Here is a 144,179-nt window from a genome sequence, read left to right as displayed (position 1 = left end):
ATCATACATAGTGTTGAGCATTCTGATACTGCAATATCGGGTATCGTCCGATATTCGCAGTATCGGAGTTCCAATACTGAGTTCCGATACTTTTAGAATATCGAATACTGGAATCAGAAGTTCCCATAATGCAATGAGCCAGTTTGATTTTATTCAGCCAATGAGGAATCCTAAGAAGTGTGGGCACATCCTGTTATGCATGTTAGGCATGTTAACTAATGGCATGCTGTGATTGGCTGCTGAAATTATGTCATGATGCACTATAAAAGCCACCGCCGCCATTTTGGGTTCACTCTGCTGTGAATTTACTTAGGGACTAGACGCTGCTGTTCTGACTCTGAGGGACAGTTTGAGCTAGCAATTTGCTTTATTGTGCTTTACCCAGGATACTTTAGCAACCGCTGTGTGAGAAGCTTTCTTTTGCCTTGCAGCACTGTTCACGGCTGTCTGCGAGGTCTCTGTGTGTGAGTGCAGCTCACGCTGTAGGGTGTTGTGCAGCCACCTCCGGTTGTAGTCCGCTCAGCGTGCGTCACTGCCTCATATATTGTTCTTTTTTGCATTAGTGCAGCTCATTTTTCCTGATTTCTCCTATTAGTGTGGTTCCATCCATTTCCAGCTAGATTGCTTGAAAACACTATATAGGAGTAGATAGCCTTTCTGCTGGCTTGTGCCCTGCAGCCCCAGCCAGATTAGTATTAGCCTATTTTTTGGAGCCTCATCTATTGCCTTGTAGGTTACCTTCCTGCATTGTAGTAGCTGCAAAAAGTTAGTGATACTATCGGTTTTACATCTTTGGGCATATCCAGTGTCTTTTTGTGAAAAAAGAAAGTTAATAAAGTTCACAAAACACTCCACTTTACAGTTCTGTAGGCCACATTAGCTCATATTAAAGTCTAGTCCACACTTTATAAAATTAGTGTTTCTTATACCTGTTAGCAGCTGTTCAGCAATAAGCACACTAAGCCCTTAGTACTTTTCTGCCTATCTTTATCAGTCTACCAAGATGAAGAAGGCAGGGAGTAAGGCACGTGGTCATGGGCGTGGAGTTTCTGCAGGGAGAGGATGTGGGGATTCGGTGCCTGCTGCGGGCACCAGTGACTCAGCATCCCCCAATTTTACCAGGGAACAGTCCTTTATGCGCAGCTTTGTAGGAGCTCGCCGTACCCCACTGCTGCGGGACGAACAAATTGAAGCCATTGTCAGATGGATGGCAGCTAACGCATTGACTTCAATTAGTTCCAGATCCTCTCAGGTCCAGAGCACTGAAGAGCACCCATCTGTCTCTTCACCATCTGCCAAATTGCTCAGGCAGTCAGAGAGCCCTGGACAGGAGCCATCTCTACTTCTGTTCTCTGAATCTGTTGGCTTGGAAAGAGGGGGACAGCCAAGCAGCATGCGAGAATTTGAAGAAGAGGTAGTATGCAGTGATGCGCAACAGCTTTGTCTCTCTGAATCTGAAGAGGCGGGTGGGCCAGTGCCTATGGTCAGCACACCTCAGTACGCATCTGATGATGAGACTCAGGTGCCACTTTCTGGTGTGTACTGTGCTGTCGAGACTACCCAGGAGAAGCAGTCGTTTGAAGAGGGTAGTGTAGATGATGAGGTCCTTGACTCATCATGGCGTGAGGTACAGGAAGATGATGGGAGCAGCTGTGAGGAAGAGATTCCCCGAACAGCCAAAAAAGGAGGGAGAGGGAGGGGGCAGACTCGGTTGCATGTAGCCTCCACTTCGGCACCCATTAGGAGCATGCCTCTTCCAAAACTCAAAACGGGCGCTCCCAAGACTTGCAGTGCCTGGTCCTTTTTTGACACAGTTGCAGATGACATTTGCTTTGTCAAATGCAAGCTATGTAATCAGAAAGTGAAAAGAGGGAAAAGTGTCAGCAATCTCAATGCCACAAATATGTGGAAACATGTGCGGACCAAGCACGTGGTGGAGTTACAAAGACACACTGAAGACCAAGGCCAACCTACAGCGCCACCTACCACCTCTTCAGCTCTTGTTGTAGCCTCTTCCTCCAGCTCACACACAGCTGGTTCGGCTTCCTCACAGGATCACATGGAAGAACCTCTGACACTGTTATACAGAGACACAGTGTCATTCCACCCACAGCACCACGTTCCCTGTCATCCTCACACTCCCAGGCCAGTCTACAGCCATCGGTAGCACAGGCATGGGAGAAAAGGCGCCCATACTTAGAAACCACCCCCGAACACAAGCTCTGAATGCTGGCATTGCAAAACTACTGTCCCTTCAAATGCTCTCATTCAGGCTGGTGGAGACTGACACCTTCCCTAACTTCATGGCATTGGCAGTCCCACAATACAACGTGCCCAGCCACTTTTATTTCAGCAGGCAAGCCGTCCCTGCCCTGCAAAAGCATTTGGAGGGAAAAATTAAACATTCGCTACTAAACGCCGTCAGTAGCAAGGTCCACCTGACCACCGATGCGTGGACCAGTAACCATGGATAGGGACGATATCTTTCCCTCACTGCCCATTGGGTAAATGTTGTGGCGCCGGGTACAGATCTTGAGAGTGGCGCTGTACGTTTTCTGCCAACTCCAAGGATTGCAGGAATCCAGTCTGTACACATTGCCTCCTCCTCATATTCCAGTTCCTCTGAATCAGCGCTGCAGGAGCCGTCACAGTCTACCTCCACATGGACCCGTGAACGCTTACCTGTTATGACTGATACGAGCACAGCCGTGGCCAAACGTCAACAGGCCATACTGAAATTAATTTCTTTAGGGAATCGAAGCCACACAGCGCAGGAGCTCTGGAATGCCTTCAAGCAGGAGAGTGACGTGTGGTTTGTGCCAGCGAATCTCCAGCCAGGCATGGCAGTGTGTGACAATGGCCGAAATCTGGTGGCAGCTCTGGGCCTAGGCAACCTCACTCACATCCCATCTCTGGCACATGTGCTCAACTTGGTCGTGCAGAGTTTTTTGAGGGACTATCCGGATCTGGATGCACTGCTGCACAAGGTCCGCATAGAGTGCGCTCACTTGCGGCGTTCCAGCACGGCAAGATCGTGCCTTGCTGCTCTGCAGCGCCGATTACACCTTCCAGAACATCGCATCATATGTGACCTACCCACCAGGTGGAATTCAACATTACATATGTTGGAGAGGTTGTGTGAGCAGCAGGCAGCAGTAATGGAGTACCAGCTGCATCAGGCGCAAACAAGTCGCACTGCGCGCCGTTCACACTTCACCACCACTGAGTGGGCCTATGAAGGACAACTGCCACGTTTTGCGTGCCTTCGATGATTCCACGCGGATGGCGATTGCAGATGATGCACTAGTCAGCATGACTATCCCCCTTATCTGCCTGCTTTAAAAAACACTGCAAGCACTAAGGGAGGAGGTTGTGGAAGAGGTGGAGGATGAGGAGCCACAAATGCCATCTGCTTCTGGCCAGTCTGCGCAACGTGGCTCCTCACAAAGACCTAGGCAGGGGACACTTTGTGAGGAGTATGAGGAGGAGTCAAGGGAGGAGGAAGACATCTCTCCAGAGGAGGGAGGTACACAATGCTCTAGTAGTCAGTATGTAGAGTGAGGGTGGGGTGATGCAGAGCAGGCAGAGATGACGTCTCAAGCAGGGGACAGCGTTTCTTGGCCAGTTGGCAGTCTGCAGCACATGGTTGATTTCATACTGCAGTGCCTGAGAAACGACCACCGCATCACCCACATTCTCAACACGGCTGATTATTGGGTGTACACCCTCCTAGATCCTCGCTACCGGGACAACTTACAAAGCCTCATAACACCGTTGAACCGGGAGCGTAAAATGAGGGAGTACCAAGACACACTGGTGCATTCCATCATGTTCTCCATTCCACCAAAAAGCAGTGCTGCTAGTGCTTTACAAAGCGGCTCAGTGCATCGAGGCAGTGGAGGAAGCTCTGCACAAAGAGGGAGCAGAAGCAGCGCCTCAGCACAAGGCAAGACCAGTATAGCCCAAATGTGGCAAAGTTTTGTATCCCCGCCACAAATGTCTACACCATCACAGACAGCTCCAGTCAGCAGGAGGCAACGTTTCCGTCAGATGGTGACAGATTACATGTCTTGCCCTCTCAGTGTTCTCCCACACGGCACTTACCCCTTCACGTTTTGGGTCTCTAAGCTGGATACATGGCCAGAGCTTAGCCAGTATGCATTGGAGGTGCTGGCTTGCCCTGCTGCTATTATCGGAACGCGTCTTTAGTGCCGCAGGTGGTGTACTAACAGACCGTCGCATGCGACTATCCTCCGATAACGTTGACTGGCTTACTTTTCTGAAAATGAACCAAGGCCTGGATCTCGCAGGAATTTGCCAGTCCTCTTCCAGATTAAATAATTGGTTGGCAACAGTATCCAGGTCTCCTGTTGTGTTCATGTTTCTACCACCTGAACTGTAATCCCTGGGCTCCAACACCGCCAGTTGCTGCTCAGAAGTGCCGTCTGCACAGTCAACACTTGCTCCTGTGTTATTGGGGTTCAGTAACGTCATCTTATCCCCTGCTGTGTGTCCGGCAATTTCGCCTACTCTGTCCACATTCACGCTACTACAGATATTAAACTTGCTCCAAATAGGCCTCTGGGTACACTCTGTTTCTACTGTAATCCCTGGGCTCCAACACCGCCAGTTGCTGCTGAGAAGTGCCGTCTGCACAGTCAACACTTGCTCCTGTGTTATTGGGGTTCAGTAACGTCAGCTGATCTCCTGCTGTGTGTCTGGCAATTTCGCCTGCTCTGTCCACATTCACACTACTACAGATATTAAACTTGCTCCAAATAGGCCTCTGGCTACACTCTGTTTCTACTGTAATCCCTGGGCTCCAACACCGCCAGTTGCTGCTCAGAAGTGTCTTTGGCATGGGTACTCCCTCCTGCCCAGCCTGGTTCCAGCACGCCAGCTGTTTCCGGGTAGTGTCAATGTCACTTTGCCTCCAATACGTTGTCCTGTCATGTTGCGGTCGGGTTAGCTGACTCTATGGTGCCTGCAGTTTAGGTGCTTCCTATGTGGGCTGCGGGATCTGGCAATGAAGGCTGGTTCCGTAGTGCCAATAGGACAAACTCCCCCTGTAGGACTGTGGGTTTCGGTATCTCCGGTCGGCTCACGGCCTTGCAACTTTTTTTTTTCATGTGTACCTTTTGCTGCCTATCTGAGTTCCAGTACCATTAGCTGGTTCTTTGGAAGTCAATCTTGAATATGTCCCCCTGGGTTCCAGTAACGTCAGCTGGTTCCAGGCAGAGCCTTTGGCTTAGGTGCCTCCTTCTCGGTATCCGAGTTCCACCAATGTCTGCTGGTCCTTGGTAGTGCTTTCTGGCACAGGTACCTCCTGCTTAGTAAACAGGTTCCAGTACCATCAGCTGGTCCTCGGTAGTTCCATTGGCTCTTGTACCTTCGGCTACCCGTCCAGGTTCCAGTACCATCACTGGTTCTCAGCAGTTCCTCAGCCTTCTAGTACCTTCTGCTGCATTTCCAAGTTCAAGATTTTTGAACTGGTTTTTGGTAATCACTCTGGATATCCCTGATGACGACCCTAAAGACGACAACCCTGAAGACCACCCCGAAGAAGACGACGACCCCGAAAACGACGACCCTGGAGACGACAACCCTGAAGACCACCCCGAAGAAGACGACGACCCCGAAAACGACAACCCTTGAGACGACGACCCTGAAGACCACCTCGAAGAAGATGACGACCCTGGAGACGACGACCCTGAAGACCACCCCGAAGACCAAGAAGTTGACCCTGAAGAAGATGACCAAGAGGACAAAGAACAAGAAGATAACCACCAAGATACAGAAGAACAAGAGACAGAAGACCAAGAAGCAGAAGAACAAGAAGCTGCAGAATAAAAAGCAGAAGAACATTAAGCATAAGACTAAAAATCAGAGCAAAAGATATTATCTAAATTATAAGCAGAAGAAGACTAAGCAGTGTATGGGGGTGAGTCCGTTCCTCCTCGTGGTGCCCCTGGAAAATACCTGCTGCTGCAGGCAAAACTGAACGCGGACAAATCCTGTTGTAAATCTTTTGTGACGGGCAGAACGGAAGGAGTAATCTTCAAACTTTTTTAGATAACAACTACAGGAATGCCTGTCACAAATAATAATATGATGAAGAAGAAAAATATGAAGAAGATGAAGAAGTAGAATATGAAGAAGAATAATAGTTGAATATGAAGAATGTAAAAAAAAGAATAATAGGAAGAAGGTGAAGAAAAAGAAGATGAATAAGGTGAAGAAGATGTTGATGAAAAAGATGCTGCTGCTGAGGATGATGAAGGAGAAAGTGTGGGAGAAGTAAAAAAGAAGGTGAAGAGCATGGAAGTAGTGAAACATAAATATCTGACAAAATATAAAAAAGCTTAACATAGTCAATATCTTTGTAACTCCGAACGACTTAAAAAAAAAATTAATTCCTGCTATTGCATTTGATTGGGCTAAACCTCTATGCCTTTAATGTCTCCTCCACCTCCCCCAATACATTCTACATTATTCTTAGTTGTTTTCCTTCATGTAGAATTAACCTACAAGGAAAGTAAGGGTTTATTTTCATTCCGTTATTTGTGTCCCATTGACTTGCGTTGGTTTCCGGTATCGGAATCGGCGATATCTGATATTTGTGGGGTATCGGTCCGATCCAATCCAACCCGATATTTCCCGATATTGGAAGGTATCGCTCAACACTAATCATACAAAACCTACAAGAAGCAAAATAAACATAAGCCCTGCTGTAACTAAATAAGTAAAAAGCAAAAGTGCATTTAAATAACACAGAGTTCTTAATAATATTATTCTTGATCAAAAATAGCATACAAGCCATCCCACCACGACAAGGAGACCCTGATTGGGATGGTTCTACGCTGTCTAGTATTAAAAACCTTACCATGTGTCAGAGTTGACCTCAGTGTGTGAATAAGGTCAGAAAAAGGACTGGGTCCAGACCTGTGGACACCAGTCTAGGGAAGCTTTTAAATGTAATTTCCAGCTCAAGGGAGGGAGGCCACACCCCAGCTTGCACAGAATGCAAAAATACAAAGGAAAAACACAAAAAAATAAGCTTGGTTTAAGTTGGTATACAATACATACATTAAGTTCTTTGTATCTGTGCATTCTGTGCAAGCCATGGTGTGGCCTCCATCATCACACGCGAGCTCCACACACCTAGCTGGTCTGCGTAGAAGTAAACTCTATAACCAACAATCAGTTGATGGGTCATATGACTATTTAAATGTAGGAGGGAATGGTTACAACCAACATCAGCTGATGAGACTAAAAGACAACTTCCAACAAGAGACTGAAGTTAAATCTTGCTGGACCAAAAGAAAAAAAACATTTAAGTTTCAGAAGAGCCAGTGCTGCCACGAATCCCTTAATGATTTGTGACAGATAGACTATCATAGGTACAAGTGCTATCTGTGAAAAAATAGCACTCAAATGTAAATGAGCCCAATGTCTTATCTTTCCTTTCCTGAAGTCTGTGCAGCTGATTTATGACCACACCAAAGTTCAGCTCATGTTTGATGTGGTTAAAAATCAAAGTAGGGTTCATTGAAAGAAAAAATTCTTAATGTTGTTTAGTTAGATCTATATCAGTTATAATATTTTTACCTCCCAGATCATCACTATCCATCCATTATTAAAAAACACCAAGGCTCCCAATTTTGGCCAAAAGGATCCATTATTATTTCTCATTCCAGCATTACTTTTATGGAAATGTTGCTATAGTGTTTTTGTAGGATCCCTTTAAGTTCCGGGGATACATCTTCATAATCACAAACAAACAAAGCTGCCTTAACTTGTTTATTTTTTAAGCTGTATATCAGGGGGTTGAGTAAGGGAATAGCTGTGGTTTTAAAAAGAGAGTAAAGTTTACTGGACTCTTTGCTAGCTGTTGAATCTGTTTGGAGATACTGGCAAACCAAAGAAGTATATAGGAGGTTAATGACCATGGGTTGTGAGGAGCAAGTGTGGAAATTTTTATGTCTCCATCTAGAAGAACTAATTTTTAGAGTGGCATTAACAACAAATATGAAAGGGATGAACGCGAGGAAGAATGGAAATACGGCCAAGATTAGTCCATTGATGAAGTTGTAAAGTTCAAAACTGAAGGTGTTATTGCAAGGAAGTGTTATAAGGGGCATGATATCATATAAGAAGTAAATGATCTGAACGGTCTTAAAGCAAGTGATGTTTGAGAGCTTGACAACAAGGGACAACACCTGTAGGAACCTAACTACTCAACAGGTAGCAGTCAGTCTGCTGAAGAACTTAAGACACATCATAGTGTGGTAGCATAAGGAGCAGCAGATTGCCACACACCGGTCATAACTCATTAGTGTCAAAAGTAGAAGCTCATCGCTAGTTAACAATGCAAAATATTTGGGCCATGCAAGCAAAGAAAGAGATGGTGGTGTCTCTAGTAGTGAAGCTGGAAAACACCCTGTGACGGTGGAGGAGGACATGTCCAGAATGGACAAATTGCAGAGAAGAAATACATGGGCGTGCAGACGTAATGATCCAAACAGACAAGAAAAAAATAGTCATGTTACTAACATGGGTGATGAGATACATAAGAAGAACAAGGCAATACTGGAAGCTGCAGCTCTGGGATAATAGAAATCCCAGATAAAATGAAGTATATCACCAAAGTCTGGTTAGAGGAGGTCATCAGTCCTAAAAGAAAATGTGTAAAAATTCATATGAAATATAGAAAATAACAATTTCTACTGACATATTCGTTATTCGTACAAGATAAAATAGTAAATTGTGTACTATTTATTTTATGTTCCTACTGCCAAGTAGTCCAACAAAAGGTACATTACAGCAGTATCTAAAGTATATCTACCACCAATGTATAGTACTGTAAAAGTGGTGTAATTATTGTCTTTTCAGTCTATAGTGACAAAAAGGGGGCAGGAGTGAATGGTTGCTCAACTATGCAACAGAAGACCCAGACATGGTCAAGACTAGAGTTGAGCGAAACGGGTCGAAAAAATTGAAAAGTCGCCGACTTTCGCCAAAGTTGGGTTTCATGAAACGAAACTCGACCTTATTGTGAGGTCGGCCACGAGGTCGGCGACTTTAGCGCCAAAGTCGCGTTTCAAAAGATGCTTGAGCGCCTTTTTGCAGCCAATCAGGAAGAACGGACACTGTGGGCAACGTGATGACATAGGCAGCGGTCACCACCATCTTGGAGAAGGGCATGCAAGTGATTGGCTTGCTTTGTGGGGAGTCACAGGGGGTATAAAAGGGCGGGGACGCCAACCGCCATGTTACTCATGCTGATCTCAGAATAGGGAGAGCTGCTGCTGATTTTGTAGGGAGAGTGTTAGGCAGGGAAGAAGATACCAAAAACTGATTCTGCTGCTAGCGATTTTGCCTGTACAATACACCAGTCACTGTGCAGTGCAAGGGGAGGCTATATTTTGGTGCATCAGCTCTGTTGGTTATTAGGCTGCCTTTTAAGGCTACCTGGTAGCTGCATTGCTGTGTGCCCACTGCTGAGCAAACTGCTTTTTTCAAAGCAATGCAGATTTTATTGTTTTGTCCTTGTGAGTTACTGAGCGTTCATTTTTCACACACCGTACAGCGGTGTACGCTCCTCTCTCAGTACCGTGTAACGGCTGTTATCACGGCCACAGTGAAGCTATCTGTGTGTGACTCTGTAAGGATAAGTCGAGGAGTTGTTCCGTTCTTACAGACCTCCACCATATAGTTTTGTCTGGTTTTCAAACAGTTTAGTATATTTGCTGTTTGATTACTTTCAAAACTATAGAGAGACAGCATGTGTCAGTCCGTATACTAAAACACGGAGCTTGACAATTTTACATACACTGGATAGCGGTGTACGTGCACGCTCCTCTCAGTACCGTGTAACGGCTGTGATCACGGCCGCAGTGAAGCTATCTGTGTGTGACCCTGTAAGGATAAGTCGAAGAGTTGTTCCGTTCTTACAGACCTCCACCTTATAGTTTTGTCTGGTTTTCAAACAGTTTAGTATATTTGCTGTTTGATTACATTCAAAACTATAGAGAGACAGCATGTGTCAGTCCGTATACTAAAACACGGAGCTTGACAATTTTACATCCACTGGACAGCGGTGTACGTGCACGCTCCTCTCTCAGTACTGTGCAACAGCTGTTATCACGGCCACAGTGAAGCTATCTGTGTGTGACTCTGTAAGGATAAGTCGAGGAGTTGTTCCGTTCTTAGACCTACACTGTAGGGAGATTCCAGTTCTGCCCAATTCTATATACACCTTGTAGTTTGTCATACACTAGGCAATTTCTGCCGGTCACATTGCGGTGTTAAATAAACAGGGCCTGACTGAATCCCACAGTCTCCTGAAGTGTAGAGACATTACAATTCTCCACAGTCCTCTATACACCCTTCTAACAGCATAGAGAATCTGCCTGTCATATTGCGGTGTTAAACAAACAGGGCCTGACTGAATCCCACAGTGTCCTGAAGTGTAGAGACATTCCAATTCTACACAGTCCTCTATACACCCTTCTAACAGCATAGAGAATCTGCCTGTCATATTGCTGTGTTAAATAAACAGGGCCTGACTAAATCCCACAGTTTCCTGAAGTGTAGAGACATTCCAATACTACACAGTCCTCTATACACCTTTCTAACAGCATAGAGATTCTGCCTGTCATATTGCGTTGTTAAATAAACAGGGCCTGACTGAATCCTACAGTGTCCTGAAGTGTAGAGACATTCCAATTCTCCACAGTCCTCTATACACCCTTCTAACAGTATAGAGAATCTGCCTGTCATATTGCGGTGTTAAATAAACAGGGCCTGACTGAATCCCACAGTGTCCTGAAGTGTAGAGACATTCCAATTCTACACAGTACTATATACACCTTGTACCTTGTTTTACAGTACCAGAGAGTTGGTGTAAATTTGGGTAAATTTTTCCAAAAAATGTGTGGTGGAAGAGTCAGTGGAAGTGGGCGGGGGTTGGCAGCTGGTAATGATGGTGTTGGTGTGGGTGGTGGATATGCTGGTAGTGGCGAAAGCAAAATAGCACCTAATACTGGAAGTGATGAGGCTGTGTCATCGTCTGGCTCCACAAGGCCTCGAAGGAGTAGGTAAACTGCTTCTAAAGCCGGTGCTTCAAGAACAAGTTTTGGCTTACATTGCTGACTCAGCCTCCAGCTCTATCGCCTCCTCTTCTAAAGTTTTAAAAAATAAAAGCACTGAGTCATCATTGGAGGCTCATGGTCATGAACCACACCTTTCCTTGTGTCCTTCATCCCTACCAAAATTGAAGGATGCGGTAGGCAACACTACAGATTACTCCATGGAGCTGTTTTCACATACCATGCCTGGGTTATCAAGTCAAATCGTGAATTACCCAGGCCAAGATGAATCTGACATGGAGTGCACTGATGCACAGCCACTGCTATATTTATCCGCTGGTACATTCACTCAGAGCACTACATTGTCCTCGCAGTGTACTGAGCCAGAATCTGATCCTGATGAAACTCAGTTGCCCCTTCCCGCATACTATACCACCATACACGGTGACACAGAGGAAGGTGCACATGACATTGAAGAGGAGGTGATGGATGACCCAGTTGTTGACCCAGATTGGCATCCATTGGGGGTAGAGTGTGCCGCTGCCAATAGCTCAGAAGAGGAGGAGGAGCATCCGCAGCGGGCATCGACATCGCAACAGTTGTTATCTGGCAGGCCCGGAGCAGTCCAAAGACGGGTTAAAAAAAAACAAAAAATTGCAGGACAGCTTGGCCAGACGGTCAAAAAAGCACAGTGTGCACGGCCTCAAACTGTCTTCCCTAGTAGGAAGAGTTCAGTGTGGCACTTTTTTGAGCATAATCCTAATGATCAGGCAAAGGTAATCTGTAAGAAGTGCGCAAAGACCTTTAGTCGAGGGAAAAATCTGAGAAATTTGAATACCAGTTGCATGCTAAGACATTTAACCACCATGCACTTGCAAGCGTGGATGGACTACCAAAACTCACGTACCACATGTGCAACTGCTCCCAAAGAAGGTAGTCAGCAATGCAACATTGTTTCCCCCACTGTAAGTCCACCGGTTAGCACACCACCAGCAGCAAATGTTGAGTTGTCGTCGCAAGGGCAAATCATTCAGGGAATCACACTGTTATTGCAATGAAAGACTGAATCTAGGCCATCAGAAAGAACACCAACTCCATCACCATCATCAACCCTCTCTCAGTCCACCATGTCCACCGCTACTTCCACCATATCCAGCTCTCAAGTCCAGCTCACCCTACCAGAGACTATGAGTATGACAAAAAAGTACTCATCCTCTCATCCGCGTACACTGGCTTTGAACACCCACATTGCCAAACTAATCTCGTTAGAGATGATGCCCTATCGGTTGGTTGAAAGCGCAGCTTTCCGCGAACTAATGGCCTACGCAGTTCCACGCTATGAACTACCCAGTCGCCACTTCTTTTCTCGCAAAGTCATCCCAGCCCTCCACCTTCATGTGAAAGACCGCATTGTCCATGCACTCAAGCTGTCAGTGAGTGAAAAGGTGCACCTCACAACAGATGCATGGTCCAGTAGGCATGGCTAGGGCCGTTACGTGTCCATCACTGCGCACTGGGTTAATTTGGTGGACGCAGGGTCCACAGGGGACAGCGGTGGTGGCACAGTGCTGCCTAGCCCACGGTATAGGAAACAGTTGGCTGTAGGCGTTCGACCCTCCTTCTCCAGAAGCGAAAGCTGGTCCACAGAGCGCAGTCGCACGAGCACTGCATCCGCAGTTGACAGTGTTGCAAACGAGGTGTCCCCCTATCGATCAGCTAGTGGAAAACGTCAGCAGGCTGTGTTGTAGATGATGTGTTTGGGCAACAGACACACCGCAGAGGTACTGGCCGACTACTTTCAGCAACAATCTGAGTCACGGCTGGGCAGTCTACATCTTGAGGCAGGCAAGGTAGATAGTGATAACGGCTGGAATTTTGTGGCAGCCATAGCCCTTTCAAATCTCAGACACATACCTTGCTTGGCTCACACCTTGAACCTGGTGGTGCAGTGCTTCCTCACTAATTATCCGGATTTAACAGGCCTGCTCCTTAAGGTACGAAGACTGTGCTCGCACATCCGCCGGTCGCCGGTACACTCCAGTCGTATGCAGAAGCTGCAGCGATTGCTCCACCTTCCCAAGCACCGCCTAATTATTGACGTTGCAACAAGGTGGAACTCCACCCTGCACATGGTTGAGCGGCTGTGCGAACAAAGGCACGCCGTAATGCATTTGTGGGAGGATACACGGGCAGGCACTTTGAGGGCAGACATGGAGTTGACAGGTGTGCAGTGGTCGAAGCTGAAAGACCTCTGTAAAGTCCTTCAGTGTTTTGAGGAATGCACACAGCTGGTAAGCGTTGACGACGCCATCATAAGCATGAGCATCCCACTTATGCGTCTGCTCATGCAAACTTTGACGCACATTAAGGAGCAGGCGTCTGCAGCCGAGGTTGATGAGGAGGAAGAGGAGGAGGGAAGCCTTGATGACAGTCAGCCATTGTCTGGTCAGGGAACTGTCGTGGACGAGGTGGAGGAAGAAGAGGAAGAGGAGGAGGATGATGATGGGGATGATTATTTAGGGGAGGAGGATGCTTCTCGTGGGGCAAGAGAAAATGTTGGCTTTGCAAGGTCTGGTACAGGGTTTGTGCGTGACTAGAGGGATGTGGATTTGCCAGAAAGTGCTCCTCCACCCAGCACTCGCAGTGCATCATTGACACCGGGAACATTGGCCCACATGTCAGATTATGCCTTGCAGATCATAAAAAGGGACCCCCGCATTGCCAAAATGATGAACGATGATGACTACTGGTTGGCCAGCATCCTGGATCCACGCTATAAAGGCAAATTCCAAAACATCATGCCACAGGAGAACCTTGACCTAATATTGGCTAACAAACAAGCTACTCTGGTAAACCGGTTGGTTGAGGCATTCCCAGCACACAGCAGCGGTGATGGTTCTCACACGAGCCGTAGGGGCCAGGGGGCAACTTGGAATCGGTGTTGGTGGTGGACACATCAGAAGTGGCGTTGGAGACAGGGGTTTCATGACCATGTTGTGGACTGATTTTTCAAGTCCCGCTCACACGACTGGTAATACTGCATCGATTGAAAGTGACAGGAGACAGCACTTGTCAAGTATGGTTGCAAACTACTTTTCCTCCCATATCGATGTTCTCCCTCACAGGTCATTTCCATTTGACTATTGGGCAGCTAAACTGGACACCTGGCCTGAATTGGCACAATATGCCTTACAGGAGCTCGCATGCCCAGCTGCAAGTGTGCTATCGGAAAGAGTCTTCAGTGCTGCTGGATCAATACTGACAGAAAAAAGGACCCATCTGCGACCCAAAATGTGGATGATCTAACCTTCATTAAAATGAACCATGCATGGGTTTCCAAGGATTTTGTCCCACCTTACCCTGATGTCACATAGGTTGCCAGAAAAATTGTTTTCTTTGGTCCGCCTGTTCCTGGGACTTGACCAATTTCGCCTTTAGCAGCAGGTGAATGTCCCACATCAACATATGCCATTTTGTAAACCTCCCTAACTGGGCAGCCTCCTCCCCCCAATGGCCAGGGTCACCACCGAGCGCACGCAACCGTGCGAGTGCCATTGCCCTGGACAGGTGGGTGGGCCGACTCATGGGTGCGGGCACTGGCACAGGGTCCCTCATAGTGCAATCAAGTGTCTCTGACGGTGGTGGTGCACACCTGCCATCAGACACACCGCCGTACTATGAGGGGCCCAGTGCCAGTGCCGACGCCCACGAGTGGGCCCCACTTGCTTGGGCAGGGCCCCAGCATTTGCAATGTTTACCTCTCCCTGCTCCTCCGCTGTGTAGTCTGGGCTGTCAAATCCATCACTGGGACTGGCACTTCAAATTTGGTGAACTGATAGAAGATGATGGTTAAGACATAGCTATGCCCTGTCCCGCTGGCCGGGATCCAGCTTCAGATGATCAATGGCTTCCATTTCTTATGGACGTCGACTCACAATGAGATGCAGTGGTGGTTTCTCATCAGCTTTAACAGTTTTCCTACCCACAGGCGTGTGACATTCCAGCGCACATTTTTAAATGTGTCCTCCCTCTCATGCCAATCCAATTGAATCGCCTATGGCCTGTGGCTTCTGTGTATTGCACTCCAAAGTTACGTGACAGATCATGATAGGCAGTGAGCACCATGTTTACATCTCTCCCTGTGATCAAAATTGGATGGATATGAGTAACGGCGATGGGATCAACGGTTCTGCGATACAGCAACACTTTCTTCACAAAGAAAGGTTTTTGCTGTGTCCACACACTAATTAATTGAGGGTCAGCATCGCCTCTGAGAATTGTGACGGAAGTTGTTCCCGTGAATAGTAATTTGTAGATTTCTGCAATCACTAGACTTTAGGTAAATAATTGTATGCATCTAATTTCCTATTGCAGAGAGTCTGGGCTGTCTTACTGAGACAGAAATATAAATGAAGATTTAAAAATACCACCAAAAGTGTATCATGGTGTACTCTTGAAATACATTTCCTTTTTTCTAGTTTTTAGATTGTTGTGTAATCTATGCAGAGAACTAATCCATACTGGGCCTAAGACCGTCTGAGCCTGCCTCCTGATCGATACACATAGGTTTTTAATGTGTAAACTATGCAACATATATACATGTTATCCGGTGAAACTGTACCCTTTATCAACTTTCACGAATCTTGTAGAATCCATACTGGGCCTGAGAACGGCTGCAGAGCTGTTAAGCAAGCTACAGCACCTGTGGTTTGGACACGTAATGTTTTGCATTTTTTCTGGAATGGCGGTTAGGCCGAAATCAGGAATTGCTGTTGACCTGCACTTACTGGAAAATCATCGTTCACGGCGAATTATTGGAATCCCAGATCCCCATCACTAACGGTGTTCAGCGGGTTATCTGCACCTGTAAGCGACAAAAGATGGTCCTTTCAGTGTAGCGCGCATGTAGCCCCGGACATGGAAGGCCATGATAGCCCTGTTATTGCTCGAGCGCGTGCCAGAGCCTCGCGTATCCCTATAGTAAGCTTTACGCGTACCGCAGGGGCATGCCTGAGTCTCGTTCGTTAACGGAATAAAGCTGACAAATCGCTAGCACAACTACAAACGGACATATCACACCACACACACACAATCGACAAAGCTTTCAATGTGTGCATCTTTTTTTGAGGTGGCATGGTTGTGGTTTCCCGGGTGGAGTCCAATTAAGCCGCAGGCTCCACTCCTGGTGGTGCCCTTTTGGACATTCCTTAAAGGTTCAGCTGTGCAATCATACTGCCCCCGGAAAGCAAACACTTTGGCTTCATGGACGCTGTTTGGAGGTTCATGGGAATAACGCCGCCCGATCGCCAGTTGCCATAATTTATTGGTGGGAGGAACGACGGTATATGATCGTGTTCGTTTTCAGATTTTGGTTTTTTGGGCTTGGTTTTTACATTTTTAATCCAGACTTTCTTGACTTCATAAGGGCATGACGAGCCTTGATCTGTGTCTCCTCCACCTCCTCCTTTTACTCCTCCACCTCTTTTGTAAATGTAGTTGCCCTTTTCCATATGTTATTTTTGGCTTCTGAGCATTTTGTCGGCTTTGGGACACCTTTTAAGGTGTTTTGTAATTGTTTTGTATGTGTTAGTATGTGTTTGTGTTTGCCTGCCATTGTTTTCAGTGTGGTTCGACGAACATTCGACGAACTTGCCTCCTGTGCGACGAACCAAAACACTAGCGGGGTGGCTCAACACTACTCATGATATATAGATGTACATTGTTAATGTTTAAACTATGCTATATATACCTGCTATCTGATGATACTGTACACTTTGTCTACTTTTTATATTCTTGTCTAATCCATACTGAGCCTGGGAGTGTCTCTGTGTGACTAATGGAATATATATGGAGATTGACAATTATCCTTTGACTGAATAGAGCTGTACGCTTCTGATACAGTACCATATATGTGATGTTATTTTGTGTCTATTTTGTGCTAAATTTGGAAGTTTGGTGGAAGAGGCCACGGACGTGGGCGTGGGGGGGCCAGCTGGTGCTGATGGTGGTGGTGCATATGCTGGTAGTGGCAAAAGCACAATAGCAGCTAAGGCAGGAGGTGTTGAGCCTGCGTCATGGTCTGTCTACGGAACGCCTGGAAGGCTACTTTTTCTGGGAGTAGGTTAACCGTTTTTAAAGCCGGAGCATTAGGAACTGGTTTGGGCTTACATTGCCGAAACAGACTCCAGCAAATATGCCCTCCTCTTCTGAAGTTTCAAAAAATGCAAGCACTGAGTCGTCAAGTGCTGGCTCCTGGTCAGGAAGAACCCCTTTCCTTGTCTCCTGCACCCCCACCCAAAGTGAATGATGCAGCAGGCCACACTTCACATTAGTCCATGTAGCTCTTTCTATCATACCATGCATGGGTTATCAAGTCAAATCGTGAATTCCACAGTCCAAGATGAATCTGACATGGAGTGTGGGTGGCCAGGCAGGGCAGTGGGGTTAATCGGTACCGGGACGATGTCTCCCTGGGATGTGTCACAGTGGTGGTGACCCGTTCCGTGGCCCTGGGCGTCCATGCAAAGGGGTGAATTACGTTTATAGGTGAATGATACGTGACGCCTCCTGTGGTTTCTGAGTAGATTGACCAGCGCTGCAGTGGCGTTTCTCTGGGACAGAAGTTGTGGTGCAGCTAAGATGTAGAAGCCCTGCACAGGTATGGCCATTGTCGCAGGGCACATGAAAGAGTTGGTAGATGGTGTGCAGTGCAGGATGTAGCAGAGCCGTGTGCCAGGTGCAGGAGAAAGAGGACAGACACAGTCGTGCAGTTCCTTTACCTGTACTTGGTTAGTGCCGTCCAGGACCCAGAGTACAGATGGAGAAGGAGTTGGTCAGCCTGAAAGCCAATTTGGAATTCTCTCTCTGCAGATAGGTAGTGTGGCCTCCGTTCTAGCGCTTATCTGAGGTATTCGCAGTGCTGAGTTCAATGAAGTTCCCCCTCTTGACTCTCTCTTGGAACTTTCTCGTATGGCAGGCAGCAGTAGCCTTTTCCTTCTGGCTCCCACACATCGCTGCTGGGGCCTCCGAGCCTTAGTTGGGTACAGAGCATTTACAGCTGCTACTTCCTCCGGTTTCTGCTGCAGGAATGTCAGTGTCCCTACAAACTCGGAGACTGGAATCCGGATCATGCGCTCAAGCTAGGAGTGAGCCTTAACTCTGCTCATCCTCCAGCTCCCCTTCTCACGTCCACACACTTCCCCTTCCCTTCACAGACTACCCTAACTTACCACCTCCTGACCACAGACAGCAGCTCCTCAGCAGTCAGGTTCAGAGGTCTCCTTGCTGGCCTGGAGTGGGAAATGTGTTGTGTGTTGGTTTAACTGCTAGAAAGATCCTTCGCTGCTCCCAAGCATGACATCACACTCCCTAGGAGGAAGGTAATGCCACTGTGGCGACCGTACTCCTGGGGGCGCCACAAGTGCACTGAGGCCCAGCCACTGCTGGATGATTCTGCTGGTACATTGACCCAGACCACTACATTCCCCTCGCACTCTACACAGTCTGAATGTGACCCAGATGAAACTCAGGTTACCCTTCCCATATACTGTACCACCTTACATGGTGACAAAAATTAAGGTGCAGCTGAAAGTGCAGGTTCGGCCCACCCGCCATCAGACACACCGCCGTACTATGAGGGGCCCTGTGCCAGAGCCGTCACCAACGAGTGGGCCCCCCCTGCTTGCTCTGGATCACAGCACTTGCAAAGTTGAAATACTTACCTCTCCCTGCTCCACCACCATGACGTTTCCTGACAGTGATATTCTGATCAGAGAGCGCAATGACATCACGTCTGTACTCCCAGACTAGTACAGGGATTCCCTAGCGAGGAGACTTATTTGAGGAGACTTATTTAATTGTTTTCAATGTTGGGACAGCAATTTTTGGGGTGCACTATACTCTGGAGAATGATATATGGGGCCCACCATACACTAGAGCATTCCAAAGGTGGACATCAGACACTGGAGCAGCATTTACAGGGCCCATTATACACTAGAGCATTAGAAATGGAGCCCATTATATATAGAGCTTTATTTGGGCCCATAAGACAGTGCAGCTTCATCCATGTTGACCAACATATACTGTAGCATTATGTGGAGCATTATATACTGTTTCAAACATTATATGGGACCAATGATTCTGTATGGTGAAATATATGGGCCTCATTACTCTGTATAGCGCACTATGCGGTGGCCATAATACTGTATGGAGTAAGATACTGTCTGTTTTTGGAGCTATTGGAGAATTTAAAATGGATATCAGTCATGAGATGTTAAAAGTGAAGTATTTTTCATTGTACTATACTGCTATTTCTCTGCCGTATCAGAGCATCATGAGTTGTGGTATGTGTTAAAGGGGCGCTCTTTGGCCCAGGGCACATGAAAACCTGGAGCCAGCCCTACCCCCCACAAATTTAGCCAAATAACCCCCATTTTTCAGTGCGTAACTAGTATTATGAAGTAAATTAAGGTTGAAAAGCTTCAGTAATAAGATTTGATGTTTTGGCAATCAAAAGGGCACTGTAGGTGTGTTTCCTGCTCTCCACTCCCTGCCGACTTTGCTTCCCCATTGGCATGCATTGGGTTTCGTGTTTCAGTCGGCCTTTGACTTTTCACAAAAATCGGCCGATTTCGTTCAACCCGACTTTTGCGAAAGTCGGGTTTCATGAAACCCGACTCGACCCAAAAAAAGGCAAAGTCGCTCAACTCTACTGCTCAGTCCTCCATATACTATAATACATTCCTCAAAGTGCTCCATATAGTATAATACACTGCCAGTCATCCATGTAGTACAATTCACTTCCCATAGTGTAATGCACCCCATAGTTCTTCATATAGTATAATGTATTCCCCATAGTCCTCGATACAGTATAATGCAGCCACCCCATAGAGCATAATGCAGCCACCCCACAGAGTATAATGCAGCCCCGCCATACAATATAATGTAACCTCCATAGATTATAATGCAGCCCCCCTCTTATAGTATAATGCAGCCACCCCTTAGAGCATAATGTAGCCACCCCACAGAATATAATGTAACCCCCATAGAATATAATGCAGCCCCCCTCATATAGTATAATGCAGCCCCTCCATAGAATATATGGCAGCCCCTTATACAGTATAATGTAGCCCCTCAATAGAATACAATGTAGCCCTCCTCATAGTATAATGCAGCCCAAATAGAATATAATGTAGCCCCCTCAAAAAGTAAAATAAAGTTCCGATACAATATAATGCATCCCCCCATAGAATACAATGTAGCCTCCTCATATCATATAATGTAGCCCCTTCATAGAGTATGATGCGATCACCCCCCATAGAATATAATAAAGATAATACAGCCCCTCATAGAATATAATGTAACCCCGAATAGAATATAATACAGCCCACCGCCCCATAGAATATAACGTAGCCCCCCATATTATATAACACAGCCTCCCCCATAGAATATAATGTATAATGTACCCCCCATGGCATATAACACAGCCACATAGTATATACCACAGCCCACATAGTATATAATACAGCACCACATGGTATATAACACAGCACCACACGGTATATAGCACAGCACCACACGATATATAGCACAGCACCACATGGTATACAGCACAGCACCACATGGTATATAACACAGCCCCACATGGTATATAGCACAGCCTCACATGGTATACAGCACAGCACCATGGTATACAGCACAGCCCCACATGGTACACACTGTGTAACTAGATCCTTATACAGGGGTATAATGAGGCTTCACTGTACAGGAGAGACCGGAGCGTGGAGCCAGGGCCTGATCACAAGAGCTGACAATCTGAGGAAACGGCAATGCTGAATAACAGTCTACACTGCGTCACCAGATCCCTATACAGGTGTATAATGTGGCCTCACTGTACAGGAGAGACCGGAGCGAGGAGCAGGGGCCTGATCACAAGAGCTGACAATCTGAGGACACAACAATGCTGAATAACAGTCTACACTGCATCACTAGATCCTTATACAGGTGTATAATGAGGCCTCACTGTACAGGAGAGACCGGAGCGAGGAGCCGGGGCCTGGTCACAAGAGCTGACAATCTGAGGAAACAGCAATGCTGATAACAGTCTACACTGCATCACTAGATCCTTACACAGTGCCCAGGGGTATAATGAGGCCTCACTGCACAGGAGAGACCGGAGCGAGGAGCAGAGGCCTGATCACAAGAGCTGACAATCTGAGGAAGCAGCAATGCAGAATAACAGTCTACACTGCGTCACTAGATCCTTATACAGGGGTATAATTAGGCCTCACTGTACAGGAGAGACCTGAGCGAGGAGCCGGGGCCTGATCACAAGAGCTGACAATCTGATGAAGCAGCAATGCTGAATAACAGTCTACACTGCGTCACTACATCTTTATACAGGTGTATAATGAGGCCTCACTATTCAGGAGAGACCGGAGCGAGGAGTCGGGGCCTGATCACAAGAGCTGACAATCTGAGGAAACAGCAATGCTGAATAACAGTCTACACTGCGTCACTACATCCTTATACAGGTGTATAATGAGGCCTCACTATTCAGGAGAGACCGGAGCGAGGAGTCGGGGCCTGATCACAAGAGCTGACAATCTGAGGAAGCAGCAATGCTGATAACAGTCTACACTGCGTCACTACATCCTTATACAGGTGTATAATGAGGCCTCACTGTTCAGGAGAGACCGGAGCGAGGAGTCGGGGCCTGATCACAAGAGCTGACAATCTGAGGAAACAGCAATGCTGATAACAGTCTACACTGCGTCACTAGATCCTTATACAGGGCCCAGGGGTATAATCAGGCCTCTACTACACCGGACCCGGAGGGCTGTGTTTACACACACACTGAGGCGCAGAGAGAGCGGGAGCAGCAGGGTGAACACAGTGCACTGCAGAGCGCAGCGGCCTCCTCCTCTTGTCTGTGTGCTGGCGCTGCTATTAGCCAGGCAACAGCAGCCAGCTACAGAACGGGAACTCAGTCGTGCGGGGCGGTTGTCACCGCCCATCAAGAGCAGGCCGCTGATGGTCACGCAGCGGCGCTGGGGAGCCGATGAGTCATCACAGCCAGAAGCCGCCGGCGGCTGGAGCCAGCCAGGGTGTCGCCGCCCGACCGCGCCGCGCTAAGGTATGTGCACGCGCGTGGCGCGACACTGAAGCTCTTAAAGGGCCATCATCTTTAAAGGGGCAGCAATTTTAAAGGACCCCCGCGACCCTCGGGGCCCACCGGGCATTTACCCGGTACCCCGCCAGGCCAGACCGAGCCTCTGTATAGGCAAGATTAATGATAACCTCCCTCTTGTGACTGACATGTACATCAAAATGTCGCAACAGGATAATATGTATGACTGCATAGGTATTAAGGTTAAGTTGAGGTCAAGGCACAGAATAAAAGAAAGATCCATTCACAACAGCTTGTTGACTGTATCCACATATCCACTAGGTAACTGGCTACATAGAATACTATTGTGCTAAAAAGAAAATAAGTAATGCAAACACTGAGATTTACTGTGGTGTGGATGGATTTCCTATATTCTCTGGCACATATGGAAGAAGAATTTCGACATGATCTCAATAAACAGAAGGTCTGGACATGAAGTTCTGCAAATACTGCTGTGTGCACTTTGTGAGCTCAGAGCTGGTAACACCGGGTCTGTGATGATCCCGGTCTCAGAACAAGTCACGTACAGAACTACACCCTAGATTGAGGCATAGTATTGTGGACAAACTCATTATCGATAGAGACAAGCGAAGCTTTTGAAATTCAAGTTCACCGTCTTCACCAATATTTTTAAAAATCTTTTATTTATGGCAAATCTCAATTCAGCCACACTTTCATATTGTCCTGAAAACATTTGTGTAAGATTTTGAAGCCTTCTAGGACTGTATTCAACCCTTTTCAATCACTTTAACACAAACACAGTGTTAGTAACCTCAAAGTGACCTCAACACATACATTTATGGTAAACAGATGGTAATTGTTCTTAACTACAATGTTGTTGCACACTATTTGTCCAGTTTCATCAATGTTTTATGGCTTTCTCTCCCTATCTCTGTTACTGAGTTGTGACGTCCTTTCACTATCCAGATTCACAATAAAACGGCAGGCTGTTGCTTTCCCTGCCTCAGCTTTTATACTGGCTATGATGGTTCAACCTGATTAGCTGTGCTATATCATGAAATGTGATTGATGCATGGCATTATGGGCAGCCCACTTGGCTGCCCCTGAGGACATGTGAGCTGTCTCTGGGTCATGCAAATTTCCGCAATGTGTAAAATGTGTGAATAGCAAATTCTTTACATTCACCAAGTTGAGCAAAATCCCCAAAAAAATGGCACAACTTCAATTTGTATTGAATCTATAAACTTATCTGTAATTATTGATATTTAAGTGCATTTGTGTTCAGAAATAGCTGGTTACAGTATGAAATGTCTGCTCAGGTTACTTAAGGATAAACTAAACAACCAATTTGGGAATAATGTATTCCTCAAGGCAAGAAGACTGGGAGTTTCTTAGAGTAATCTTTCTTATGTTATTATTGATTTTTAGACTTTTTATCAGAATCCAATATTAGGTTTAATTGGTCCCAAAACTCTTAAGTTCTTACATGTTATTTCATTTTAGAAATATTCTGTTAGGTGCTTCTTTACACTTTGCAACCCTAACCATACTGGAAACTATTAGCGTTAGTGTGCCTTTTTGGAACTCTTTTTTTAACGTAACACAAAAATGTTAGTATCTTTCAGGAAAGATTCCATACATAATGGATGTTCAAAAATGTCTTTAAAAGAAAAAACTACTTAACTGTGGCCAATCATTCCCATACTAAACAAGCATGGGTGAGATGAGCCACCACTGGAAGAGTTGAGTCACATCACTGGATCTCTACCATAGTTGGCAGTAGACTATATACTCTAAAAGAGGCTTCATAGTAGTCATCTAAATGGGGCCACCATTAACAGAGATGAGTTTGGCCACCTAGAACTCAAGGAAATTGTGTTGGTCCCCTTCTTACAACATTTTCTTGACCCTTGGTCAAATTCCACATCCCTGTGCTTGCTAACAATGCCATTCTTTCCCCACAGACCTCATAGAAGACATAAGTTCTGGTGCCTCACTGGCTCCCATGGAGGTCTTCATGATAGGGACTACCTTAGTACCACTTTGCCTATCAGCAAATAAGATGGACTAAGGCGAAAGGAAAAAACTGAATTTGATGATTAAGACGTGTGTACCTGATAGTTTTCTCCATGTAGTGAAGGAAGTAAGGAGGAGAAAACAACCATTGGTTGTACCAAGTGGTGCTTTCCTTTAAATGGGGGGCGATGATGAGAACCAACACCAGGAAGGTGGACTTCTTGTTCTCTTGCCTATGAGACCACCTTTCCTCTACATGTATGGCATATCCAAATGTATGGTTTTTTCTTTGCAAAATCGGAAAAATAATCTATGAGTAAAAGGTTGAGAGCTGGGTAAGCCAAGGGTTAAATATTCTGTTTTCCTCATTGCATGATCTGAGTCAATATTTAGCTTGTTTCCTCACCTCTAATCATTGACCCCTAGTGCAGGATACTGGCGCTTTTTACTTTTTTTTGTTCTGCTGAGTAATTTCAGGGTTATTTCATAGTTTGCGCCTGGAATACAGAAAGCCAGGTCTCCTTTCACTCGTCTCGTCAACCATGAAGATCTCTACCATGCTCCGACTGATTCTTATTTCTCTCCTTCATGTAACCTGGGTGAGCTCCTCAGATTCTTGCCCAGAAATTAAGACACTACCCATCGATTTCACCCAGGTAAGTAGTCAGGACAGAAGACTTTTAAATTGTCTTTACCTTCTTCTGAATTTCTTCAGATGCCTTTTCTATGCTGTGTATCTATTTATTTTATTTTTATTTTTTTAATTCTCCATTACTTTAGGATCCTTATTATGTTGCTTTATCCAGTTTGGTCTTTTGTACTTTTTTATCTATTAATTTTCAAAACAACTCTGCATTCCTTTTACTAGAATTACTGGATAGTAATATGGTATTTTCCAAGGTTCTGCCGCCTTACGATATAAAAGGGTTCCCTCTACTCAACTTACCTGTTACTCTGCATACAAGATCCCAAAATGGAAGAGAAAAATACAGAATTTCCTCTATGGGGTTCCATAAATCCCTGTGTTATGCTCTCCACTAGGTTTAAAGGGGTTGTTTTCTTTACAGACAACTTTTAAAATGTGGTCACTGAGATGATCAGCTGATTGCCCCAGGTTTTTCCCCAGGCATCCACATAAACCAGTGATTTTGTTTGGGAAAATTATGCTTAAATGTTTTACCTGGGACTAAAGAGGACCTATCACTTGCCAAAGATATGTAATTTGCTTTAACTTGTGTGAAAGCTGCTGTTCTCCTGAATCTGGTGCTGTTTTTCTTTTGTTCCTACGCCTTTCAGTTCCTGAGATTTTACCCCCTCTTATATGTGTATAAATCTAGTCTTTGTAGCCAAATAGGTGTAGTTCTAAAGAATACGTCCACAAGGAAGAATTGAAAACCACACCCACTTAGCTAAAAAGACTAAAATTACATGCAAGAAAGAAGAGGCTAAATCTCAGGATTGGAGCAGCGAAGAACACAAGATAAACATTGCCGGATTCAGGAGAATAGCGGCATTTACATTTCATAAATAACATACACATTTAGGGCAATTTACACAGGTCCAATTTAAGTTGTTGCACAGGATTAGAAAAGTATCACTGCTGTCTTGCAAGAATAGCGCCACACTTGTCCAACGGTTGTGAGAGGTATTGCAGCTCAGTTTAATTAAATTCATTAACCGGATTCAGGACAACAGCAGCATTTACACCAGGTAGAAAAAAATACATATATAAAGTGAGTGACAGGTCGTCTTTAAAGGAGATATCCAGAGGCACAAGGATGCGGCAGAGTTTGGCGCATTGTGTAATGGCAGTAGTGATACTGCGGCTCTCTCTTATTCTGAATGAGAGCTGCAGAATCATTCAGTGCCACAACACAATGTATCTGCCCTGTTATCTACCAGCCAATGGTTTAACCAGAGTTCCATTGGCCTCGGTGAAAAATTTGGATCTGTGCCCCCCACGTCTATGTTGGTCAGATGTAAGGGCCTTTTCAGCATTCTAGACCATATAAAGGCATACATGTAAGTGTCTCTATCATGGCACCTTTCTGTAATAATGTCCCCCATCCTGTCCTCTTTCTGTAATAATATCCCCCATGCTGGGCCCCTTTATGTAATAATGTCCTTCATTTTTTTCCCCTTTCTGTAATTATGTCCCCCAGCTTAGCCACTTTTTGTAATAATGTCCCCAGTCCTTTCTCCCATCCTGTTATAATGTCTCTCAACCTATGCCCCTTCCTGTTATAATATCCCCTGTCCTGGGCCCTTTCCTGGTATAATGTCCCCTTTCCTTGTATAATGTCCCCCCTTATGGGCCCCTTCCTGGCATAATGTGCCCGAATCTGAGCTCCTTAAAGTAATAATGCCCCCCATCCTGGGCCCCTTTTTGTTATAATGTCCCCCATTCTGCTCCCCTCCTGGTATATTTTCCCCTGTCCTGAGCCCCTCATTGTAATAATGTCCTTTATGCTGGCCCCTTCCTGTAACAGTGTCCCTCATTTTGGTATAATGTCCAGAATTCTGGGCCCCTTCCTGGCATAATGACCCCCATTCTGAGCCCTGTTCAGGTATAATGACCACCATCCAGGACCCCATTCTAGTATAATGATCTGGTATAATAATTCCTTGTATAATGACCCACATCCTGGATCCCAGTCTGGTACAACTAGTCAACTACCCCATTCTGGGTCCTCCCTGGAATAATGTCTGTTTTTTTTTCTAAGACATAAAAAAGTTTCTTCTTACCTTCCTCTGCTCCCACGATGTGTGGTGTCCTCTTCTGTAGCAGCTGACCTTAATGGATTGACATGCGCAGTGCATGATATCACTGCCATGCATCGCTCGTGACTGGCATGCCTACATCAGTTGCTGGCCTGAGATTGGCCGGCTGCGTGTATTGTAGCGCTGGGAGCCGGAGGATCCCTGCACTGCAATACACTTCAGCTGAATGTTCGACCAACGACGCGCATCCAGTTGAGGTAGGCATAGGCGAGCCTCTCTCCTGCATGGGCCTGGCCGTGGTTACACTCTCTGTCACCGCGAACGTTACGCCCCTGCTCACGGCTCCTTCAATAGTGTGATCCAGCCTCCCACCAATCTAATATTAATAATCTACCCTACAGATAGTAAAGCCTAAAACCAACACTGCCAACCCTTCATTCTCAGGGTCAGGAGGACACAGAGGTCTTAACAATATGCAATCACTTTCTGGAATTGGAAAACCAAGAAAATAGTTCTGTGCATGATCTACCTTTATGTTTCCTACGTCCTCTCTCTACAGATAAATGGCCTGTGGAACATAAAATCCATAGTGTCTCGTGACACATTGAGTGCTCTGAAAGATTTACATTATGCTTATGTCAAACTATCTCTAGGAGAGAAGGAAGGAACAATAACACAAATCTTCAATCCGTAAGTTTCTACTTTTCAAGTACTGGAAATTGATGATCATCTAATTCATAACGCAACAGTATCCATTAATATATTTTGATTGGAACCAACACTACCTGTTGTTACATTATTATGGTGATACTGTAGAAACAGTGTTATGCCTTCTGGAGGAGAGCTAATTTGCATACTTGTTTCCCATGTAACATTTCCTGTATGACATTGTACACCGGCTGGATCTCCTCAATAAGAACCATCACATCTTCAGAACTTTCTGAATATTAAGGAAGAGACTATTTATTTCATAAATTAATATTACACATTGTCATCGAAAATATTACAAATCTCTATGACTCTGTAGTGCACTCTCCTCCCCCCTCCTCCTCATACAAATTTCCATTGAGGAGGCAATTAGCGGACACTCTGAGCCTCCTTGAATAGACTAGGAGTTACCTATACCTACAGTGTGAAGTGAACCAGCCTAGTTAAAAAGCAGGTCGCCCTTTGTGAAGTGAGAGGATTAAAGGGAACACCTCACACCGTGTTACAGTAAAGCCCCCGTCACACACAGCGATCTCACTAGCAAGATCGCTGCTGAGTCTCAAGTTTTGTGACGCAACGGCGATCTCATCAGCGAGATCGCTGTGTGTGACAGCGATCAGCGACCGTCCCCCCTGCTGGTATCGCTGATCATTGTGGAAACCTCTGGACCTTTTTTGGTCGCTGATCTCCCGCTGGCCAGCACGTATCCCTGCGTGTGACAGGCGGGAGACCAGTGATCAGCGAGCAGGAGCTGGTAACCAAGGTAAACATCGGGTTTCTAAGTGCCGCGCGGTACTTAGAAACCCGATGTGTAGCTTAGTTACTAGCGCGCTGGTGCAGGGAGCTGGTAACCAAGGTTCACATCGGGTTTCTAAGTGCCGCGCGGTACTTAGAAACCCGATGTGTAGCTTAGTTACTAGCGCGCTGGTGCAGGGAGCTGGTAACCAAGGTTCACATCGGGTTTCTAAGTGCTGCGCGGTACTTAGAAACCCGATGTGTACCTTAGTTACCAGCGCGCTGGTGCAGGGAGCTGGTAACCAAGATAAATATCGGGTTTCTAAGTGCTGCGCGGCACTTAGAAACTCGCTGTTTACCTTGGTTACCAGCTCCCTGCACTAGCGCGCTGGTAACTAAACTACACAGCGACACGCTCGTCGTCGTCGCTGGTGCTGATCGCTGCTGAGATCTGCCTGTTTGTCAGCTCACCAGAGATCATGTAGCGACTCACCAGCGATCCTGACAAGTTGATATCATTGTTGGGATCGCTGGTGAGTCGCTATGTGTGACGAGGCCTTAAGGAAGCAAGAGCTTACAATCCACCAACCTCTTTTGACAATAGGAGCACTCAGTTAACAAATGGTGTAGTGAGGAATCTTAGCTAAAAAAGCCCAAAGAAAGAACTGAAAGAAGAAACCTTTTGTAAGAAAGACTGAGATTTAGCATGGACAAAAGGTCTTTTCAGACAACAATAGCATACAAATGTTTATGCATAGACACAAAAGTGGAAGAACCCTTTTGTCTCCAAGAAATACATTGTCCCTTTGCTTCTTCTACATTTAGACCAAATGCTTTTTGCCTCTGTAAAGCCCTCATTGCACATAACGATGTCCCAGCGATCCCACCAACGATCCAACATGATGGGATCGCTGGGACATCGTTAGGCTGATCGCTGGTGAGCTGTCACAAGACAGCCCCTCCAGCGATCAGGACCAGCGACGTTAGACGCTGGTTTCTAATGTAAACATCGGGTATCTAAGAGCCGCGCGACTCCTGGATACCCGATGTTTACCTTAGAAACCAGCGTCCAGCGTCGCTGATCGCTGGTCTCTCGCTGTCACACGCAGCGATGCGTGCTGGCCAGCGGGAGACCAGCGATCGAAAAGTGGCCCAGGCCGATCGAACACGATCAGCGATAACTGGCAAGGGGGCCAGTCACTGATCCCCATCACACACAGCTATCTCGCTGGCGAGATCGCTGATGCGTCACAAAATCTGTGTGTGACGGGGCCTTAAGGGACAAATTTTTTGCAGACATACTGAAAGAAAATATGGATTATCAAAGTTTTTATGGATCTGAAATTAATAGGACATACTGTACATTTTTGGCCTCAGGGCTAATAGGGGAAGAATATACATGTTTTCTCATAGCTGTAGCCCCTGCCTATAAGTCCCAAATCCATAATGGTCAAATCACTGACAGTAGCCATGTCATGTTTGGTGTCTGGGTAACTGTAAATCTCAATCAATAATATGGCGGCATTCTCAAACTTCCACGGTCATCCAGAGAGAAGTTAATGCATAAGTTGGGTTATCATAAAATTCTGAAGGACTGATGATAGCCCGCAACCCGGCCCACGTGAGGTCATCAAGGGGAGGTGTGGGTGTAACTCAGGTGCTAATAAAAGATCAAGCTGAATTATGATCTGGGTTCCTGTAAATAGATGCACATTGTGTATGCATGAATCCCTTTACTGAACGCCCCCAAGCAAAGTGCTCTCCTTCAGCTAAACTGAATGATTTCTTCAATCGAAGTAGTAAGTTCTCTTGATAATTCCTTTTATTTTCTGCAACTGTATAAGCTGTATTGTTTTGTTCCCTTTTTAAAATCTTTTGTATATTTTTCTTATAAACACTGCCTCCCTTTGGATTAAATATAAAATTTAATAGTTGTGTTCCTTTTGTTCTCTAAACTGCACCCCTGAAAGTCATATGCTACCAGACCCAGGCCTCCAATCAAACTGTATAAAGCACGATTGGTGTGGCAGCGAGTAGTCTGGGGTTAACGTGAAGTTAGCAGTGATAGTACGGGGGTAAATACATATCCCATGCGTTGGAATCAGAGGTATATATACTATACGCTCACTGTTAGTTTCCCGCTAACCGTCCTATTAGTGGTGACAGCCTGTGGCCTTCTCTGTTAATCGTCGGCCAATCATGTTATTGTCAGGACTAGAGGGGAAAGCAGAGAACTGTTCGACACAAAAAACACAGCGGGTAGTTCTATATGACCTTCCTGGCCTGTGATGATCTTGACTCATATGAAACTAAAAAAAATTTGCAATACTTCTTATCAGAGAAATAGGCTTTTTTATCCTCCTGGACTAAACTTTCAGTTTAAGGATAAAATCTGTGTTTAGTGAAGACAAATTGTTCATTACTAAGATAGAAGATGATAGTTGGTGCTTTTAAAATTTATGGAGAGAGGAGGAGCTAGAGGCAAGCAGACATTCTAGAACACATGACAGTCACAGCTGTCCATAGTACTTTATGAGCACCAACTGTCATTTCCTATATGAGCAATGGGAAAATCTGTCCTTACTGAAGAGAGATTTTACCTGTGTATTGGGAATATTGAGAATGAATTATCAGCCCAGAAGGAGAAAGTAGCAGATTTCTCAGATAGGATATAATACAAAGTTACTTATTTTCAGGTGTACGACTGATTTATGAAAATCACCCTAAACAATGGTATTCAAGCACATGTAGCACTGACTAAATAACTTTGCCTTAATAATTACAGAATATCGGAGAGTATGGTTAGTGGACCATTTTTTTTAGAGCGGGTGAATGATGGGAAGGAGACTCTGGCTTACAGAGATATTGCTCAGAGAGGTAAGATATCTGCGTGCTGATATATTGTATAACTTGGGGGTGTGGAACCTTCCAAGTTCAAAAACAGCCAACTTAAAAATTTGATCTGAGATTGGAGCAAGAAGGGAGCATTCTTCTAAAAACAGCACCACACCTTGACACAAGTTGGATACGGTATTGTAGCTCAGGTTCAATTTCTACAATGGAGCTGAGCTACAATCGGAAACCCAACACATGGATGGGTGTCGCCCCATTTTTTTTTGGAAAAAGCAGACCCTCACATAACCCCAAATAACTGCTCTACCAGATTCCCCCTATCCAGATTGTGTGGTTTGTTGTTACTTCCCCTCTTCTTTAAGCATCTATTTATTTGTGGGGGACTTGTATAGGTTTAGCAGCAATTTTTCTAATCTTCAAGAAACTTTTAAAAAGTTTTTATGACAATTCAGTTCTCGGTAGCCCATAAGGGGCCAATATATTAGAAACTATATGCAAATCACCCTCTTTTAAATAGTATTCCGAAAATGTGTCAACCCTTCGGATGCTTATCACCAAATAATGCAAAGTTGAAAGAATAAATGAAAAAAAAATTTTTGCATTAAAATGTAGCATTAGCCCCAAATTTTTCATTTTTGGAAGGAGAGATACAAGAAACAAATGGCCGTATTCTACAGTTTGGGTGCACAGCATGGCTCTGGCGGGGAGCAGCGGCATTTTGCTTTTGGATCATATGTGACATTTATTGCTTTTTTGTTAAATTATTATTAAACTATTTAAGAATATAGGCAAACAAATTAGAAGTCAACATTTCTAGTGCTTTTATTTTTTTTATGGTGTTTACTGGGCGAGGAAAATGCATGCTCATTTTAGATATTAAGAGATTATGGACACGACGATAGCAAATATGTAAAGTTTATCATTTATTACTGTCTCACAATAAAATGCCATTAAAAAATGTTTGTGTGACATCATATTCTAAGAGCCATAACTCTGTTATGTTTTCAGCGACAGGGGTTGTTTTCTTTGGGACAAGCTGTAATTTTAACCTGTGTAATTCTGGGGCTCGTGACTTTTTGATGGCTTTCTATTCATTTTTTTCTATGTCAAGTGACTAAAAAATAGCAATTCTGGCTTCTTTTTTTATGGCATAAAAAGTAAGCCAAGTAAGAAGCCAGTCTTGTACTTTGGGTCGTTACAGACATGAAGATGTCAAATTTTTGTTTTTTTAGTGATGAGCGAGTATATTCGTTACTCGAGATTGCATGCTTGTGTGATCGAGTATTTGGATGTGATCGGAGATTTAGTTTCTGCCACCGTAGCTGCATGATTTGCGGCTGCTAGCCAGCCTGAATACATGTGGGGATTTTCTAACAAACAGGCATTCCTCACATGTATCCAGGCTGGGGTGGGGGGCAGCGGGTGATACTCGGACATTGCCAGATATAATGGGTGAGCATGATTAACACTGGGGTAGAAATGTGCTGGGTGATTTTCTATGTGATTTATCACAGGCTGTCTTTATACCTCTCATTATTTATATGTGTTTAAACCATCACAAGTTATGATCTGACTTACCCCTGGCCACTTTTATGTCTCTGTACTCTCCGTTGTTGCACCAGCATGTCTCTTCACTTTTCCCCTCCTGTGTGCCAGTATTTGTGTGGCGCCCCTCAGGCTCAGTCGCCACAGAGGTACTGCACCTCCTCCTGAGGTGTGGTATCCCACCATCCAGGTAAGGTGGAGACTCCTGACCACGCTCCAACACCTGCACCCCACACCACAAAGTAGTGTAGCAAAGCACCTTCGGCAGCTCCCTGCTTGGAGTATAGCAAAGCACCCATTTGTGGCTCCCTGCTTGGAACACGAAGCGTGCTGGGAGGTGGGTGGAGTTAGATTACATTACAAGGAACGGGAAGAGTTTAGGACAACAGTCAGTCAGTCAGTTGGTCAGCGTGTTGGAGAGAAGAAGGTCCCTGGAGAGAGGGATAGATGGATGGAAGTTCTGCAGCAGATCCCAGTGATCTGGGTCTGCTGGCACGGGAAAGGAAGAGAGAGAGCAACATAGACTGAAAGCCTGATTCTCCATAAGAAAGAAAGACTATTACGGAACGCGAGGAGTAAAAGGGAACAGAGGACGTGGGTTAGAAGAGAACCCTTCCTAGAGGTTCCAAGCGCAAGGCCGGGACCCGGTCCCCGAGGTTGTATGGATACTAATGGTCCTGCAGCAGACACCGAAGGAATAGAAATAGTGACCACTTTATTCCCACACAAGACTTGGGGGCACAACAGCAACTGGATAGTGAGCTGGGACTTAGTAGCAAGGAGTCCCCGAAGCAGGCTACAGCTGTCTGCCGTACAAGTAGAGTTCATAAGAACATCGGACAGTAGGAACTCCAGTGTTACTCAGTACTAGGAGTACTTCATTTAAAGGCGCTATAAGAGGAGGCGTTCAGAAAAGCACATGTTGGCGGAGTGTTGGAAAGGACTACTCCATCTGGCCTGGAGGTTGACTGAGTCCCTGACCCGGAGGACATGGCACGGAGGCAGACACCTGATTGTACAATAAACTGTGAGTAAAGCTTTGGAACTACATGCCCGGGTGTCCTCCACTTATTCCTGCGCCAACCTGCCCAGCACTGCTACATCTGGGTCGCTTGCGCCTGACCCTACACCATCTACGTGTCACTTCACCTACTCTCCCCTGGGACTGCAACCCTGCCTGTGGAGGGCTATAACGTCACTGCTGCACCACACCATCTGTCCCAGAGGATCTGTCTGCAGCGTCGGCTTACATCTTCATTGCCGAACACCACAGGTGGCGTCACGACTTACACATTGACACTGAACATTTACAATGGGCGCCCAGGGCCACGGGCTGGGTTCCAGCTACCGTGACATCTCCCATTGAGGACCATCGGACCCGGTACTGAGTACCCCACTGCCCTGGGTGTGAGGGCGTCCCATTTTTGGCATCACGAACAGGATGACGAGACCCGATGCCATCGGGTTCTGTGTGCTTAAGACTTAAAACTTTTGGAAATGTGCAGAAGACCCAATTTAATAGACTGTGAAATGAATGTTAAAAATGGCCGCTGATGCGGTGAAGAAGGCCGTGACAATATGGGTGGTCCTAAGAAAAGAGCGCGGACTGTCCTGGCCCTCCCCTGTCTGAACTTCTATGCGACAGCAACATGGCCCACCCCCAGAGGGGTTCGTATACTGGCTTGGTATGGAGGAGTAGGAAAGAGACGCTGCCCCCAGAAGGAGGAGCGGATGCCCGTGGCGGGAAAAGAGCCGAGGCGGGAAGGAGAACGCCATGATGGAAGGAGGGAACAGGCCAGAAGAATGTGGGGAAGAAAGGCAACTCACCCCCAAGCCGCCCCTGCAGAGCGTACGACCGCTGAGACACTCTCTGCAGCACCCGTCACCACCTCAAAGCAGATATTGCCACTGGATGAGGCCTGCCTGGAGGAGATATATGAGGGTCCCGGAGCAGAATGAAGAGCAGGGGCTGCATTCCCGTCCGGACCTGGCGCGGCCGCACAGGCCCCTACCGATGGCCTTAGTAGAAACCAACCTTGCCCCTGCTCGGATCCAGCTGCAACCCGCTCCGCAGGCGACTACGGGCGTAGCGGCCACCACTGTTTGCTGCCCTGTACCTACGCCGGGACCGGAGCCTCCTTGTTGGGAAGCGCAAGGTACGATTACCGCACCCGGCATGACCTTAGTGCTAGGAATGGCGCCAGTGACCATGAATGGTCTGATTGCCCCCTGCCGATGACCCCAAGCCGCGATGCCGCTCGCTGAGGTCCCGATGGAACTGGAGGAACAAGCAGCGGAGGTACCTTCGGCAAGCGCTGATACGCCACCGGCAGTCGACATCTCCGTTGCCCTGTCAATTACCCCAACTGGTCCTAATCTCACCCTTTGGGAAGCCGAGTATCTGCGATTGGCAAGCAGTCAACAGCAGCAAAAATGGGACGCCCTATACCCAGGGCAGTGGGGTACTCGGTACCTGGCCCGATGGTCCTCAATGGGAGATGTCACGGTAGCTGGAACCCGGCCCGTGGCCCTGGGCACCCATTGTAAATGTTCAGTGTCAATGTGTAAGTCGCGACGCCACCTGTGGTGTACGGCAATGAAGATGTAAGCCGACGCTGCAGACAGATCCTCTGGGACAGATGGTGTGGTGCAGCAGTGATGTTATAGCCCTCCACAGGCAGGGCTGCAGTCCCAGGGCAGAGTAGGTGAAGTGACACGTAGATGGTGCAGTGTCAGGCGCAAGGGATATAGCAGGGCTGGGCAGGTTGGCGCAGGAATAAGTGGAAGACACCAGGGCATGAAGTTCCAAAGCTTTACTCACAGTCTGTTGTCCAAACAGGTGCCAGCCTCTGTGCCGTGTCCTCCGGGTCAGGGACTCAATCAACCTCCAGGCCAGATGGAATACTCCTTTCCAAAACTCCGCCAACATGTGCCTTTCTGAACGTCTCCTCTTATAGCGCCTTTAAATGAAGTACTCCTAGTACTGAGTTACACTGGAGTTCCTCCTGTCCGATGTTCTTATGAACTCTACTTGTACGGCAGACAGCTGTAGCCTACTTCGGGGACTCCTTGCTACTAAGTCCCGGCTCACTATCCAGTTGCTGTTGAGCCCCAAGTCTTGTGTGGGAATAAAGTGGTCACTACTTCTATTCCTCCGGTGTCTGCTGCAGGACCATTAGTATCCATACAACCTCGGGGACCGGGTCCCGGCCTTGCGCTTGGAACCTCTAGGAAGGGTTCTCTTCTAACCCACATCCTCTGTTCCCTTTTACTCCTCACGTTCCGTACTAGTCTTTCTTTCTTATGGAGAATCAGGCTTTCAGTCTATGTTGCTCTCTCTCTTCCTTTCCCGTGCCAGCAGACCCAGATCACTGGGATCTGCTGCAGAACTTCCATCCATCTATCCCTCTCTCCAGGGACCTTCTTCTCTCCAACTCGCTAACCAACTGACTGACTGACTGTTGTCCTAAACTCTTCCCGCTCCTTGTAATGTAATCTAACTCCACCCAGCTCCCAGCATGTTTCGTGTTCCAAGCAGGGAGCCACCAATGGGTGCTTTGCTATACTCCAAGCAGGGAGCCGCCGAAGGTGCTTTGCTACACTACTTTGTGGTGTGGGGTGCAGGTGTTGGAGCGTGGTCAGGAGTCTCCACCTTACCTGGATGGTGGGATACCACACCTCAGGAGGAGGTGCAGTACCTCTGTGGCGACTGAGCCTCAGGGGTGCCACATTTGTGGCTTATATTTTATATGTGTAACTGTGCTTAATAAATTCTTTGGATTTTACCTTCTGTCCGATAGTCTTATGTACTCCATTCTCTGTGGTGTTTCATGATTTGTAGCTGCTAGACAGACTGAATACATGTGGGGATTTCCTAACAAACAGGCAATCCCCACATGTATTCAGGCTGTCTAGCAGCCACAAATCATGCAGCTACGGCGACAGAAACTAAATCTCCGAGCACATCGAAATACTCGGAGACCACCCGAGCATACTCGGGAAATCTCGAGTAACGAGTATACTCGCTCATCACTAGTTTTTATATATACAGTGGGGCAAAAAAGTATTTAGTCAGTCAGCAATAGTGCAAGTTCCACCACTTAAAAAGATGAGAGGCGTCTGTAATTTACATCATAGGTAGACCTCAACTATGGGAGACAAACTGAGAAAAAAAAATCCAGAAAATCACATTGTCTGGTTTTTTTTCATTTTATTTGCATATTATGGTGGAAAATAAGTATTTGGTCAGAAACAAGCAATCAAGATTTCTGGCTCTCACAGACCTGTAACTTCTTCTTTAAGAGTCTCCTCTTTCCTCCACTCATTACCTGTAGTAATGGCACCTGTTTAAACTTGTTATCAGTATAAAAAGACACCTGTGCACACCCTCAAACAGTCTGACTCCAAACTCCACTATGGTGAAGACCAAAGAGCTGTCAAAGGACACCAGAAACAAAATTGTAGCCCTGCACCAGGCTGGGAAGACTGAATCTGCAATAGCCAACCAGCTTGGAGTGAAGAAATCAACTGTGGGAGCAATAATTAGAAAATGGAAGACATACAAGACCACTGATAATCTCCCTCGATCTGGTGCTCCACGCAAAATCCCACGCCGTGGGGTCAGAATGATCACAAGAACGGTGAGCAAAAATCCCAGAACCACGCGGGGGGACCTAGTGAATGAACTGCAGAGAGCTGGGACCAATGTAACAAGGCCTACCATAAGTAACACACTACGCCACCATGGACTCAGATCCTGCAGTGCCAGACGTGTCCCACTGCTTAAGCCTGTACATGTCCGGGCCCGTCTGAAGTTTGCTAGAGAGCATTTGGATGATCCAGAGGAGTTTTGGGAGAATGTCCTATGGTCTGATGAAACCAAACTGGAACTGTTTGGTAGAAACACAACTTGTCGTGTTTGGAGGAAAAAGAATACTGAGTTGCATCCATCAAACACCATACCTACTGTAAAGCATGGTGGTGGAAACATCATGCTTTGGGGCTGTTTCTCTGCAAAGGGGCCAGGACGACTGATCCGGGTACATGAAAGAATGAATGGGGCCATGTATCGTGAGATTTTGAGTGCAAACCTCCTTCCATCAGCAAGGGCATTGAAGATGAAGCGTGGCTGGGTCTTTCAACATGACAATGATCCAAAGCACACCGCCAGGGCAACGAAGGAGTGGCTTCGTAAGAAGCATTTCAAGATCCTGGAGTGGCCTAGCCAGTCTCCAGATCTCAACCCTATAGAGAACCTTTGGAGGGAGTTGAAAGTCCGTGTTGCCAAGCGAAAAGCCAAAAACATCACTGCTCTAGAGGAGATCTGCATGGAGGAATGGGCCAACATACCAACAACAGTGTGTGGCAACCTTGTGAAGACTTACAGAAAACGTTTGACCTCTGTCATTGCCAACAAAGGATATATCACAAAGTATTGAGATGAAATTTTGTTTCTGACCAAATACTTATTTTCCACCATAATATGCAAATAAAATGAAAAAAAAAACAGACAATGTGATTTTCTGGATTTTTTTTTCTCAGTTTGTCTCCCATAGTTGAGGTCTACCTATGATGTAAATTACAGACGCCTCTCATCTTTTTAAGTGGTGGAACTTGCACTATTGCTGACTGACTAAATACTTTTTTTCCCCACTGTAGGTGTTTTTTTCTCCAGCAACAAAGAATTTATAGGAAAAAAAGGGCTATTTACATCTGTTTTAATGATTTTCTTTTCAAAACACTTTTTTTTACTTTGCTGGTATACAGTAATACATTGCTATACTTACACAGGGACAAGGGGAGATCACAAATCATCTCTCTCCTGTTCCTGCAACCAACCCTGTTCTTCCTTTATATTGGCTGCTGTAAGGTGGTAAGCCATTTTAACAGTCTGGGTGGCAGCTACAGCATTGATCTTGGGCTCATTTCGAGATTATCAGCTTCAATATGAGACCAGAATCGTCACTGCAGTCATGACCCGGCCCAAAAGAGCACAGATGAAAGAGACCGTTGGCAGGGACAGCTGCATATACATGCAGTTTTCCCTTTAAACCCTCTGATATCTGGGGGCGGGTCATGATTCTAGCCTCACTTTGAAGCTAAGAATCCTAAAATAAGACCTGGATTGCGGCTGTAGATGAGATATTGCCGCTAGTAGGCAGGACTTGCCTACCAAGTTGCCATCTTGTATGGATGACTCCTAAGATTCCTTGGCAGGGGAAGGGTTACGTTACTCCTCTGAATGCATTATAATAATATGACAACCTGATTGGAGATTTCCTAATTGTAATGTCTTTATTTTCTTTTGCAACCAGAACGTGGGTTGCTGGTGACATTTTTGCAAGTCCATTCGGATGTGTTAATCTTAAACCATCAATTCAATGAATTAATTAGAACATCAATCCTATTCGGTGAGTCCTGTGCATATAATAATAATAATAATAATAATAATAATAATAATAATAATAATAATCTACAATGAGGTGAGGGAGATACAAAGTACAGGTGTGTATTTACAATTGTATATTTACAATGAAGGTCCAGCCATCTTGAGGGAGTGAAGGATGGATGGAGATAGTGAATGGGCTACACACGCACTTACACATAGAATGACTTTGATTAGTGAACGTGTTAAGCTGCTCTGAACAAATGTGTTTTGAGGGAGCGCCTAAAACTATGCAAATTGTAGTTAGTCCTAATTTCTTGGGGTAGAGCATTCCAGAGGATAGGAGCAGCACGGGAGAAGTCTTGGAGTTGGGAGTGGGAGGTAGGGATTAGTGTAGAGGTTAGTCGAAATTCGTTTGCAGAGCGCAGCAATCGGCTAGGCCGATAGACAGAAATGAGGGAGGAGATGTAGGGGGGTGGGGCACCATGGAGAGCTTTGTGGGTGAGAACAAGTACTTTGAATTGGATCCTATAATGAATGGGCAGCCAGTGTAATGACTGACGAAGAGCGGACACGTCCGAGTACCGATTAGCCAGATGGACGACCCTGGCTGCTGCATTAAGTATGGACTGGAGAGGGGATAGTCGAGTGACGGGGAGGCCAATTAACAGAGCGTTGCAGTAATCCAGGCGGGAGTGGATCAATGCTACAGTGAGGGTTTTTGGTGTTTCCATGGTGAGAAAAGGCCGGATTCTAAAGATGTTCTTTAGGTGAAAGCGGCAAGAGCGGGCAAGAGATTGTATATGGGATGTGAATATATATATATATATATATATATATATATATATACTGCTCAAAAAAATAAAGGGAACACTAAATAATACAATGTAGATTGGGGCTTAAAGCCTAGTGTGTCATGATTTTTTTCTATGAATGGAGTAGTTATAAAACAATCCAATCCAATGTCTGTTACAATTTATGTTCAGCACTGAATGAGACTATCATTAACCATGAGCCGCATCTATTATTTAGCAGTGAATGGCCGTATTATTGTAGAACTGAATTGTAATTTTATTAGGATACTATTTGGGCAGTATTATGCGAGCAGTATTATTTTGGCACTGTATGATGGTATTGTGGGGGCTTTATGTGCAGTATTATATTCACACTGTATTTGTTTGATGTGTTTTTGTATGTTTCTTTATTTTACAGTGTTATCACTTGGTCTCCGAAAACCAGCTTTCTTTGGGCATAAAAGGGAATCTGTCACCCCTTTTTTGAGATATCATATAATGACATCATTCAATTGTGTGTCACATAAGGATTCTCTTAGTACTTTTGCTTCCCCCTGACCCCGCACCTTTCATGCATAAATACCTTTTTTATATCGGTTCAGATGTATGTAAACTGCCACGTTCTGGTCCGCTGGGCAGGGCTTATTCAACTGCTCCCCCCCCTGTCTTTCTCTACGCATTTCTTCTTGTGTAGAGCAAGACAGGGAGGGGGGAGAAGTTGAATAAGCCCCGCCCAGCGGACCGGACAGCGGCAGTTTACATACATCTGAACCGATATAAAAAAGAGATTTATGCATGAAAGGTGCGGGGTCAGGGGGAAGCAAAAGTACTAAGAGAATCCTTATGTGACACACAATTGAATGATATCATTATAGGATATCTCAAAAAAGGGGTGACGGATTCCCTTTAAGCATTAGTATTGTATGGCTGAATTATTTGTAGGCAATAATATTAAGAAACAACGTGTATGTCTTACTGTATATACACAACTTATTTAGCCAATCCACTGAAAGAGTTATTATAGAGTTACTATAGTATTTTATATCTAATCCATGTGGCAATTTCGTAATATCAATTTCTGTCTCTAGTGAGATCATCTACATATCCAGAATTACAGGTGGAGCATTTCAAAGAATGGTACAAATGCAAAGAACTGCACATACATAAGGAGTTCAACATCACTGATTATGGTAAGAAAATTATTTTCGTTGGACTCCTGGTGATAAGTCTTTAATTCGCAATGTTTTGCTCTTTTGAGAAGGCAATGGCAACAGATAGAGTGTAACTACTTTTTTTGACATCTTTCAACATGACAGACAATATCTATCATCTGTGGTAGTGTTACGTGCACGCAGCTAGGTTTAAATAGGGGCAAGACAGTTCTCATGAATTTTTTGGAACTCTGTGGGAACCGTTACTCAGGGCAAACATTTACTGCAGCTTCCTCAGGCACAAGATGGATCCACTTGCTCACACAGACATAATTGATAGAGTCCTCATGAACAGTGTAGTTTAATATCACAGCACATTCAGCACAATTCAAGTCTCTTAAGCACAGGCTTAATAAACAGTACAGCTGCTTCCTAGAGGCACTTTGACTAACAGTATCTTTTGATAGCACTGTTCAGCACAGATCAACATGCTTTACAAAGGTACAGTAGTACACAGCATTCCTTCTAGCTTAATGAGATGGGGGGGTTGCTGCGGGAGATGATACCTGTGACACAATTCCTTCCAGTCCTTATCTTCCTGCTCATGATAGACTTTCTCAACTAGCAGTACAGGGGATAGCCCAGCTTCACTCTTTAATAGAATCCTGTGTCCCTATGGTTCACTTGCCTGAACTTTTGTGAGAGACAGATCACACATCACTCATCTCTTTGGCTGCTGCCAGAATAGTAAACAAGTTCCCCACAATCCCCCTGGGGCTCCTCTAACCACTCTCTGTCTCCTGTGACTGTGTTAATCCCTCTAGTTGCTGGATGTTTTTGAAGCAACAACACTCAGCACTAGAGATGAGCGACTTTGACTTTTTTCGGGTCGAGTCGGGTTTCATGAAACCCGACTTTCTCAAAAGTCGGGTCGACCGAAATCGGCCGATTATCGTGAAAAGTCGAAGGCCGACTGAAACACGAAACCCAGTCAATGGGGAAGCAAAGTCGGCAGGGAGTGGAGGACATTAAACACACCTACAGTGCCCATTTGAATGGCAAAAACATCAATTTTTATTACTGAAGCTTGTCAACCTTAATTTACTTAATAATAATAGCTACACACTGAAAACTGGGGGTTATTTGGTTAAAGTTGTGGAGGGGTAGGGCTGGCTGCAGGTTTTCATGTGCCCTGGGCCAAAGAGCGCCCCTTTAACACATACCACAACTCATGATGCTCCAATACGGTAGAGAAATAGTGGTATAGTACAATGAAAAATACTTAACTTTTTACATCTCATGACTGATATCGATTTTCAATTCTCCAATAGCTCCAAAAACGGACAATATATTACTCCATACAGTATTATGGGCACCGCATAGTGCGCTATACAGAGTAATGAGGCCCATATATTTCTCCATACAGAATCATTGGTCCCATATAATGTTTGAAACAGTATATGATGAGCTCCACATAATGCTACAGTATATGTTGGTCCCCATGGATGAAGCTCCACTGTCTTATGGGCCCAAATAATGCTCCATATATAATGGGCCCGATTTCTAATGTTCCAGTGTATAATGGGCCCTGTAAATGCTGCTCCAGTGTCTGATGTCCACCTTTGGAATGCTCCAGTGTAAGGTGGGCCCCATATATCATTCTCCAGAGTATAGTGCTCCCCAAAAATTGCTGTCCCATCATTGAAAACAATTAATTAAGTCTCCTTGCTAGGGAATCCCTGTACTAGTCTGGACTCCTCATCGTCCCCACCTTCCATCTCACTGCACTTGGCTGTTTAGGCAGAGGGCGTACAGACGTGATGTCATTGCGCTCTCTGATCAGAATATCACTGTCAGGACACGCGGAAGACGTCATGGCGGTGGAGCAAGGAGAGGTAAGTATTTCAACGTTGCAACAGTTCAAAAATCACACAACACATTTCCCACTCCAGGCCAGCAGGGAGACCTCTGAACCTGACTGCTGAGGAGCTGCTCTCTGTGGTCGGGAGGAGGTAAGTTATGGCACTCTGTGCAGGGAAGGGGAAGTGTGTGGACGTGAGAAGGGGAGCTGGAGGATGAGCAGAGTTAAGGCTCACTCCTAGCTGGAGTGCATGGTCCGGATTCCGGTCTCCGAGTTTGTAGGGACACTGACGTTCCTGCAGCCGAAACCGGAGGAAGTAGCAGTTGTAAATGCTCTGTACCCAACTAAGGCTCGGAGGCCCCAGCATCGACGTGTGGGAGCCAGAAGGAAAAGGCTACGGCTGCCTGCCATACGAGAAAGTTCCAAAAGAGAGTCAACAGGGGGAACTTCATTGAACTCAGCACTGCGAATACCTCAGATAAGTGCTAGAACGGAGGCCACACTACCTATCTGCAGAGAGAGAATTCCAAATTGGCTTTCAGGCTGACCAACTCCTTCTCCATCTGTACTCTGAGTCCTGGACGGCACTTACCAAGTACAGGTAAAGGAACTGCATGACTGTGTCTGTCATCTTTCTCCTGCGCCTGGCGCACGGCTCTGCTACATCCTGCACTGCACACCATCTACCAACTCTTTCATCTGCCCTGCGACTACGGCCCTACCTGTGCAGGGCTTCTACATCTTAGCTGCACCACAACATCTGTCCCAGAGAAGCGACACTGCAGCGCTGGTCAATCTAATCAGAAACGACAGGTGGCGTCATGTATCATTCACCTATAAACGTAATTCACCCTTTTGCATGGACGCCAAGGGCCGCGGAACGGGTCACCACCACCGTGACACATCCCTGTGAGACACCGGCCCGGTACCAATTAACCCCACTGCCCTGGCTGGCCACCCACACTCCATGTCTGATTCATCTTGGACTTGGGATTTCACGATTTAACTTGATAACCCAGGCATGGTATTATAGAAAGAGCTACATGGACTAATGTGAAGTGTGGCCTGCTGCATCATTCACTTTTGGTGGGGGTGAAGGACACAAGGAAAGGGGTTCTTCCTAACCAGGAGCCAGCACTTGACGACTCAGTGCTTGCATTTTTCGAAACTTCAGAAGAGGAGGGCATATTTGCTGGAGTCTGTTTCGGCAATGTAAGCCAAAACCAGTTCCTCATGCTCCGCCTTTAAAAGCGGTTAACCTACTCCCAGAAAAGGTAGCCTTCCAGGCGTTCCGGAGCCAGACCATGACGCAGGCTCAACACCTCCTGCCTTAGCTGCTATTGTGCTTTTGCCACTACCAGCAGATGCACCACCACCATCAGCACCAGCTGGCCCCCCCACGCCCACGTCCGCAACCTCTTCCACCAAACTTCAAAATTTTGCAGAAAATAGACACAAAATAACATCAGATATATGGCACTGTATCAGAAGCGTACAGCTCTATTCAGTCAAAGGATAATTGTGAATCTCCCTATATATTCCATCAGTCACACAGAGACGCTCACAGGCTCAGTATGGATTAGACAAGAATATAAAAATTAGACAAAGTGTACAGTATCATCAGATAGCAGGTATATATAGTATAGTTTAAACATTCTAAATCTCTGTAGATATTTGAGGAGGCACACACAGACACTCTCAGGCTCAGTATTGGATTACAACACAATCTAAAAAGCCGTAAAACGGTAATGGATCTCAACAGTACAGCTGTACACAGTGTAGGTGTCATTGTTGTCAATTTCAGTATTTATTTCCACAGTCAGAAAATAACTCTCACTTGGTCAGTTTGGATTAGACCAGAATATAACAAGCAGTAAATGGGTAATGTATCCCAAGCGTAGAGCGGTATACAGTGTTGGGGTAATTTTTAAATGTACATCTAAATTGCAGGAGTAACCCATAGACACTCACACGCTCAGGATGGATCACACCACAATATAACAAGAAGATCCGCAAGAAATAATCACACATGTGGGACAATGTTCCTGGTGTCAATGATACACTTAGAGTGTTGGTTGGAGGAGGACATCCTGGCAGAAAGGGTACAGTATCACCAGATACCAGGTATATATAGCATAGTTTAAACATTAACAATGTACTTCGATATATCAGGAGTAGTGTTGAGCCACCCCACTAGTGTTTTGGTTCATCGCACAGGAGGCAAGTTCGTTGAATGTTCGTCGAACGTTCGAAGAACACCGTCGAACCCCATTCAAAACAATGGCAGGCAAACACAAACACATACAAACACATAGAAAACAATTACAAAACACCTTTAAAGGTGTCCCAAAGCAGACAAAATGCTCAGAAGACAAAAATAGCATATGGAAAAGGGCAACTACATTTAGAAAAGAGGTGGAGGAGTAAAAGGAGGAGGTGGAGGAGACACAGATATAGGCTTGTCATGCCCTTATGAAGTCAAGAAAGGCTGGAATAAAAATGTAAAATACCAACCAAAAAAAATAAAAAAATTCTGAAATCAAATACGATCATATACCGCCAGACTGCCCACCAATAAATTATGGCAACTGTCGATGGGGCGGCGTTATTCCCACGAACCTCCAAACTGCGTCCATGAAGGCAAAGTGTTTGGTTTCCGGAGGCTGTATGATTGCAAAGCTGAACCTTAAAGGAATGTCCAAAAGGTCACCACCAGGAGTGGAGTCTGTGGCTTAATTGGACTCCACCCGGGAAACCACAACCATACAAGCTACAGAAAAGATGGACAGATTGCAAGCTTTGTCGTTTCTGTGTGTGGTGTGGTATGTCCGTTTGTAGTTGTGCTAGCGATTTCTCAGCTTTATTCCGTTAACGACCGAGACTCCGGCATGCCCCCGCGGTACGCGTCAAGCTTACTAGAGGGATACGCGAGGCTCTGGCACGCGAGATCGAGCAATAACAGGTCTATCATGCCCTTACATGTCCGAGGCTGCATGCGCGCTACACTGAAAGGACCAGCTTTGTCGCTTACAGGTGCTGATAACCCGCTGAACACCGTTAGTGATGGGGATCTGGGATTCCAATTATTCTGTGTGCTGGGAATGCCTCAACCAACCGGTTTCCAGAGTTGCTTGTTTGTTAGCCAATATTAGGTCAAGGTTCTCCTGTGGCATTATGTTTTGGAATTTTCCTTTATAGCGTGGATCCAGGATGCTGGCCAACCAGTAGTCATCATCATTCATCATTTTGGCAATGCGGGGGTCCCTTTTTAGGATCTGCAAGGCATAATCTGACATGTGGGCCAATGTTCCTGGTGTCAATGATGCACTGCGAGTGCTGGGTGAAGGAGCACTTTCTGGCAAATCCACATCCCTCCAGTCACGCACAAACCCTGTACCAGACCTTGCCACGCCAACATTTTCTCTTGCCTCATGAGAAGCATCCTACTCCCCTAAATAATCATCCTCCTCCTCTTCCTCTTCTTCCTCCACCTCGTCCAGGAGAGGTCCCGCAGCAGACAATGGCTGACTGTCATCAAGGCTTCACTCCTCCTCTTCCTCCTCATCTACCTCGGCTGCAGACGCCTGCTCCTTAATGTGCGTCAAAGTTTGCATGAGCAGACACATAAGTGGGATGCTCATGCTTATGATGGCATCATCTGCGCTTACCAGCCGTGTGCATTCCTCAAAACACTGAAGGACTTTACAAAGGTCTTTCAGCTTCGTTCATTGCACACCTGTCAACTCCATGTCTGCCCTCAAAGTGCCTGCCCGCGTATCCTCCCACAAATGCATTACCGCCTGCCTCTGTTCGCACAGCCACTCAACCATGTGCAGGGTGGAGTTCCACCTTGTTGCAACGTCAATAATTAGGCGGTGCTTGGGAAGGTGGAGCAATCGCTGCAGCTTCTGCATACGACTGGAGTGTACCGCCGACCGGCGGATGTGCGCGCACAGTCTTCGAACCTTATGGAGCAGGCTTGTTAACTCCGGATAATTAATGAGGAAGCACTGCACCACCAGATTCAATGTGTGAGCCAAGCAAGTTATGTGTCTGAGTTTTGAAAGGTCTATGGTTGCCACAAAATTCCGGCCGTTATCACTAACTACCTTGCCTGCCTCAAGATGTAGACTGTTCAGCCATGACTCAGTTTGTCGCTGAAAGTAGTCGGCCAATACCTCCGCGGTCTGTCTGTCGCCCAAACACATCATCTGCAACACAGCCTGCTGAAACTTTCCACTAGCTGATCGATAGGGGGACACCTCGTGTGCAACACTGGCAGCTGCGGATGGAGTGCTCGTGCGACTGCGCTCTGTGGATGAGCTTTCGCTTCTGGAGGAGGAGGAGGGTCGAACGCCTACAGCCAACTGTTTCCTATACCGTGGGATAGGTAGCACTGTCCCACCACCGCTGTCCCTGTGGACTCTGCATCCACCACATTAACCCAGAGCGCAGTGATGGACACGTAACGGCCCTAGCCATGCCTACTGGACCATGCATCAGTTGTGAGATGCGCCTTTCCACTCACTGATTGCTTGAGTGCATGGACAATCCGGTCTTTCACATGAAGATGGAGGGCTGGGATGGCTTTGCGAGAAAAGAAGTGGCGATTGGGTAGGTCATAGCGTGGTACTGCGTAGGCCATGAGTTCGCGGAAAGCTGTGCTTTCAACCAACCGGTAGGGCATCATCTCTAACGAAATTAGTTTGGCAATGTGGGCGTTCAAACCCAGTGTACGCGGATGAGAGGATGAGTACTTTCTTGTCCTATTCATAGTCTCTGGTAAGGTGAGCTGGACTTGAGAGCTGCATATGGTGGAACTAGCGGTGGACATGGCGGACTGAGAGAGTTGATGATGGTGATGGAGTTGGTGGTCTTTCTGATGGCCTAGATTCAGTCTTTTATTGATATAACATTGTGATTCCCTGACTCCTTTGGCCTTGCGACGACACCTCAACATTTGCTGCTGGTGGTGTGCTAAACGGTGGGCTTACAGTGGGGGAAACAATATAGCGTTTCTGACTACCTTCTTTGGGAGCAGTTGCACATGTGGTACGTGAGGTTTGGTAGTCCGTCCACGCTTGCAAGTGCATGGTGGTTAAATGTCTAAGCATGCAACTGGTATTCAAATTTCTCAGATTTTTCCCTCGGCTAAAGGTCTTTACGTACTTCTTACAGATAACCTTTGCCTGATCATTAGGATTTTGTTCAAAAAAGTGCCACACTGCACTCTTCCTACTATGGAAGACATTTTGAGGCCTTGCACGCTGTGCTATTTTGACCGTCTGGCCAAGCTGTCCTGCAACTCTTTTGCTTTTTGTAATCCGTTTTTGGACTGCTCCGGGCCTGCCAGATAACAGCTGTTGCGATGTCGATGCCTGCTGCGGATGTTCCTCCTCCTCTTCTGAGCTATTGGCAGCGGCACCCTCTTCCCCCAATGGATGCCAATCTGGGTCAACAACTGGGTCATCCATCACCTCCTCTTCAATGTCATGTGCACCTTCCTCTGTGTCACCGTGTATGGTGGTATAGTATGCGGGAAGGGGCACCTGAGTTTCATCAGGGTCAGATTCTGCCTCAGTACACTGCGAGGACAATGTAGTGCTCTGAGTGAATGTACCAGCAGATAAATCTAGCAGTGGCTGTGCATCAGTGCACTCCATGTCAGATTCATCTTGGACAGGGAAATTCACGATTTGACTTGATAACCCAGGCATGGTATGAGAAAAGAGCTCCATGGAGTAATCGGTAGTGTGGCCTGCCGCATCCTTCACTTTTGGTAGGGGTGAAGGACACAAGTAAAGGTGTTGTTCCTGACCAGGAGCCTCTGCTGACGACGCAGTGCTTTTATTTTTTGAAACTTCAGAAGAGGAGGCGAGAGAGCTGGAGGCGGTGTCAGCAATGTAAGCCAAAACTTTTTCCTGAAGCTCCGGCTTTAAAAGCGGTTTACCTACTCCCAGAAAAGGGAGCCTACGAGGCATTGTGGAGCCAGACAATGACACCGGCTCACCAACTCCTGCCTTAGGTGCTATTGTGCTTTTGCCACAACCAGCAGAAGCATCACCACCAACACCACCATCAGGACCAGCTGGCAACCCCCGCTGTTGTGAGTTCAATCTCTGGTTCACCAGTTGTGAGTTCTCCTTCTAGACTCCCTCTGGTGGTAGCAGGAGGTAGTGAGGCTGATTTGATCGGTGGAGATCTGCCTCCTGAGAATGAGGATGACGATTGGATCTCAGGAGTCTCAGATTGGATTTAAGACAGCCGACGCCCTAATCAGTTGCTGGTGATTCCTTCTGCTTGTCAGGTCTTGGTTCTTAGCTCTGTTCCAGTCAGCTCAAGCTAAGTTCCTCTGCTAATATTCACACTTGATTTTGTTGTTCTATTCAGGTTTTTGTGTGGTCAGCCAGCCCCGGCTGGGGGCTGTGCTGAATTTCCACTCTTATTTATCAGTATTTTGCCAATTGGCTTTTTGTCCCTTATTAGATTGGCCTCTTTTTGCTCTGTCTCAGAATATTTCAGAGAGCTGATATAGTGGGAGAAGTCTAGTGACTTCAGGGTTAATTTTGCTATCAGAAGTGTTGGACATTATTTTTGTAGGGTTTTTGGCAGATTGCAGACAGTGTCTTTCCTTTCCTTTCCTATCTAGTTAGTTTGGGCCCCATCATTTGCTCAGCCTATTTTCCTACCTGTGTTTGTGTTTTCATCTTATTTCACCATCAATACATGTGTGGGGGCTGTCTATTCCTTTGAGGTCTGCTCTGGGGCAGTTAGTTTTCCCTTTTCTTGCTTTAGGCTTATTTAGTCCTCCGGCCGTGATGAGGCGTCTAGGTTCATCGTAGGCACGCTCCATGGCTGCTGCTAGTTGTTGTGGTAGGATCAGGGATCTGCAATCTGCATAGTTACCAACTGCTCTGGTTTTTCTGGGCTTAGCATGTTTAGGTTTTTTCCTCCTCGGTGACCCATTCATAACACCCCGCCCACTTCCACGGCCTCTTCAACCATACCTCTTCATTTTTTTGAAAAAGGTACCCAAAATAACAACTGCTATATGGTACTGTAAAACAAGGTAAAGGGTCTATAGAGTATTGGTGAGAATTTGAATCTCAATGTAGATTGGAGGATGCTGAACTATTGTCTTAGGCCCAGTATAGATTACACCGCAATGTGACAGGCACGGCTGCTGCTAGTTGTTGTGGTAGGATCAGGGATCTGCAATCTGCATAGTTACCAACCTCTCTGGTTTTTCTGGGCTTAGCATGTTTAGGTTTTTTCCTCCTCGGTGACCTATTGATAACAGAATCAAAAGCCATACCGCAGATTCTAGGGTACTCATAAGCAGGGAAAAGTTGTTAAAAAAAGGAAAAAAAAAAGTGTCAGAATTTTTTTTTTTTTTTTTGTATTTTTTCCTCTTTGTTCTCTGGGGCCGTAGGAGGTTTTTTTTTTTCTTTTTCCTAATGGAGATTAAGCAATTGTCTGATCGTGTGGAGCAGCTGGCTGCTGAAGTACAGGGAATTTCCACCTACCTCATTCAGTCACATCCTGCTGAACATAAGATCCCTACTCCTCATGTGTTTTCTGGGGATCGGTCTAAATTTCTGAATTGTCATCTCCTTGCTGCGTGGCGATCCCCAGGTTTGGGCTTTTTCTCTGACACCTGTAAATCCTATTCTGACTAATGTGGATGCATTTTTTCAAGCCTTGGGGTTGTTGTATGATGAACCTAATGCTGTTGATCAAGCTGAGAGAACCCTGTTGGCATTAAACCAGGGTCAGGATCCTGCAGAGTTATACTGTCAAAAATTCCGAAAGTGGGTGGTCCTTACTACATGGAATGATAGTGCATTGGCAGCGCTCTTTCAGAAGGGTTTATCAGAGACCGTAAAAGATGTTATGGTGGGATTTCCTGTTCCCTCTGGTCTGGATGATTCTATGTCATTAGCCATTCAAGTTGATCGGCGTTTACGTGAACGTAAAACTACACGGGAGGCGCTGCCATCTTTTGAACAAACGTCTGAACCAATGCAATGTGATGGGGTTTTGTCTAGGGTGCAACGTCAGGAGTTTAGAAGGCGTAATAAGCTGTGTTTTTTCTGTGGAGATGTCTCTCATACTATTTCTGTCTGCCCAAAACGAGAGAAACGTTTTGCACACACATTTGCTGTGGGCAGTAAACTAAGTTTCTTTTGGCAATTACTCTGATCTGCTCCTTATCCACGTTTTCCACGAAGGCTTTTGTGGATTCAGGAGCACCGTTGAATCTGATGGATTTGGACTTTGCTAAACATTGTGGTTTTTCCATGACGCCTCTGCGGACGCCTATTCCTTTGAGGGGTATTGATGCTACTCCTTTGGCGGAGAATAAACCTCAGTTTTGGACCCAGGTGACAATGCGAGTTGCCCCAGACCACCAAGAAAATTGTAAATTTTTGGTGCTGCATAATTTGCATGATACTATTGTTCTGGGTTTTCCTTGGTTGCAAACTCATAATCCAGTTTTGGATTGGAAATCTGGGTCTGTGGTGAGTTGGGGTTGTCAGTGTGTTCTTAGGGACGCTCCTGTTTTCTCCACCTCTCCTCAGTCTCATGATATTCCTGATTATCTAGCTGATTTTTCTGATGTATTTAGTGAGAGCAAGTCTGCGTCTTTGCCTCCTCATAGGAGTTATGACTGTGCAATTGAGTTGATGCCTGGGTGTAAATTTCCCAAGGGTCGGCTTTTCAACTTATCAGTACCCGAATATGATGCTATGCGATCCTATATTAAGGAGTCATTGGAGAAGGGTCATATTAGACCATCCTCGTCACCTTTAGGTGCTGGGGTTTTTTTTGTGGCCGAGAAAGATGGTTCATTAAGATCGTGTATTGATTATCGTTCCCTTAACAAGATGACGGTTAAATATCAGTACCCGTTACCTCTGATGTCTGATTTATTCTACAGAGTTAAGAGTGCCTGCTGGTTTACTAAGCTTGACCTCAGGGGGGCGTATAATCTTATTCGCATCAAGCACGGGGATGAATGGAAGACGGCATTTAATACTCCGGAGGGACATTTTGAGTACCTGGTGATGCCTTTTGGGCTCACTAATGCCCCTTCTGTCTTCCAGTCCTTTATGAATGATATTTTCCGTGACTTTGTGGATAAGTTTTTGATCATCTATCTGGATGATATTTTGATCTTTTCTAGTGATTGGGATTCTCATGTGGAACACATCCGGACTGTGTTCCGGATTTTGAGGGAGAATTCCCTGTTTGTTAAGGGATCGAAATGCCTCTTTGGTGTACAGAGGATTTCATTTTTGGGATTTATCTTATCTCCATCGACTATTGAAATGGACCCGGCCAAGGTACAGGCCATTTATGATTGGGTTCAGCCTACTTCTTTGAAGGCCCTCAAGAAGTTTTTGGGGTTTGCTAATTTCTATCATAAATTTATACGTAATTTTTCTGGTATTTTCAAACCACTGACTGATCTAACCAAGAAGGGCGCTGATGTGCTGAATTGGTCTCCTGAGGCTATCTCAGCATTTCAGGAGCTTAAGTAGAGATTTACTTCAGCTCCAGTTTTACGGCAACCTGATGTCTCACTTCCATTTCAGGTGGAGGTAGATGCTTCTGAGATTGGTGCAGGAGCTGTTTTGTCCCAAAAAGACCCTGTGACTTCTAAGATGAATCCCTGTGCCTTCTTTTCTCAAAAGTTCTCCCCATCTGAACGCAACTATGACATGGGAAATCGGTAATTGTTGGCCATGAAGTGGGCATTTGAGGAGTGTAGACATTCGTTGGAGGGAGCTAGACATCAAGTTGTGGTCCTCACCGATCGCAAGAATTTGATTTATCTGGAGTCCAGGCCAGATGGAATGCTCCCTTCCAACGCTCTGCCAACATGTACCTTTCTGAACGTCTCCTCTTATAGCACCTTTAAGTGTGAAGATATCCTAGTACTGAGTTACACTGGAGTTCCTCCTGACAGATGTTCCCAAGAACTCTACTTGTATGGCAGACAGCTGTAGCCTGCTTCAGGGACTCCTTACTCCTGAATCCCGGCTCACTATCAATGTTGCTGTTGTGCCCCCAAGTCTTAGATGGGAGTAGCGCATTTACATCCCACTACTCCACCGGTGTCTGCTGCAGAACCATTAGTGTACTGTCCATACAACCCCGGGGACCGGGCCCGGCCTTGCGCTTAGAACTTCTAGGCAGGGTTCTTCCTCTAACCCATGTCCTCTGTTCCCTTTTACTCCTACGTTCCGTACTAGTCTTTCCTTCTTATGGAAGATCAGGTTTCTGCTCAACGTCTTTCTCCTTCTTTCCTTTCCTGTGCCAGCTGGCTCAGGTCACTGAGGCAGCTGCAGCACTCCTTCCTCCATCCCTCTCTCTGGGATCTTCCTTCCTCACTCCTCTCTGAGTGACTCTCCAACTGACCGACTGACTGACCTGAAATCCTACACCTTCCCGCTCTTTTATGTATTCCAAACTCCACCCGCCTCCCAGCACGTTTCGTGTTCCAAGCAGGGAGCCACCAAAGGTGGTCTGCTACACTACAAGCAGGGAGCCGCAATGTGGCTTTGCTGAACTACCGTGTTGTGTCGGATGTGAGTGTTGGAGCGTGGTTAGGAGCCTCCAACTCACCTGGATGGTGGGGTACCACACCTCAGGAGGAGGTGCAATACCTCTGTGGCAACTGAACCCTCAGAGGCGCCACAGAAGGCAGAAAAACTAAGGGCTCTCTCACACTTGCGTATAAATCGGATGAGTTCAATCCAATAGAAAATCGGATCAATGTTATTCAATGAGACCATGCAGATCTGCGTATTTTTTCTCAGCTGCATTCGGCAGGCTACGATTTCATTCTGAAATCGGACAGTGTGAGAAAAAAATCGCATGCCATACGGACCATCAGAATGGCATCCGGCTTTTACAGATACTTTACAATTCTGTAGCATAGGAAACTGTAAATGGTCCAGTAAATGTTTAATAGCTGCTGAGTAAAAAAAAAAAACAGGCAGCACACGGGTGACAAGTGAAACAAAATCTCCCCATTGTCCTGGATGAGAATGGGACGGATTTTTTTATACGCTAGTGTGAGCAAGCTCTTAGAGCAAGACAGTGAGTATAAGAGAATTTTTCTCTGCCTAAAACAGTATGGAGAATTCTTTGTTACAAACATAATGCCCTGAAATTTACACTATATCCAATACATTAGAAGCACGTAAAAAAATGCAGAAAAGTAAAAGTTGGAGATTTTACCATAAAGTTACCATAATAAAAGGGGGAAATGAAATTGCAATATACACAAGTTCATATAAATGTAACACTAATATTTGTGTGTGGCAAAATACGTAAAAAAAATAATAATCAATTATAGCTACAAATGTGGTATAGTGACAACAAAAACAATTCAGGTAGATGAGGAACAAGTTCATGACGAAAGACAGAGAGAAAGAACGAGTCGATGAGAGAGAACGAGAACCACAGGCTCCACAACCAATGTAATACCGAGCTGTTAGTGCACCTAGAAAGAAGACTGGAGAGGTCCGGCTACTGTACATTATGCCACCAGGTGTGATGTTCCCTTGTAAAGGTGTCCACTGACCTCACGCCACAACTCTTAAAGGCTACCATGCAGAGCAAGACGGCAATGAAGGCTGGAATGGAGGTCAGTCCTCTTCACTGATGAGTCTCGCTTTTGCCTTTGGCACAATGGTAGCCGGAGATTGGTTTGGAAACTTTGTGGGCAATCCATTATTATTATTAATATTATTATTATGCATTTATATAGCGCCATTTATTCCATGGCGCTTTACATGTGAAAAGGGGAAATATAGACAAGTATAATAAACATGTGTAAGACAAGGGACACACAAGTACATAGGGAGAGGGGACCCTGCCCGCAAGGACTCACAGTCAACAGGGATGGGTGAGGATACAGTAGGAGAGGGTAGAGCAAGTTGTGCGGTGGTTCAGTAGACCGAGGATCATTGCAGGCTGTAGGCTTGTCGGAACAGGTGGGTCTTCAGGTTCTTCTTGAAGGTTTCCATTGATGGTGAGAGTCTTATGTGTTGCAGCAGAGAGTTCCAGAGTATGGGGGAAGCACGGGAGAAGTCTTGTATGCGGTTGTGAGAAGATGACATAAGGGGGAGTAGAGAAGGAGATCTTGAGATGATCGAAGGTTGCGTGCGGGTAAGTACCTAGAGACCATGTCACAGATGTATGGAGGAGACAGGTTGTGGATGGCTTTGTATGTCATGGCTAGGGTTTTAAATTGAAGCCTCTGGGCAATAGGAAGCCAGTGAAGGGCATGGCATAGGGGGGAAGCTGGAAAATAGCGGGGCGATTGGTGGATTAGTCGGGCAGCAGAGTGTAGGATGGACTGGAGCGGAGCCAGAGTGCTAAAGGGGAGGCCAGAGAGTAGGAGGTTGCAGTAGTCGAGGCGGGAGATGATAAGAGCGTGCACTAGTGTTTTTGTGGTTTCGTGGTTGATGTTTGAGCGGATCCGGGAAATATTTTTGAGTTTGAGGTGGCAGGAGGAGGTGAGGGCTTGGATATGCGGTTTGAAAGAGAGCACAGAGTCGAGGATCACCCCAAGGCACCGAGCGTGCGGGACTGGGGAAAGAAAGCAGCCATTGACATTGATGGATAGGTCTGGTGGAGGGGTAGAGTGAGATGGGGAAAGATGATGAATTCTGCTTTGTCCATGTTCAGTTTGAGAAAGCGAGCAGAGAAGAAGGCTGAGATAGCATACAGACATTGTGGGATTTCAGTCAGTAAGGAGGCGAGGTTGGGTCCAGATTAGAGTTGAGCGAAACGGGTCGAAAAAATTCAAAAGTCGCCGACTTTTGGCAAAGTCGGGTTTCATGAAACGAAACCTGACCCTAGGATGAGGTCGGCCACGAGGTCGGCGACTTACACGCCAAAGTCGCGTTTCAAAAGTTTGTTTTGCGCTCTTTTTCAGCCAATCAGGATCCACGGACACTGTGGGCAACGTGATGACATAGGCACGGGTCACCACCATCTTTCAGAAGGGCATGCAAGTGATTGGCTTGCTTTGGTGGGCGTCACAGGGGGTATAAAAGGGCGTGCACGCCGACCACCATCTTACTTCTGCCGATCTTAGTATAGGGAGAGGTTGCTGCTGATTCTGTAAGGAGAGCGTTAGGCAGGGAAGAAGACAAAAAAACTGCTTCTGCTGCTAGCGATTTGGCCTGCACAACACACCAGTCACTGTCTGTGCAGTGCAAGGGGAGGCTATATAGTGGTGTATCAGTGGTGTTGGTTGTTGGGCTGCCTTCTAAGGCTTCCTGACATTCCTGCATTGCTTTTTACCCACTGCTCCGCAAACTGCTTTTTTAAAAGCAATCCCAATTTTTTTTTTTTGTCCTGCTGAGAAGAAAAAAAAACTGCTTCTGCTGCTAGCAATTTGGCCTGCACAACACACCAGTCACTGTGTGTGCAGTGCAAGGGGAGGCTATATAGTGGTGTATCAGTGGTGTTGGTTGTTGGGCTGCCTTCTAAGGCTTCCTGACATTCCTGCATTGCTGTTTACCCACTGCTCCGCAAACTGCTTTTTTAAAAGCAATCCCAATTTTTTTTTTTGTCCTGCTGAGAAGAAAAAAAAACTGCTTCTGCTGCTAGCAATTTGGCCTGCACAACACACCAGTCACTGTGTGTGCAGTGCAAGGGGAGGCTATATAGTGGTGTATCAGTGGTGTTGGTTGTTGGGCTGCCTTCTAAGGCTTCCTGACATTCCTGCATTGCTGTTTACCCACTGCTCCGCAAACTGCTTTTTTAAAAGCAATCCAATCTCCCTTATCCTCTAGTCACTTTTGTCACAGCTGTGCCATCGAGCCTGTGACATAGCGCTCAGATATCAGTGGGCCTCACACAATCCAAAAGTGTCCAGTGTCCAAAAGTGTGTGCAGAGGTTCAAAATCTCCCTTATCCTCTAGTCACTTTGGTCACAGCTGTGCCATCGAGCCTGTGACATAGCGCTCAGATATCAGTGGGCCTCACACAATCCAAAAGTGTCCAGTGTCCAAAAGTGTGTGCAGAGATTCAAAATCTCCCTTATCCTCTAGTCACTTTGGTCACAGCTGTGCCATCGAGCCTGTCACATAGCGCTCAGATATCAGTGGGCCTCACACAATCCAAAAGTGTCCAGTGTCCACAAGTGTCTGCAGAAATTCAAAATCTCCCCTGTCCTATAGACACCTTGTACCTTGTTTTACATTACTATATAGTTTGTTGGATTTTGTCTACATTTCTACCAAAAATGAGGAAGGCTGGTGGAAGAGGCTGTGGAATTGGGCGGTGGTTGGCAGCTGGTAATGATGGTGTTGGTGGTGGATCTGATGGTAGTGGCAAGAGCAAAATAGGACCGAATGCAGGAGGTGCTGACCCTGCGTCATCGTCTGGCTACATAAGGCCTCGAACGCTTAGTTTTCTAGGAGTTGGCAAACCGCTTTTAAAGCCAGAGCTTCAGGAAAAAGTTTTGTCTTACATTGCTGACTCAGCCTCCAGCTCTATCGCCTCCTCTTCTTCAGTTGTAAAAAGTAAAAGCACTGAGTCGTCATTGGAGGCTCATGTTCATGAACCACACCTTTCCTTGTGTCCTTCACCCCAACCAAGATTGAAGGATGACGCAGGCCATACTACTGATTACTCCATGGAGCTGTTTTCACATACCATGCCTGGATTATCAAGTGAAATGGTGAATTACCCAGGCCAAGATGAATCTGACATGGAGTGCACTGATGCACAGCCGCTGATGGATGATTCTGCTGGTACATTCACTCAGAGCACTACATTGTCCTCGCAGTGTACAGAGCCAGATTCTGACCCTGATGAGACTCAGGTGCCCCTTCCCGCACACTATACCACCATACACGGTGACACAGAGGAAGGTGCACATGACATAGAAGAGGAGGTGATGGATGACCCAGTTGTTGACCCAGATTGGCATCCATTGGGGGAAGAGGGTGCTGCTTCCAATAGCTCAGATGAGGAGCATCCACAGCAGACATCGACATCGCAACAGCTGTTATCTGGCAGGCCCGGAGCACTCCAAAGACAGGTTCCAAACATCAAAAGAGTTGCTGGACAGCTTGTCCAGAGGGTCAAAAGATCACAGCGTGCTAGGCCGCAAAATGTCTGCCAAAGTAGGAAGAGTGCAGTGTGGCACTTTTTTGACCAAAATCCTCATGATCAGGCCAAGGTTATCTGTAAGAAGTGCGCAAAGACCTTTAGCCGAGGGAAAAATCTGAAAAATTTGAATACCAGTTGCATGCTTAGACATTTAACCAGCATGCACTTGCAAGCGTGGACACAACACCAAACCTCAAGTGCCACATGTGCAACTGATCACAACGAAGGTAGTCAGCAACGCTACATTGTTTCCCCCACTGTAAGCCCACCGGTTAGCACAGCAGCAAATGTTGAGGTGTCGTTGCAAGGCCACAGCAGTCAGGGAATCCCACTGTTATATCAACGAAAGACTGATTCTAGGCCATCAGAAAGAACACCAACTCCATCACCATCATCAACCCTTTCTCAGTCCGCCCTGTCCACCGCTACTTCCACCATATGCAGCTCTCAAGTCCAGCTCACCCTCCCAGACACTATGAGTAGGTCAAGAAAGTACTCAGTCTCTCATCCGCGTACACTGGGTTTGAACGCCCACATTGCCAAACTAATCTCGTTTGAGATGATGCCCTTTCGGTTGGTGGAAAGCACAGCTTTCCGCGAACTCATGGCCTATGCAGTACCACGCTATGACCTACCCAGTCGCCACTTCTTCTCTCGCAAAGCCATCCCAGCCCTCCACCATCATGTGAAAGACCGCATTGTCCATGCACTCAAGCAGTCAGTGAGCGGAAAGGTGCACCTCACAACTGATGCATGGTCCAGTCGGCATGGCCAGGGCCGTTACGTGTCCATCACTGCGCACTGGGTTAATGTGGTGGATGCAGGGTCCACAGGGGACAGCGGTGGTGGGACAGTGCTGCCTAGCCCACGGTATAGGAAACAGTTGGCTGTAGGCGTTCGACCCTCCTCCTCCTCCTCCTCCTCCAGAAGCGAAAGCTCGTCCACAGAGCGCAGTCGTACGAGCACTCCATCTGCAGCTGCCACTGTTGCACACGATGTGTCCCCCTATCGAGCAGCTAGTGGAAAGCGTCAGCAGGCTGTGTTGCAGATGATGTGTTTGGGCGACAGACACACTGCCGAGGTGCTGGCTGAGTACTTGAAGCGACAAACTGAGTCATGGCTGGGCAGTGTACATGTTGAGGCAGGCAAGGTAGTTAGTGATAACGGCCGTAATTTTGTGGCAGCTATAGCCCTTTCAAAACTCAGCCACATACCTTGCTTGGCTCACACCTTGAACCTGGTGGTGCAGTGCTTCCTCGAAAATTATCCGGAGTTAACAGCCCTGCTCCAGAAGGTGCGAAGACTGTGCGCGCACATCCGCCGGTCGCCTGTACACTCCGTTCGTATGCAGAAGCTGCAGCGATTGCTCCACCTTCCCAACCACCGCCTCATTATCGACATTGCAACAAGGTGGAACTCCACCCTGCACATGGTGGAGCGGCTGTGCGAGCAGAGGCAGGCCATAATGCATTTGTGGGAGGATACACGGCCAGGCACTTTGAGAGCAGACATGGAGTTGACAGGTGTGCAGTTATCGAAGCTGAAAGACCTCTGTAAAGTCCTTCAGTGTTTTGAGGAATGCACACAGCTGGTAAGCGCAGACGACGCCATCCTAAGCATGAGCATCCCACTTATGCGTCTGCTCATGCAAACTTTGACGCACCTTAAGGAGCAGGCGTCTGCAGCCAATGTTGATGAGGAGGAAGAGGAGGAGGGAATCCTTGATGACATTCAGCCATTGTCTGCTCAGGGACCTCTCCTGGACGAGGTGGAGGAAGAAGAGGAGGAGGAGGATGATGATGGGGATGATTACTTAGGGGAGGAGGATGCATCTCGTGGGGCAAGTGAAAATGTTGGCGTGGCAAGGTCTGGTACAGGGTTTGTGCGTGACTGGAGGGATGTGGATTTGACAGAAAGTGCTCCTCCACCCAGCACTCGCAGTGCATCATTGACACCGGGAACATTGGCCCACATGTCAGATTATGCCTTGCGGATCCTAAAAAGGGACCCCCGCATTGCCAAAATGATGAACGATGACGACTACTGGTTGGCCAGCATCCTGGATCCACGCTATAAAGGCAAATTACAAAACATCATGCCACAGGAGAACCTTGACCTAATATTGGCTAATAAACAAGCAACTCTGGTAAATCGGTTGCTTGAGGCATTCCCAGCACACAGCAGCGGTGATGGTTCTCACACGAGCCGTACGGGCCGGGGGCAACTTGGCAGAGGTGTTCGTGGTGTACACAGCAGAAGTGGCGTTGGAGACAGGGGTTTCATGACAATGTTGTGGACTGATTTTTCAAATACCGCTCACACAACTGGTAATACTGCATCGATGGAAAGTGACAGGAGACAGCAGTTGTCAACTATGGTTACAAACTACTTTTCCTCCCATATCGATGTTCTCCCACACAGGTCATTCCCCTTTGACTATTGGGCCGCTAAACTGGACACCTGGCCTGAATTGGCCCAATATGCCTTACAGGAGCTCGCTTGCCCAGCTGCAAGTGTGCTATCGGAAAGAGTCTTCAGTGCAGCTGGATCAATCCTGACAGAAAAAAGGACCCGTCTGTCAACCCAAAATGTGGATGATCTAACCTTCATTAAAATGAACCACGCATGGGTTTCCAAGGATTTTGTCCCACCTTCCCCTGATGACACATAGGGTGACAGAAAAATGGCTTGCTTTGGTCCACCTCTTCCTGGGACTTCACCTATTTCGCCTTTTGCATCAGCTGAATGTCCAACATCAACATATGCCACTTTCTAAAACTCCCTAACTGTGCTGCCTCCCCCCCCATGGCCGGGGTCACCACCTAGCGCACGACACCGTGCGAGTGCCGTTGCCCTGGACAGGTGGGTAGGCCGACTCTTGGGCGCGGGCACTGGCACAGGGTCCCTCATAGTGCAATCAAGTGTCTCTGACGGTGGTGGTGCACACCCGCCATCAGACACACCGCTGTACTATGAGGGGCCCAGTGCCAGTACCGACGCCCACGAGTGGGCCCCCCTTGCTTGGGCAGGGCCCCAGCATTTGCAATCTTTACCTCTCCCTGCTCCTCCGCTGTGTAATCTGGGCCGTCAAATCCATACTGTGCCTGACACCGTCTGAGCCTGCCTCCTGATGTATAGACATATATTTTGAATGTGTACGCTATCCATACATGTTATCCGGGGATACGGTACCCTTTCTAACCTTTGTGCAATCACGTGCAATCCATACTGGGCCTAACACCGTCTGAGCCTGCCTCCTGAGACATATATTTTGAATGTGTACGCTATCCATACATGTTATCCGGGGATACGGTACCCTTTCTAACCTTTGTGCAATCACGTGCAATCCATACTGGGCCTAACACCGTCTGAGCCTGCCTCCTGAGACATATATTTTGAATGTGTACGCTATCCATACATGTTATCTGGGGAAACGGTACCCTTTCTAACCTTTGTGCAATCACGTGCAATCCATACTGTGCCTGACACCGTCTGAGCCTGCCTCCTGATGTATAGACATATATTTTGAATGTGTACGCTATCCATACATGTTATCCGGGGATACGGTACCCTTTCTAACCTTTGTGCAATCACATGCAATCCATACTGGGCCTGACACCGTCTGAGCCTGCCTCCTGAGACATATATTTTGAATGTGTACGATATCCATACATGTTATCTGGGCATACGGTACCCTTTCTAACCTTTGTGCAATCACGTGCAATCCATACTGGGCCTAACACCGTCTGAGCCTGCCTCCTGAGACATATATTTTGAATGTATACGCTATCCATACATGTTATCTGGGGAAACGGTACCCTTTCTAACCTTTGTGCAATCACGTGCAATCCATACTGTGCCTGACACCGTCTGAGCCTGCCTCCTGATGTATAGACATATATTTTGAATGTGTACGCTATCCATACATGTTATCCGGGGATACGGTACCCTTTCTAACCTTTGTGCAATCACGTGCAATCCATACTGGGCCTAACACCGTCTGAGCCTGCCTCCTGAGACATATATTTTGAATGTGTACGCTATCCATACATGTTATCTGGGGAAACGGTACCCTTTCTAACCTTTGTGCAATCACGTGCAATCCATACTGTGCCTGACACAGTCTGAGCCTGCCTCCTGATGTATAGACATATATTTTGAATGTGTACGCTATCCATACATGTTATCCGGGGATACGGTACCCTTTCTAACCTTTGTGCAATCACGTGCAATCCTTACTGGGCCTGACACCGTCTGAGCCTGCCTCCTGAGACATATATTTTGAATGTGTACGCTATCCATACATGTTATCTGGGGATACGGTACCCTTTCTAACCTTTGTGCAATCACGTGCAATCCATACTGGGCCTGACACTGTCTGAGCCTGCCTCCTGAGACATATATTTTGAATGTGTACGCTATCCATACATGTTATCTGGGGATACGGTACCCTTTCTAACCTTTGTGCAATCACGTGCAATCCATACTGGGCCTAACACCGTCTGAGCCTGCCTCCTGAGACATATATTTTGAATGTGTACGCTATCCATACATGTTATCTGGGGAAACGGTACCCTTTCTAACCTTTGTGCAATCACGTGCAATCCATACTGTGCCTGACACCATCTGAGCCTGCCTCCTGATGTATAGACATATATTTTGAATGTGTACGCTATCCATACATGTTATCCGGGGATACGGTACCCTTTCTAACCTTTGTGCAATCACGTGCAATCCATACTGGGCCTGACACCGTCTGAGCCTGCCTCCTGAGACATATATTTTGAATGTGTACGCTATCCATACATGTTATCTGGGGATACGGTACCTTTTCTAACCTTTGTGCAATCACGTGCAATCCATACTGGGCCTAACACCGTCTGAGCCTGCCTCCTGAGACATATATTTTGAATGTGTACGATATCCATACATGTTATCTGGGGATACGGTACCCTTTCTAACCTTTGTGCAATCACGTGCAATCCATACTGGGCCTAACACCGTCTGAGCCTGCCTCCTGAGACATATATTTTGAATGTGTACGCTATCCATACATGTTATCTGGGCAAACGGTACCCTTTCTAACCTTTGTGCAATCACGTGCAATCCATACTGTGCCTGACACCGTCTGAGCCTGCCTCCTGATGTATAGACATATATTTTGAATGTGTACGCTATCCATACATGTTATCTGGGGAAACGGTACCCTTTCTAACCTTTGTGCAATCACGTGCAATCCATACTGTGCCTGACACCGTCTGAGCCTGCCTCCTGAGACATATATTTTGAATGTGTACGCTATCCATACATGTTATCTGGGGATACGGTACCCTTTCTAACCTTTGTGCAATCACGTGCAATCCATACTGGGCCTGACACCGTCTGAGCCTGCCTCCTGAGACATATATTTTGAATGTGTACGCTATCCATACATGTTATCTGGGGATACGGTACCCTTTCTAACCTTTGTGCAATCACGTGCAATCCATACTGGGCCTAACACCGTCTGAGCCTGCCTCCTGAGACATATATTTTGAATGTGTACGCTATCCATACATGTTACCCGGGGATACGGTACCCTTTCTAACCTTTGTGCAATCACGTGCAATCCATACTGGGCCTGACACCGTCTGAGCCTGCCTCCTGAGACATATATTTTGAACGTGTACGCTATCCATACATGTTATCCGGGGATACGGTACCCTTTCTAACCTTTGTGCAATCACGTGCAATCCATACTGGGCCTAACACCGTCTGAGCCTGCCTCCTGAGACATATATTTTGAATGTGTACGCTATCCATACATGTTATCTGGGGAAACGGTACCCTCTCTAACCTTTGTGCAATCACGTGCAATCCATACTGTGCCTGACACCGTCTGAGCCTGCCTCCTGATGTATAGACATATATTTTGAATGTGTACGCTATCCATACATGTTATCCGGGGATACGATACCCTTTCTAACCTTTGTGCAATCACGTGCAATCCATACTGGGCCTAACACCGTCTGAGCCTGCCTCCTGAGACATATATTTTGAATGTGTACGCTATCCATACATGTTATCTGGGGATACGGTACCCTTTCTCACCTTTGTGCAATCACGTGTAATCCATACTGGGCGTGAGAACGGCTGGTGAGCTGTTAAGCAAGCTATAGCACCTGTGGTTTGCACACGTAAGTTTTTCATTTTTTCAGGAATGACGGTTAGGCCTAATTCCGGAACTGCGGTTGACCTGCACTTACTGGGAAATCATTGTTCGCGGGTAATAATTGTAATCAGTGATCCCCATCACTAACGTTGTTCAGCGGGTTATCTGCACCTGTAAGCGGCAAACGCTGGCCTTTTCAGTGTAGCGCACATGCAGCCACGGACATGTAAGGGCATGACACACCAGTTATTGGCCAATCTCATGTGCCAGAGCCTCACGTGTCCCTCTAGTAAGCCGGACTCGGACCGCGGGGCATGACGGAGTCTCGTTCGTTAACGGAATTAAGCTTGCAATGTGTGCATCTGTTCTGTAGCTGGCATGGTTGAGGTTTCCCAGGTGGAGTCGAATTTAACCGTAGGCTCCACTCCTGGTGGTGCCCTTCTGGACATTCCTTTAAGGTTCAGCTTTGCAACCATACTGCCCACGTAAAACAAACACTTTGCCTTCATGAACGCTGTTTGGAGGGTCATGACTCGTGGGAATAACTCCGCCCAATCAGTTAACCTGCTAGAGAGATCCTTCGTTGCTCCCAAGCATGACATCACACTCCCTAGGAAGAAGGTAATGCCACTGTGGCGACCGTACTCCTGGGGGCGACACAAGTGCACTGATGCCCAGCCACTGCTCGATGAATCTGCTGGTACATTGACCCAGACCACTACATTCCCCTCGCACGCTACACGACCTGAATCTGACCCTGATGAAACTCAGGTTACCCTTCCCATATACAGTTCCATCTTACACGGTGACAAAGAGGAAGCTGCAGATGAAAGTGCAGGTTCGGCCCACCCGCCATCAGACACACCACCGTACTATCAGGGGCCCTGTGCCAGTGCCGTCGCCAACGAGTGGGCCTACCCTGCTTGCTCAGGATCACAGCACTTGCAAAGTTGAAATACTGTGCAGTGAGATGGAAGATGGGGACGACAAGGAGTCCAGACAAGTACAGGGATTCCCTAGCGAGGAGACTTATTTGATTGTTTTCAATGTTGGGACAGCAATTTTTGGGGAGCACTATACTCTGGAGAATGATAGATGGGGCCCACCATACACTGGAACATTCCAAAAGTGGACATCAGACACTGGAGCAGCATTTACAGGGCCCATTATACACTAGAGCATTAGAAATGGGGCCCATTATGTTTGGAGCATTATTTGGGCCCATAAGACAGTGGAGCTTCATCCATGGGGACCAACATATACTGTAGCATTATGTGGAGCTCATCATATACTGTTTCAAACATTATATGGGACCAATGATTCTGTATGGAGAAATAGATGGGCCTCGTCATGAGATGTAAAAAGTGAGGTATTTTTCATTGTACTATACCGCTATTTCTCTGCCGTATCGGAGCATGATGAGTTGTGGTATGTGTTAAAGGGGCGCTCTTTCGCCCAGGGCACATGAAAACCTGCAGCCAGCCCTCCCCCCCACAACTTTAGCCAAATAACCCCCATTTTTTAGTGCGTAACTTGTATTATGAAGTTAATTAAGGTTGACAAGCTTAAGTAAGAAGAATTGATGCTTTTGGCATTCAAATGGGCACTGTAGGTGTGTTTCCTGTCCTCCTCTCACTGCCGACTTTTATTCCCCATTGACTTACATTGGGTTTCGTGTTTCGGGACGACCCCGACTTTTCCCTATAATCGGACGATCTTGCTCGACCCGACTTTTGGAAAAGTCGGGTTTCACGAAACGAAACGCGACCCTAAAAAAACAAAAGTCGCTCAACTCTAGTCCAGATAGGTAGATCTGCGTGTCATCGGCATAGAGGTGATACTGCAAACCGTAGGATTCTATGAGCTGTCCCAAGCCAAAGGTGTAGATGGAGAATAGTAGGGGTCCTAGGAGAGAGCCTTGAGGAACACCAACAGACAGGGGGGCGAAGTGAGGAGGTGGTGTGTGAGAAGGAGACACTAAATGTTCGGTCTGTTAGGTATGATGAGATCTAGGATAGGGCCAAGTCTGTGATGCCAAGAGATGAGAGAGTCTGTAGCAGGAGGGAATGGTCTACGGTGTCGAAGGCAGAGGACAGGTCCAGGAGAAGGAGGACAGAGTAGTGTCGCTTGCTCTTGGCGGTTAGTAGGTCGTTAGTGACTTTAGTTAGGGCAGTTTCAGTTGAGTGATGAGGTCAGAAGCCAGATTGTAACCGGTCAAAGAGGGAACAGGAGGAGAGGTGGGAGGACAGTTCAAGATATGCATGCTGTTCCAGTAGTTTTGAGGCGTAAGGGAGAAGAGATATCGGGCGATAGTTAGACACAGAGGATGGATCAAGGGAGGGCTTTTTGAGGATGCGTGTGATTGAGGCATGTTTGAAGGATGAGGGAAAGACACCATTTGTAAGTGAAAGGTTGAAGAGGTGTGTTAGAGATGGGATGAAGACTGTGGCCAAGTTAGGGATGAGGTGAGACGGGAGTGGGTCGAGGGCACAAGTGGTGAGGTGTGATCTTGACAGAAGGGTGGAGAGCTGATCTTCTGTCATGGTGGAGAAGCTGGCTTTTGCAGAACAGGGCTGAGCAGCTAAGAGGGGCATTGGGGGCTGCGGGCCAAAGTTTTGTCTGATCATGTCGATCTTCTGCTTAAAGAAGGAGGCAAAGTCTTCAGCAGAAATGAGAGGAGGGGGAGGAGGTGCTGTGGGATGGAGTAGAGAATTGAAAGTGTTGAAGAGTTGTTTAGGGTTGTGAGGCAGGGAGGATATGAGAGATGCAAAGTAAGTTTGTTTAGCGGCAGAGAGCGTGGACTTAAAGCTGGCAAGGGACTGCTTGTATGCGCTGAAGTGCTCAGTAGAATGGGTTCTCTTCCATCTCCGCTCAGCAGCCCTGGAAACACGTCTCAGTTCTTTGGTCAGGCTGGTCAGCCAGGGCTGCCTGTTGATTGTATGAGTTTTGCTCTGCGTGAGGGGGAGCAGCCGAATCAAGTGTTGCTGTTATTGTGGTGTTATAAAAAGTGGCTGCAGCATCTGTGTCATGAAGGGAAGCTATGTCTGTAAGAGGGAAAAGGGACTCAGAGAGTGATTGTAAATTGAGGTGTTTGAGATTCCTGCGAGGGTGAGCGAGTTTATGGAGTGGGAGTTGCGCAGTAGAAGAGGAGAGGGAAGAGAATGTCAGTAGGTTGTGGTCAGACAGGGGGAGGGGTGAGTTATTGAGATTAGTGAGGGAACAGAGACGGGTGAAGATAAGGTCCAGCGTGTGACCATCTTTGTGAGTGGCCGCAGAGGACCATTGAGTGAGGCCAAGGGAAGCTGTGAGCGATAGAAGTTTAGAGGCAGCTGGGGAGGAAGTGTCAATAGGGATGTTGAAGTAGCCCATAATGATGTTGGGGATGTCAGCAGAAAGGAAATGGAGTAGCCAGGTGGTGAAGTGATCGATAAAGGTGGAGATGGCTAGTACTGGGGGGCGGTAGATGACAGACAGTTGGAGGTTGGAGGGGAATAGATGCGGACGGAGTGCACCTCGAACGAAGGAAGAGTAGCGGAGGGTGGCAGAGGAATTGGGGTAAAGGAGCAGGTATCAGACAGGAGCAAGCCAACTCCTCCACCACGTTTGTTGCTGGGGCGAGGGGTGTGAGAGAGATGGAATCCGCCATAGGAAAGCGCGGCTGGAGAGGCTGTGTCAGAGGGAGTGAGCCAGGTTTCAGTGATGGCAAGGAAGGAGAGTTTGTTGGTGATAAAGAGCTCATTGATAATCGATAGCTTGTTGCAGACAGAGCGTGCGTTCCATAGAGCTCCAGGTAGGGGGACTGGGGGAGTGGGGGCTAGATGAATAGGTATGAGGTTGTCATGGTTGCGAAAAAGTGTAGAGGATCGTGGCAGGATGTTAGAAATTAGTGTGGGGATGTGTTGAGGAGGGCCAGGATTTGGGGATACGTCGCCAACAATGAGGAGTAGTAGACACAGCATTAGAAGGTGGGAGCAGGATAGGACATGATGTGGCCGTGTGTGTCCATAAAGAGACCTTCATAACCATCATCTTAAATACAGTATTTGGTGGGATTTTTTTAAACCAAAGTCAAAGGTGGACTTTTTACTCTTTGATAGATCCACTCCTGATTTATATACAGTAAGTACCGGTATATACTGTATACTAATATATTATTGATTATTCTGCTTTACTATAACGGCCCTTCTTCTCTTTAGCACAGAAATGTTACGGACTTTTCAAACAAGAAGATTTTTTGGAGAAAACTGAGGTTTGTGTTTAAAAAACATAGTCCACCACCCAATAATCCATGGCTTGATTCCAAAGCTGATGCGGTTTATGCCAAACTTAACTTATTGACAATATTTACATAATGGCAAATGAAGAATCCAAGCTCCACCTAGCTCAGCTTCATGGACTCTCGTGATTTTTACATGGGATCTAAATTGATGTTTTAAGTGGATTTAGGATTTAAAGATAGGATTCCGGTATCCATGGGACATGCTATAGTTCTTTCAATGGTGAGGGTCCCAACCTAAGTTTAAGTCCAGGGCAAAAATAAAGCAGAGGTCCATTGTAGAAGTAAGGAGCAATGAAAAGAGCCATCTTGCCTGGCTTGTACTAGAATGTTCCTTTCTCCCTCTTCTGCCCCAGGTTGAAACTAATAATGAACATCTCCGTTGTATTAATTTATGGATGCCCCATAGGTTAGACCCCATAGAAATGAAACATAATTGTCAGAATACTCCTTTAACATCCTGTATATTACCATAACTTAGACCACATAGACAATATTGACTTTCATTCTTGCTCTCTCCACTTCTGTAGGAGAACTTTACTTCTTGGCATCTGATGGCTAAGTCTTCTAGTTCTATGGACCTCCGTTATAACGTGAGAATCCTCTACACTGCTCGGCTGGAGATCAGTAATAAAGAAGGAGACTATACTTTGAAAGAGATCATCACCGCGTATGTCCTCCCCTAATAGTAACTAACCCCCAATAACTGTGTTGGCTTTCTCCACATTCTTTTTTTCCACTTCAAAATTTCTTTTTCTATAGTCCTTAATTTTTCTTCCTTTATCCCCATCTTCTAGGCCACATCTAATCACCTACAGTAAACCTATGTATAAGTTTATAAGTGTTAGCGTCCTAGCTTTGTTAGGCATGACTCCAGGAGTGGACCCTCTGGATCATGGCACCGAAGGGTCCCTGGGCGAGCAACCAGGTGGAGCTGACTCCTATAGAGGGATCGTTAGGAGCAGGTCCATAGGTTCGAACACCATGGCAGCCGGTAGCAAGAGGGGCAGCTCAGGATGGATTGGAGTAGGACTAAGTGCGAGGTACCACGAGCACCAGGACAGAGTAGGACTCGGGTGGCGAGACCGGAGTAGAACAGCAGGAGATAGACACGGGCAGCAGGATGGAGCAGGGGCATAGGACCGGAGTAAGACGGCAGGAGGTAGACACGGACAGCAGGACGGAGCAAGGGCACAGGACCGGAGTAGGGCGGCAGGAAACAGGCACGGACAGCAGGAGGGAGCAATGGCACAGGACTGGAGTAGGACGGCAGGAAACAGGCACGGACAGCAGGACGGAGCAAGGGCACAGGACCGGAGTAGGATGACAGGAAACAGGCACGGACAGCAGGACGGAGCAAGGGCACAGGACCGGAGTAGGACGGCAGGAAACAGGCATGGGCAGCAGGAAACAGGCACGGGCAGCAGGATGGAGCAGGGACTGCAGGGAAGAAAGCACAGGAGGGAGATGAGCACAGGGCACAGAGTACGGGAGAAGGCCTAGCGTGCAGGTTAAACACGACGATCAGATGCCTCCATTACAGGAGGGTGGCCTTAAATACCCCAGGACAGCCTCCCATTGGTCCGGCAGTGCTTCTGGGTCAGGGCACCGCTGGAGCACAAGGAGGTGGAGGGAGACGTGGCTGCGGCTTACAGCGCATGCGCAAAGCATGCAGTGACGTCGTCGGTCGCGGACCAGTCAGAGGTGGACACCGCGGCTGATGGGAGGAGAGAGGCTGCGGCGCGGGAGGGAGCAGATGAGTAGACAGGGCAAGACGGGGGCCGGGACAATACCTCAAAGGTATTGTCGGTACCAACCGGCCGCGAGGAACGGAACAGGGTGAGGAGTGAAACTGATTTAGTACCATAGGTTTCAGGAGAGACGTGGAAGTTGTTCGGGACTCGGAGCGAAGCAGGCAACCTCAACTTGTAGGTGACTTCATTGACACGTTCAAGGATCTCAAAAGGACCGTAATTTTAGCCGGATATACTTGGATGAGAGACAGACTTTATCCCCGATGCGATACGGTGGAGGATCCAATCTCCTCTTGTCAGCGTGATTCTTCATCCGCTCACTGGCTCTCTTGAGTGCCGTGTTGGTTTCGGCCCAGATCTCGGAAAATTCCAAGGACAAGGAGTTGGCCGCAGGTACCTCGGAACCAGGGGCTACAGGGTGAGGAACACCGGGATGTCTGCCAAACACCACAAAAAACAAAGACTTGGTTGAGGATTCACCGGTATGATTGTTGTAGGCGAACTTCGCCCAGGGGAGTAGGTCAACCCACTCGTTTTGGTGGACGTTGGAAAAATGACGTAGATACCCAGTCAACGTCTGGTTAGTTCGCTCCACTTGCCCGTTTGTCTGCAAATGATAGGCAGATGAAAAATCCAGGGATGTATACATGAGTTTACAAAGTGTCCTCCAAAACCTGTAAGTAAACTGGACTCCTCGGTCAGACACAATACGTCGAGGTAGACCATGAAGTCTGAAAATCTGATGGATGAAGACTTTGCTTAGTTTGGGAGCTGAGGGGAGTCCGGTCAGAGGGATAAAATGTGCCATTTTGGAAAAGCGATCCACTACCATCAGAACCACTGTACAACCGGATGAACGGGGTAAGTCAGTGATAAAATCCATGGCGATGTGTTCCCAGGGTACCGTAGGAACCGGCAGTGGAAGCAGCAAGCCGGACGGAGGCCGTTGTGGTACTTTGTTTTTTGCGCAGGAAGGACAAGAGGCAACGAAATCAGCCACGTCTTGGCGGAGAGTCGGCCACCAGTAGTGCCGAGAAATGAGAGCGAGAGTCTTCTTAGCTCTGGCATGGCCCGTCAGTGTGGAGGAATGACCCCAAAGTAGGACTTTTCTTTTGGCATCCTCGGGCATGAGAGTCTTGCCTGGGGGTGGAGAAAGCAGATTCACGGGAGCCACGGTGATAATTTTAGTGGGTTCGATAATGTGAGAGGGTTCCTCCCCTATCTTGGACAGCTGGAAGACTCTGGATAAGGCATCGGCTTTGGTGTTCTTGTCACCAGGGCGAAAATGGAGCTCAAAATCGAAGTGAGCGAAAAACAAGGACCACCTAGCCTGTCGAGGGTTGAGTCTCTGGGTGGACTGGAGATAGGCCAAGTTTTTGTGGTCTGAGTAAATCACAAAGGGGTGGACAGCACCCTCTAGAAGATGACGCCACTCCTCCAAGGCCAATTTTATGGCTAACACTTCACGGTCGCTGATCGAGTATTTGCACTAGGATGGAGAAAAGGCCTAGGAAAAGAATCCACAGGGGCGCAGTCGACCGGAGATGGTTTTCTGGTACAGTACTGCCCCGGCTCCTGTTGAGGAGGTATCCACCTCAAGCACGAAGGGTCTGCTGCTCTCGGGACGGGACAACACTGGAGCCATGGAAAATGCCCGTTTTAGTGTCAGAAAGGCCTCTTCAGCTTCCGTGGTCCAAGAATTGGGACTCGTCCCCTTTCGGGTGAGGGCGGAAATAGACTTGGTGATTGAAGAAAAATGAGGAATAAATTGCCTGTAGTAATTGGCAAATCCGAGAAACCGTTGGATAGCCCTTACTCCGACGGGACGGGGCCATTTGAGAATGGCGGACAGTTTCTCAGGATCCATCTTCAATCCAGCGTCGGAGATGATGTAGCCCAGAAACGGCAACGAAGTCTGTTCAAACAGACATTTCTCAATCTTAACGTACAAACGATTCTCTCGAAGACGCTGAAGAACCAGGCGGACCCTCCTTCTATGGGACGAAAGGTCTGGCGAGAATACAAGAATGTCGTCCAAGTACACAGGAGTACAAGAGGCCCCGGAAGATCTCATTGATGAATTCTTGAAATACGGCGGGGCATTGCACAGACCAAAGGGCATGACTAGGTACTCATAGTGGCCGTCTCAAGTGTTAAAGGCGGTCTTCCACTCATCGCCTGCGCGAATACGGATCAAATTGCAGGCTCCTCTGAGGTCTAACTTGGAGAAAATCCGAGCCCCTCTGAGGCAATCAAACAACTCCGGAATGAGTGGAAGGGGGTACCTTTTCTTTATGGTGATGTCGTTCAAGCCCCTATAGTCAATGCACGGCCGCAGAGAACCATCTTTTTTTTACGAAGAAAAAAACAGCTCCTGCAGGAGAGGAGGATTTCCACATGAAACCTTAGGTTCTCCCAGACGTACTCGGACATGGCTAAGGTTTCTGCGGGAGATAGTGGTAGATCCTACCCCTAGGAGGGGTGGAAAAGGGGATTAGTTCAATCGGACAGTCAAAAGGCTGGTGCTGGAAGGATCTCCGCTTCCTTCTTATCAAAGACGTCTGTGTAGGACCAGTAGGCTGAGGGAAGCCCCGAGAGATCAGAAGGTGGCCGTGAGGGGGCAACAAGACAAATAGGGTTCAGGCACCGGTCATGGCACGAGTGTCCCCAGCGAAGTACCTCCCCAGAAGACCAGTGGAGGACCGGCTGGTGCGTCCGTAGCCACGGAAGTCCAAGTAGAATCGCATGGAAAAGATTAGGCAGCACGTAGAAGGCCATTTTTTCACGGTGTAAGGCGCCGACTTGCAACTCTACCTCCTCGGTGACCATAGTGACGGATTCCTGTAGCGATCTGCCATCCGCTGAAGCAATTAGCCGAGGATTCTTTAGGGTGACCACGGAAATCTGGTACTTGTCCACCTCTTCACGCCGGATGAAGTTACCTACTGAGCCCGAATCCACGTAGGCCATCTCGGAGCCACGTCTCTGCCCCGAAACCGAAAGAACAGACATCGTAAGAGGTTGAGAGGAATCATTAACACCTAGATGGGACATAATGGAGGCCACTTTGGCCCTATCGGAGGGATATTGTTGAGGTAGCAATTAAAAGTGAAGGCTACACTGATTTAAGAACCCTCTGCAGAGTTTGGGGTCGCCACTAAACCGGGGTGGCGAGGGGATGGGAAAGAAACGGGGCCAGGAGATGAAGTTGATGCCGCGGAGGCGGACTGGAGTGCTACCAAACGTTTGTTGACAGAGGCCATATAGGTTAAAATATAGGCCTGAGTGTCACGCTGCTGGCACAGCTCCTGCTGGAGACTGGCCAGCTGGATTGCATTTCCTGGTTCGGCAGCCTGTAGAGCTGACAGACAAGAGTCCATGGACTTCATTACGGACATTATGCGCCCCTGGTTCTCCCGCAAAAAGAGCAACTCTTTTTGGGCGGCAGCAGAGGTACCAGTGGGATCCATGCTCTGATCGTACTGTTAGCGTCCTAGTTTGGCAAGGCAAGACTCCAGGAGTGGACCCTCTGGACGGTGGCACCGAGGGGTCCCTGGGCGAGCAACCAGGTGGAGCCGACTCCTATACAGGGATCGTTAGGAGCAGGTCCAGGAGTTTGAATACCATGGCAGCCAGTACCAAGAGTGGCGGCTCGGGATGGACTGGAGTAAGACTAAGTGCGAGGTACCATGAGCACCAGGACAGAGTAGGACTCGGGTGGCGAGACCGGAGTAGGACAGCAGGAGATAGACATGGGCAGCGGAACGGAGCAAGGGCACAGGACCGGAGTGGTGCGGCAGGAAACAGGCACAGACAGCAGGACGGAGCAAGGGCACAGGACCGGAGTAGGACGGAAGTAAACAGGCACGGACAGCAGGACGGAGCAAGGGCACAGGACCGGAGTAGGGCGTCAGGAAACAGGCACGGACAGGAGGACGGAGCAAGGGCACACGACCGGAGTAGGACGGCAGTAAACAGTCACGGACAGCAGGACGGAGCAAGGGCACAGGACCGGAGTAGGACGGCAGGAAACAGGCACGGGCAGCAGGACGAAGCAAGGGCACAGGACTGGAGTAGGATGGCAGGAAACAGGCACGGGCAGCAGGACGGAGCAGGGACTGCAAGGAAGAAAGCACAGGAGGGAGATGAGCACAGGGCACAGGGGAAGGCCTAGCGTGCAGGTTAAACACGACGATCAGGCACCTCCATTACAGGAAGGCGGCCTGAAATACCCCAGGACAGCCTTCCATTGGTCCGGTGGTGCTTCCGGGTCAGGGCACCGCCGGAGCATAAGGAGGTGGAGGGAGACGCGGCCTATGGCGCATGCGCAAAGCATGCAGTGACGTCGGCCACCGTGGACCAGTCAGAGGAAGACGCCGCGGCTGACGGGAGGAGAGAGGCTGCAGCGCAGGAGCGAGCAGGTGAGTAGACGGGCGAGACGTGGGCCGTGACAATAAGTCCTACTCATTATCAATTGCTATACAGCTAACATGTTTGTCACACATGCCAAATGTCCCAGAATGTAAAAAAACAGGACAACTCCAAAATCACCACCAAAATCTCCCCAAAGCCTCCTGGAAAGCAGCTCTTCCAGGTTTCTTAGTCTTCATTCCAAGACGTTCTGTCATTAGATGGATCCCTAACACCGAAGAGAACATTTGGGGAGTAGGAAACCAGACATATCACGGAATAACCTCTATAAACGCCATGGCTATGGACAATGCAACTTTATAACTTTTGAAATAAATCTTCCAAAAGTTGGCAATTTTGTTTTTTGCCAACTTTGTGAATGCTAATCGCTACGGCCATCAGTTCCTACCGACACCAAGGTGAGAACATCCACATACAAGTCCACGTGGTGATGTTAACTCACACTATTGTCATCTCATTTTGTTATAAATACATCCATGAAAAACACAAACATATATAAAAATAACAAAGAGACGATATCTAAAAGTACAACAGAAAAGAAAATGTGGAAATATCTCAAACTGCGAAGTCTCTTCTTACAAAAAAGTTCTCTCTACTTTCTTCCCTAGACCTATTGACTCCAATCTCCTAGAGCTGAAGTTTGGCAAGTCAGCTCAAGGTATAGCCGAAGAAAAAAAAAATCCAATATACCAGTAGATATGGATCTGATGCCTGCCGATCCCATACTTAGACCTCCATGCCTTTAATTCTTTCATCATTTTCATACTAGATGGCGTTGCGGTCATGAGCTTCAAAACTGAGAAGGGTTTGCTGCTTTTAGGGGTACGAACTACAACTGAAAGAACTTTATATCTTGCTTGTGAGTATATGATGGTGAAATAATTTACAGGCTATATATACATATATAGGGTTTTTTACTTATCACTGGCAACTTCACATTGTGATCAAGATACAATCCATTATGGCATACTACTCTGCTGAAATATGACTGGCCCAGCAGGGAAATCTCCTTCAAAGGCTGCCGTCTGCCACCACTAGGATGAGCTAGTGATATATGTATTTGGGAACTGTATACATATGTACAGAGTTGACGTCCCCTAGTAGTGAGTGCAGGCAGATAACATTTTACCATAGAATTATAACTCCATTTGTGATGGGGGACGTTGTTGGCAGTATAAATAAAAATCCAAAATTACAAAGTTCCAAAGAAAATTGGGGGACAATCCATTGGATCCCAGGTTGACTGTTGGTAATGCATAACAAATAGAATTTTTTTTTAGACAATTCTTGATTAAAATATTTTAACAAAATTGGCACTCACAATAAATCCAAGCATGATGTAGTTTCAGACTTTTAAAAAGTCCTTAATTTTTTTAGTTTAAAACATGTAGGAAACTAAATCATGCTAGAATTTTTTGTGAATGCCAATTTTAACAATATGGAATATTTTAATCAAGGATCGGCTGGAATTTTTTTTTTTATTTGTAATGCAATCTTGATCACAAGGGGCAGGAGTGGCATTTCCATGCTGAGAATGATTGAAAGTCTCAACCAATGAGAGCTGGACTACACCTGTTTGCTGGGAACGCCCTGCCATCAGCTGTAATTCGAGATTTAGGCGCAATACCATGCATGACCACAAGGTGTGCTCTTAAAAAAATATGTTTTAGAGTGGCCCTCAGTGCAAAGCTGTGTCAATTAAATAAAAAAATAAAATATATGTTATAAATTACTATTTATTTTGTATAAAGCCCACATTTAAATGCATTTTCTTAATTTGCCTGAATGCAGAAGAAATTATGAAAATGTGCAGTTACTGTATATACTCGAGTATAAGCCGACCCGTGTATAAGCCGACCCCCCTAATTTTGCCACAAAAAACTGGGAAAACTTATTGACTCGAATATAAGCCTAGGGTGGAAAATGCAGCAGCTACTGGTAAATTTCAAAAATAAAAATAGATACCAATAAAAGTAAAATTAATTGAGACATCAGTAGGTTAAATGTTTTTGAATATCCATATTGAATCAGGAGCCCCATATAATGCTCCATATAGTTCATGATGGCCCCATAAGATGCTCCATATAATGCTGAACAAAGGTTAATAATGGCCCCATAAGATGCTCCATAGATTATGACCCCATATGCTGCTCCATGGATTATGCCCCATATGCTGCTCCATAGATTATCCCCCATATGCTGCTCCATAGATTATGCCCCCATATGCTGCTCCATAGATTATGCCCCCATATACTGCCCCCATAACATTCTCCATAGATTATGCCCCCATATGCTGCTCCATAGATTATGCAACTTTATGCTGCTCCATAGATTATGCCCCCATATGCTGCTCAATAGATTATGCCCACATATGCTGCCACTATAAGATGCTCCATATATCATGCCCCCATATGCTGCCCCCATATGCTGCTCCATATATTATGCCCCATATGCTGCTCCATAGATTATGCCCCCATATGTTGCTACATATATTATGCCCCCATATGCTGCTCCATATTTTATGCCCCCATATGCTGCTCCATAGATTATGCCCCCATATGCTGCTCCATATATTATGCCCCCATATGCTGCTCCATATTTTATGCCCCCATATGCTGCTCCCATAAGATGCTCCATAGATTATGCCCCCATATGCTGCTCCCATAAGATGCTCCATACATTATGCCCCCATATGCTGCCACTGCTGCTGCAAATAAAAATAAAAAATGACATACTCACCTCTCCGTCGCTGGGGGCCAGGTGCCGGTGTCACTGCTGGTTCAGGCCTCGGCACCTGAGATATTCACCTCTCCCCGGTCCATCGCTGCTCGCCACTGTCTGCTGTGTCATCTGTCAGTGACATTCCGGCAGCAGAGGGCACGGAGTGCACTAACCACGTCACCGTGCCCTCTGCTGTCTGAATGTCACTGACAGAGGATGCAGCAGACAGCAGCAAGCAGCGATGGACCAGGGACAGGTGAATATAGTCTATACTTACCTCCTCCTGGTGCGATCTCTGAAGCCCAATTCTCCCACGGTGGGGGAGGTGGGGCGGGGGTGTCAGGTCATACTTACCCCCTCCTGATGCTTCTCTGCAGCCCCCTCGCTTCTCCACGGTGTCCCTTCCTGCCTTCAGCAGTCACGTGGTACCGCTCATTAATCTCATGAATATGCCAATATTCATGAGTAATGAGCGGTACCATGTGACCGCTGAAGGAAGGAAGGGAGACCGTGGAGAAGCGGGGGGGGCTGCAGAGAAGCATCAGGAGGGGGTAAGTATGACCTGACACCCCCACCCCACCTCCCCTGCCAACCCCCTGGCGTATGTGACTTGAGTATAAGCTGAGAGGGGGGACTTTCAGCCCAAAAAAATGAGCTGAAAATCTCGGCTTATAGTCGAGTATATACGGTAAGCCATTTCACCCAAAACTAGAGTAAAAGCATGCTTTTGCTGTCCAACAAGATGATTTTGATACATATACCAGTCTTGTATGTCCAGAAACTGCACTAAAACTTGCGATGTAGTCATTCGGAGAGGATGATTCATCTTTACTATTATTCTGCCACTTCTTAGTGAGCATTACTACTGCAAACATCCACTGGCTGGTGTGACCTGAACTGAAATCCCTCATCTTGATTAGACCTATATGCTCAGACAGAGGAGCAGAAGCTCTAGACAGATTCACCACCCCCATCCCAATTTCCTGTAGCGAAAAAAGGCCCTGTAATCAGTCTCAACATCACTGCTGCTACACACAGATGGCACTTTACAATAGGCAGTGGACAGCAAGTCAGGCAGAAGGGAGCCACCTAGTGGCAGGTGCTTTGGAGCCAGTTTTTGGAGCCGAGAGCATGATTTGGGATAAATAAATCATATAATCAAATATTATAACATTAAGCTTCTCAAGAAAGTGGCAGAGTCCTAGGGCAAATGCCCTTCTTACCTATCCAGGATTGTACATTAATACTAGTGGGTACTTTGATTTTATTTTTGCTTTTTATCTTTTTTTTTCATTTTTCCTTCTCTATAAAGGTATAACCATAGAAAAAATGTAGTTTTTTCATTTGAAACCCGCACTCACATTAATATTTTTTTTTCTGGGTCATGGTCGTGTGTGGTTTTATGCAGCATCCGTTCACAATGCATGTGGTATTTACACGAGCTGAAGAAAAAGCTGATACTGTATCAAGTGAGATCAGTCAAAGGCAATGAATAGTGGATGTGATCTGTATATCCAAACTGGTCGCATTCTTGATCACCAGATCAAGGCAATAGCTGAAAATTCTTTTTTATGTCTTGTAGCCAAAACCCCAATGGTAAGCCTGTCTGACATCAAGAAATTCAAGGCCCAGGCACTTTGCTTTGAAACTAGCTATAATTACTTCATACCCGGGAGTGTCAGGGATGACGATGATGGTAAGAATCGACAGATAAAAAAGATACATGCTGGTATGATTGCTGTCATTTATTTTTGAATCCACTTACTTTCTGCAATAGGGAGAAACCAGGAAGAAGTACTATCTGTGCCTATATCATTTAAAGAGAAAAACCAGGATGGCAACACTTTCACTACCATTATCATTTCAAAGGAGACAGTATTATCTATTCATTTATTTATAGGTAGTCAAATGCAGTACTATCTGTGGTATGTCACAATAAACACGGCACTCATACAATGAAGATATAGTGGTGCTCAAGTAGGGTGTCCAACCCGTAGTCTCTAATGTAGACAAAACTTGGCCCTCGGGGAGCAGTTTAGCGTGAGAAAAAAAGGTTCCATTTATTGTGCATTCAACAATAAGGATAAACGTTTTCGGTCCACACAAAGGACCTTCGTCAGAACTGGTTCTGTGGAATAGATGCAGAGTTTCTATATTCCAATATGGATATCCTGTTGTCTAATGACACTCTTAAGAGAGTTCACATTGCCTGGATGCCAGAAGGGAACCCGTACAGGCCAGCATGTGATCGGCGTCGCTGAGGAGAAGAAACTCTGCATCTATTCCACAGAACCAGTTCTGTGCCGGAGTGCCAAGTTTTTTCTACATTAGCAGTACTATCTGTGCCAATATCATTCAAAGAGAGGGACAGAAATTACAGTGAGATACAGGAAGGCAGTGCAGTCTGTATCTACATGATGTACAATAGACAGGGAGACTGTACGATCTGTGCCTCTAACATTTACAGGGAGATACAGGAAGGCAGTGCAGTCTGTGTGTATATCATACTCAGCAAGAGACAGGGAGACTGTACTATCTGTGCCTCTAACATTTACAGGGAGATACAGGAAGGCAGTGCAGTCTGTGTGTATATCATACTCAGCAAGAGACAGGGAGACTGTACTATCTGTGCCTCTAACATTTACAGGGAGATACAGGAAGGCAGTGCAGTCTGTGTGTATATCATACTCAGCAAGAGACAGGGAGACTGTACTATCTGTGCCTCTAACATTTACAGGGAGATACAGGAAGGCAGTGCAGTCTGTGTGTATATCATACTCAGCAAGAGACAGGGAGACTGTACTATCTGTGCCTCTAACATTAAAGGCCCCGTCTCACTAAGCGACATACCAGCGATCCCGACACCGATATTAAGGTGTCAGGATCGCTAGTAAGTCGCTATGTGATCGCTGATGAGCTGTCACACAGACAGCTTCACCAGCGATCAGCACAGCGATGCCGACCGCCCGGCATCGCTTGCCATCCTGTAAAAAATAGAATCAAAATAAAAAATATAGTTATTCTCACCTTCCGACATCGCGTTCAGCCATCCTGCCTCTCTCCACGCTCCGGTCCCAGTGATCCTTTGCACGAATGACCGCGAGATGTCACGGTCTCGAGGGATAACAAAGTCTCGCGGTCATTCGTGCAAAGGATCACTGGGACCGGAGCGTGGAGAGAGGCAGGATGGCTGAACGGGACATCGGAAGATGAGAATAACTATATTTTTTATTTTTTTTATTATTTTTTTACACCTGATCGCTGGACCAGCGACCAAAGAAATGTCCAGAGGTTTCTTGCAGCGATCAGCGATACCGGCAGGGGGGCCGCTCGCTGATCGCTGTCACACACAGCAATCTCGCTGGTGAGATCGCTGTTGTGTCACAAAAGTTGTGACTCAGCAGCGATCTCGCTACCGAGATTGCTTAGTGAGACGGGGCCTTTACAGGGAGATACAGGAAGGCAGTGCAGTCTGTGTGTATATCATACTCAGCAAGAGACAGGGAGACTGTACTTTCTGTGCCGCTAACATTTACAGGGAGAGACAAGAAGGCAGTACTGTCTACATCTACATAAATCTTAGGGAGGGATTGGGTGGCCGGAAGGGTCAGTGATCAAGTTATTTACAGTGAAATACAGGAAGGTGGAGAAATCTGTGTCTACATCACATAAAGCAAGAGACAAGGAGACTGTACTATCTGTACCTGCATCATTTACAGTAAGATAGAGGAGGTAATATTATCTGTCCCTATATCATTTACAGAGAATAACTGGCAGACAGTACTATCTGCAGCTCCATAAGTCACAGGGAGAAATTTGATGTGCCATATGATCTGTGATTACGCAGTTTACAGGGAAATGCAGGAAAGGGTGAGTGAGGAGATAAAGACAGTACTTTCTGTCACTACATTATTATCAGGAAGTGACAGAAAGGCAGTTCTATCAATGTTCAAATTATTCATAGGAAGAGACCAGGGTGCAGTATTATCTGTGATTACATTGTTTACAAGGAGGAACAAGAAGTTCATAATTTCTGTGATTATATGATTAACAGGAAGAAATAGGAAGAGAGTGATGTAATGTATAATGATTTGACCTGTCTCTTTAAGAAAGGAAATCTTGTGACTGGAAGGCTATAGACAGGAAGTGGGTTGGCAGAATTTCAGTTTCAGTTTAGCCTGATGAGGGAAATGTGATGCTGTGTGCTGAAGGAAGAAGGAGAAGAATAAAGTACAGTTAAAGCGTTCTCTCTTGCATTCCTTATACCATGTGGACATTACAACTGGCGACGAGGATGGGATATAATCACCTGCTGCTGTGAGTACTAACCCCTGCTTTACCGCTTCACATGCCAGCGCCACTGAGAGACTCCTTCATGGCTGACTACTTGCACACGTTCCCCCAGTTTGATATGACTGATGTCATTAATCTCTCTCATAACTGGAGAAAATGGCTAAACCGGTTTGAGAATTTCCTGGAAGCTTTGGGCATAAAAGAGGAGAAAAGAAAGGAAGCCGTGCTCCTGCACTGCGCAGGCACAGGAGTCTATGACATATACAGCACGTTACCTGCAGCAGAGACAGACACGTACAACAACTGCACCAAAGCTCTCACTGACTACTTCAACCCCAAACAGAACATCAGATAAGAGAGATACAAGTTCAGGATTGCTAAGCAGCTTCCAGAAGAATCCATAGACACCTATGTCACAAGGCTAAAAGAGCTAGCACATGGATGTGCATGTACGGATGTAGATGATGAAATCCTAACTCAAGTAATTGTCACCTGCTCGTCTAATAACATAAGGCGCAAGGCTCTGAAGCTGGATCTCTCTACTTGATTTGCTCAAGATGGCCTGTGCTATAGAGATAGCAGATCATCAGGCCACCGCAATGGAGAATGGGGATAATTTACATGTGCATAATCTCAAACATAAAAGTGCACAAGACAAACAAGCCACGAAACAGAAGAAATGCTATAGATGTTGACAAGATTTCCCTCACCACCTGAAAAAATGTCCAGCTATAGAACAAACATGCAGTAAATGTGGAAAAGGGAACCATTTTGCAGCTGTCTGCAAGTCAGTGCACAACAAGTCTCCTCTGTCTATGACAAAGCCCGCAAATATAAAAATGGTAAATCAGGATACAGAAGAAATGTCTGTGGCTGAGAACTATGTGTTCACTACCTCTGTCACTGGCTCAGTGCAGTCTCCCTGCATAACGCTCACCATCTGCGACATGGATATGACCTTTATAATAGATACCAGAGCTTCAGTGGATATCATAGACAGCAATGCATATGAACAATTGAAAACAAAGCCAGTCTTACAGCAAGTGCATAATAAAATCTTTCCATATGGATCTAAAACACCTCTAATTACAATGGGACAATTTGACGCTGAACTTAGCTATAATGAAAATAGGCAGAAAACCACTTTTCACACATTACAAGGATCGGGAGGCTGTCTTCTCAGCTATCACACTGCCCTGAAGCTAGGACTCATCCAGATTATTCATACTATAACTGACCCAGCGGATCTGGATGTACAGGCCATGGTGAACAGCTTTCCCTCCCTATTTAGTGGTTTGGGAAAACTAAAGAACTCTCAAGTGCATCTTCATGTGGATGACAGTGTTCGTCCAGTAGCCCAGGCTCACAGGTGTATTCCATTTCACCTGAGAAAGAAGGTAGAAAAGGAACTCCAATTGCCCATGGATGAGGACATTATTGAAACTGTTACTGGTCCCACTCCGTGGGTCTCTCCACTGCTATTCAGAGAGAAAGACATATCTCACCTACAATTGATGACATCATTCATTTATTAAATAGAGCAACCGTTTTTTCAAGACTTGACCTCAATAAGGGCTATCATCAATTAGAACTGAATCCTGAATCCAGATACTTAACGACATTTTCCACCCATGTAGGTCTCCGAAGATATAAAAGATTGACTTTTGGGGTCTGCTCAGCAGCGGAAATTTTTCAAGACACGATAAGGAGCGTCATTCAACACATTCCAAATGCCTTTAATTATAGTGATGACATACTGGTTTTTGGGAAAACTCAAGCTGAACACAATCGTGCTCTATATGCTATCTTCGAATGCCTGCTCTCTGCTGGACTTACTTTGAACAAAGAGAAATGTGAATTTGATAAAAGTTCATTGGAGTTCTATGGTCACATCTTCTCGGCGGAAGGAGTACGACCTGATCCCAAGAAAGTGGAATCCATCAGAGCAGCCTCAATTCCACAGAATGCCAGTGAAGTGCGCTCTTTTCTTGAGATGGCCAGCTACTGTGCTAGATACATTCCAAATTTTTCAACAATCAGCACTCCATTAAGAGAACTTACAAAACAAAGTTGTGTCTTTCAATGGTCCCAGGACTGTCAGGTCTCTTTTGACACAATTAAAAATGAACTCTGCTCAACAACCACCATGACCTATTTTGATCCAGCTCTTCGAACTGAACTGATTGGCCAACAGGATACCAACTATCCTCAAATCCAAGGACGACTACCCTTTCCTACTGATACATGTAGGCACAAACGACACGGCAAGAAATGACCTACCAACTATCTGCGAAGACTTTGAAATTCTGGGGAAGAAAATAAAGGAATGGAACATACAGGTTGTTTTCTCATCAATCCTCCCAGTCGATGGTCATGGCATCAGAAGATGGAATAGGATACTAGAGTTGAACAACTGGCTACGACGGTGGTGCAGGCAGCAAGGATTTGGACTCTTGGACCATGGCATGAATTACCTCTACGATGGACTTCTCGCAAGAGATGGGATACACCTCACAAAACCTGGGAAACACACATTCTCCAGAAGACTTGCCACACTCATCAGGAGGGCTTTAAACTAGAAGAAGAGGGGATGGGAGGAAAAACAGCAGACAAGAACATGCAGCAGAAGGACAAACTAATCAAGGATACTAGATGGGGTACAGAGGACCCAAGACAGGGTACTCAGAAGGAAGCTAAGAAAAAGGAAGCAAAACTTCTTTCCTGCATGCTGACCAGCGCAAGGAGCCTGACCAATAATATTGAAGATCTGGAGTTGGTAATGTATGAGGAAAAATACGACATAGTAGGAATAACTGAGACATGGTTAGACGACAGCTATGACTGGACGGCTAACTCGCAAGTATATGATTTGTTTAGGAGGGATCGTAAAAAAAGGAAAGGGGTGGAGTCTGTCTATATATAAAGTCCACTTTAAAGCCCACACTAAGAGAAGATATACAAGAGGGAAACGAAGAGGTGGAGTCTCTATGGGTGTAGATACAAGGAGGGAAAAGTCATAGGGGTTTGTTATAAGCCACCAAATATAACAGAAGACACTGAAAATCTATTATTGAAACAAATAGGCAAAGCAGCAAATCACAATGAGGTGATTATTATGGGGGACTTCAACTACCCCGACATAGACTGGGAAACTGAAACCTGCGTATCTCAGAAAGGAAACCAATTTCTGTCAGTGATCAAGGATAATTATCTGTCACAACTTGTGCAGGGCCCAACTAGAGGGACAGCCCTTCTGGACTTAATTTTAAGCAACAGGCCAGATAGAATAAGAGAAGTACGAGTCGATGGGCACCTAGGGAACAGTGACCACAATATAATACAATTCCACTTGTCCTTCAGTAAGGTGCCCTGGAAGGGGGTTACAAAAACGCTGAATTTCAGGAAAGCAAAGTTTGATCATCTTAGAGAGGACCTTCGCCGGATTGATTGGGACAATGTCCTCAAAAATAGGAGCACAGAAAATAAATGGGAAATATTTAAATCAGTTTTACACACCCACTGCGAGCTAGCCATACTGTACAGAAATAAAAGGGCTAGGAACAGGAGAACACCAATGTGGCTAAATAAGGATGTAAAAAGGGCAATAAATAACAAGAACAAGGCATTTAAGAAGCTAAAACAAGAAGGCAATGAAGAAGCATTAAAAAGTTATAGAGAAAAAAATAAAATGTGTAAAAAACAAATACATTTAACAAAAGTGGAAACTGAGAGACTCATTGCTAAGGAAAGTAAAACAAACCCCAAACTATTCTTTAATTATATAAACAGTAAAATGATTAAAATTGATGGTGTTGGCCCTTTAAAGAACAATGAGGGTGAAATCATAGAGAGTGATGTGGGAAAAGCAAATGTTTTAACCCCTTAATGACCAGGGGTATTTTTTGTTTTACATTTTCATTTTTCCCTCCCCTTCTTTCCAGAGCCATAACTTATTTATTTTTCCGTTTATCTGGCCATGTGAGGGCTTATTTTTTGCGGGACGAGTTGTACTTTTAAATGACATCATTGGTTTTACCATATCGTGTACTCGAAAACGGGAAAAAAATTCCAAGTGCGGTGAAATTGCAAAAAAAGTGCAATCCCACACTTGTTTTTTGCTTGGCTTTTTTGTTAGGTTCACTAGATGCTAAATCTCACCTGCCATTATGATTCTCCAGGTCATTACGAGTTCATAGACACCAAACATGTCTATGTCCTCTTTTATCTAAGTGGTGAAAAAAAATTCCAAAGTTTCTTAAAAAAAAACCCGTAGCGTCTCCATTTTTCATGATCTGGGGTCGGGTGAGGGCTTATTTTTTCTGTGCCGGACTGATGTTTTTAATGATACCACTCTTGTGCAGATACGTTCTTTTGATCGCCCGTTATTGCATTTTAATGCAATGTCTTGGTGACCAAAAAAACGTAATTCTGGCGTTTTTAATTTTTTTCTCGCTACGCCGTTTAGCGATCGGGTTAATGCTTTTTTTTTATTGATAGATCGGGCGATTCTGAACGCGGCGATACCTAATATGTGTATGTGGGATTTTTTTTTTACTGTTTTATTTTGATTGGGGCGAAAACTTTTAGGTTTTTTTAATTTTTTTTATTTTTAAACATTTTTTTTTACTTTTGGCATGCTTCAATAGCCTCCATAGGAGGCTAGAAGCTTGCGCAACCCGATCGGCTCTGCTAGATATGGGCGATGAGCAGATCGCCCATATGTGGCAGATTTACTGCTGTGCTTTCAGCGCCGACCACCGGGTGGCGCTGAAAGCCATATGCCTGGAACAACCATAGAGGTCTCATAGAGACCTCTGGTTGTCCAGGCAACATGACGCTGACCCCCGATCACGTGACGGCGGTCGGCGGTGACGTCATTTCCGGCCCGGCGGCCGGAAATGCTATTTAAATGCACGCTGTCAGCTTTGACAGCGGCATTTAACTAGTTAATAGGCGCGGGCGGACGGCGATTCTGCTCGCGCCTATTGCGGGCACATGTCAGCTGTTCATAACAGCTGACATGTCCCGGCTTTGATGCGGGCTCAGCGCCGGAGCCCTCATCAAAGCAGGGGAAATGTCTGATGACGGACTGTGTCCGTCATTGGACATTAAGGGGTTAAATACTTTTTTCTCAACAGTGTTCACACAGGAAAAGGATTTGCCAGGGGAAATGCAGAGTGATAATGTAAACTCCCCAATAAGTATTACCTGCCTAACCCTGGAAGAAGTGCAGAACCGCCTTAGTAAGATTAAAATTGACAAATCACCAGACCCTGATGGCATTCACCCTCGGGTATTAAGGGAGTTAAGTAATGTGATAGACAGGCCTCTATTCCTTATATTTAAAGACTCTATAGAAACAGGGTTTGTTCCTTTTGATTGGCGGTAAGCAAATGTGGTACCAATATTCAAAAAGGGGTGTAAAAGGGAACCTGGAAACTATAGGCCGGTAAGTTTAACATCTGTTGTGGGTAAAATTTTGGAAGAGTTTCTAAGGGATACCATTATGGAATATCTCAATGTTAATAAATGTTTAACTCCATATCAACATGGATTTATGAAGGATCGCTCCTGTCAAACTAACCTGATCAGCTTCTATGAGGATGTAAGCTCTCAAATGGACAAAGGAGAATCATTGGATGTCATTTATCTCGACTTCTCTAAAGCATTTGACACTGTCCCACATAAAAGATTGGTAAGTAAGATGAGAAAGATTGGGCTAGGGGAAAATGTGTGTAGATGGGTAGGTAGCTGGCTTAGTGATAGAAAGCAAAGAGTGGTTATTAATGGTGCATACTCAGATTGGGCCAGGGTTACTAGTGGGGTACCACAGGGTTCTGTATTGGGCCCCCTACTATTTAATATATTTATTAATGATCTAGTGGATGGCTTAGGCTACTTTCACACTTCAGGTTTTCGGCGTCAGGCGCGATCCGGCGTCGTGCCGGAACGCCGGATCCGGCAAATGTTTAGTAAAACCGGATGTGACGGATCCGTTTTTCTGCCGGATCCGTCTTTTTCTTGACAGACAAAACCGGATCCGTCTCATCCGGTTCATCCGTTTTTCTATCCGTTTTTCGACGGATTACGCCGGATCTGGTTTTTAAAATTGACCCTTGTGGCCTTCCGAACGGGATTGGCTACTGGAAAACTATATATAGCATGTTCCTACAGCCCTTCTTTGACAGGTTGTAGAGGAGAAAGTGCAGGTTGGAGAGAAGAGCAAGTTATTGGCGAAGATGGATGTTGTCATTGGAAATATTTTGAAGAATTTGGCGGATTTTATAGCGGAGGCGAATCATTTGAGGGTGATTGTTCTGGAGAAGGAGAGAGCGAGACAGCAGCGCATCAGGCATCGTAGACGACGTTTGTGGATCCACCCCATCACAGCCAAGAGAATGACGCGTGGGGTCTATTCTACACTCTGCATGGACCTTCGACGAAGCCCGGATACATTTTTTGGATATGTTAGGATGAAAATGGAGAATTTTAATTACTTGGTGGAGCGCATTGCACACCTCATAAGAAAAGCGGACACCTATTGCCGCTTCTCTGTTTCACCCACAGAGCGTCTGATGGTGACTTTAAGGTAAGCCACATTTATTGGATGTGATCGCATCAGAGCACACTTTCACTGCAATCTTGTTGGTGGTAGTTTGTATCTCCAAGTGTTATAGCTCAGTTTTGGTATGTAATGCTGTGATTTAAAACTAATTTATTGTTTTTTAATTCCCCACAGATTTCTTGCAACTGGAGAATCCCTTTCGTCACTGCATTTCCAGTACAGACTCGGGATTTCCACCATATCTGGAATAGTGAAGTACACATGCCGTGCACTGTGGGACTCCTTAGCTGAAGAGTTTTTACCAGAGCCCACAACAGAGAGGTGGATTGAAATTGCTGACAAGTTTCAACAGATATGTCAGTTTCCCAACTGCTTGGGCGCTGTGGACGGGAAACATATCCGCATTGTAAAGCCAGCTGGATCGGGATCGGAATATTTCAATTACAAGAAATATTTTTCAATTGTCCTCATGGCCATCGCTGACGCGGAATACAAATTTATTGCGGTTGATATTGGGGCCTATGGCCGCTCCAATGACTCTCAAGTTTTCAAACTGTCTGCCATGGGGCGTAAACTGTATGGAAACACCTTCCAGTTCCCACCACCTAGACCGCTGCCGCAAACATCTGGTCCACCTATGCCATTTGTCTGTGTAGGGGATGAAGCCTTCCAGCTGTCAGAACACCTTTTGAAACCGTACTCTAGCAGAGGATTGACAAGACCAAAACGCATTTTTAATTACCGCCTCACAAGAGCAAGAAGAATGGTTGAATGTACCTTTGGTATTCTGACTGCCAAATGGCGGGTCCTATTGACTGCGATCAACCTCAAGACAGAAACTGTGGACGAGGTGATCAAAGCGTGCGTGGTACTCCACAATTTTGTTATCTGCAAGGAACCCATTTCCATTGAGGACACCTCTGAAGAAACCACCTTGCAAGATTACCATGACATTACCACTAGAAGTTCTGTGACGGTTTCAGTAATGAGGGACAATTTTGCACTATACTTTATGTCACCTCAAGGCAGAGTACACTGGCAGGATGACAGAGTGTGAAAGATTTGTGCCCAACCAAACTTGTGTACCTTCTGTACCAACAGTATATACCTTTGCCAACCAAAGTTGGCTATCTTGTCATGGTCTCTATTTTTAGCTTTAGGCCACAGGTGTGTACCTGGTTGTGTTTTATGCAAAGTATTTCACCTTTTAACAAAAGTTGTGTACATTGTTAGGAAATCACCAACAATAAACACAACTTTTTAGGTGAAATACTTTGCTTCAAACACAACCAGGAACACAACTGTGGCAAAAAGCTAAAATTTACCCACAGTTATATACCTAGTTTTGAATACCATTTCACCTTTTAAATACCCTGTATTTAACCTTTTTCGCCGCAGAAAGAAATGACAGACAACCAGTGTAAAATAATTTAACTTTTATTGAAAAATGTTTTTTTTAGTAAACTTTTTTAAAATTTTAATAAACTTGTTTAATAAAGCTTTGAAACTATAAAACTGAAACCATAAAACTGGTCATTTTTATTTAAATACACACATTATAAATCTGTGTAGTGTGTGGTGGAAATACTGCTGTAGGGGCTGCGGGACACTTCGACACTGGGAGTGTGGAGAGAGGACTGGGATCGTGGTGGGGAAGGAACAGTTAGAGGTGAAGGTGTGGAAAAAACTACAGAATGGGTGGACATGTGGGAAGCAGAAGAGGTGGTGGGTGGTGGAGTGGAGGGTTGGGCAGGGACTGTAGGAGCAGATGATGTTGATGGCAAGTTGTATGGGGAAGGAGTTTGGTACGGGGCAGGTTGCTGGAAGTGGGGAGATGTCTGGTACGGGGCAGGTTGCTGGAAGTGGGGAGATGTCTGGTACGGGGCAGGTTGCTGGAAGTGGGGAGATGTCTGGTACGGGGCAGGTTGCTGGAAGTGGGGAGATGTCTGGTACTGGGGAGGTTGCTGGTACTGGGGAGTTTGCAGGTACTGGGGAGGTTGCTGGTACTGGGGAGGTTGCTGGTACTGGGGAGGTTGCTGGTACTGGGGAGGTTGCTGGTGCTGTGGAGGTTGATGGTGCTGGGGAGGTGGATGGTGCTGGGGAGGTGGATGGTGCTGGGGAGGTGGATGGTATGTAATAGGAGGGGGAGGATGGAAAGTGGCTGGAGGGGGTGTAGATGTAATAGGAGGGGGAGGATGGAAAGTGGCTGGAGGGGGTGTAGATGTAATAGGAGGGGGAGGATGGAAAGTGGCTGGAAGGGGTGCAGGTGGAGGAACTACTGTGGTGGGAGGAGGAGGTTGGGAGGTAACTTGCTGGAGAGCAGCGTGGCATGAATGCATTACATGCATCTGCTGGGCAGGAGAGAGCGTTTCCATGTGCTCCACAACAGACCTGAAAAAGGTGTGGTTTGGCGAAGATCTTGCTTCTGAATGCATGGTTTGCAGAAGTGTCTTCACCTCCAGAATGCTGGAGTTGATCTGCTGATAGCCTGCGGAGATTTGCTCTGACAAGACTTTTAGACAGTTCTGGAAAGATGCATTCAGATGCAAGAACTCTGGCGCATAAGTCTTTTCCTGACCCCTCTGCCGCTGCCGCCCAGTACCCGCAGGTGTACTAGAGGTGGCAGGGGCAGAAGGGTGGGGTAAAGGGAAAGCGATCTCCTCACCAGCAGCTTCATGTAATGTAGGCGGCCACGATGCTCCTGTGCTGGTGGATGGGACTGATGGGTCGAATGTGTGGGAAGGCTGGGAAGGTGCAGATGTACCGGGGCGGTCGAAGTCTCCCTCGGTGCCGGTCTCCTCAGGGATCGCCTCAGAAGGGTCCAATCGTGCAGGCTCCCGAGTGCTGCTCACCGTGCTGTGGAATAAAGAGAGAAAAAAAACAATTAAAATAGTGACATGGTATGGCCCTGGCTGAAAAAAAAAAGTTACATCTAAACATTTTTTTGTCACATGTGGTGTGTAATATTTACCTTCTGGTGAGCATTGTCTCCCGGAGGAACGACAGGGCTCGTGCGTACTTGTACTTGCTCCTGCGTCCTCCAGATCCACTCGGGGCCCGCATCTCTTTATTGAACTCCTTCTTGAAACGATCCCTCACAGACCGCCACCGCTTCACAATTCTCTCCCCTGAAACGAGAAAGGACAAAGTGGTTAGTATACAACATCAGTGTTTCCCAAACTCCAGTCCTCATGGTCCCCAGGGGTCATGTTTTCAGGATTTCCAAAGTAAATAGAAATCCTGAACACATGATCCGTGGGGACCACGAGGACTGGAGTTCGGGAAACACAGGTTTAAATCAAGCAACCGGTACTGTATATACTTACGCTCTTTAATCTGGGCCCGAGCTTCGAGGTCCTCCCAGCGGTCCACAAGGAGCGAACAGATTTCCTCCCAGAGTCGTCGGGTAACGATCAGGTCAGCGTGGCGTCGGTCAGCCATATTCCAGAGCGGCTCCCTTTCTCTGACGAGATCGATGAGGCGGTCGACATCAATCCCTCCATCCTCACCGTCAGAGTCGGGAGCATGCTGTGAAGGCTGTTAAAGAAAAAGACAAAAATAACATAATTAGCCTCCACAAAAGAAATGAAATAAAAAGTGCAAAAAAAACAAAGCAAAAATATTTATACTTACACGCTGGTGACCGCCGCGTTGCTGTCGCCGACGACCCTGGGAGGCACTGCGAGGACCTCTTGGCCGAGCACCAGATTGGGAAGACTAGAGAAGAAAACAAAAAATGTTATGTCTTTGGATGTAGGCATTTCTTTGCTGTGTGTGGTCTGCAGAACATTGTTTTCTATGTGTTGTGTGTAGTGTGATGTTGTGTTTCTGCGTTTGATGCAAAAAACTTACCAATTGTGAGCCCACTCCAAGTGTCTGTCCACCCCTTCCTTCTTCTTCTGGGAGCTCCTCTTCATCTTGTGATTCCTGTTTTGAAATAAAAGGCAATGAATAGACATATATTACAGAGATGATGGATTTTGGAAATAAAAACTTACCGTCAAACGCTGACGATGCGAGGGAGGGCTCCCAGAAGATGTGCTGTCTTCCTCATGGCCAGACTCCATGGCTGTGGGTGGTGTTTCTGCTGCTGCCATTGCTGCTGCTGCTGCTGCTGCTGCTGCATCTATTGGGCGGCTGTTGAATAAAGAGAAACAAAGGGCCAATGAATATCTTGATATTCCATAGCCCTAGTTTGGAGGAATGGGGGATTTGATAATTACCGTCTCTCATCTGCTGCTGGACTCCCCTCCCGTTGTTCAGCATGCTGCTCCATTTGGGGTGGTGCTGATGGTGCTGCTGCTGCAGATGTCTGCTGCCTTCTCCTGCTCCTGGTTCTTGGCTTGGGTGGCATGTTGGGTGTGGCTGAGGGTCCCATTGTCTTGCTTTTATATATGTCCTGTGGGCAGAGCTACTGAGCATGCTCAGACCAAAAAAAACGGATCCGGCGCATTGCGGCGCTCATAGGCTTTCATTGTATGAAAAAGCCGGACACGCCGGATTCGGCGTGTCCGGCTTTTTTGACCGATACAAAAAACGTTACAGTCACCGTTTTTTCCAGACGCCGGATCGCGTCACATTGCCGGATCCGGCGAAAATCGGATGAAACGCATGGCCATCCGGCTCGATCCGGCTCTAATGCAAGTCAATGGGGGGGAAACCGGATCCGGCATTGCATTTCGACGGATCCGGTTTTAGTCAAAAGCGCCGGATCGCGCCTGAAGCAGAAAACCTGATGTGTGAAAGAGGCCTAACACAGTAAAATAACAGTATTTGCAGATGATACAAAACTATGTAAGGTAGTTAACACAAAGGAGGACAGTTTGCAACTACAGACAGATTTGAGTAAATTGGAGAATTGGGCTGAAAAATGGCAAATGAGGTTTAACACAGATAAGTGTAAGGTTATGCACATGGGAAGGAGAAACAGATGCTACAATTACTTACTAAATGGGAAACTGTTGGGGAAATCAATCAGACATGGAAAAAGACTTAGGCATCTTAGTCAATTAGAAGCTAAATTGGAGTGCCCAGTGTCAGGCAGCTGCCACCAAAGCAAATAGGGTCATGGGATGCATTAGAAGAGGTCTGGGGACACGAGATGAAAACATTATTCTCCCTCTGCTCAAATCACTCGTCAGACCACACTTGGAGTATTGTGTGCAATTTTGGATGCCGGTGCTCAAGAAAGACATTACTGAACTTGAAAGGGTTCAAAGGCGGGCTGCTAAAATGATAAATGGAGTTGATTCACTACAATACCCAGAAAGGTTATCAAAATTAGGTCTATTTACTCTAGAAAAGAGAAGGCTTAGGGGAGACTTAATATATATCTACAAGTATATCAGAGGGCAATACAGAGATCTCTCCAATGAACTGTTTGTACCAAGGACTGTGACAAGAACAAGGGGGCATTCTCTTCGTTTGGAGGAAAGACAATTTCTGCACCAGCATAGAAGAGGGTTCTTCATGGTAAGAGCAGTGAGGCTCTGGAATTCTCTTCCTGAGGAAGTGGTGATGGCCAACTCACTGAATGAATTTAAGAAAGGAATGGATGCTTTTCTTGTGAGTAACAGTATAGAAGGTTACGAATAACAGAATATTATAGGTAGATGATTGACCCAGCTTAGGGGAAGGAATTTTATTCCCTATGGAGAAAATTGGCTTCTACTCTGTGGGTTTTTTGCCTTCCCCAGGATCAACAATGCAGAACAGCTGCACTAAAAATAGGCTGAACTAGATGGACATAAGGTCTTCCTTCAGCCTTCAAAACTATGTTACTATGTTACTATGATTGTGAATGCCAGTCCTGTGGGACTGGGTGCTATTTTAGCGCAATACAAGGATGACAAACTCCCCACATCATTTCCTATGCAACCAAAAGCCTAACAAACATTGAAAGAAAATATTCACAACCTGAAAAAGAAAGCTTGGCAGTTCTCTGGGGATGTGAACACTTTCACTTATTTCTCTATGGAGCTCTCTTCACTATTGTCTCGGATAATCAAGCTCTCCTTACAATTTTTGGAAATCCCAGAGCTAAAATGCCTGCACGGATCGAACGATGGGGTCTACGTCTACAGGACTACAATTATAACATTGTTCACAAACCTGGAAAATATAGCAATCCAGCTGATTATCTCTCAAGACATCCTGTGAATGATGATATACCTGGGCATTCCTCCATGGAAGAATACATACGATTTGTTGCAGCTCACGCCGTGCCAAAAGCACTCTCTGTTGATCAGTTTCTGAATACAACAACAAGTGTCAAGACACTCTGTGCCTTAATACAAATCATCCAAAATCGAAGGTGGCATGAAATTAAAAAAGGAAAAATTTCCTGATTCTGGGATTGATCTGAAGTAATTAAAACTATTTTCAAATGTACGTGAGGAATTGTCAGTCACTGAAGAGCACCTCATCCTTCAAGGTACCAAACTGGTTGTACCTAAGGCCTTGCACAACTTAGGCATACAGATAGCACACGAAGGTCATCTAGGAATTGTTGGTACAAAAAAGTTACTCAGAGAGAAAGTGTGGTTCCCAAATATGGATCAATTGGTGGAAGAGAAGATTAGACACTGCTCCACTTGTCAATTAATTATGCCATCATCAAGGTTAGAGCCACTACAAATGTCTCCGTTACCCACTGTGGCCGTCGACATATATGGACCATTACCAAATAGCCAATACATTCTAGTAATAATTGATGAATATTCTAGATACCCTGTTATTTTTTTCATCTCTTCAACATCTGCTAATAATGTCATTCCAGAACTGGACAACATATTCTCTGCATATGGCATTCCAAGAGTGGTTAAACCAGACAATGGACCTCCATTCAATGGACATATATTTACACAGTTTTCTGAATACTTAGGGTTCAGCCACAGGAAAATCACACCTTGCTGGCCACAAGCCAATGGAATTGTAGAACGTTTCATGCGCACTATGGAGAAAAGAATCAAGGCAGCTAGTCTGGAGCACACCCCACTGAAACAGTCACTATACAAATTCTTGCGCAATTATCGCAATATTCCACCACTAATGCTGCTCCATCTCATCTAATTTTCAGCAGAACTCTTCGTATACGGATCCCTGATGTGACCAGCCATCCCCTACCAAGTGACTCTTCAGTGCGATCAACAGATTTCTCTAACAAGCAAGCCATGAAACATTATGCCAACAGAAGGAAAAGGGCACAGCCAAGTGCCATCAAAAGAGGTGATGTCGTTGTTCTGAGTCAAAGATCAACCAACAAAACCTCAGCTGTATATGGTCCGGCAAAATATAATGTTACTGAGAGAAGAGGCAACATGGTCACAGCTGAGCGAGATGGACACTCTATAACCCGAAATTCCTCACATTTTAAAATTATACTGCCGGACAATGGTAATGAACTCCAACCGGTAGAAGAGTTGGTACCCGACGGTGGAGAGGGCCAACAGGGTGTAGTTGACCCGTCAGCAATGGACTCCCCCAATGAACCCAAACATTACCCTACACGAGAAAGAAGGGCTCCATCAAGACTTATTGAAGAGATGTAATCAAAATGCCTGATTTGAAATGAACAAATAAGACAATATAGACATATGTCTTTTCTTGGATGTTCTTCTTTGTTTGTTCTTTTTCTCTCTTTTCTTCTTCTTTTTGCGTTGTTGCCTTGTCAATATTTTTTTTGAGGTTGTTAATATATAAAAAAAAAAAAAAAAGGGATGATGTAATGTAAAGACCTGTCTCTTTAAGAAAGGAAATCTTGTGACTGGAAGGTTATAGACAGGAAGTGGGTTGGGAGAGTTTCAGTTTAGCCTGATGAGGGAAATGTGATGCTGTGTGCTGGAGGAAGAACGAGAAGAATAAAGTACAGTTAAAGCATTCTCTGTTGAATTCCTTATACCATGTGGACATTACAAGTATTATCTATAAATTATTTACAGGAAGAGACTAGGGTGCAGCACTTTCTTATTACATAATTTACGATGAAAAGCAAGAATACAGAACTATTTGTGGGAGAAGCAAGGGTGCAGCATTATCTGTGGTTAGAGCATTTACATGTAGACATTAAGGAAGCGCAATTTATCCACTTCATTTACAGAGATAGACAGTACTATCTGTGCCAGCTGTGAGCACTGCTAACTGTGGAGGGAAGTTAACACAACTCATATTGAAGTAAAGTGGCTTCACTTACTTCTAGCTTCACAAATATTGTGTTTATTTTAGGAGATGAAGCTTGTGCTGATCAACTAGAGAAAAGAGTGCCCATCAATTTCCGAGAAGTAAGTGTATACTGTCTGTGCAATGTTCCTGCACATTTTTCCTGTTTTCTTGCTCTGTTTCTGTCCTAAATCTGGAGGCATCTTCTAATATCTTTGGTGGGAAAACTGACAACAAGAGATGGAGCATGAATCTTCTTTTCTTCATATACAATTTCTTCACTGAGGAGAATACCGCTCTGCAGTGGTTTAAATACTCATAAATTACACTGCCACCAAACCATCCACCAATCATGGCCCGTTAAAACGGCGCCAAAGAGAATGTAAATAACCAATCAGCATCATTTTGCTTATCTCCAGGCAAAAAACCTTGACCTCACTTTGACCTTTACCTGAGGTGAACACAAAAAACGCCAAAATACATATAAATGAGTGGAATTACGGTCTATGTGACCATGGGACCCCCCTTTATGCTGATGCTTTATTACGGGGGGGGACTGACATGGTCCCACAAAACCGATTTAATACATTAAAATAACTGACACAACACCGTTTCTAGTGGATAAAAAGTGGCCGTGAGTTTATTTTGGGTTTAAAATAATAATTAAACCAAATCCATTAATAAATAATTCCATATAAATACCCATTAAACCATATCAAAGACACAATCCGCCCCTTAGCGGGCGATTTTCCCACAATAAACATCACGACAATTGACAGAAAAAAGAAGGAGGGAGGGTGGGAGAATCTTCTTTTCTTCATATACAATTTCTTCACTGAGGAGAAAACCGCTCTGCAATGGTTGAAATACTCACAAATTACACTGCCACCAAACCATCTACCAATCATGGACCGTTAAAACGTCGCCAAAGTGAATGTAAATAACCAATCAACATCATTTTGCTTATCTCCAGGCAAAAAACCTTGACCTCACTTTGACCTTTACCTGAGGTGAACACAAAAACCGCCAAAATACATATAAATGAGTGGAATTACGGTCTGTGTGACCATGGGACCCCCCCTTTATGCTGATGCTTTATTACGGGGGGGACTGACAGAATATCATAGTCCTCAAAGAATGTACTGTATGACAGAGGGTGATGATCCTTTAGCCTAGGATGCAAGTGCACCACAAATATTTGTAGAAATTTTGCATTTTTAATATAATTTCATTGACTTTTCTAAAGTCTATAGGTAAATGGATCCTGGTAGTCTCAGCCCATAAAGACACCACAACGGCTCTGAAGGATGCTTTATCTTCTTATGGAGAAACCGACATTGTGGTTGTAAATGATACTGTGCACTTAACCCACACTTCCATAGAGTGAGTATGACCTACTGGGAGTAGTAGTATCTAAGACGGTAGTGAATTAGGACTGTGAACATCAGCAGTCAGGTTGTCCAGACCAGAGAAAACATCTTAGATTAGTCAGATACATAGATCATAAGTTAGAATGTTTTACCCTTGTCCTCAACATCCACCATGTGTCTGTTGTTTGGAAGAAAGATCTCAGTGCTGACATGAGGCAATTGGAGACATGGCAGTTGGTTAGGGTTAGGTCAACCTGATATTCTATTTCATACTGGCACCAGCTAGTCACACTAGAGGTGTGCTACCTCCTGCTGGTCACAGTAAAGGTGTTCTACCTACTGCTGGTCACACAAAAAAAACACAGTATAACAAACGTGTGAAAATACTCTGCTGTAAAAAATATATATAACAGTAAACAGCAAGTGCTAGTAAAAAGATGATAACAAAAACAGGGTATTTAGTTGATAAGTTTTTAGCAAAAAATGTATGCTAAGTCACTCCACCAACGTCAAGGTATACCCATCAGAGCAGTCCTATCTAATGTATTTAAAACCTGATCATGTGAACAGTACCTATATGAGCAGGATTAATAAAGGTAATGCCTGATGTGGATATGCTGTGCAAGATGGCTTTTTATGTGCATGACTCAGAAGAGAGGGGCGAGGATCTCCCAAAACTTGCATAAGCAAGAAACCAATAGATTAAAAACACATGAGCCATGCACAAAAGTGAACAAGTCGGTAGGACAATGTTCACACCAACCAAAGACTGAAACACAGAAAAAACACAGTATAACAAATGAGTAAAAATACTCTTCTGTAAAATATATATATATAACAGTAAACAGCAAGTGCTAGTAAAAAAGATGATAACAAAAACAGGGTATTTAGTTGATACGTTTTTTGCAAAAAATGTATGCTAAGCCACTCCACCTACGTCACACAGGCAGATCTCTTCAACGACGCACCAGCGATCCTAACAACGATGCAACCTGGTAACGATCGCTGTTGCGTTGTCACACAGCAGCTACTCTGAACGATTCCAGCCTGCGTCCCTGAGTTCTGTGTCGCCAATGAGGTCACTCGTCGGCATCAAACACAGCGATGCATGCTGGCCAGCGGGACACCGACGATGAAAAGATGGCCCAGGACATTTGAGCCCGATATCAGCAATATCCAGCGGGGGGGTCGGTCGCCGCTATGTGTCACATGTAGCGAGATCGCTGTTGCATCACAAAATCGGTGACGCATCAGCGATCTCGCTATGTGATACGGGGCCTTTAAAGTGCTCCGGGCTCTGCTCGGCAACTGGCAACACAGACAAAAGCAAAGTGGGGAAGTACTAAAAAAAGAAAGTTACAGGATTATCAGGGATGACAATGGTCAAAGGAAGGATGTAGGAGGGTGGACTAATACGTGGACCAGTCTGGGTGGTGTGATCACTGTCCTACCGACTTGTTCACTTCTGTGCATGGCTCATGTGTTTTTAATCTACTGCTGGTCACAGTAGCATTGTGCTGTAGGAGGGTGGACTAATACGTGAACCAGTCTGGGTGTAAAGGGACAAATGCATATGTGCGGTGTAACATGTTTTACTGTAACATATATACGTACGTGTAGGATGAAGAAGGGATTAGTTAGAGACAATGGAGTACAGAGCTTAGCCACTAGGGGGAGATACAGTACAGAGAGAGAAAAGGCCTTAACAGCAGCTAATGCTAGGAAAAGCCAAGTCATGGTGGGCGGAGCTAGTGGAACAGGAGAAGGGGATTTCCAGGCTGAAGGGATAAAAGGGGGAGGTTCCACGACATAGGGAGGGAAGAAGAGCTCAGGAGGAGACAGAGGGAAGAAGAGCTCTGGTAGAGACAGAGAAGAGGAAACAGAAAGAGAGCAAAGAAAGGGGGTGGCCCCGGAAGACAGCGGAAGGGACAGAGAGCCTGGGGTAGTGAACTGCTGGAGAGCTAGGCACTGAAGCGAAGTTGGTGTGGCAGCGGGTGGACGGGCAGTTGGTGTGGCAGCGGGTGGACGGGCCAAGTAGGAAGAGGCGTGTTTACGGGTACCCAGGCAGGTGTGTATGAGCTGTCTGAAATTGCTGTTACTGAAGAAAGGAACCGAATAGAGAAAAACCTGTTGATACAACTACGGGCTACGGACTCTTGTCTTTGGTAACGACGGAAGCGTGCTGATGGGACCACACCTCCCCAGTCAGCACACGATCCTACAGTGCTACCTCCTTCTGGTCACATTAAAGGTGTGCTACCCCCTGCTGGTCAAACTAGAGGTGTTCTACCTTCTGCTGGTCACAGTAGAGTTGTGCAACATCCTGATAATCACACTAGAGGTGTGCTACCTCCTGCTGGTCACACTAGAAGTGTTCTACCTTCTGCTGGTTGCAGTAGAGTTGTGCTGCCTCCTGCATGTCAGACTAGAGGTGTGGTACCTTCTGCTGATCACAGTAGAGGTGCACAACCTCCTGGTGGTCATACTGGAGGTGTGCTACCTCCTGCTGGTCTCATTAGAGGTGTCCTACCTCCTGCTGGGTTAGATTACGCTATTGTGGGTAGCATTTGTTCCATGTGACCAGACGATAGGAGGCAGATCAGGATAGAGTAAGTCTCTACTGTGACCAGCATGAGGTAGCATACCTCTAGTTTGGCCACCAGGAGGCAACTCAGGTCTACTGCAGTGAGCAGTAGCTAGCTGATGGTCATACCAAAGATGTGCGACAATCTTCAGGCAATACTGGAGGCACTGGATTCATGTTACCATCTGGATGTCGTACAGGAATGATGCTGCCTCTTCTGATTACATTGAATATGTCTTGTCTCAAATTGAGGACATGCTTTGTAATTATTGTCCCTTTCCAGGTTAGTAGTTTCTGGCTTATAGAAGCTTTTGGACTTAATATGACAGACAAAACACCGAATCCATTACAAGCCGTACTTACTCTTAATGGATTTCCTTTGACCCAGCAGAAACAGTAATATCTTAAATTAGAAAAAATATATATAATATAAATATAATATATAGCAGAACTACAGTACAAGACTATATCTCAGCTTCCTAGATTTTTTGTGTAATGACATTGAGTTGGAAAGTTTCCAGTGATGGTAAAAATGCCTAAATTGATATGCAGTGATGGCATTTCAGCTAGGTCTGGTCAGAAGGGTTCCAGAAGATGGACTTCCACCCATTGCTAGAATGGACAGGTTTCTGTATAGCTCATAACGATTGTTTCCTGAGATCTGAAAAGTGGCCATAGTGGAGGAGCTGCCCATATGAAATTGCAAAAAGATTTCAAAATTGGGGGGTAACAAGAAGAGATGGAAAAATATAAAATTGGGGGTGAATGTGAAAGAGTGTATCAGGCCACTCCTGTCCATTGGCCGTGTCTAATATTGCAGCTCAGTCCCACTGACTTTGTGTGACCCCATAAATGACTAATCACTTATTATACATTAATTTAGTGTTTCATTTACAGTGATGGCACGATCAACACTCTGAATGATGTAGAAGTGGAGGAAAGCACTGGCCACATTATATATAAAGGTAACTCCCCAAAATAGTCACCATGCTTATGTGAGAATTGTGGTAGGTGCTAAAAGAGTAACACAGGACATTAATGCCTGACATTCAAGACCCTCAAAGATCAGTTATCCTAAAGATCATAGTCTTGTGAGATCAGTAATTACTCAGCTAAGTAAATTCACTATTTTAAGAACTTCTTAAAAAGTTTAGCATTTGTATTACAGTTCGGTCAGGTTCCACAGCAAATGGAAGTGACGTCATTCATATTATCTGTCTTTTACTTTTACTACATGGTTGAAAGCACATAAACCAAACAACACATGACATGCTGATAAAATGAACTTTCTTTCTGTAGATTCTCCAACTATGACCACAGCCTCCATCCATAGTGTGAGTGCCAACTGCATCCTCTTCTCACCTGAGGGACCACTCCTCTTCCTTAACTGTATGTATCCATCCAACTATCTGCTACACAGATATTGTAGTTATAGTCTTGTATATAGGGGGCAGCATTATAGTAGTTACATCCTTGTACATAGGGGGCAGCATTATAGTAGTTATATTCTTGTACATAGGGGCAGTATTATAGTAGTTATATTCTTGTACATAGGATCAGTATTATAGTAGTTATATTCTTGTACATAGGGGCAGTATTATAGTAGCTATATTCTTATACATAGGGGCAGTATTATAAGTATTATAGGAGTTATATTCTTGTACATGTGGAGCAGTATTATAGTAGTTATATTCTTGTATATAGGGGGCAGTATAATAGTAGTTATATTCTTGTACATAGGAGCAGTATTATAGTAGTTATATTCTTGGACATAGGGGGCAGTATTATAGTAGTTATATTCTTGGACATAGGGGGCAGTATTATAGTAGTTATATTCTTGTACATAGGGAGCAGTATTATAGTAGTTATATTCTTGTACATAGGGGGCAGTATTATAGTAGTTATATTCTTGTATATAGGGAGCAGTATTATAGTAGTTATATTATTATACATGGTGGGCAGTATTATAGTAGTTATATTCTTGTACATAGGGACAGTATTATAGTAGTTATATTCTTATACATAGAGGCAGTATTATAGGAGTTATATTCCTGTACATGTGGAGCAGTATTATAGTAGCTATATTCTTGTATATAGGGGGCAGTATAATAGTAGTTATATTCTTGTACATAGGAGCAGTATTATAGTAGTTATATTCTTGGACATAGGGGGCAGTATTATAGTAGTTATATTCTTGGACATAGGGGGCAGTATTATAGTAGTTATATTCTTGTACATAGGGAGCAGTATTATAGTAGTTATATTCTTGTACATAGGGGCAGTATTATAGTAGTTATATTCTTGTATATAGGGAGCAGTATTATAGTAGTTATATTATTATACATGGTGGGCAGTATTATAGTAGTTATATTCTTGTACATAGGGACAGTATTATAGTAGTTATATTCTTATACATAGAGGCAGTATTATAGGAGTTATATTCCTGTACATGTGGAGCAGTATTATAGTAGCTATATTCTTGTATATAGGGGGGCAGCATTATAGTAGTTATCTTCTTGTACATAGGGAACAGTATTATTGTAGTTATATTCTTGTACATAGGGGGCAGTATTATAGTAGTTACATTCTTGTACATAGGGGCAGTATTATAGTAGCTACATTCTTGTACATGGGGCAGAATTATAGTAGTTATATTCTTGTACATAGGGAGCAGTATTATAGTAGTTAAATTCTTGTACATAGGGGCAGTATTATAGTAGTTATATTCTTGTACATAGGGGGCAGTATTATAGTAGTTATATTCTTACACATAGGGGGCAGTATTATAATAGCTACATTCTTGTACATAGGGAGCAGTATTATAGTAGCTACATTCTTGTACATAGGGGCAGAATTCTAGTAGTTATATTCTTGTACATAGGGAGCAGTATTATAGTAAATTCTTGTACATAGGAGCAGTATTATAGTAGTTATATTCTTATACATAGGGGGCAGTATTATAGTAGTTATATTCTTATACATAGGGAGCAGTATTATAATAGTTATATTCTTGTACATAGGGAGCAGTATTATAGTAGTTAAATTCGTATACATAGGGGGCAGTATTATAGTAGTTATATTCTTATACATAGGGGGCAGTATTATAATAGTTATATTCTTGTACATAGGGAGCAGTATTATAGTAGTTAAATTCTTGTACATAGGGGCAGTATTATAATAGTTATATTCTAGTACACAGGAGCAGTATAATAGTAGTTATATTCTTGTACATAGGGGCAGTATTATAGGAGTTATATTCTGGTACATGTGGAGCAGTATTATAGAAGTTACAGTATATTCTTGTATATACAGTTGTGGCCAAAAGTATTGACACCCCTGCAATTTTGACAGATAATACTCAGTTTCTTCCTGAAAATGATTGCAAACACAAATTCTTTGTTATTATTATCTTCATTTAATTTGTCTTAAATGAAAAAACACAAAAAGAATTGTCCTAAAGCCAAACTGGATATAATTCCACACCAAACATAAAAAAGAGGGTGGACAAAAGTATTGGCACTGTTTGAAAAATCACGTGATGCTTCTCTAATTTGTGTAATTAACAGCACCTGTAGCTTACCTGTGGCACCTAACAAGTGTTGGCAATAACTAAATCACACTTGCAGCCAGTTGACATGGACTAAAGTTGACTCAGCCTCTGTCCTGTGTCGTTGTGTGTACCAAATTGAGCATGGAGAAAAGAAAGAAGACCAAAGAACTGTCTGAGGATTTGAGAAACCAAATTGTGAGGAAGCATGAGCAATCTCAAGGCTACAAGTCCATCTCCAAGGACCTGAATGTTCCTGTGTCTACCATGCGCAGTGTCATCAAGAAGTTTAAAGCCCATGGCACTGTGGCTAACCTCCCTAGATGTGGACGGAAAAGAAAAATTGACAAGAGATTTCAACGCAAGATTGTGCGGATGTTGGATAAAGAACCTCGACTAACATCCAAACAAGTTCAACCTGCCCTGCAGTCCGAGGGTACAACAGTGTCAACCCGTACTATCTGTCGGCATCTGAATGAAAAGGGACTGTATGGTAGGAGACCCAGGAAGACCCCACTTCTTACCCCGAGACATAAAAAAGCCAGGCTGGAGTTTGACAAAACTTACCTGAAAAAGCCTAAAACGTTTTGGAAGAATGTTCTCTGGTCAGATGAGACAAAAGTAGAGCTTTTTGGGCAAAGGCATCAACATAGAGTTTACAGGAGAAAAAAAGAGGCATTGAAAGAAAAAAACACGGTCCCTACAGTCAAACATGGCGAAGGTTCCCTGATGTTTTGGGGTTGCTTTGCTGCCTCTGGCACTGGACTGCTTGACCGTGTGCATGGCATTATGAAGTCTGAAGACTACCAACAAATTTTGCAGCATAATGTAGGGCCCAGTGTGAGAAAGCTGGGTCTCCCTCAGAGGTCATGGGTCTTCCAGCAGGACAATGACCCAAAACACACTTCAAAAAGCACTAGAAAATGGTTTGAGAGAAAGCACTGGAGACTTCTAAGGTGGCCAGCAATGAGTCCAGACCTGAATCCCATAGAACACCTGTGGAGAGATCTAAAAATGGCAGTTTGGAGAAGGCACCCTTCAAATATCAGGGACCTGGAGCAGTTTGCCAAAGAAGAATGGTCTAAAATTCCAGCAGAGCATTGTAAGAAACTCATTGATGGTTACCGGAAACGGTTGGTCGCAGTTATTTTGGCTAAAGGTTGTGCAACCAAGTATTAGGCTGAGGGTGCCAATACTTTTGTCTGGCCCAGTTTTGGAGTTTTGTGTGAAACGATCAATGTTTTGCTTTTTGCTTCATTCTCTTTTGTGTTTTTTTTCATTTAAGACAAATTAAATGAAGATAATAATACCAAAGAATTTGTGTTTGCAATCATTTTCAGGAAGAAACTGATTATTATCTGACAAAATTGCAGGGGTGTCAATACTTTTGGCCACAACTGTAGGGGCAGTATTATAGTAGTTATATTCTTGTACATAGGAGCAGTATTATAGTAGTTATATTCTTAAATATAGGGGCAGTATTATAGTGGTTATATTCTTGTATATAGGGGGCAGTATTATAGTAGCCATATACTTGCACATAGGAGCAGTATTATAGTAGTTATATTCTTGTATATAGGGGACAGTATTATAGTAGCCATATACTTGTACATAGGAGCAGTATGATAGTAGTTATATTCTAGTATATAGGGAGCAGTATTATAGTAGTCATATTATTGTACATAGGAGCAGTATTATAGTAGTTATATTCTTCTACATAGGGGGCAGTATTATAGTAGTTATATTTTTGTACATGGAAGCAGTATTATAGTAGTTATATTCTTGTATGTAGGGACAGTATTATAGTAGTTATATTCTTATACATAGGGGGCAGTATTATAATAGTTATATTCTAGTACATAGGAGCAGTATAATAGTAGCTATATTCTTGTACATAGGGGCAGTATTATAGGAGTCATATTCTTGTACATGTGGAGCAGTATTATAGTAGTTATGTTCTTAAATATAGGGGCAGTATTATAGTGGTTATATTCTTGTATATAGGGGACAGTATTATAGTAGCTATATACTTGTACATAGGAGCAGTATGATAGTAGTTATATTCTAGTATATAGGGAGCAGTATTATAGTAGTCATATTCTTGTACATAGGATCAGTATTATAGTAGTTATATTCTTGTACATAGAGGGCAGTATTATAGTAGTTATATTTTTGTACATGGCAGCATTATTATAGTAGTTATATTCTTGTATGTAGGGACAGTATTATAGTAGTTACAGTGGGGAAAAAAAGTATTTAGTCAGTCAGCAATAGTGCAAGTTCCACCACTTAAAAAGATTAGAGGCGTCTGTAATTTACATCATAGGTAGACCTCAACTATGGGAGACAAACTGAGAAAAAAAAATCCAGAAAATCACATTGTCTGTTTTTTTTTCATTTTATTTGCATATTATGGTGGAAAATAAGTATTTGGTCAGAAACAAGCAATCAAGATTTCTGGCTCTCACAGACCTGTAACTTCTTCTTTAAGAGTCTCCTCTTTCCTCCACTCATTACCTGTAGTAATGGCACCTGTTTAAACTTGTTATCAGTATAAAAAGACACCTGTGCACACCCTCAAACAGTCTGACTCCAAACTCCACTATGGTGAAGACCAAAGAGCTGTCAAAGGACACCAGAAACAAAATTGTAGCCCTGCACCAGGCTGGGAAGACTGAATCTGCAATAGCCAACCAGCTTGGAGTGAAGAAATCAACTGTGGGAGCAATAATTAGAAAATGGAAGACATACAAGACCACTGATAATCTCCCTCGATCTGGTGCTCCACGCAAAATCCCACCCCGTGGGGTCAGAATGATCACAAGAACGGTGAGCAAAAATCCCAGAACCACGCGGGGGGACCTAGTGAATGAACTGCAGAGAGCTGGGACCAATGTAACAAGGCCTACCATAAGTAACACACTACGCCACCATGGACTCAGATCCTGCAGTGCCAGACGTGTCCCACTGCTTAAGCCTGTACATGTCCGGGCCCGTCTGAAGTTTGCTGGAGAGCATTTGGATGATCCAGAGGAGTTTTGGGAGAATGTCCTATGGTCTGATGAAACCAAACTGGAACTGTTTGGTAGAAACACAACTTGTCGTGTTTGGAGGAAAAAGAATACTGAGTTGCATCCATCAAACACCATACCTACTGTAAAGCATGGTGGTGGAAACATCATGCTTTGGGGCTGTTTCTCTGCAAAGGGGCCAGGACGACTGATCCGGGTACATGAAAGAATGAATGGGGCCATGTATCGTGAGATTTTGAGTGCAAACCTCCTTCCATCAGCAAGGGCATTGAAGATGAAACGTGGCTGGGTCTTTCAACATGACAATGATCCAAAGCACACCGCCAGGGCAATGAAGGAGTGGCTTCGTAAGAAGCATTTCAAGGTCCTGGAGTGGCCTAGCCAGTCTCCAGATCTCAACCCTATAGAAAACCTTTGGAGGGAGTTGAAAGTCCGTGTTGCCAAGCGAAAAGCCAAAAACATCACTGCTCTAGAGGAGATCTGCATGGAGGAATGGGCCAACATACCAACAACAGTGTATGGCAACCTTGTGAAGACTTACAGAAAACGTTTGACCTCTGTCATTGCCAACAAAGGATATATCACAAAGTATTGAGATGAAATTTTGTTTCTGACCAAATACTTTTTTTCCACCATAATATGCAAATAAAATGAAAAAAAAAACAGACAATGTGATTTTCTGGATTTTTTTTTCTCAGTTTGTCTCCCATAGTTGAGGTCTACCTATGATGTAAATTACAGACGCCTCTCATCTTTTTAAGTGGTGGAACTTGCACTATTGCTGACTGACTAAATACTTTTTTTCCCCACTGTATATTCTTGTACATAGGGGCAGTATGATAGTAGTTATATTCTAGTATATAGGGAGCAGTATTATAGTAGTCATATTCTTGTACATAGGATCAGTATTATAGTAGTTATATTCTTGTACATAGAGGGCAGTATTATAGTAGTTATATTTTTGTACATGGCAGCATTATTATAGTAGTTATATTCTTGTATGTAGGGACAGTATTATAGTAGTTATATTCTTGTACATAGGGGCAGTATTATAGTAGTTATATTCTTCTACGTAGTGTAAGGTAGCGCTGTCATTCACATAGGGGATCACTCGCTTGGCAGCCAAATTATCACGTCCGACACGGGTTTTCCACAAAATCATACCTCCATGCGGTTTATTAGGCATCATAAACCCACAGCGGAAACATAAAGTTCATATCAGCAGCATAGCGTCCATGACAGAGCTTCACTCTGTAAACCCTGTGGTCACACAGGTTGTGCACTGTTCAGTGCGCAGGCTCTCAAGCCTCACCACAGTTATATCCCCTTGCTGTCAGGGTTACCTCATGGCTGTTTCTCTCTGCAGACATTCATTCCCTCCTCTGGAAATTCTCAGGCACGTGCAGCCATTACTCACAGCATTCACAGTTATCAGGCAGGAAACCCCATCTTCCCAGCAGGACCTTCCACAACGGACCAACCGGGTCCAAGCATTCACCCATGTGACCTACCTACCCTGGCCACCTTATATGGTCCGTAGACACGCCCACCGGGTCACATGGCTAATACCTCATCACAGGTCCTTGAACCATTCTCACACTCTTTACAATATCGTTCTTAACCACACCCCTGGGTGGATTTGTAGGTAACTATTTCTGCCCGTCTCACCAGCTACCTGTAGTCTTCTCCCTGACACATTGAAACAGCTCCTCAGCAGTATCACTGCTGATCAACACACACATAAGTCTCCATCTCAAGGCCACCCACCTTGAGATACACAATGGTCATTCAGTATTCTGCCATTCATCCTCTCTCTTTTTTATGTATCTTTTCAACATAGGTCGCGCAGACCACTTTTCACCCATGGGTGAAATCAGTCAGTTTCTGAAATACGCGACTTGTCGAAACTTTAACAAAATTTTGATTCGTCAACCTGCCTGTGAGTATTGGACTGTTAGTATTCTGCCACCGATGTACGTGTGTGAGATGTGTCTGAGGGATGTGAACACGGTTCTCTGTATAAGCAATAGCAGATAGCGATAACTTACTAACTTGTGCCTCTAATCCTGATGCGCTGCACGGGATTAGTCCAGAAGGATGATGCAGTCATGAATTCCACAGGTTTTATTCACAGTACCTTGATGAGGTGAGATACCAGGGATGATGAAGGGATGGAGATGAGGTAGGAGTTAGTATTGCAAGCTAGAAGCATGAAGATAACAAGAGAATCCTCTCTCCAGTCATGAAGCATGTGTTGTCCAAGATGGCACTGACCAAGGAGAAGGAAATGAGATAAAGATGGTAGGAGTTGCAGAAAGAAAGGTATTATGGGTAAAGCCCAGTAATAATACTTGAATAACATAATATAACAACGGCCAGTAGATGGCAGCAAAGTACACAAATACAACACATAGAATTAAACCAAGTACATCAGATACAGTGGGGAAAAAAAGTATTTAGTCAGTCAGCAATAGTGCAAGTTCCACCACTTAAAAAGATGAGAGGCGTCTGTAATTTACATCATAGGTAGACCTCAACTATGGGAGACAAACTGAGAAAAAAAAATCCAGAAAATCACATTGTCTGTTTTTTTTTCATTTTATTTGCATATTATGGTGGAAAATAAGTATTTGGTCAGAAACAAAATTTCATCTCAATACTTTGTGATATATCCTTTGTTGGCAATGACAGAGGTCAAACGTTTTCTGTAAGTCTTCACAAGGTTGCCACACACTGTTGTTGGTATGTTGGCCCATTCCTCCATGCAGATCTCCTCTAGAGCAGTGATGTTTTTGGCTTTTCGCTTGGCAACACGGACTTTCAACTCCCTCCAAAGGTTTTCTATAGGGTTGAGATCTCGAGACTGGCTAGGCCACTCCAGAACCTTGAAATGCTTCTTACGAAGCCACTCCTTCGTTGCCCTGGCGGTGTGCTTTGGATCATTGTCATGTTGAAAGACCCAGCCACGTTTCATCTTCAATGCCCTTGCTGATGGAAGGAGGTTTGCACTCAAAATCTCACGATACATGGCCCCATTCATTCTTTCATGTACCCGGATCAGTCGTCCTGGCCCCTTTGACGAGAAACAGCCCCAAAGCATGATGTTTCCACCACCATGCTTTACAGTAGGTATGGTGTTTGATGGATGCAACTCAGTATTCTTTTTCCTCCAAACACGACAAGTTGTGTTTCTTCCAAACAGTTCCAGTTTGGTTTCATCAGACCATAGGACATTCTCCCAAAACTCCTCTGGATCATCCAAATGCTCTCTAGCAAACTTCAGACGGGCCCGGACATGTACAGGCTTAAGCAGTGGGACACGTCTGGCACTGCAGGATCTGAGTCCATGGTGGCGTAGTGTGTTACTTATGGTAGGCCTTGTTACATTGGTCCCAGCTCTCTGCAGTTCATTCACTAGGTCCCCCCGCGTGGTTCTGGGATTTTTGCTCACCGTTCTTGTGATCATTCTGACCCCACGGGGTGGGATTTTGCGTGGAGCACCAGATCGAGGGAGATTATCAGTGGTCTTGTATGTCTTCCATTTTCTAATTATTGCTCCCACAGTTGATTTCTTCACTCCAAGCTGGTTGGCTATTGCAGATTCAGTCTTCCCAGCCTGGTGCAGGGCTACAATTTTGTTTCTGGTGTCCTTTGACAGCTCTTTGGTCTTCACCATAGTGGAGTTTGGAGTCAGACTGTTTGAGGGTGTGCACAGGTGTCTTTTTATACTGATAACAAGTTTAAACAGGTGCCATTACTACAGGTAATGATTGGAGGAAAGAGGAGACTCTTAAAGAAGAAGTTACAGGTCTGTGAGAGCCAGAAATCTTGATTGCTTGTTTCTGACCAAATACTTATTTTCCACCATAATATGCAAATAAAATGAAAAAAAAACAGACAATGTGATTTTCTGGATTTTTTTTTCTCAGTTTGTCTCCCATAGTTGAGGTCTACCTATGATGTAAATTACAGACGCCTCTCATCTTTTTAAGTGGTGGAACTTGCACTATTGCTGACTGACTAAATACTTTTTTTCCCCACTGTAATGTCCTATAATGGCTGAATGTCTTTGCAAAAGATTAGCTAACAGCACAGTTAGAAATAGCCAAAGACTATTAGCTTAGATTGTGTGACAACCATGAAGTGAGTGGGCTTAAAATATGTTGTCCCATGCAACTTCTCTGTGGACAGTGTGAACTTTCATTTAGCATAGGAACTCTTACATAAGCAAATTCAGACTGGAGATACAGCCCAAGGGTCATAAGCGTAAACTACCACAAAAGAACTGTTAGGAATAAGAGGTTATTTTGTTTATCTATTAAGCCTACCCTTTTCTACTGGAATTACATCAGTTGTTTGATCTATGGCCTAACAGTTAACTAACCATATCATCAACTTCTGAGTCTTAGCCCAAGTTAGATTTTATAATTTGCTGTTGTTTTATTTTTTAGCGTTTTTATGTTCAGAGATGCCTGCTGAAGTTCATACTCTAGATGTACAAAAGGTAATATCTTTATAATGAAGTTATAAACTTGTTTGTTGTGGGCTTCGGTCCATTCCAACGAACCGAGGAAATTGCCCAGGCAACACAATATAGGGCTCTTGTCACAATGACATTGACTTTGCTCATTGATATAAAACTAGGACATAAAATGTATATTTTTAACCAAAATGAACAAGGTTGGGGTCTTAATTCATTATATGGTTGATTGCATCCAGTTTATCTAATCTACGTGCTCCATACCTCTTCTATCTAGAAGTTTAAGTCAAGAAGTAGCCATGTTAGCTTTCATGAGGGTAATGTTTCTGCCATCTGGTCACATAAAGCCTTTCTCTGTCTCTTGGATATTCGCTTCATTATAAAGAGTGATCACCATCAGAAATTTGCCAGACAGATCAAAATTTCCCCCATACTACAAATTTTTCGTATCAAAGTTAAGACAATATTATGAATTGTAGCTCAGTGATGTGTTATGAATGGGTCACCAAGGAGGAAAAAAACCTAAAACAAGCTAAGCCCCAGAAAAACCAGAGAGGTTGGTAACTGTGCAGATTGCAGATCCCTGATCCTAACCACACAACTAGCAGCAGCCGTGGAGCGTACCTACGATGAACCTAGACGCCTCGTCACGGCAGGAGGACTAAATAAGCCTAAAGCAAGAAAAGGGGAAAATTAACTGCCCCAGAGCAGACCCCAAAGGAAAGACAGCCCCCACACATGTATTGACGGTGAAACAAGATGAAAACACAAACACAGGCAGGAAAATAGGCTGAGCAAATGATGGGGCCCAAACTAACTAGAAAGGAGAGGAAAGGAAAGACACTGTCTGCAATCTGCCCAAAACCCTACAAAATAATGTTCAACACTTCTGATAACAAAATTAACCCTGAAGTCACTAGACTTCTCCCACTATATCAGTACTCTGAAATATTCTGAGACAGAGCAAAAAGAGGCCAATCTAATAAGGGACAAAAAGCAAATTGGCAAATACAGATAACTAAGAGTGGAAATTCAGCACAGCCCCAGCCGGGGCTGGCTGACCACACAAAAAACTGAATAGAACAACAAAATCAAGTGTGAACATTAGCAGAAAAACTTAGCTTGAGCTGACTGGAACAGAGCTGAGAACCAAAGACCTGACAAGCAGAAGGAATCACCAGCACCAGAGTAGGGCGTCGACTGTCTTAAATCCAATCTGAGATTCCTGAGGTCCAATCGTCATCCTCATTATCAGGTGGCAGATCTCTACTGATTAAATCAGCCTCACTACCTCCTGTTACCACCAGAGGGAGCCTGGAAGGAGAACTCACAACTGGTAGACCGGAAAATGAACTCACAACAGTACCCCCCCTTGAGAAGGGGTCACCGAACCCTCATCCACGCCACCAGGCCGATCAGGATGGGCCCGGTGAAAAGCACGAACCAATCTATTGGCATGAATATCAGAGGCAGAGACCCAAGAATTATCCTCCTGGCCATAACCCTTCCATTTGACCAAATACTGGAGTCTCCATCTAACCAAACGAGAATCCAATATTTTCTTTACCTCATATTCCACATTGCCTTCAACCAACACAGGGTCAGGAGGTGCTGCCATAGGAACCACTGGCTCAACAAACCTCTTCAACAGAGATTTGTGAAATACGTTATGGATCTTGAACGTAACTGGAAGAGCCAATCGTAAAGAAACAGGATTAAGAATCTCCAAAATCTTATAAGGTCCAATAAATCTTGGCTTAAATTTTGGAGATGCAACCTTTATGGGAATATTCTTAGACGACAACCAAACCATATCACCCACTTTAAACTGGGGACCAATGGTCCTATGCCGGTTGGAAAATCGCTGGGCCTTTTCCTGAGAGAGTGACAACTTATCCACCACTTGGTCCCATATCTGCTGCATTCTCTCAACCACAGTGTCCACTGTTATGAATGAGTCACCGTAGGAGGCAAAAACAGAAACACTACCTTCCTTCACCAGAAGAGGGAGTTCATCAGACCTCAATGGTGAAGGGGAAAATGAACTCACAACAGTACCTCCCCCTTGAGGAGGGGTCACCGAACCCTCATCCACGCCACCAGGGCGATCAGGGTGAGCCCGATGAAAGGCACACACCAATCTTTTGGCATGAATATCAGAGGCAGAGACCCAGGAATAATCATCCGGACCATAACCCTTCCACTTAACCAAATACTGGAGTCTCCGTCTAGCCAGACGGGAATCCAGTATCTTCTCTACCTCATATTCCATGTTACCTTCAACCAATACAGGGTCCGGAGGTGCCACCCCAGGAAAAACTGGTTCAACAAACCTCTTCAACAAGGACTTATGAAACACATTATGGATTTTAAATGTGACAGGAAGAGCCAAACGAAAAGAGACCGGATTAATAATCTCCAAAATCTTGTAAGGTCCAATAAATCTAGGCTTAAACTTAGGAGAAGCCACCTTCATAGCGATATTTTTTGATGATAACCAAACCATATCACCAACCTTAAACTGGGGACCAATGGTCCTATGTCGGTTGGAAAACCGCTGGGCCTTTTCCTGGGAGAGAGATAACTTATCCACCACTTGGTCCCAGATCTGGCGCATTCTCTCCACCACAGTGTCAACACCTGGGCAGGCAGAAGGCTCCACCTGCCCTGAAGAAAATCGAGGATGAAACCCAAAGTTACAAAAAAAAGGTGACATCAAAGTGGCAGAACTAGCTCTATTATTTAAAGCAAATTCGGCCAAGGGCAAAAATGAAACCCAATCATCCTGATCAGAGGAAATAAAATATCTCAAATACGACTCCAAGGTCTGGTTTGTTCTCTCCGTCTGCCCATTGGTCTGAGGGTGAAAAGCAGAGGAGAAGGACAACTGAATTCCCAGCTTGGAACAGAAAGTCCTCCAAAATCTAGACACAAACTGAACTCCTCTGTCAGATACAATGTTCTCAGGAATCCCGTGCAAGCGAACCACCTGTTGCAAAAACAGGGGCACCAACTCAGAGGAAGATGGCAACTTAGGGAGTGGTACAAGATGAACCATCTTAGAGAACCTATCACAATTCACCCAAATAACAGTCATTATCTGAGAGACAGGCATATCAGAGATGAAATCCATTGAAATATGGGTCCATGGCCTCCTGGGGACCGGCAAAGGCATCAACAACCCACTAGAGCGAGAACAAGGTTTAGACCGGGAGCAAGTCCCACAGGACTGCACAAAATTCCTGACATCAAAAGACAAGGCGGGCCACCAAAAAGACCGACTCACCAGATCTCTAGTACCAAAAATACCTGGATGACCAGCCAATGCAGAGCAATGAACTTCAGACATCACTCTCTTCTTCCACTGGTCAGGAACATACAACTTTCCACTGGGACAACGCTCAAGTTTGTCCTCCTGGAACTCTTCCAGAGCACGTCTCAAATCGGGCGAGATGGCAGAAAGAACTACCCCTTCGCCTAAGATGGTAGCAGGCTTGGTCACCACAGGAGAATCAGCAAAGAAGCTCCTAGAGAGAGCGTCAGCCTTGACATTCCTAGTGCCAGGAAGAAAAGAGACCACAAAATCAAAACATGTAAAAAACAAGGCCCACCTAGCCTGTCTAGGGTTCAAGCGTTTGGCTGACTCCAGGTAAATCAAATTCTTGTGGTCAGTGAGGACCACGACTTGATGTTTAGCTCCCTCCAACCAGTGTCTCCACTCCTCAAATGCCCATTTCATGGCTAACAGTTCCCGATTCCCCACATCATAGTTACGTTCAGATGGAGAGAACTTTCGGGAAAAGAAAGCACAGGGATTCATTTTAGATGTTACAGGATCCTTTTGGGACAAAACAGCTCCTGCACCAATCTCAGAAGCGTCCACCTCTACCTGGAACGGGAGTGAGACATCAGGTTGCCGCAAAACCGGGGCAGAAGTGAATCTTCGCTTCAGCTCCTGAAAGGAAGAAACAGCCTCCGGAGGCCAATTCAACACATCAGCACCCTTCTTAGTCAGATCAGTCAATGGCTTGGCAATACTAGAAAATTTTGCTATAAATTTCCGATAAAAATTAGCAAAACCTAAAAACTTCTGGAGGGCCTTCAAAGAAGTGGGCTGAACCCAATCATAAATGGCCTGTACCTTGGCCGGGTCCATTTCAATAATTGACGGAGACAAAATAAATCCCAAAAATGAAATCCTCTGTACCCCAAAAAGGCATTTCGATCCTTTGACATACAGGGAATTCTCCCTCAAGATCCGGAACACAGTCCGAACATGTTCCACATGAGAATCCCAATCCTTGGAGAAGATCAAAATATCATCCAGATAGATAATCAAAAATGTATCCACAAAGTCCCGGAAAATGTCGTTCATGAAGCACTGGAAGACAGAAGGGGCATTAGTGAGCCCAAAAGGCATCACCAGGTACTCAAAATGTCCCTCCGGAGTATTAAACGCCGTCTTCCATTCATCCCCATGCTTAATGCGGATAAGATTATACGCCCCCCTGAGGCCAGCAAGCACCTTTAACTCTGGAGAATAGATCCGAAATCAGGGGTAATGGATACTGATATTTAAAAGTAATTTTGTTGAGGGCACGATAATCAATACAAGACCTTAATGAACCATCCTTTTTGGCCACGAAAAAAAACCCGGCACCTAAGGGTGAAGAGGATGGTCTAATATGACCCTTCTCCAACGGCTCCTTAATATAGGATCGCATAGCCTCGTTCTCGGGTACAGATAAATTGAAGAGCCGACCCTTGGGAAATTTACACCCCGTGCTCAGTTCAATTGCACAGTCATAACTCCTATGAGGAGGCAAAGACGCAGACTCATTCTCACTAAATACATCATAAAAGTCCACCAAATAGTCAGGAACATCATGCGACTGAGGAGAGGTGGAAAAAACCGGAGCCTCACTAAGGGCACACCGACAACCCCAACTCACCACAGACACAGATTTCCAATCCAAAACTGGATTATGAATTTGCAACCAGGGAAACCCCAGAACAATGGTATGCAAATTATGCAACACCAAAAATCTGCAATTTTCTTGATGGTCTGGAGCGACCCGCATTACCACCTGGGTCCAAAACTGAGGTTTATTTTTCGCCAAAGGAGTAGCATCAATCCCCCTCAAAGGGATAGGCGTCCGCAGAGGTGTCATCGGAAATCCACAACGTTTAGCAAAGTCCAAATCCATCAGATTCAACGCTGCTCCTGAATCCACAAAAGCCTTAGTGGAAAACATAGATAAGGAGCAGATCAGAGTAACTGCCAAAAGGAACTTAGGTTGTACGCCACCCACAGCAAATGTGTGTGCAAAACGTTTCTGTCATTTAGGGCAGACAGAAATAGTATGAGAGGGGTCTCCACAGAAAAAACACAGCTTATTACGCCTTCTAAACTCCTAACGTTGCGCCCTAGACAAAACCCCATCACATTGCATAGGTTCAGACGTTTGTTCAAAAGGTGGTAGCGCCTCCCGTGTAGTTTTACGTTCACGTAAACACCGATCAATTTGAATGACCAATGACATAGAATCATCCAGACCAGGGGGAACAGGAAATCCCACCATAACATCTTTTTCGGTCTCTGATAAACCCTTCCGAAAGAGAGCTGCCAAAGCACTATCATTCCATGTAGTAAGGACCGCCCACTTTCGGAATTTTTGACAGTCAGAATCCTGACCCTGGTTTAATGCCAACAGGGTTCTCTCAGCTTGATCAACAGCATTAGGTTCATCATACAACAACCCCAAAGGCTTGAAAAAATACATCCACATTAGTCAGAATAGGATTTTCAGGTGTCAGAGAAAAAGCCCAATCCTGGGGATCGCAGCGCAGTAAGGAGATGACAATTTTAACCTGCTGCGCAGGGCTCCCCGATGAGTTAGGCTTCAAGGCAAGAAATAATTTACAATTATTTTTAAAATTCTGAAATTTAGACCGATCCCCAGAAAACACATTAGGAGTAGGGATCTTAGGTTCAGCAGCATGTGACTGAATGAAGTAGGTGGAAATTCCCTGCACTTCAACAGCAAGTTGCTCCACACGATCAGACAATTGCTTAATCTCAATTAGGAAAAAAAAAAATCCTCCTACGGCCCCAGAGAAAAAGAGGAAAAAATACATTAAAAAAAAAAAAAATTCTGACACTTTTTTTTTAACAACTTTTCCCTGCTTTTGAGTACCCTAGAATCTGCGGTATGGCTGGTGATTCTGTTATGAATGGGTCACCGAGGAGGAAAAAACCTAAAACAAGCTAAGCCCCAGAAAAACCAGAGAGGTTGGTAACTATGCAGATTGCAGATTCCTGATCCTAACCACACAACTAGCAGCAGCCATGGAGCGTACCTACGATGAACCTAGACGCCTTGTCACGGCAGAGGACTAAATAAGCCTTAAGCAAGAAAAGGGGAAAACTAACTGCCCCAGAGCAGACCCCAAAGGAAAGACAGCCCACACACATGTATTGACGGTGAAACAAGATGAAAACACAAACACAGGCAGGAAAATAGGCTGAGCAAACGATGGGGCCCAAACTAACTAGAAAGGAGTGGAAAGGAAAGACACTGTCTGCAATCTGCCCAAAACCCTACAAAATAATGTCTAACACTTCTGATAACAAAATTAACCCTGAAGTCACTAGACTTCTCCCACTATATCAGTACTCTGAAATATTCTGAGACAGAGCAAAAAGAGGCCAATCTAATAAGGGACAAAAAGCAAATTGGCAAATACAGATAACTAAGAGTGGAAATTCAGCACAGCCCCAGCCGGGGCTGACTGACCACACAAAAAACTGAATAGGACAACAAAATCAAGTGTGAACATTAGCAAAAAAACTTAGCTTGAGCTGACTGGAACAGAGCTGAGAACCAAGACCTGACAAGCAGAAGGAATCACCAGCACCAGAGTAGGGCGTCGGCTGTCTTAAATCCAATCTGAGATTCCTGAGGTCCAATCGTCATCCTCATTATCAGGTGGCAGATCTCTAATGATTAAATCAGCCTCACTACCTCCTGTTACCACCAGAGGGAGCCTGGTAGGAGAACTCACAGCTGGTAGACCAGAAAATGAACTCACAACAGTGATGTCATCCAGATAGTTTCTCATATAACTTTGATTGCATTGAATTTTCTGAAGTTGAATATTATTGTTAATATTTCTGCTGTATTTTCTCAGATTGCTGGTACATGGAAACTTGCTGCTATTGCCACCAATGCACCTGAAAGTGAAGTGTTGTTTCCAAGTGAAATGCAATTTACTGTTAATAATTTGGAGGTGACAATCACTGATGGCATCTGGTAAGAGACACATAGTTTGTAGACAGACACAATGTACCTGTTAATAAACAAAAAACTTAACAACGACAGCAGTGGTGCCAATGTCGAACCAGCCTTATGCAAGCTATTTGTCCTAATTTATTTCACTGGTCAAGACAGTGAGAACTAAAGCTTGCTCTGATGATGCCTCTGCTCTGTTATAGGTAACTCTTTACAGTGGTTTCCATTGGTTGCACTAGAAAAGACCCCACGGCGGTGCCACTTTTGTAGAAAAAGTGTAGAGCCACAAAGTTTTAAAAAAAAACTGCTGAGGCCATAAATAAAGGAATCGCAGTGCAGTCCACAAAGAAATCCTTGATTTTCATGAAGATTTTTCTATACATGTGCATGATTTATTCTTGTCTATGACATATTAATCACCCCACTGTGAGTAATATTACCTTAAATTTGTGTGCAATGTATAGAGAATTTCAAACTATTTCGATTTTTCTTCATCTGAATTTTATGTGGCGCATATTACAGTGCATTTATTGCTACACCATTGCAGGACAAAAAAAGCTGTGAAAGTAGAAAATAGAAGACTTCAGTATAGCAAAAGTAAGAACCATTTCACAGAACATGCTCTGAGCTTATTGGCTATTCAGTGCACTTCTCATGGATTTTTGTGTATTTCCCAGTTGGTGATAGTTGGATGGAAATGAGATTTTATGAACCTCTGGGGGAGTCCTTGTTGACCTGGATTGGGAATATCAAAGAGAAGAAGATTTCCTTGGTCCTCTTCTGTAAGTAACAGCCTATGTGAAAAATTAATTGGAAGTACCTTTGTTACATCATCAACTTCATGTAGAGTATTAGTGGTTGTTGGCTTGTAATATTTGGATTGTGGTGCTCAGTATCAAAAAGTTCATAGACGCGTGGAATATCCAACGTAAAGAGTAGGTAGATATGGATCACCTATTGAGTCTTTGATTAGTGAAATAGCTTTATTCAATACATATAGCCATAATTGAGAGGAAACCATTAAACATTACAAAAAGCATTAAACTGCAAAAATGCTTGTTTTTGCCAGCACTGTGCGAAAATATCATCTATGAAGATGGGTATAACCATATAAGGTTTATCAATAAGCAGATTAATTACTTAATGTAACGTCACGTACACAAATGTCATCAGTGGGAGGTGACTCCTGTAGCATTGCTTCAATGTACACCATGGAAATTTTGTTGAAAGTACAACCACACACCAGCGCATAAAGTCAGGGTCAGAGAAAAGTGGGAAAATTTAGTTTAACCAGTCAAGAACCTCAATCAGTACTGATCGCATGGATGATTATGGGAGGCAGCTCCATTTTTCATTTTCCCCCGTCAGGTTAGGATTAGTGATGAGCAAGTATGCTCGATGCTTGGGTTTTCCTGAGCATGCTCGGGTGACCTCAAAGTATTTTGGCATGCTTGGAGATTTAGTTTTTGTTGACGCAGCTGCATGATTTCTTCTAGACAGCCTGAATACATGTGGGTGGGGGTTGTCTAACAAATAGGCAATCCCCACATGTATTCAGGCTGTCTAGTAACCGGAAATCATGTAGCTGCGTCAACAAAAACTAAATCTCCAAGCATGCCAAAATACTTTGAGGTCACCCGAGCATGCTCAGGAAAACCCAAGCATCGAGCATACTTGCTCATCACTAGTTAGGATATATTCAAGTTGTATCATAGCACACATCTGAACATTTTACATTTTTCAAAAGGAACAAAATACGAAAAAGTAATAAAAATGCTGAATTAATAAAAACACAAACAAGTGAGGAATCCCTGCACTTCCAATGACCAAATGCAACGTATAATAAAAGACAATGAGCAAAAGAATGATTAGCAAGCGGTCAATGCTACATTTCCAGGCGGAATAACTGATGTGAATATTTACCAGAAGTGTCAGAGAGATTCCTTTATTCGAACATTTGCTTTTATTCACTGTAAGTGATGATGTAGTATGTGCTCCTGTGAGTCACAGGTTCGGTTGCAACCATAATGAGTAATATCTCAGAATACACCTTTAGGTTCTGGTAATGAAACCTTGGGTATCACAGTCAGCACATAGGTAAAATAGAGAAAAACTTCTCTCAAACGGGAACTGTACTTTTAGCAAACTTTGCTTAAATCAATTGTACAAATGAACATAAGAAAAGTTGTAATATTCAATCTCTTGATAAAGTATTCAAACCTCGTGAACTTTCCCCATTTTTTAACATTACATCCATAAACTTACATGTTTTTTATTGTTATTTTATGTGATGTCAATAGAAAGTAGCAAGGAATTATAAAGGAAATTATACAAAGTATTCTAAATATTTTAAAAATATAAATCTGAAAATTGCGGGGTGCATTTGTATTGAGCCCCCCTTAGTCAATACTTTGTAGGATCACTTTTCGCTGTAATTACTGCTGCAGTCTTTTGGGGTCTGTCTCTTCCAGCTTTGCACATCTAGAGGTGACATTTTTGGCCGTTCTTCTTTGCACACTCGCTCTCACTCAGTGAGATTGGATGGAGACATCTGTGATCAGCAACTTTTAAGTACCAATGGGATTTAGATCTGGACTGTGACTGGGCCGTTCACACACATGTATAAGTCTTGATCTAAACCCTCCATTGTAGCTCTGACGGTATGTTTAAGGTCTTTGTCCTGCTGTCCTATGCACCAGTCTCAAGTCTTTTGCAGCCTATAACAGGTTTTGCTCCAGGATTGTCCTGTATTTAGCTCCATCCATATTTCCATCAACTCTGACTAGCTTCCCTCTCCCTACTGAAGAAAAGTCTCCCACAGCATGATGCTGCCACCACCATGTGTGACAGTAGGGATGGTGTTTTCAGGATGATGTGCAATATTAGTTTTCTGCCACTCAAAGCATTTTGCATTTAGTCAAAAAAAGTTCTACTTTGGTCTCATCTGATCAGAGCACCTTCTTCCACATGCTTTTTGTATCTGCTACATGGCAATTTGCAACTGAAAACAGGAGTTCTTATGGCTTTAAAAAAAAATGTCTTTCTTCCTGCCACTCTTCCATAAAGGCCAGATTTGTTGAATATACAACTAACTGTTGTCCTGTGGATCTCTGCAATTCTTCCAGAGTGGCCATGAACCTATTGGCTCTCCTTGCTTGGTATGTCAGTTTAGGTAGACGGCCATGCCTTGATAAGTTTTCAGTTGTGCTATACTCCTTCCATTTTTAGATCATGGATTGAACAGTACTCCATGAGATGTTCAGATCTTGGGTTACTTGTATATAGCCTAACCCTGCTTTACTCTTCTCTTCTTTATCTCTTACCTGTCTGGTGTGTTCCTTGTATTTCATTATGCTGTTTGATCCCTAATGTTCTCAAACCTCTGAGGTTTTCACAAAACAGCTGTAGAGAAGAGATTACATCACTAATTGTGTGAATTTTGGAAGCAATTGGCTACTCAGGATTTTATTTAGGGGTATCAAACTACAGGGGTGACTGAATACAAATGGAAGTCACAATTTTCAGATTTATATGTTGAAAAATAATAAGAAAACAATTTAGCATTTCCTTTACACTTCACAAATACTTGTTACTTTGTTTTGGCATCACAGAAAATAAAATACATTTGATATATATTTAATAATTATATGTTACTTACACTTATTTTGTATGTGTTTTTTTCATATTTCCTGTTCACCACAGAAGACTTTTCAGCAGTCTCATTATCATTGCAGACAGGATTACAATGAGAGGGCTTTTAAACAAAAGGGTTTTGAATTATTCTATTGTTGCTAATATACATGTGGATTTCCTGAAAGAACAAGAAGCACAAGTCTAGAATTAGCCGCAGCTGCCAGTGTGAAAGTAGTAAGGTTTCAATTAATGAAATGTGATGTGAAAAATAAAAAAAAATTACCCCAAAAATTAAAAAAAAATACATTTATCATAAAAACTTGACTTAAACAATAGGTAATTTTCTGATGACACATTCACTTTAAGAGATTTTTTTTTCCCAACATTATCTCTGTACTAACTGTCATCACACAGGTTTCATTACCAGACGATTCAGGTGTATTCAGAGATATTACTCATTACAACTGCAACTGTGTCTGTGACTCACAGAAGCACATGAAATATCATCAATTAAAAGGAAAAAAGCAAAAACAATCATTTTATAAATGAATCGCACCAACATTTCTGGTAAATATAAATACCTGTAATACTTCTGTGGGAAGAAGACCAACAGGGTTAAAAAAAAAGGTTCTGGTGGTACTGATGAAGGAATGATGGTGATGGCATTAATATGTAAATGTTTAGTTACACAGTATTTTTTTTTTTTTTAATAAGTCTTGTCTTTTCAGCCAAGTGGGCATGTTCCTCAACTCATCTCTGTGGGTGTGTTTTGAGTACCACACCCAGTTGGCTATAAAGGCTAGATTTTCTATGCAGAGAACTTAGTGCCATATCTCAAGAACAGAGATGAATAGGAACAAATGGAAAACATCACCAGATTCAGGAGAACAGCATCTTTTACATCAGTGAATAAAAATTACATATTTATGGGAAGTGACAATTTCTCTTTAGAGGGGGTGCTGTTATTGGATCTACCCTTTCAGGTGGATGGTACTCCTCAGGAAACATTTTATTGACACTACTTAGGAGGACTGTTATTAGGTAACATGGATGGTACTTCTGGGCCATTAACATTGGAGTTATTTACATCATCAGATCGCCATGGGATTTTATGCGACTCTTGTTAGACACTTGGAAGCTCAGGTTTAGCACCTCTAAATCCTCTATAATTCCGCCCTTAGATAACTTTTAACTGTTTTTTAATCATTCATTGATTTGTGTCTGTTACAGCTAAATCCGGCAACGCCAAACCCGATGAGCTCACAAGGTTTAAACACTTTGCAGCCTGTTTGTCAATCCGCGTGGTGTTTCTGAAGGAGTAGAGGCAACGGGGTAACTACTATAATGGGGTAACTAGTATCGAGGCAAAAAACAGGCAAATAGTAGAGGGATTCCTGACACATAAAGGGATTGTCCAGTAGTTGAGAAAAAAAGATGAACATGCTCTAACTATAAAAATGAGAACTTACCACCTTACTCACCCACCGATGGGACAAGCCTATTGATTGGCCACTGAGGTTAATACTAGCTCCCCTTAGTGCTGGAGGTGGGTGGGATACAGAAAAGGAAAGCTCCTGTATTCAAATATATTATGTAAATATTGAAGGTACTTTTGGCAATATTTCAGAAAACTTTTTTTTACCTTGACTTCTGTGTGCGCCCCTACTACTATAAGCCTCAATTATTTTGTTGAGAGTAACGCTTTTCAGTGGCTTAAACATATGGAACGGTGACATGTTCTAATCAAGGACAGGGACAAAACCCTATAACACAATTTACAGAGGTTTTCCGGGACTTTTCTATTGATGAGCTAGCCTTAAGATAGGTCATCGATATCTGATCGGTAGGGATGCAACACCCGGTAGCCCTGCCAATCAGCTGTTCCCTGTGTATCGAGTTGCAGAGCTCTGTCAATGATATACTGGATGTGGCCGGGTATTGCATGTCTGCCCTGTAATCAAATAAATATGGGGTGAATGTCTGGCACCCAGCTGTTGCCAATATTCCAATGATACACCTGTGCTGTACAATTCCGCAACTCAGCACACCTGACCGCCTTTGGAACCGGACACAGCTGATCAGTGAGCGTACCGGGTGTCCCACCACCACTGATCAGATATTGATGACCTACAGTTGTGGCCAAAAGTATTGACATCCTTGCAATTTTGTCAGATAATACTCAGTTTCTTCCTGAAAATGATTGCAAACACAAATTCTTTGGTATTATTATCTTCATTTAATTTGTCTTAAATGAAAAAACACAAAAGAGAATGAAGCAAAAAGCAAAACATTGATCATTTCACACAAAACTCCAAAAATGGGCCAGACAAAAGTATTGGCACCCTCAGCCTAATACTTGGTTGCACAACCTTTAGCCAAAATAACTGCGACCAACCGCTTCCGGTAACCATCATTGAGTTTCTTACAATGCTCTGCTGGAATTTTAGACCATTTTTCTTTGGCAAACTGCTCCAGGTCCCTGATATTTGAAGGGTGCCTTCTCCAAACTGCCATTTTTAGATCTTTCCACAGGTGTTCTATGGGATTCAGGTCTGGACTCATTGCTGGCCACCTTAGAAGTCTCCAGTGCTTTCTCTCAAACCATTTTCTAGTGCTTTTTGAAGTGTGTTTTGGGTCATTGTCCTGCTGGAAGACCCATGACCTCTGAGGGAGACCCAGCTTTCTCACACTGGGCCCTACATTATGCTGCAAAATTTTTTGGTAGTCGTCAGACTTCATAATGCCATGCACACGGTCAAGCAGTCCAGTGCCAGAGGCAGCAAAGCAACCCCAAAACATCAGGGAACCTCCGCCATGTAGGGACCGTGTTCTTTTCTTTGAATGCCTCTTTTTTTCTCCTGTAAACTCTATGTTGATGCCTTTGCCCAAAAAGCTCTACTTTTTTCTCATCTGACCAGAGAACATTCTTCCAAAACGTTTTAGGCTTTTTCAGGTAAGTTTTGGCAAACTGCAGCCTGGCTTTTTTATGTCTCGGGGTAAGAAGTGGGGTCTTCCTGGGTCTCCTACCATACAGTCCCTTTTCATTCAGACGCCGACGGATAGTACGGGTTGACACTGTTGTACCCTCGGACTGCAGGGCAGCTTGAACTTGTTTGGATGTTAGTCGAGGTTCTTTATCCAACATCCGCACAATCTTGCGTTGAAATCTCTTGTCAATTTTTCTTTTCCGTCCACATCTAGGGAGGTTAGCCACAGTGCCATGGGCTTTAAACTTCTTGATGACACTGCGCACGGTAGACACAGGAACATTCAAGTCTTTGGAGATGGACTTGTAGCCTTGAGATTGCTCATGCTTCCTCACAATTTGGTTTCTCAAGTCCTCAGACAGTTCTTTGGTCTTCTTTCTTTTCTCCATGCTCAATGTGGTACACACAAGGACACAGGACAGAGGTTGAGTCAACTTTAATCCATGTTAACTGGCTGCAAGTGTGATTTAGTTATTGCCAACACCTGTTAGGTGCCACAGGTAAGTTACAGGTGCTGCTAATTACACAAATTAGAGAAGCATCACATGATTTTTCGAACAGTGCCAATACTTTTGTCCACCCTCTTTTTTATATTTGGTGTGGAATTATATCCAATTTGGCTTTAGGACAATTCTTTTTGTGTTTTTTCATTTAAGACAAATTAAATGAAGATAATAATACCAAAGAATTTGTGTTTGCAATCATTTTCAGGAAGAAACTGAGTATTATCTGACAGAATTGCAGGGGTGTCAATACTTTTGGCCACAACTGTATCCTAAAGATGGGCCATAAGTATAAAAATACCAGACAATCCCGTTAACCCTATTACATTAGTGCCCCATGCCACCAGGGATTTACAATTAAATGTTTCACTACCGTAGACCAACAGAGATACTGACATTACTACTGAGAATTTACTTGTTTTTCTTATTATTTGTGGTTGCAGATGAAATATTTTCAAGCTTCAAGAGGCTTTATGGAATCATGTGGTCTGGTGGAGAAGAATCTTCAATGTGTTTTTAACTAATATTAATAAAAATGATTTTAATTTAGATTTCGCCTTCACCATATTTGTGGATGGGGGAGGGTCATTGGCCACAAAATCATACAGCTAGCCCACAGACAGTAATAGTTATAGTTTTACTAATAGTTGCCATCTGCCAATGTGATGGAATAAGACCCGGAGAGGACAACTGGTGAGCAATAGAAAAAATAGAAATGGTCCAAAAATAAAAGACTATGGTGCGGAGGCTAATAATATGGTAAAGAGATTTATACAGAAGGGGTACAATGAAAACTCACTAAAAAGAACAAGTGAGGATGGAGAAAGAAATTGAGAAACCGTCAAAAAATCATTGAAACAAATAGATGTGAAAAATTATTTTAATATCCCTATAATAATTACAATGCAGTTCCTTTTGGGGAATAAAAAAGTAGAAAAACACTAGAGGGCGATTTCATACGCCGGATATCTAAAATTGGGAGCAGATGAATTTTTGAATTGAACACATTTATGTCAGCTGGTTTAAAGAGTGAAATAGAGCTATTTGCATTTGTGGATAAATAAGTAAATAATAGTGAAAAAAAAGTAAAAAAAAGAGTAAATAATAGTAAAAAAGTACGTAATAGTAAAAAAACACTTAAAAAAAAACTTCAGCCAATCACTATTGATTCCTAGCTATATAGGTTCACACTGCCCTGCATATTGGTAACCCATTTAGAAGAGGAGTGATATAATTTAAACGCATAGGATTACAGACATATATTGTTTTATTTTATTTTTTTTGTAGGGTGGTGTTTTCTCAGTGGATGGCCTGGATCAGCCTGACCGGCCGGTGCGGCTTTGTTTCACCTATTAAAACCTTTTTTGTAGGAGGAGCGCTGATATCTTTGTTTTGCTTTATGTTTCCCGACATCATTTCCTCGACAATTATGGTGCAATAAACACAACTCGATTTTCATGAATTTCCACCGTGTAGTTCAATGTAGCGGAGTATACTGTATAAAATGGTTATGATATCAATATCATTTAATATATTTGCTCAAAAAATAGGCATATTAAACAAATGAGAACTCTAAGAAAAGTGATTTTTAATTATTTATGGTGCTTTCAGAGATGGTAGAAAACTCAGAGTCAGGCAAAACGGAGATCATACACAGTCCGGGCCAACGAGGTACAGAATCGTGAGACAGAGAATAGTCAGGCGTAGCAGAGGGTCACACACGGGATGGAGGCAGAAGTACTAGAGGGGCGATCACAGGGAGGTCAGGACAAAGCCAGGGGTCATACACGGGATGGACACACAACTACAAAATCAGAATCCAAGAGACGTAAACCGAGGACAAACCAGATCATACACCAAACAATCGTACCAGGACAGGCGAGAGGACAAACGGAGCAGGATCGTGCACACTCAAACTAGGAGTATAAACGACAGGGGAGGGTCCTCACCTGAAGCTATAAAAACCCTCCCCAGACCCAGAAGGAGGCTCTACCAATTAACCCCTACACCGCCTGTCCAGCCTTCTGAATAAACCATGACACCTGGGCAGCATAGGGGGGCTGGTGTAAGACATAACAACATTATATCATATATAAAGTAAGCGATGCGAAGATAGAAAGTTATATTTATCAAATGAAGAGAGTCTGGTGCATCCATCCATACATAGGACCTACGAGGGGGCCGAGACCACAGGGCTACCAATAAAGTATCAATACTATTTGATGTAGTTATCAAATACAAATAGTAAATCTACAGAAAATAATTACATACTATACACAGAATTAATTCCTTTTTATCATACAAATCAATAAAAATCAATAAGATGCTGGGAGGGACCAATACCAATGAGAAGCAGGGTAAAACGTAAGTGGTTACAAAGAAAGCTCCAATACAAATATGTACGGTACACAGCAGGCCCCCTTGTGACTGTCTCATTCCTTGGTATAAACAGATCCTTGGAGAGATATTTGTATTGTCCCCTGTTGAGGGAGGATCTGAAGTGACCCTTCACGATTGACCAAGTGATCTCCAAATTAATCCACAGACCATTGCTAGCAACTGAAAATGACCAGACGGAGACGTGTTTCTGTTTGGGAGTGTCAAGGCAGATCACTAACCCCGTTTATTATGTCACATCTTTTATAATATTAGCATACAGCACTTGACCTATGAAAATACAGAAAAACCGGAAGCTACATATATGTCCGTATCTATGTAGCATAGAGAGAAGTACAATGGCATATAAATCAGAGTCTTACACAATAATACACCCCCGGGTCTCTTATCTTATGCAGGCTGGAACAGTCTGGTTTTACTACAGCCATAAACTTTACTCTAGTTAAATTACAGAATTTATCTAGTAAACAACAAGATGGAGTCACAAGCAGTTTAACCCTTCACACCCCTTATATACTTACACATGGTTATTAGATCGCCCCTCAGTCGTCTTTTTTCTAGACTAAATAATCCTAATTTTGCTAGTCTCTCTGGGTATTGTAGTTCCCCCATCCCCTTTATTAATTTTGTTGCCCTTCTTTGTACTCGCTCTAGTTCCTGAGCACCGGTGCCCAAAACTGTACACAGTTCCATGTGCGGTCTAACCATAGATTTGTACAGAGGCAGTATAATGCTCTCATCATGTGTATCCAGACCTCTTTTAATGTACCCCATGATCCTGTTTGCCTTGGCAGCCGCTGCCTGGCACTGGCTACTCCAGGTAAGTTCTTTAACTAGGATTCCCAAGTCCTTCTCCATGTCAGATTTACCCAGTGGTTTCCCATTTTTTGTAGTTGATAATGAGGTTTGCGCACATGTCACTCCTCTTTGCAGATCATCTCTAAATCATTAAGATTTTGAGGCTTTCGCTTGGCAACTCAGAGATTCAACTACCTCCATAACCTTTCTATGGGATTAAGGTCTGGAGACTGGCTAGGTCACTCCCTGACCTTAATGTGCTTCTTTTTGAACCACTCCTTGGTTGCCTTGGCTGCATGTTTTGGGTCATTGTCTTGCTGGAAGACCCAGCCACAAACCATTTTTAATGTCATGGCGGCGGGAAAGAGGTTGTCACTTCATCCATTCTGCCATTGATACAATGAAGTAATCCTGTGCCATTAGCAGAGAAACACCCCCAAAACAAAATGTTTCCACCTCCATGCTTGACAATGGGGATGGTGTTCTTTGCATCACGGGCAACATTTCTCTTCCTCCAAACACGGCAAGTTGAGTTAATCCGAAAGAGCTCAATTTTTGCCTCATTTGACCAAAGCATCTAATCCCAATCACACAAAGAATCATCTAGATGTTCATTGGCAAATCTCAGATGGATCTGTACATTTGCCTTCTTGAGCAGGGGGAACTTGCGGCACTGCAGGATTTTAAACCTTTAAGGCATAAGGTGTTACCAATGGTTTTCTTGGTGACTGTGGTCCCAGCTGCCTTGAGATCATTAACAAGCTTCCCCCGTGTAGTTTTAGGCTGATCTCTCACCTTCCTCATGACCAAGAACACCTCACAAGATGAGATTTGGCATGGTGCACCAGATCAATATTTATTGACAGTAATTTTGTATTTCTTCCATTTTCTTGCTATTGCAAAAACAGTTGACGCCTTCTCACCCAGCGTCTTAAGGTACTGTCACACTTAGCGATGTACCAGCGATCCCGACCAGCGATATGACGCGGTCAGGATCGCTAGTACATCGCTAAGTGGTCGCTAGTGAGCTGCCACACAGGCAGATCTCACCAGCGACATCGCTGGGGATGGGGGTCGTTACTTACCTGTCAAACGAGGCTATCCTGACGTCCTCCCGCCCGGCTCCACGCGTCGCTCGTCGTCACAGCAGGAAGCGCAGCAGGAAGCTGACGACAAGAAACAGTCCAGCCTGTTCTCGCACGATCAGCGATAACCCGCGGGGTGCAAGTTGTAGGTAAGTATCAGACACAGCGATATCGCTAGCAATATCGCTATAACGTCACAAGTTATAGCGATATTGCTAGCGATATCTCTTAGTATGGTTTTATAGCCCATTCCAGCTTTGTGCAGGATTATGATCTTGTCCCTGACATCCTTATAAAGCTCTTTGGTCTATCCCATGTTGTAGAGGTTTGAGTCTGACTGATTAATTGAGTCTGTGGACAGGAGTCTTTTATAAAGGTGACAATGTAAGACAGCTGTCTTTAATGCAGGTAACGAGTTGATTAGCAGCATCTAACTGGTCTGTAGAAGCCAGAAATCTTAATGGTTGGTAGGGGATTAAATACTTATTTCTCACTGCAAGATGCAAATAAATTTATATAATTTATACAATGTGATTCTCTGGATTTTATTTTTGATATTCTATCTCAATGTTAAAATTAACCTACCCTTAAGGGAATCTGTCACCAGTTTTTTGGCCTATCAACTAAAAATATCATCTATTAGAGTGTGAGGTATACATTCCACAACTACTTGTGAAACCCCGTGACTCCCCATGAATCCTCCATGAAAACCTTTTATATTGCCTCCACATGGTATGGGAATATCCTTGGTCCGGTCCATTGGCGTTGGTTCTGGTCCCTCTCTCCACCCCAAATTGGCATGCTGTACGCATTCCATTCTGTGAATAGCATTGTCTGCGTACAGGTCCCGCATATGCGCATTCAAATTGCCTCCCGCGCATGCGCAGTATGCTTTGCCCAACTGCAGGCAAAGCCGAAATGCATTAAGATAAGATAATCCTTTAATTGTCCCACCATGGGGGAATTCAGAGCATTACAGTAGCAAGGCAGGAACAAGTACAGATACAGATGCATAAAGGCATTACATTGACAGTAGGTAGGTACAAATACGAAAAAAAAAGGATATAACCGGACTATCACAACTTTGGATCTATCAGTTCACTGTTTGGGTCGTTCTCCGTTTTGGACAGTGCTGGTTATACAGCCTAACTGCAGCAGGAAGGAAGGACTTTCGATAGCGCTCCCTCTCACATTTAGGATGAAGTAGCCGGTCACTGACAGTACTGCACATCTTTGTCACAGTCTCATGCATGGGATGGGAATCATTCTGCACCATGTAGCTCACCTTGGCCAGTATCCTCCTGTCACCTACTTCCTAAACTGGATCAAGGGGGCATCCCAGGACAGAGCTGGCCCTTCTAATCAGTTTGTCCAGCCTATTCCTGTCCCTGGTTGATATGCCACTACCCCAGCATGCCACACCAAAGAAGATGACTGATGCCATAACAGAGTTGAAGAAGGATGCAAGGAGTGCCCCCCTAACTCCGAAGGCTCTCAGCCTTCTGAGCAGATAAAGCCTACTGTGGCCCTTCCTGTACACTGCATCCAAGTGATGGGCCGAGTCAAGCTTATTATTGAGGATCACACCAAGGTACCTATAGGTGTCGACTATCTCAATGTAATTTCCCTGAATGTTCACCACTACTGGTGGATTTTTTCCCTTGCAAAAGTCCACCACCAATTCCTTGGTCTTCCCGGAATTAATCCTAAGGTGGTTCCTCTGACACCACTCCACAAAAGCTTGGTTAGTATCTCTGTACTCTCTTTCATCTCCTGTGATGAGGCCTACTATTGCAGAGTCATCAGAATACTTCTGCAAGTAGCAGCTAGATGAGTTGCACTTAAAATCCGCAGTGTACAGTGTGAAGAGAAAAGGGGCAAGAACTGTACCTTGAGGTGCCCCTGTATTGCAGATCACCGTGTCTGACACACTGTCCCGAACCTTTACAAACTGAGGTCGGTTCGTGAGGTAGTTAAGGATCTAGGTGGAGAGTTGGAGGTCCACTCCAACAAGGCCCAGCTTGTCTCTCAGTAGACCTGGCTGTATGGTATTAAAAGCACTAGAGAAATCGAAGAACATTATTCTCACAGTGTTCCCATGTTTCTCCACTTGAGAGAGAGTCCTATCTAGAAGGTGGATAATGGCATCATCCACATCAATGCCCGGACTGCAGGCAAACTGGAGAGGGTCCATATCCGAGCTCACTAGAGGACGGAGACGTGTGAGAACCAATCTCTCTAGTACCTTCATCAGGTGTGATGTCAATGCTACAGGTCTATAGTCATTAAGGTCTTTCGGATAAGGTTTCTTCGGAACTGGTACCACACACGATAATTTCCACAGTTGTGGTACTATACCTATTCTCAGGCTTATATTGAACAGATATGTAATGATCTCACTCAGCTGGTGCCCGCAGGTTTTGATTAGCCGTGCACTGATGCCGTCAGGACCTGCAGCCTTCAAAACTTTGATCTTATCCAGTTCTTTTGCAACCTGGGTACTTGTGAAGAACAGACCCTGGCTCAGTTGACAAGTTGCAGCAGGGGGTGAGGTTATTGTAGCAGAGAGGTGTGAATAGTATGCAGGGGCAGGAGCAGCCAGTGTGTGATTAAATCTGTTAAAGAATAGATTAAGTTCATTAAGCCCCTCTTTATCTACAACCATTCTGGAGACAGAATGTCTATGCCCAGATATAGACTTTAGACCCTCCCAGACTTCATGAATCCTTTTCTGTGACAATTTCAGTTCAATCTTTCTCTTATAATTAGCCTTTCCCTGCCTGATTAGATTCTTCAGATCTTTCTGCACCTTTCTCAGCCTGCCCTTGTCACCTGATCTGAAGGCCAACTTTTCTCTTTGAGAAGAGCCTTTATTCCGGGGCTGATCCATGGTTTATTGTTAGAGAAGCACCTCACTACTTTTGTGGGTACCGTGTTGTCTACACAGAAATTAATGTAGTCCATTATACAGTGTGTGAGACCATCCATGTCATCACCATAGGAATCTTGCAGCACTTCCCAAGTGGTTGTTTCAAAGCAGTCTCTCAGAGCATCATCACTCTCCTCAGTCCATATCCTCACTGTGCGAGTGACAGCAGGTTCTCTCTGTACAAGTGGCTTGTACACGGGTTGGAGGTGCACTAGGTTGTGATCTGATCTTCCAAGGGGTGGTAGGGCTGACGAGGCATAGGCCCCTCTCACATTGGCAAAGAACAAGTCCAATATTGTGTTGTCTCTAGTGAGGCAGGTAACATACTGTGTGCGCGCCAGTGAACTATGTCCCGGAACACAACTAAATACTTCTGGGACAGGTAAATCCCATTCCTCCAATGCCCTCGTCATCTGCAAAAGAGGTATAAAAAAAAAAACAATGTTGCTCACCTTTCTGCAGAGATGCTTTTAATCCATTTGTCCCATGACGGGTCCAGCTATGCTATATCTTGATGGCAGACTTCATTGATGAATGATGAGTCCATACAGCCTGACATCCAGCAGACGCTGAGCACCCTGTGTGCTCAGTGTCTCTCTGTGAACTGCTATTCCCTGTCTGAAGGCACTGTGAGCGTGAGAAGGTTCTGATCGCGATGCTGTCTGACAGGTCCTGCGAATTCACGGCCAATGAACTCACGTCACCTTTCTGACGGCAATGCAAGTGCTGTGGGAAAATTTCCCACCGCGCTTGCGCTGATGTCACACAGGTGAAGTAAGTTCATTGGCCGTGAACTCGCAGGACCTGTCTGTCGGCACCGCAAGCAGGAGAACTTTTTCACGCTCGTGGTGCCCTCAGACAGGGTATTCACAGGCAGACACTGAGTACACAGTGCTCAATGTCTGCTGGATGACAGGCTGTATGGATGCATCAAGATGTAGCAGCTATTTACATTGCATAGAGCGATAGAAGAAAAGCCGGTAATTCATCTGCCGTGTTCTGTAACATCACTGCAGGAGCCGACAGGATAGAAAAGATGGATTACATACAGTAAATACACATAGACTAGGTAGATATATAGATGTCAGTGACAAATACAATTAGTACAGTGTGTGTGCAAATTACCGGACATGTATTTAATTAATAAAATATTTTTTTCGGAAAAAAAATGTTGTGGGCTCCAGCGCAATTTTCGTAACCAGCAGAGGGAAAGCTGGTGACTGGGGGTAGATGTTTATAGCCTGGGAAGGGGGAAATACCCATGGAGCTTCCCAGGCTATTAATATCAGCTCACAACTGTAAACTTAGCTTTTACTTGCTATTAAAATGGGGCCCCCCAAAAAAATGATGTGGGGTCACCGTATAATTAATAAATAGCAAAGGCTATATAGACAGCTGCGGGCTGATATTAATAGCCTAGGAAAGGGCCATGGATACTGCCCCCCGAGCTAAAAAAAATAAGCTCTCAGCCACCCCATAAAAAGCGCATCTCTAAGATGCACCAATTCTGGCACTTAGCCTCGCTCTTCCCACTTGCCCTGTAGCAGTGGCAAGTGGGTAATAGTTGGGGGGAGTAAAATCACCGTCAAGTGACATCAAGAACCGAGGTTAGTAAGGGAGAGGCGTCAATAAGAAGAAGCCCCACTTACTAACCCCATAGTCACAGTGTAAGAAAACACAGTTACCCAAAATAAAGTCCTTTATTTGAAATAAAGACACAGACTCCTTTAATATTCTTAATTAAACCATACTTACGACCTCACCTAATTCCTGCGAAGCCTCAATCCCCTGTAATAAAAGTAAAATAAAATAACAACAATATGCCATACCTGTCCATCGTTCTGTCCCACGCCGTAATCCATGACTGGGGGATATACATTTTTCAACCTGAACGGTGCCAAGATGCAACCATCCCTGCTGAAAACCACTGGTGAATGAGATGCTGCGAGCGCAGCCTCAGTGACTAGTGGTGAAGTCACTGAGGCTTCCCTCCCAGCCGGCCTGAAGTGCGGTCACCTCTGGACCGTGGGAAGATCCCAGTGATGAGGTGACCGAAGTTCAAGCTTAGTGTCTTCACAGTAGATCACCGTGACAATTTTTCATTTGAAAACGATGTGTAAACGACAGAGAATTGTTGTATGTAAAAGCGCATGTTAAAATCACATTGCAGTCAGATAGCAATCACACTGCATTCGGATGTAAATCGGATGCTAGGTGTGAAAAATCGGATTGTACTCGCATAAAAAACACATGACACTTGCATGGCACTTGCATTACACTCGTTCGACTCTCCTGCATTAAAATCGGACCAATTTTAAAATTGCTAGTGTGACTCTAGCCTTTCAAAAGACATCGGTGCATAAAAATCAGACAGCACTTGCGTGGTCTGAGTGCTGTGCGATTTTTTTCTAGCACCCATAGGCTTGCATTGGTGAGTCTCGGCCTAGTCTCAGTGACAATCACAACATGCTGCGATTTTACATGCACGCCGAATACGGCTGAGAAAATAAATGCTGATGTGAGCTGCTCCACAGATTAACACAGGGCTGAGTGCTATGCGATGTTTTCTAGCGTATTCTACAGTAGTGTGACACTGGCCTTCATCAGCAGCTCCTGCGCTGTAAATAAATAATTTCCAATAAAAATACCACGTGGGTTCCCCTGTATTTTTGATAATGAGCCAGGCAAAACTCACATCTGGAGACTGTAATCCTCAGCTGTCAGCTTCAGCAAGGCTGGATAACAAGAATAGAGGGGTCCCCGTGCCATATTTAATAATTATTTAAATAAATCATTTTAAAAAATGTAATGAGATCCCCCCATTTTTGATAACAAGCCTTGCTAAAGCAGACAGCTGGGGGCTGGTATTCTCGCTCTGTTAAAGGGCCATGGATATTGGCCCCCCTCCAGCCTAAAAATGGCAGCCTGCAGCTACCCAGAAACGGCACATCTGTTAGATGCACCAATTCTGGCGCTTTGCCCGGCTCTTCCCACTTGCCCTGTAGTGATGGTAAGTGGGGTTCATATTTGTGGGTGAGTGCAGCTCTGAAGTATAATACAGGAGGTAACACAGGATCAGCACAGGATCAGTAAGGTATGTACACAGTGACTGCACCAGCAGAATAGTGTGTGCAGCTCTGGAAAATATTACAGGATGTAACTCAGGATCAGTACAGGCTAAGTAATGAGAGAATGTAGTGTACAATAGAAGATGAGATTCCCAGAGATATGCACCACTTGTGATTGGGGCCTGCCACCTACTAAACTTAAGAGGAAGTGTTGCCGAAAGGACAGGTTCAAAAGGAGAATCAGGTCAGGTGACATCTGTGACACAGGTCCCCAATATAAAAGACGGAAGTGACAAGACAGGAGGCAGCTTGGCACCTATAAGTGAGACCAAAAGGATGTAACACCCGCTAGGGCCAGGGAACTTGGTCCGGGCCGGTCAGTTCTTTAGGGAATTGTCACGGCAGCGGTGACCCAGTCCGTGGCCCTGGGCATACAATAGCAATAAAGATGATTTTGGGGAAAAAAGATGGGGAGTAATTCGTGACACCACCTGTGGTGTTCAGCAATGATGATATGGCCAACGCTGCAGTTCAGATCCACTGGGGCAGTTGGTGATGCAGCAGAGTTGGTATAGCTCTCCACGGGTTGATCTAGGCCCCAGGGCAGTTATGGTGTTAAATGTGATGGTGGTGATCGTAGTGCAAGGCAGGTGATGCTGTAAATAAGTCGGAGGACACAGTGGAGTGCAATCTTTAAACTTTTACTCACAGTTCTTTCAGTTACAATCCCCAGCTGGGGTGCTGTGTACTCCTGGTCAGTGGTCCAGCCAGCTCTCAGGTAATTTGGGGCACACTGTTCCAGAACCCCCTTCTGATGTTCCTTTCCTGGCTGTCTCACTGCGCTGGCTCCCTCCTCACCTACCCTGCACCTCACACACATTGTCCCAAGCCAGCAGCCTCAAATCCTGTCAGGCGACGTCCTCTTGGTCCCCTTGATCCTATCTGGCTGCCTTTTCAGTGAATGTGTGTGGGTTTGGCTGTAGCCCGCGGCCGCCACTGCCCAACTCCAGCCCGCGGCTGCGGCCTGTCCGCTGCCGCCAGCCGCCGCTTCACTCCAGCCCGAGGCTGCGGCCTGTTCGCCGCCACCTGCGGCAGTCGCTGCCTATTCACAGCTTGTGGCTGCGGCCTACACCTTCCGGTCCCCGGACAATGCCGTCCCGCCTCCGCCGGGAGGTGCAACATAGAGGAACTCTTCAGCGGCCTGCTGTGCCCCCACTTCGCCTGGTCGGAGGAACACCCGAAGTCTCCGCCAGATCCTCGTCGGCTGGGCCCAGTGGCTGAAATGCCGAAGCATCACCGACCACCACTCGGCTGGACGCCAGAGAGGATAAGTGACAAGTTGTAGTTAATACTCAGGACCCGTAGTCAGCCATACCGCAGCCCTATAGTGACCGGTCTTTACCGGGTTAGTCGTGTTCGTGTTACCAGTGTATTCTTGTTTTGATCCCTGCGAGGATAACTATCGTTAGCTTGTTTGGTTGCTCGAGATAGCTCTATAGGCATATATATAAATATACTGTATATATAAAAGTTACATCTAAAGTTCATCCCGTCTCGTCACTGCATCCCACGTACCTGCGATTACTACACAGCTCTGGAGTATAATTTAGGATTTACTGTAACATAGGATCAGTACGAGATAAATAATTGAATAACAAAACTCTAAAATGGAGTAAAATTGTGGACATAACCTTTAAGTTTCAGACTTTACTAACCAAATTTCCAATATTTGTCCCCATATCAATCTCCTATCTTCTGCCTTCCTACATTCACTTTTTCCCCTGCGAATCATGAAATTGCAGAGTATAAAGCAGGGGAAGTGGTTTTACTTAGAAGAAAGATTAAAATCATTATTTCCCCCCTGGTAACACTAACATTGCCTGCGGAGGTTGGCAGGCTACAGAGCAAATTAATTAGCAAGGTCTCTTTATAAATGTGAAGATGTGGAGATTAGAATACAGTATATGCTATAGCATACAGTACAGTAGGCCCAACCCCAGTGACTGACACAAAGTGGACAACGCAACAGTATAATGTCGTACTGAGGAGGTTGTAAGGGTGATTAAATGGATTAACTGTCAATCATATTTAAACACAATGGAACCATATTTGCAATTTTAGAGGGATTTAACATAAAAAAATGGAAAGGGCATCCTTAGGCCCACCATAGGGGATGATTTTGACAACCCACCCTGTTATGAATGGGTCACCGAGGAGGAAAAAACCTAAACATGCTAAGCCCAGAAAAACCAGAGAGGTTGGTAACTATGCAGATTGCAGATCCCTGATCCTAACCACACAACTAGCAGCAGCCGTGGAGTGTGCCTACGATGAACCTAGACGCCTCGTCACGGCCGGAGGACTAAATAAGACTAATGCAAGAAAAGGGAAAACTAACTGCCCTAGAGCAGACCCCAAAGGAATAGACAGCCCCCACACATGTATTGACGGTGAAACAAGATGAAAACACAAACACAGGTAGGAAAATAGGCTGAGCAAATGATGGGGCCCAAACTAACTGGTAAGGAGAGGAAAGGAAAGACACTGTCTGCAATCTGCCCAAAACCCTACAAAATAATGTCCAACACTTCTGATAACAAAATTAACCCTGAAGTCACTAGACTTATCCCACTATATCAGCACTCTGAAATATTCTGAGCAGAGCAAAAAGAGGCCAATCTAATAAGGGACAAAAAGCAAATACAGATAAATAAGAGTGGAAATTCAGCACAGCCCCAGCCGGGGCTGGCTGACCACACAAAAAACTGAATAGAACAACAAAATCAAGTGTGAACATTAGCAGAAAAACTTAGCTTGAGCTGACTGGAACAGATCTGAGAACCAAGACCTGAAAAGAAGAAGGAATCACCAGCACCAGAGTAGGGCGTCGGCTGTCTTAAATCCAATCTGAGATTCCTGAGGTCCAATCGTCATCCTCATTATCAGGTGGCAGATCTCTAATGATTAAATCAGCCTCACTACCTCCTGTTACCACCAGAGGGAGCCTGACTGGTAGACCAGAAAATGAACTCACAACAGTACCCCCCCTTGAGGAGGGGTCACCGAACCCTCATCCACGCCACCAGGCCGATCAGGATGGGCCCGGTGAAAAGCACGAACCAATCTATTGGCATGAATATCAGAGGCAGAGACCCAAGAATTATCCTCCTGGCCATAACCCTTCCATTTGACCAAATACTGGAGTCTCCATCTAACCAAACGAGAATCCAATATTTTCTCTACCTCATATTCCACATTGCCTTCAACCAACACAGGGTCAGGAGGTGCTGCCATAGGAACCACTGGCTCAACAAACCTCTTCAACAGAGATTTGTGAAATACGTTATGGATCTTGAACGTAACTGGAAGAGCCAATCGAAAAGAAACAGGATTAAGAATCTCCAAAATCTTATAAGGTCCAATAAATCTTGGCTTAAATTTTGGAGATGCAACCTTCATAGGAATATTCTTAGACGACAACCGAACCATATCACCCACTTTAAACTGGGGACCAATGGTCCTATGCCGGTTGGAAAATCGCTGGGCCTTTTCCTGAGAGAGTGACAACTTATCCACCACTTGGTCCCATATCTGCTGCATTCTCTCAACCACAGTGTCCACACCTGGGCAGGACGAAGATTCCACTTGCCCTGAAGAGAATCGGGGATGAAACCCAAAATTACAGAAAAAGGGTGACATCAAAGTGGCAGAACTAGCTCTATTGTTCAGCGCGAATTCGGCCAAGGGCAAAAATGAGACCCAATCATCCTGATCAGCAGATATAAAACATCTTAAATAAGACTCCAAAGTCTGGTTTGTTCTCTCAGTCTGTCCATTGGTCTGGGGATGAAATGCGGAGGAGAAGGATAACTGCATTCCCAGACTGGAACAAAAGGCTTTCCAGAATCTGGAAACAAACTGAACTCCTCTGTCAGACACAATGTTCTCAGGAATCCCATGCAACTGAACCACCTGTTGTAAAAACAAGGGCACCAACTCAGCAGAAGATGGCAACTTTGGGAGTGGTACAAGATGGACCATCTTCGAAAATCTATCACAAGTCACCCAGATAACAACAGTCATTCTCTGAGAGACAGGAAGATCAGAAATAAAATCCATTGAGATATGGGTCCATGGCCTCTTGGGCACCGGCAGGGGCATCAGCAACCCAATAGAACGATAACAGGGTTTAGAACGAGAACAAGTCCCACAGGACTGTACAAAATTCCTGACATCACAAGATAAGGCAGGCCACCAAAAGGACCGACTCACCAAATCTCTGGTACCAAAAATACCTGGATGACCAGCCAATGCGGAGCAATGAATTTCAGACATCGCTCTCTTTCTCCACTGGTCAGGAATATACAATTTTCCCATAGGGCAACACTCAGGTTTATCCTCCTGAAATTCCTCCAGGGCGCATCTCAAATCGGGTGAAATGGCAGAAAGAACTACCCCCTCACCTAGGATGGTAGTAGGCTCGGTCACATTAAGAGAATCGGCAAAGAAACTCCTAGAAAGGGCATCTGCCTTAACATTCTTAGTGCCCGGAAGAAAAGAGACCACAAAATTAAAATGCGTGAAAAACAAGGCCCATCTAGCCTGTCTGGGATTCAAGCGTTTGGCCGACTCCAGATAAATCAAATTCTTGTGATCGGTGAGGACCACAACTTGATGTCTAGCTCCCTCCAACCAATGTCTCCATTCCTCAAATGCCCATTTCATGATCAACAATTCCAGATTCCCCACGTCATAGTTGCGTTCAGATGGGGAGAACTTTCGAGAAAAGAAGGCACAGGGATTCATCTTAGAAGTCACAGGGTCTTTTTGGGACAAAACAGCTCCTGCACCAATCTCAGAAGCATCTACACCCACCTGAAATGGAAGTGAGACATCAGGTTGCCGTAAAACCGGAGCTGAAGTAACTCTCCGCTTAAGCTCCTGAAATGCTGAGACAGCCTCAGGGGACCAATTCAGCACATCAGCGCCCTTCTTGGTCAGATCAGACAGTGATTTGACAATACCAGAAAAATTACCTATAAATTTACGATAGAAATTAGCAAAACCGAAAAACTTCTGGAGGGCCTTCAAAGAAGTAGACTGAACCCAATCATAAATGGCCTGTACCTTGGCTGGGTCCATTTCAATAGTCGATGGAGACAAGATAAATCCCAAAAATGAAATCCTCTGTACACCAAAGAGGCATTTCGATCCCTTAACAAGCAGGGAATTCTCCCTCAAAATCCGGAACACAGTCCGGACGTGTTCCACATGAGAATCCCAATCACTAGAAAAGATCAAAATATCATCCAGATAGATGATCAAAAACTTATCCACAAAGTCACGGAAAATATCATTCATAAAGGACTGGAAGACAGAAGGGGCATTAGTGAGCCCAAAAGGCATCACCAGGTACTCAAAATGTCCCTCCGGAGTATTAAACGCCGTCTTCCATTCATTCCCGTGCTTGATGCGAATAAGATTATACGCCCCCCTGAGGTCAAGCTTAGTAAACCAGCAGGCACTCTTAACTCTGGAGAATAAATCAGACATCAGAGGTAACGGGTACTAATATTTAACCATCATCTTGTTAAGGGAACGATAATCAATACATGGTCTTAATGAACCATCTTTCTTGGCCACAAAAAAAAACAGCACCTAAAGGTGACAAGGATGGTCTAATATGACCCTTCTCCAACGACTCCTAAATATAGGATCGCATAGCATCATGTTCGGGTACTGATAAGTTGAAAAGCCGACCCTTGGGAAATTTACACCCAGGCATCAACTCAATTGCACAGTCATAACTCCTATGAGGAGGCAAAGATGCAGACTTACTCTCACTAAATACATCAGAAAAATCAGCCAGATAATCAGGAATATCATGAGACTGAGGAGAGGTGGAGAAAACAGGACCGTCCCTAAGAACACACTGACAACCCCAACTCACCACAGTCCCAGATTTCCAATCCAAAACTGGATTATGAGTTTGCAACCAGGGAAAACCCAGAAGAATAGTATCATGCAAATTATGCAGCACCAAAAGTTTACAATTTTCTTTGTGGTCTGGGGTAACTCGCATTATCACCTGGGTCCAAAACTGAGGTTTATTCTCCGCCAAAGGAGAAGCATCAATACCTCTCAAAGGAATAGGCGTCCGCAGAGGCGTCATGGAAAAACCACAACGTTTATCAAAGTCCAAATCCATCAGATTCAACGCTGCTCCTGAGTCCACAAAAGTCTTAGTGGAAAACATGGATAAGGAGCAGATCAGAGTAATTTCCAAAATGAACTTAGGTTGTACACTGCCCACAGCAAATGTGTGTGCAAAACTTTTCTCTCATTTAGGGCAGACAGAAATAGTAGGTGAGGCATCTCCACAGAAAAAACACAGCTTATTATGCCTTCTAAACTCCTGACGTTGCGCCCTAGACAAAACCCCATCACATTGCATAGCTTCAGACGTTTATTCAAAAGGTGGCAGCGCCTCCCGTGTAGTTTTACATTCACGTAAACGCCGATCAACTTGAATGGCTAATGACATGGAATCATCCAGACCAGAGGGAAATAGGAAATCCCACCATAACATCTTTTGCGGTCTCTGATAAACCCTTCCGAAAGAAAGCTGCCAAAGCACTATCATTTCATGTAGTAAGGACCGCCCACTTTCGGAATTTTTGACAATATAACTCTGCAGAATCCTGACCCTGGTTTACTGCCAACAGGGTTGTCTCAGCTTGATCAACAGCATTAGGTTCAGCATGCAACAAACCCAAGGCTTGAAAAAATGCATCCAAATTAGTCAGAATAGGATTTTCAGGTGTCAGAGAAAAAGCCCAATCCTGGGGATCGCCTCGCAGCAAGGAGATGACAATTTTAACCTGCTGTGCAGAGCTCCCCGATGAATTAGGCTTCAAGGCAAGAAATCATTTACAATTATTCTTAAAATTCATAAATTTAGGCCGATCCCCAGAAAACACATCAGGAGCAGGGATCTTAGGTTCAGCAGCATGTGACTGAATGAGGTAGGTGGAAATTCCCTGCACTTCAGCAGCAAGTTGCTCCCCATGATCAGACAATTGCTTAATCTCCATCAGGGAAAAAAAAATCCTCCCACGGCCCCAGAGAAAAAGAGGAAAAAATATACACAAAAAAAAAATTCTGACACTTTTTTTTTTTTTAACAACTTTTTCCTGCTTTTGAGTACCCTATAATCTGCGGTATGGCTGGTGATTCTGTTAAGAATAGGTCACTGAGGAGGAAAAAACCTAAACATGCTAAGCCCAGAAAAACCAGAGAGGTTGGTAACTATGCAGATTGCAGATCCCTGATCCTAACCACACAACTAGCAGCAGCCGTGGAGCGTGCCTACGATGAACCTAGACGCCTCGTCACGGCCAGAGGACTAAATAAGCCTAAAGCAAGAAAAGGGAAAACTAACTGCCCCAGAGCAGACCCCAAAGGAATAGACAGCCCCCCACACATGTATTGACAGTGAAACAAGATGAAAACACAAACACAGGTATGAAAATAGGCTGAGCAAACGATGGGGCCCAAACTAACTAGAAAGGAGAGGAAAGGAAAGACACTGTCTGCAATCTGCCCAAAACCCTACAAAATAATGTCCAACACTTCTGATAGCAAAATTAACCCTGAAGTCACTAGACTTATCCCACTATATCAGCACTCTGAAATATTCTGAGCAGAGCAAAAAGAGGCCAATCTAATAAGGGACAAAAAGGAAATTGGCAAATACAGATAAATAAGAGGGGAAATTCAGCACAGCCCCAGCCGGGGCTGGCTGACTACACAAAAAACTGAATAGAACAACAAAATCAAGTGTGAACATTAGCAGAGAAACTTAACTTGAGCTGACTGGAACAGAGCTGAGAACCAAGACCTGACAAGCAGAAGGAATCACCAGCACCAGAGTAGGGCGTCGGCTGTCATAAATCCAATCTGAGATTCCTGAGGTCCAATCGTCATCCTCATTAT

The 144,179-nt window shown here is 44.8% G+C and overlaps 1 protein-coding gene across 1 annotated transcript; it reads left to right on the top strand.

The window, feature by feature from the left end:
- The first annotated feature begins 24,691 nt into the window (after positions 1 to 24,691).
- Positions 24,692 to 126,456, top strand: LOC141051798 (uncharacterized). The gene is made up of 21 exons (XM_073548830.1): positions 24,692 to 24,890; positions 27,515 to 27,645; positions 31,184 to 31,275; positions 39,111 to 39,206; positions 41,064 to 41,165; positions 68,479 to 68,531; positions 69,089 to 69,228; positions 75,352 to 75,401; positions 75,513 to 75,602; positions 79,047 to 79,160; positions 96,546 to 96,601; positions 97,726 to 97,862; positions 101,331 to 101,398; positions 101,733 to 101,822; positions 108,853 to 108,951; positions 111,464 to 111,516; positions 118,684 to 118,805; positions 119,332 to 119,381; positions 119,462 to 119,566; positions 123,648 to 123,749; positions 126,351 to 126,456. The coding sequence occupies exons 1-20, from the start codon at positions 24,777 to 24,779 to the stop codon at positions 123,737 to 123,739; spliced, it is 1,854 nt and encodes a 617-aa protein (XP_073404931.1). The 5' UTR covers positions 24,692 to 24,776; the 3' UTR covers positions 123,740 to 123,749; positions 126,351 to 126,456.
- The last annotated feature ends 17,723 nt before the right edge of the window (positions 126,457 to 144,179 follow it).

Source organism: Dendrobates tinctorius, unplaced genomic scaffold (assembly GCF_039654945.1).
Source record: "Dendrobates tinctorius isolate UK_male_01 unplaced genomic scaffold, ASM3965494v1 ptg000158l, whole genome shotgun sequence".
NCBI classification, from domain to species: Eukaryota; Metazoa; Chordata; class Amphibia; order Anura; family Dendrobatidae; genus Dendrobates; species Dendrobates tinctorius.
The sequence above is the reverse complement of the archived record's forward strand: the minus strand, read 5'-3'. Positions and strand labels throughout refer to the sequence as shown.

Excerpts from the sequence above, each read along its gene's own strand:
- LOC141051798 (XM_073548830.1), top strand. The coding sequence starts at position 24,777 with ATGAAGATCTCTACCATGCTCCGACTGATTCTTATTTCTCTCCTTCAT. Across the intron at positions 75,402-75,512 it reads GTTTGGCAAGTCAGCTCAAG|ATGGCGTTGCGGTCATGAGC; the intron begins GTATAGCCGAAG and ends TTTTCATACTAG. Across the intron at positions 118,806-119,331 it reads ACAATCACTGATGGCATCTG|GACAAAAAAAGCTGTGAAAG; the intron begins GTAAGAGACACA and ends ACACCATTGCAG.